The sequence below is a fragment of the Primulina tabacum genome, chromosome 11, assembly GCF_025594145.1.
Source record: "Primulina tabacum isolate GXHZ01 chromosome 11, ASM2559414v2, whole genome shotgun sequence".
NCBI classification, from domain to species: domain Eukaryota; kingdom Viridiplantae; phylum Streptophyta; class Magnoliopsida; order Lamiales; family Gesneriaceae; genus Primulina; species Primulina tabacum.
Window position 1 is genome coordinate 36,482,321 of NC_134560.1, and position 134,088 is coordinate 36,616,408.

Here is a 134,088-nt window from a genome sequence, read left to right on the forward strand (position 1 = left end):
CTAAGAATGGTTCACTAAAATGCTCTAATCCGCTATCTCTCCATTCCCCTCGGCCACGTCAGGTAGGGCTTCTTCCTCCTCAGGATCCTCAGGCACCTCTGGGTCTAAGAACTCTGCAAGCTGCATCTGAAGACTGATTTTTCGATTCCAACTCAGCAATCTCATTCCCTGTGGGTCAGAATCTTTCCTATCGCGTCATTCAATTCATTTCTTGCGTGTGCGCAGTTTGCTTCATTCTTCTGGATGAGCTCCTTCTCCTTTGCTTTCCTTTCGTCTACCTCCTTAGCCTTTGGTTATTCTCAGATAATTGCATGATCACATTCCAGGATTCTTCAATTTTTTTCTTATCCCTCAGCCGGGCTTGACATGCTTCAGACAGTTCTATGGTGCGTCTATCCACTTCCTCCTTAGCTTGCTTGGCTTGACTCATCGTTATTTGTAATGACTCTTGCAGTTCACAGTTATGTTCTTTAACGAGCTCGAACATTTGGAAGACCTCGTCAATTCTTTTCTCTGCTGCCTCCAGTTTGGTAGTCAGATTTTCCACTTGTTGCCTCCTCTCAAGATTACTAGCTCTCAGCCTCCTGATAGTCCTATCCTGGTGTCCTATAGCCAATTCCTTTAAATGTATAGCAGCCTGAGCGCGCGTGCGATGCTGGTGGTAATCCAACTGAATAGTCTCCCTATGGGTAATCGGGGTTACTTTCTTACAAGCAGTGACACGAAAACGAGCCATTTCCTGAAAAAAAAATAAAAAGGAAATGCTCAGAATATCACAAATAGGACAGAATAAAAATTTCAAGATTATATAGAGTCAAATATACGAAAATAATCAAAATTTTCGGAAATTTCCAAAAATGGAAAGTTTTGAGATAGACACATGGATTCGAAGCATATGTCGAGAGGATTCCAGAACAGTTGACGGAATCGAATTCGGAGTTTCCTATGAGAAGCTATAAGGGTTACAAAACTTTCCTAAAACGGCAAGAACGACGTTTCGGAGGCCTAAACGAAGGATTTTCGCGATTTGGACCCCTACCTCACGACTTTAGGGTCGTGAGTCTCGATCGATTAAAAATTCGTCCGAAAATTTTTCGTTTTTTTTTTTTGTATTTTCCGAAAAAAATCTTTTCCCACCCGGATTATGAACCTAGCGGCTCTGATACCACTTAAATGTCACGCCCCGAGATCGAGGTTGGTCGACACCGGTGTTGTTCATCAATCACACAATCGAAAAACAACCAGCCTCGTAGCACAGTATAAACCGAAACCAGTTTATTTCGTAAATTCGCAAAATTTGAACATTTGTCTTTACAACGGAAAATAAATAAATGCGGAAACGTCTTACAAATAAAAAATACGAAAATTCTAAATCCGAATACTACAATTCTCGAAATTTATCACCAGCCCCAGAATTGTTCTGACTCTTCTTCCTCAATCTGCTCTTCGGATTTATCTGGGAAGGGGAGTAAGGGGTGAGTATTTTGGGAAATACTCAACAAGTAGGGGGCCGTTCGAGTACACAACAACATGCATATACAATTTCGAAATACACACACACACACCATGCATATTTTGACTCATACCACACTCGTATCATTGACCTGACACTGAGATTCCTCTACTTTCAATGGTTTACTGAATTCAGTCCCTAATTTTTATTCCTCTAAGGGGGCGAGGCCGAATCGGTTATATCCCCACCGTATGAGGGTCATATCATAGTTGGGATTCCCTCCCATATCAAGTTGAATCCTCACAGTGTCAACATAAAACCCATGCAGAAATCACAACCAGAAAGGGGTAGAAGAAGGACTGTACTCGACCGAATCTTTTAAAAACCGAAAAGACATGCACCGAAAATTCAAAATTTAAAACAAGCCCACTTACCTTAAATTCTTGAGGAGAAAAAACGTGAAAACCTCGGGATTCTTGCACTGGAATATCGAAAATTCCTCTTCGGCGACTGAACTGCGGCAGCGCTTCGCGGCTCTCGAGAATCCTAAGAAAACTAGGGGAGAAACTAGAAAAATTGGAGTAGAAAATGGTGAGAATTTTCGAGTTATAGGCCCTCCTATTTATAGGGGTTATCTGCTATCTCGATCGAGTTTATCCGCGCGTTTGAATTGAATCAAATCTTCATCTAGAATCGTGGTCTAAATCTAAATATTTATCCCTGATCCTGGATGATAAATTTCGAAATCTTGATATCCTTCCCTTGGATAAATTTCGAAATTATGTCATGTCCAGCCTGAAAAATTTTGACTTTTGTGTCTAATTTCCAATATTCGGTAGACTTTTTATTTCCCAATTATATTTCTTAAATCCCAAAATTTTCCTACCTAAACTCGAAATTTAGTGGTCTTTTTCCAAGATAAGATTTTGATATATTTTTTTCTTAAAAATCCTGGTAGTTAAACTTTTAAATTTTTCCCAAGCCTGTATTTTATCGTGCAGACTTTTCCCTATATCTCTTCAATTTCGAAAATCCTCCCTAAATCCTTCAATATTTTCGAAAATCCTATGATATCTACTTCAAGATTTGTAATCCAATATTGAATTGTCTTCCTGCTTAAATCTTTATCCAGGTATATCAATTCTTATATCTATATCCGATATAATTCTGCATATCTCAAATTCCGAAATATACACGATATTATTTAAATTCTTGAGTTCCAAATAATGCTCAAGATAAAATTATCCATTCCATTTCGAAAATCTTGCAAATCTTGGTACAAAATATTATCATGATAAAATCTAAAATCCTGGATTTTACAGAGGGATCCCTATTACTTCCATCCTATATGATATCGACCGGATAAATCGGGTTGCGTTTAGTAGGTGATTATAACAGGCCGGATGGATTTATTTTTGGGCATGCTGGAGATCAAGCGGAGAGTACCTTGCAGGAGAATCTACACACTTAAAATAGAAAAGAACGTTAATGGGACGCCAGAAGATTTTTTGATGTGGGCATTCCGACGCTCGAGTCAGTCAAATATTTTACGCAAAAGAAATTATAAAGAGAGTATGTTTTCTTGTGAAAAATATCTTGTTTTCAATTAAACTGGTATTTATAAAGAAAAAGTTAATGTTGGCCTTGTTTTCAGTGCTTGATTGCTGTTCACGGCAAGATAGTTGCTTAAGCCCTGCTCTTTAACACTGTCGTATTTGACAGCACATATCAATCTTGATCTAATCACACATCTATACATGCATTGAAAGACATGCAAATGATATCAAATCATGGCATCTCATATCTATGAATCCGAGAGTGACACATGTACCAAGGTGCTCGAGTAGATGGTCATGGTGTGAATCCCTGTTATCTGACTCATCGACTACCCGGACTTACACCACCCGAGCTCAGCTTATAGATCAAGGCTCACCCATGCTTGTGGTGATCTGATCTTGGTCGGTGCTTCTTTAGCTTCTCAATTTTACCATAGCCTGAATTCTAAGATGACCCGAGCACTTCTAGAATATCACCACTACATTATAATTTTCTCGCAAATCGAAAATTATTTGTGAATGTTCCTTTCATGGCACCAAGCCTAGGTGTATATGATAACATCCACACGTGTTGCTACAGAGCTATTGAGTGGAGTGGAGTGGAGTGGAGTGGAGTCTCCTCAGGTACAGCTCGAGAGGACCAGTGAAGGAGAATTGGCGTGCAACACTACTTATTTCTACTCCACCAATCGCCTCTCCCAAAAACGATTTAGAGATAATGCTTTGCCCGTTCAACTTCCACTATTAAGCCAAATAAGATTACAGCCATGGATATTTTTTTAAATTTTTGGATGAGACGATCATGATACACGTGTTGCTTGTGTCCGGGAGGACGTTTAACAGCCCAACCAATGCCGTAATAAGTCCAAGCAATATATATTACAACCTGTTGCACCTCGATCGTTAATTGAGTTAGTCGAATGTGTGAAGTTTGGGAAAAAATCCCACCAAAAGCCAGGTTGGTTGGAGCCTATCTGCAGTATTCTACATGTTTATATGATGTGTAAGGTTTGCACATTAGTGCACATATATATTTCGATTTTATGTTTTACACTAGAAGTGATTGATGGTAAGTGAGTGGCACTTTATAAAAACATTTTTAATATAATAATATTTTACTATAATATCTAAAATTTAAATATATTCATAAAATTTTATCAATAATTTTAATAAATTTTCAAATATTAATTTTAATAATTAATTACATAAAATAATACTATGTAGATCATAGTCTAAGGGTGTCAAAATCAGACACGACTCACCAACTCGACACGGTTCAACCCGAAAAAAATCAGGTTTGGGTTTAGGGTTTTCGGGTTCGGGTCAGATCGGGTTGGACCCCATAACTGACCAGAAAAAAATGATCGGGTTCGGTTCGGTTCGGTTCGGTTGACCCGAAAATTTTAATTTTTTTTTACAAAAATATAATTAATAAATATTGCCTATATTTTTATATATTGTATGTTTGAAAAAATATTTATTATATATTTATATCATAAATTTTCATAATTTATTATTTATTTTGATCATTTATTATTTTTAAATAATTGTTTATTTTATTTAATAAATATACTTTATTTTTTTTACAATTAGATTTTCAAATTTAAATCATACATATGAGAGAGATTTTATTATTACGTATTTAAATTAAAATATTAGTATTATTTTTTAAAATTTTATTTAATTTTCTTTTAAAAAATTTATAAAAAATTCAAATTCAGGTTATACGGGTTTATCGGGTTGATCGGGTTGATTCAGGTTCAGGTTCGGGTTGAGAATTTTCGGGTTAGCTCGGGTTTGGATTGGGTTCGGGTTGAGCAATTTTTGAATAGTATTGTTGCTCAACCCGACCCAATCCACCCAACTCATACGAATTGATATCTCTAGATCATACGGGTCGTAAAATACTAGCAATAATTAATAATGCAGATGGGGTCGGTAGGTTAGTATGATCAAGCCTTTTTAATTTCCTTTTTTGGGTGCGTTTGCTCCCGCTTATCCCTAAACTTCGTGGCTTTTGCCAACAAAGATTCAATTGAAGTCAACAGGTCTGGATACGACCTAATCACAGGTAAATTTAATCAAAGGGCCCAAAGTTCATGTTTTTAATGGGCCTGAAAATAAAGTCACTTCGTAAGCCCAAAGGCTTTCGAAGTGAGGTGGTGGCCCATAACGTACCCCTGCTGCTTCTCGTGTCGAGCAAGTTCGATCCCAGTGTAGGCTTTCAAATTCCTAGTTCAGAGGACAGATCGGCGATAATCGCAGCTGCACACGCGAAGAAGAGTGACAAATGGCGCGCTACGACAGAGCAATTACGGTGTTCTCGCCGGATGGCCACCTTTTCCAGGTGGAATACGCTCTCGAAGCCGTCCGTAAAGGTAACGCCGTCGTAGGTGTTAGAGGCGTTGACACCATTGTACTCGCTGTCGAGAAGAAGTCTACTCCGAAGCTTCAGGATTCTAGGTCGATATAATTTGTTTTTCTCACATTCACGAACAATTCTGGATTATAATTTTGATAATTTTTTTTATTCTTGGTGATTTTGTACTTAAGGTTAACAAAATGTATATAATTGAGATTTAGGCGTTTAGGGTGGAAATTATGTGTTTATGGTGATTTACTTTGATTTCCAAATTCTAGATAACTGTAAAATGGATATATTCATTTTTTAAAGGATTAAATTGTTTAAGGGGGAGTCTTTTGAGTTAACTAGGCTCTTGAGAAAAAAGTAATGAAAAGTAGTGAATTTGATATGAGACTTGAAGTTACTAGTTGAGAATACAGGACTCAAAAACATTTTTCTCAACTCATCACGAATTTTGGACATGCTTCACCTGCCAAGTCTCAGCTTATATGTAACTCGAATGGCTTTGTTCTTTCGTAATTCTGAGCATTAAATAATCTCTTGACTTATTTGTCCTCTCTTTAATGGAGAATTGATGTCCATATGCTTTGAAGTGTATAAGCTCGAAAGTTTTTTTTTTCTACTTGCATCTTTCAGATCAGTGAGGAAGATTGTGAATTTAGACGATCACATCGCATTGGCCTGCGCTGGGCTAAAAGCAGATGCTCGTGTCCTCATCAACAGGGCACGAATTGAATGCCAGAGCCATAAGCTTACTATTGAGGATCCTGTAACAGTTGAATACATAACTCGGTACATTGCTGGGCTTCAGCAAAAGTACACACAAAGTGGTGGTGTGAGGCCTTTTGGCCTTTCAACATTGATTATTGGATTTGATCCACACACAGCTACCCCGTCACTCTATCAGACAGATCCATCTGGGACATTTTCGGCATGGAAAGCAAATGCTACTGGGAGGAACTCAAACTCTATACGGGAGTTCCTGGAGAAGAATTACAAGGAAACGTCTGGCCAAGAGACTGTGAAGTTAGCCATTCGTGCATTGCTAGAGGTGAATTATTCATTTTGGCGTGACTTCATGTTTGTGTTGTTACATTCTGCCGTTCCTAAGTGCTATTTAGGCACCATTGTGTTGTACTTGCTACCTTTCCCAATCTTTGATGGTTTTTGAGGATTCAACCTATTATTACTGTCAAGCACAGAATTGAGCTTCCTGAAATTCTTTTCTCAAGTTTCAAAGTGGGGCATCTGATAAGTGATAATGCATAAGTGTATAAGCATTTGATAGATAACACCACTAATTAGTTATGGATAGGTCTTATACTAGTGTAACCAACTTCAGGGGTAATTTGAATTAGCTCTAGTTTGAAGGAACCCAATTGAAACAGCTGTAGAGGGCAAATTAATCTATTTTTTAACCCATAAAACTTGTGGGACTACATATGGTTCATCTGTTAGTAGGATTTGGTTTTGCAAGAACCATCTCCACAGAAATAATTATTCGTGTGCTCGGAGGATATTTTGTGATCCCTATAAAACACAGTCTAGATTGATTTTTTGTTTTTCCTCAGTAATGGATTTGTTAGTTTGGAAGATTCTATTTCTAGCTACTTGTTCCATAAGCATTGCTAGGCAAATTTTCACTATAAACTGTGTTTGTGTTAGAAATAAGTTAGCAAAAGTTTGATGATCTTCCTCTTATATGAGGCTTGCTATATTTGAATAAAATCTGACAAGTACTTGACAGATAAAAAGCTTATATAGTGAGTAGCATTCCCATCATGTCTTTGCCAATTAGTTTGGTGGTCTTGTATGATCCCCTGCATAATTCCTTGGGCTTTTCTTGTATCATTCATACTACTTAAATAATACCGTTTTTTAATGCGAATTGAACCGTGATTCTAGTCTACATTTACCTGATGGTTTATTTGGGGGTGATGATTTGATGTGTTTTTTAGGGTACATTTTGTAGAAATCTAATTTCTGAACTTGTGGGATACATTAATGATATCTCCCTTACTGCACACTTCCTTGTTTGATATTAATATATACTGAAAACTTAACTAGATAAAGATATCAATTTTGTTTATAGTTACCTCTTGTGATTTATCTTTAAAATGACACCTTTTATAATCTATACCATTGTCCCTCTTTGTGGTTGCTCCATAAACCACAGAAGGTTGTTCGTGTTGTGGAATAATGGGCCGAAAGGGGAGTGGCAATTATTTATGATGTACTTTTACTTTTCACTGAAATTTGCTTTCTGCTACTTGAAGCCTATTTTTCGGGCATAAATAGATTGTAGACTAACAATCTTTATATGTATGGCATTGAAGGTTGTTGAGAGTGGTGGAAAAAACATTGAAGTGGCGGTGATGACTAAAGAAGCGGGGCTGCGGCAGCTTGAAGAAGCTGAAATTGATGCCATTGTTGCTGAAATTGATGCTGAGAAAGCCGCTGCTGAGGCTGCCAAGAAAGCCCCTTCGACAAAGGAAACTTAGTCCCTCTGTTTAATTTAAATGCTTGGCGCCTTCACTTTTATTACTTCAATCTCAGATTGTGATGTGCTGCTGGTCAAAAATGACTGTCCATTCCTTACCAATTTTATTTTATTTCAAAAAATATATTATGGTGGGGTGAAAATTACTCTATTATATCATGAAACCTGATTGTTGTGTTCACAGGATTTATTATATGACAGACTGTGATTGGTTAGAGTAGTAACTAAGGGTTTTTCAGGCTGTATTTTCGAACATAACTCGAACTCGAGTTTGATCCGAAGCACGATAAATTTTAATATTTATTTTGCTCGGATTAAGGTTCGAGTTTGGGTTGAGATATTCGAGTATGTTCATGAGTTACTCAAAAATAATGGTTTGAAAGATATTTAGTCAATAATATATAATTATATTAATAAAATGTTAAAGATCGCAAGTGACTGTAAATTATCGAACATAATAATTTGTGCTCAAGTTTGACTCGAAAAATGTTCGAATATATTTGACTTTGCCTTGAATTAGATAATATCAAATATTTTTTGAGTCGAATCAAAAAATTTCATAAATCGATTCAATTTGTTTACATTTTTTATTTGAAATCAATGAATTTGAAATCAAATTGAATATTATTCAGTAACGGTTTTTAAATCGATAATGGTTTTTTTAAAAAAAAATCATAAAACGCCGAGATTTAGAAATTAGATGATACGGTTTTTTACTTTGGGTTCGCTTCTAAACATTAAAATATTTTTATTTTTTTCAATATACGTTTGCTTTTTGAGGAAAAAAAATATATTTAGAAACCATATTTTAAATTACATACGATTTCACGGTGGGAATATTAAATTAAAATATGAACAACCAAGACGAAAGTTACCTCTCTCGACGCTATTCATCCATAAATTAATATTTATGGTCGTGTTTGTCTTTAGGGATGGCAATTTTGCCCGCGGTTTCGGGGCTCCGCGGGGAAAACCCGAAATGGGACGGGTTCAGGGATATGTTATTGGGTTTGGTTTCGTGTTCGGGGATTTTTAAAAATCCCCGAAATATAATGGGACGGGTTTGAGAATCCTATCCCCATACCAAACCCTCTCAAACGGATTCGAGGACGGGGATTTTATCCCCGCCGGTTCGGGGATGGGGATTCCCCGATTAGCTAGATCCGGGGATGGGAGCGGGGATATAATTAGGGGACGGGGATGGGGATGGCAAACCCGCCCCCGGCCCGTTCCATTGTCATCCCTATTTGTCTTAATTGATTTGGAATTATACGAGTATTTCAAATAAAAAAATTTAGAATCAATCAATTTGAAATAACTATATTGATCAGTGAATTTGAAATTGAAGTATAAAAATATATTTAGTTAACATGAAGTATTTCAGATCTTTTATAATAATTTTCAACCAAATAGATATAATATATTTGAATTAAAAATTAATAGCCAGGTGACCCCGAGGACAAACATGTAGTTCAATTGAATGTCGAATAATCGTCTATCGTATGATTCAGTCAATCCGTATCCTTGTAAGAAGCAACGGCAAAAAAAATAACACTCTGAACTTCTCAAATATCGCAGTTTACTTGATAATCCATTCATGGTCACAGAATTATATAAAATTGCAAATGATTTTGCATGTACCCATTATAGCTACAAATCGAGTAGAGTCATGAGATGACATGGAATGGCATCATTGGCATGGGCAATAAATAAAGCATGGACAAATACTAAATGATATTTTTTGTACATAATGCTAGAAAAATGAAACGGATTGGGATGTGAGGTTTGTTCATTATCACCTCGAGTCGAACTGAGATATCTTCTCTATTGAGACGTGTTTATGTCACTGCATCCCTTCGTAAGTGTGAGCTATGACAAAGATTTGACAATAATAAAATTGTTTATGTCAAACATTTGAGTGATGGATGAGGAGACAAATACCAAACCCATAGCGTTGAGAAGAGAACAATGGGCTTGGTCTCCACCACTAGAAGTGGGCTAAAATTAGGCCTTTAACCTTTTATGGGCCTATGGGGCCCATTAATATGTCAATCATGTGTTTTGTTACTTGTAAGTTGTAGCTAACGCGTCAACTCTTTTTCCCTTCTATGCTCCTGCTATCCTACGCACCAGGCATATCTCACACCCGACAACACATGAAGATCACAATTGTTTTCGCGATCTGGATCGTCCCTCAAGTCAATCCGTCCATCGTCTCCAATTGGAGGATCATGTCATCTCCACTGCAATGGGAGCACATGTCTTACGTGAAATATTTGGAGAACTGGTTGCCTAGATTTCGTCACATATTTACCGGTAGTGATCAACTCTTTAATATATTAAGTTTACGAAGATTTCACTCACATTGCTCGATTTCAACTTGGTTTTGATATCACTTTGTTGGAAACTAAATTTCAGTGATTTGACAAACTAAGCATCGAATTTATTGGACTAACTGATCAAGTTGTCAGGCTTCGCAAATCAACTATCACTTGCCTAACTGATGATTAATGTGCTTAATATTAAAGGCAACTGATACCAACGCAACTGATTTACGCAACTGAATGAGCAGTCAACTGACTGATCAGTCGTAAACCTATCAGTCGATATATTCAGCCGAAAACACTCAAGCTATTATCATTCCGCTGATCTCTCAGTTGTACACGTCATCAGTTGAGAACGACAACCGACAATTAGTACAACAAACTGCAACTCGTAGTGGAACGCCGCATTTCAGAGATTGAAGTGTACGAATATCAGAGAATATTGACGTGGCAATCAACGAATATATGGATTCAAACATTATTTAATATTACCGTTGAGAGGGAAGCCTATAAATAGGTGAAGAGGGCAGCTGAGAAAACATACGAACTACTATTCTATTCAAGCTTGCTGTTACTCTACAAAAATCAACTCGTATTCAAATATCAAAAGCTCACTCTTATCAGATATATCAGTAGCAATCAAGGCTATATTTACGAGCTTGTTAGCACTTTGAAAATCTTTGTTAAATTCATTCAGTCGTGTTAAATTTCAGTCACGCACTGCAAAAGTTTTTGTGAACTAAGAGTTTCAGTTTTGGCAGTGTTAAGTTCAAACTGAAGTTGGTCAGTACAACTCTTGTATTCGATCAAAGTCTTTTAGTGGAAATCTTATCTTCGTGATAGAAGGGGTGACGTAGGAGTTATTCTATTCTCCGAACATCCAGAAACAAACCGTGTGCATTTTCATTTCAATTATTACTTTCAGTTAGCTATTCTATCTCTCAGTCAGTTTACTTCCGCAACTGTTTTTCACAGTTAAACTGATTGTTATCGACTGACGAGATATCGAGCGTCAGTTTGTCACTAAACTGAACTCTATATTCGAAAAGAATACAAAATACGTGAGTGTTTATTCAAACCCCCCCTTCTAAACACTTATCACCTTATAACCGATCCTTTCAAGTGGTATCAGAGCAGTTGTATCTCGTCTCATAATATTTCTACTCAAACTGATTATCATGGCATCTTTCAATAAAATCCCTATGTTCTCCAGAGAAGACTTCGATGATTGAAAAATCAGGATGCAGGGCTCACTTAGCTGCACAAGACGATGACATGTGGTATGTCATCACTGAAGGTCCGACGAAAATATTGAAAGCCAACACAGCAGTTGCAATCACCGATGGGGCACCTCATAGAATTGAAAAGCCCAAGATGAATGGACTGCTGAGGATAAAAAAAAAGCAAATTTGGACAATGTAGCAAAGGATATACTGTACAAAACGCTGGATAAAATAACTTTCAGCAAGATCAAAATGTGTAAGATAGCTAAAGAGATTTGGGAAAAACTGATCCAGCTTTGTGAAGGAAAATGAACAAACAAAAGAGAAAAAACTTTCTGTTGCTGTTCAGAAGTTTGACAACATAAAGATGAGAGCTGGAGAATCGATGCATGAGTATGATGAAAGAGTCAGCTGTATCATCAATGAACTTAATGCACTTGGAAAAGTGTATACCAACAAAGAAGTTGCCTTAAAAGTGATCAGAGGTCTTCCCAAGGAGTAGGACGTTAAGACCATGGCAATGAAGAGTCCCAAGGATCTAAACAAGGTTGAACTTCATGATCTATTTGTTGATCTGTATGAGTTTGAGCTGCAAACTCGAGAAGGAGAACATTCTAATCCAGCAGCCACAACTGCCTTAGCTGCTGTCAGAACAGAACCAACTGGTTCAGTCGAGAATGTTGCTGATCAACTGAGCAATGATGCTATGTCATTGTTCATCAAAAAATTTGGAAGGTTCATGAGGAAGAATCAAGGGAACTACCAGAAGTAATATCAAAGAAACAATTCTAAAGAGGAATCAAATGCTTGCTACAACTGTGGCAAACCCGGTCACTTAATTGCTGACTGTACCAAACCCAAGAAGGACAGTCAAGGCTCGACTGAAAGAAAGAAGAAGTCATATGAGCACAAAAGGAGATCCAAGGATGATAAGAAATGTTTCAGGAAGAAGCATGAGGTACTCTTAGCTGAAGAGAGTAAATCTAAATGTGCAGAAACTGACAGCGAAGAGTCAGAGTCAGAAACCTCATGCAATTCCAGTAATGGTGAAGAGGAAGTGAAGTGTCTAATGGCTGGTGATACAGAAGTGGAGTCAAGCATTCAACAGGTATTTGAATTCACCTCAACTGATTTCACTAGAGAAGAACTTATTTCAACTCTTCATGACATGGTTAATGAGTACCACTAGCTTGCATTATCTTTTGAAAAGGCCAGAGCAAAGCAAACTGATCTCATAGACAATAAAACTAAAACTGATGAATCATTTGATGAGTTGAGTCTAAAAAGGGAGATTGCTGAGCTCAATGCTGAAAAAAGCAGGAATCAATCAATGATTCAGAAGTTGATGCTTGAAAATTCAAAGCAAACTGAGCTTATTCAAGCGTGGAACAAATCATCTGCTGCATTAACTGATATACAGAACTCTCAGAAATCAGTTACTGATAAAACTGGTTTAGGGTTCAGTAACCAAGATGAAATGTCTTCCAATGATACTCAACCAAAACTGAATATGGATAAAGGGAAATACATTCGCTTTGTCAAATCAGTTGTGGTACAAGAACAACCTGAGCCAAGTAAACTGGTTGAACAGCCTACTGAAAGTACGAAAAAGGCTAGAAGATATGGTATTGGTTATAGCCCAAAAATTTTAACTGACTCACGAAGTCAGTCGTCAAAAAGATTCTGCAGGAATTATTCAAATGGCTACTCCAATTACTATAACAACAAGCTAGTTCAGAAAAGATATCGGCTGAACAATCAGTTGAACAAAGCTAAATCACATGTTGTCTCACCTGCACACTACACACCAAGCACACACAAATCGAGAAAGACCATCTGGAATACAGCAATTAGACAGTCAGTCAGACTAATCCAAGTCTGGATTCCTAAAGGATTAATCAGTGTAGGACCCAAATAAATAAGGGTACCAAAATTACATCTTGTGTGTGATTGCAGGTAACAGGTACAAGCAAGGAATCAATCTGGTACTTGGATAGTGGATGCTCACGACATATGACGGGAGATGCAAACTTGTTATCTCAACTGATCAAGTACACTGGACCAAACATCAGTTTCGGAGATAATTCCAAAGGTAAAACTGTAGGTAAGGGTAAGCTTATCCATGGTAACTTTATCATTAATGATGTTTTATTAGTTGAGAATCTCAAGTATAATCTGATTAGCATTAGTCAGTTATGCGATAATGGATTCTCAGTTCAGTTTGACAAACATTCGTGTTCAGTCAGAGACTCAACTGATGAGGTCATCCTAACTGGCAAACGGTGTGGAAACACTTACAAAGTCAGTTGGAATGATCAACCTTATGCACCAGTATGTTTTATTGCTTCAAAATCTTCTAAAAACTGGTTGTGGCATAAGAGATTAAACCACCTGAACTTTAAATCTATTGCATATCTGAGTAATCACGATCTTGTCACTGGTTTTCCCAAAATGGATTTTACCAAAGATAAAATTTATTCAGCATGTCAGTTTGGTAAACAAGTTAAATCTTGTTTTAAAAACAAGGGCAGTAAATCTTCTTCCGATGCTTAGAGCTGTTACATATGGATCTATTTGGTCCAATACCAGTCATGAGTTTAGGGGGAATGAAATACACCTTGGTGGTTGTGGATGATTTCTCAAGATTTACTTGGGTTATTTTTCTAAAATTCCAAAGACCAAACTGTTGCACAACTGATCAATGCTTTTCAAAAGACTATTAAATGAGAAATCAGTTGGAATTGATAGAATCAGATCCGATCGAGGAACTAAATTCATCAATCAAATTCTTTCAAATTTTTTAGAAAATGCTGGAATTAAGCATGAGCTCTCAGCAGCTAGAACTCCTCAGCAAAATGGTGTAGCTGAGAGGAGAAATCGAACCTTCAAAGAAGCTGCTAGAACAATGCTTGCTGATTCTGGTATTTCTCAAAGGTTTTGGGCAGAGGCAGTAAACACTGTGTGTTATACTCAAAACAGATCGATGATTAATAAAAATCATTTGAAAACACCTTATGAGATCTGACATGGACGAAAAAGTGTGGTTTTTTACTTCAAAATATTCGGCTGCAGATGTTTTATTCTTGACGTTGAGAAAAATCATTTAAAAGCCTTTGATTCTAAATCTGCAGAGGGAATATTTCTGAGATATTCATCAGTCAACAAAGCTTATAGAGTGTTTAACAAGAGCACACTAAATATTGAAGAATATATACATGTTGTTTTTGATGAAACTGTACTAACTGACAAGCCAACTGATCCAGTTGAGCTAGTGGATAGATTTACAGATATCAGTTTGGAGGATGATCATGAAGAAGAAAATCACATCAATCGAAACTTCCTTCAAACACCAGAACATGAAATTGTGGATCAATCAGTTGAACATGAAGTTGTTCCTGATAACCAATTGGCAGAGCCTATTGAGGATATTCAATTACCAACTGATGCAGCAGCAACTGAAACTGAAGAAAACACCCAGTTGCAAACTGAAGCAGTTGCTGACTTGGATACAACAAATGTTGAATACAGATGGAAGAAATCACATCCTCCAGAATTGGTAATAGGTAACACATCTGATCCGGTGAGAACTAGAAATCAGATGCTCAACTTATTTATTCATTCAGCTTTCGTATCGCAATTGGAACCAAAGAAAACTGATGAAGCTCTTGCTGATCCAAACTGGACAAATGCAATGCAAAAGGAGCTGAATCAGTTTACTCATAACAATGTCTGGAACCTAGTTCCAAGACCAGTTTCAAAAACTTTTATAGGTACAAAATGGGTGTACAGGAATAAACTGAACGAAGATGGTTCAGTTGTGCGCAACAAGGCGAGACTGGTAGCACAAGGATACAGGCAAGAAGAAGGAATTGATTATGATGAAACATATGCACCAGTTGCAAGACTGGAAGCTATAAGAATATTCCTTGCCTATACTTCATTCAAGAATTTCAAAGTTTACCAGATGGATGTAAAAATTGCTTTCCTAAATGGTCAGTTGCAAGAGGAAGTCTACGTTGACAACCTCCAGGTTTCATCAATCACCATTTTCCTGATCATGTCTACCATTTGAACAAATCCCTATATGGTCTTAAACAAGCTCCAAGAGCTTGGTATGAAACTCTTTCAAAATTTCTAATTGATCACGATTTTTCTGTTGGATCAGGTGATAAGACATTGTTCAAATTTTCAAAGAATGATCACATTTTACTCGTTCAAATTTATGTTGATGACATTATATTTGGGTCAACTAACCCCAAATTATGCGAGAAATTTGCAAAGTTGATGCAGGATAAATTTGAAATGAGCATGATGGGTGAACTGACATTTTTTCTTGGACTGCAAGTGAAGCAACTGGAGACAGGCACTTTTATCAGTCAGACTAAATACACGAAGGAGTTGCTGAAGAAATTTGGCATGGAATCGTGTTCAGCTGCAAGTACTCCCATGAGTTCATCAGTTAAACTAGACACTGATCAAGGGGGAATATCATTTGAGGCGACACTTTACAGAGGTTTAATAGGTTCATTATTGTACCTAACTGCTAGTCGTCCTGATATTGTATTTGCTGTCTGTATGTGTGCCAGATTTCAAGAAAACCCTAAGCAATCATATTTTTCAGCTGCCAAACGTATTTTAAAATATTTGAAAGGCACTCAAAATGTTGGGTTATGGTATTCTAAAGACTCCTCTGTCAATCTACGTTGGCTATTCAGATGCAGATTATGCAGGATGTAAGCTTGATCGAAAAACTACAAGTGGATCATGTCAGTTTCTAGGAGACAAACTGATCTCTTGGTTCAGCAAGAAGCAGACATCCATTGCTACTTCCACAACTGAAGCAGAATATCTTGCTGCTGGAAGTTGTTGTGCTCAACTGCTCTGGATTCAGCAACAACTGAGAGACTATGGAGTCATTGCCAAAGAATCGCCCATATTTTGTGACAATACAAGCACGATTGCTATTACCTTCAATCCAGTTCTTCACTCTAGGACCAAGCACATAGATGTCAGGCATCACTTTATCAGAGATCATGCCTTGAAGAAGGACATAAGACTGGAATATGTCTCAACTGAACAACAAGCAGCTGACATCTTCACCAAACCATTGCCCGAGACTAAGTTTTCTCACTTTCGCAATATACTTGGATTAATTGATTTATCATAATCAGTTTTACTGCTTATATGTCAGTTGTCAATTAATTTGTGTTATATATCAGTTCTTCATTTCTAACTGATGTCAGTTTGTTATTTGTCAACTATTATGTTCAGTTCGTGATTTATTTATCAACTGTTGAGATTAACTTTTGCAGGAAGATAAAAGACAAAGATAAACTGATAAACATTTTATTCATTGAAAGAAATAAGCACGGAGTACATCGAAATATTCTTCCTCAACAACAGACCTCCACTTGGCCAACCAACCGGTTAAACCTCCAGTGAAAGTCTTAAGGAAGCTATCTGATTCTGCTATTTGTTCCAGGATCTTCCTTTCCTTCTGGAACATTAAAAGGTAGACACCTTCATCTGCGAAGAAGTTCACTTCATCAACAACGCGCAAGCACTGCCGATATTTCTTTATTTTCACCAACAATTTGGGGGTGGTAGCCTCTCCACACTCATAAAGGAACTAGAGTCCTTGAACCTTTTCCCAGTATTGGAGAATCTTGTGGAAGACCTCATCTTAAATAGCAGTCTTCCTTTTCTCCAAAGCTGCGTCCATAAACGCTTTGGCCATATCAGAAGTATTCGAGCTACTTGCACCTGCCATTTTAAGTTTTGGATAATTATTTGCTAATATGATTAAAACTAACCAAGTTATTCTTATTTATATCCTAGGGTCAAGGAAACTGAAAGGACGAAATCTTTACGGCAGACGGATCAGCATAAGCTTTACTTTAATTCGCCCTGCTTAATTTTTCGGAATTTATTTATGCATTTATTGAGGGGGAATAAAGATTTAAAAAAGTTAATTGAGAAGACAATAGTCAGTGGTTTTCAACTGAACTGACTAAGTTCTCATCTGGTCAGTCAGGAGCTAATTTAACTGATCTTCTCCGATACGTTAACTGATAAATCGAAAAAAATATTCTATATTAAGTGACGTGACTGATTATCAAAGCAGTTAAATGCTATTTTTCAACAAATAGTAGGTTGAAACGTGGACCCTTATAATCCATGTATTTTCAACACACGCTTTTGCCACACGTACACACGTCTTTTAAATCAAAATTTTCTGGACTAACACGTGTCCAAGAATTTAAACAGTCACGTACATAAGTACTTTTCCCGTTCCATTTCAGTTTTTCTTTCTTACGATTACCTAAGATTCTCAGAGCAAAAGCAAATTCAAGCTTTCTTTTTCGCAGAAAATCATTCAGTTCTAATGGCAAATCAAATTCCCGCTCACATGTTGAATGCTATGACTATCAATTTTGAATCAGTTCTATCAGTCAAAGAGGCCGATGTCAAGAACGTCTTTCTGAAGCTAGAATCAGCTGGACTGAGGACATTTCTGGGACAATTTTCTCAGGAAATCTACCCAAAGGAACTTCATGATTTCTACTCAAATGGGTGCGTCAATTCTGACGGGAACGTCATAACTACTGTCAATGGTCAGTTGTTGATCATTTCAGAAGAATCTTTTGGAGAAATGTTCTTATTGCCTACTGATGGGCTCAACAATGTTTCTGAGGTTAATACATCCAATATTGAGGAGATGCAATCGTTGTTGTCAGCTGATGGTCGGAAAATCAAAGTTTTCGATCCCAAGAAAGAGTTGAAGCCAGATATTCAACTGCTGGCTGATATTGTGGCTAAGGGGATCTTCGCTAAGGCCTGTTCTTTTGCTACCCTTACTCTTGAAAAATTTCAAGCAATGGCTGTAGTTATGGCTGAAAAGAAGGTGAACTGGAGGCATATCATCTTCACCATTTTGTGCAACATGCTCAAATCAACCAAGCAGTCAAGGGGGTATGCAGTTCAAATCAGTTATCTTTTGAAGGTCAAGGAGTTAGTGGCTGATAATGCTGAAAAATCGGTAAAATTCAAAGTCTTCAACGCCAAGAATGTTCAGCCACCCAAGACTAAACTGGACATCTCTCCTGATCAGTTTGTAAAGATCAAAAAGGAGATAGGGATGCAGCAGGATGTTCCCAAGCCAGTAAAGAAGGGAAAAACTTTGGCTCAGCTGAAAACAATCAAGAGAAAATTGATTGTCATTGACTCAGCTTCTGAGAAGACACCTTCTCAGAAGATTACAAAGAAACAAAGGACACGAAAAACCAAGCCGGTAGCAATGTTGGAATTTTTCACAGCTGATATATTGAAGCAATCAGACGCTCAACAGCCTATTCAGGCTATTCCTTTAAAAGCCATTCCAGCTGATGTTTCAGCTAAAGATCAGTTACCTCCACCAACTGATCCATCCAAAAAGGTCATCAGTACAGCTAGTACAAAGAAGGAATCAGCAAGAGTTTCAGCTCCTTTGATCAATATCAATCGACCTATCATCCTTGCTCCTGCTCGACCCAAAGGAATCAAAATTCAAGAACCAGTGGATGCTACTCATTCTGGACTGAACATTCCGCACATTCTCTCTGATGAGAAAGGCAAGGGCAAGTTGATCGAAGAGCTTAGGCCATCAAATGCAATTCAAACTCACATTGACCTTATCTGGGAACAGGTCAAAGCATTTGCTGAATCCAAACTTAAAATTTATAATGCTTGGACGAGTTTCAGAACTCACACGTTTGCCAAACAGTTGAAGCAACTGTTCTCAAAATGGTCAAAGCTGCTACCATTGTTCAGGCACTGGGGAGAAAAAATTATTTCTTTGATCAAATAAGAGCCAAAAAGTTGGGTCAACTGATTGAGAAGCTCAAAAGCAACTACATTCCTACAAGTCCAACTGCTTATAATGATCGAGCTGTGCTTACTCAGTTGGACACAGATCTTATTGCTCTGCAATCGCAGATAAAGTTTTGGGAACTGGATCAGGAATTAGTCAATCATGAAGGCACTTCAGAAGAAGAAAAAGACGAATCGTCATCACAACCCAAAGCGCCATCCCTAGAAAAATCTACTGCTACAACTATAGAGCCAATTCAAGATGTGGCCCAATCTTCTTCTGCTGCTGATCCTCAACTTTACTCGGACGTTGACTTGACACTTGCTGATATCGATGAAATAATTAAGTCAGTAGCCCAAGAACTTTAGACAAATGAGCGTTCAACTCTATCAGTTGATCTCCCAACAAATGAAGCATCTACAGATGCTAATACCTCTGTCTCTGCTGAACAAGATGTTCAAACTGATGTGCCCATTCACTCACCTGTTGAGCCGAATATAGAAAATGTTGACACTAAGGAGGCTCAGTTACATGTTGACGAACCGCAACAAGTTTCAGTTGCACAACAATCAGAACCACCAGTCACTGACCCTCCAACTGAAACTACCACAGATCATCAACTTAATCAGCAGGACAACTCATCTGCTGCTACAAATCAATCTCATCCTATTCAACTAGAAGCCAATATACAAGACGTTCCAGAGCTGACACATGCTGACACAGTAGTTTTTGACAGGACTATGGTGGTCTTTGATCAAACTACTAAGGAACAGGAACCAAAGATGACTGAACCTGTATCTCCTCATCCATCCTCAGACATGGATTTAGTACTTGAAGAGATTTAGGACATTCAGCTCAACATGTCAAAAATAATGCAAGAAATCAAGGAAATTCAAAGCACTCAGCTTGCTCACTCTCTGAAGCTGAACTCCTCTAGTGCATTCAATTCAGAGAAACTGAAATCAATTCAAACTGCTGTGACCTCTATCTCCTTTGCGATCGACGAACTTAAAAAGAACAGAGGCTTAGCTGAAAGTCTCTCACTTACTCAAGACTCAATCAGCAAACGAGTAGAATTTATGGAGACATCTGTCTCAAAGATATTGCAGCTAATGTTAGGATTTTATCTCTCAAATTCGACGTGCTTGACAAAAAAGGGGAAGCAGCTGGATTGATGAAGGAATAAGAGAGGATACAACTGAAGAGACAACTATTGTCAGTTATTAGTTGAAGATTATTTGTTTTCTTTGTACGAATCTGTACACTAGAAAAATTATTTTATCTACAAGGATTTAAATTATTCTCTTTACTTCAGCTGATCAGTATATTAAATTCCAAGTTTTGTCAATTACCAAAAAGGGAGAAATTGTTGGAAACTAAATTTCAGTGATTTGACAAACTAAGCATCGAATTTATTGGACTAACTGATCAAGTTACCAGGCTTCGTAAATCAACTATCACTTGCCTAACTGATGATTAATGTGCTTAATATTAAAGGCAACTGATACCAACGCAGCTGATTTACGCAACTGAATGAGCAGTCAACTGACTGATCAGTCGTAAACCTATCAGTCGATATATTCAGCCGAAAACACTCAAGCTATTATCCTTCAGCTGATCTCTCAGTTGTACACGTCATCAGTTGAGAACGACAACCGACAAATAGTACAACAAACTGCAACTCGTAGTGGAACGCTGCATTTCAGAGATTGCAGTGTACGAATGTCAGAGAATATTGACGTGGCAATCAACAGATATATGGATTCAAACATTATTTAATATTACCGTTGAGAGGGAAGCCTATAAATAGGTGAAGAGGGCAGCTGAGAAAACATACGAACTACTATTCTATTCAAGCTTGCTGTTACTCTACAAAAATCAACTCGTATTCAAATATCAAAAGCTCACTCTTATCAGATATATCAGTAGCAATCAAGGCTATATTTACGAGCTTGTTAGCACTTTGAAAACTTTGTTAAATTCATTCAGTCGTGTTAAATTTCAGTCACGCACTGCAAAAGTTTTTGTGAACTAAGAGTTTCAGTTTTGGCAGTGTTAAGTTCAAACTGAAGTTGGTCAGTACAACTCTTGTATTCGATCAAAGTCTTTTAGTGGAAATCCTATCTTCGTGATAGAAGGGGTGACGTAGGAGTTATTCTATTCTATGAACATCCGGAAACAAATCGTGTGCATTTTCATTTCAGTTATTACTTTCAGTTAGCTATTCTATCTCTCAATCGGTTTACTTCCGCAACTGTTTTTCTCAGTTAAACTGATTGTTATCGACTGACGAGATATCGAGCGTCAGTTTGTCATTAAACCGAACTCTATATTCGAAAAAAAATACAAAATACGTGAGTGTTTATTGAACCCCCCTTCTAAACAATTATCACCTTATAACCGATCCCTTCACACTTGTTATACAATAGAAGTCACATATCTCTACAATGGTATGATATTGTTCACTTTCTTGTAACAGAGTAGCATCTGATTAACCCAAAAATATATGTCTTGATCGTAAGCATTCTTATTTAAAAACAAAAAAGAAGAATGAAAATATTTATTAGTTGGAAGCATAAATGGCTCATGAAATACTCGAGTTATATATATTTAGGGGAGTGTATTCATTCTATACTTTCAAAGATTTTTAATGACTTTTTTTAAATGATGGACTTTTGTGGAGTTGATAGATTTTTATTGACTTTTATGGAATCTCATAGAATTGTAAAACAAATTTCATAAACTCTTATAGACTTTTTTTCAAGATTTTTGTAAACTTTTTCATAGAATTATGTGAATTTTGTAGTTTATAATTGTGATTTATTTTTTATTAATTTTTTTAAAATAATTATTGGACATAGATAACCTCTTCAATTTTAAATTATTATTTTTATTTATGAATATAAATGAATTTTACTAACTTAAAAGTTAAATCAATTTAATTTGTGAAAAACGACAAATGAACTATCCAATTTATTGAAATCAAAATTTCACTTCTTTATGTCAATTCAACATATTAATGAATAATATTTTTATAAGTTCATAATAAAATTTTATTAAAAGAACACTCAAAATAATGAGTAGTCTTTTATAAAAAAAATCTAATCATTATTGACAATTTGATCAACATCGTTCTACATTCCATTGGCTATGATATCCCTCTATAGCATTAGCATTTGCTCGTTGTTGTTTTTGAGTATTAAATAACTGATCAAAGTCGTCACCTTCATAAACTTGTGCTGATGAAGACAATTGAGCTTCATTATCTAGTTCAATTTGAAATTCATCAAATTAACACTTCTTTCAAAGAAAATTGTGTAATATAGCACATGCCAATACAAGCCCTGTTAGGGGTGGGAAAAAATATCGAATTTTCGGATACCGAGATTACCATAACAAAAAAATATTGAATTTACCGAATTTTAAGTATACCGAAGATTTCGATACGGTACGGTAACAATACCGAATTTTTCGGTACGATAACGATATCCAATTTGAAAATTTTGGTATATACCGAAATACCGAAAAAATATACAAAAATTTTAAAATATATAATATTTTAAAACAATAAATTATAAAGTTTTTTTAAAATGTAAGGTTTTTTTGGTTCGATATACCGAAAATTTTGGTATAGTATCGGTATGAATTTGCTTATACAATAATTTAATATATAGATTAACTAAAATTACAGAAAATAATTAAAAATAAAATGTTATATAATAATTAATAAAAAAATTAAATTTTAATTATGTTTTTAAAAGGTACAAATAAAAGGAAAAATAAATAGATGAGAAAAGAATGAAAGTTTATATTGAATTTGGGAGATTTCTCAATTAAATGTACATCCAAATCTTTAGGTTGAATCAAAGACTTTTGTTGACATTTTATTGTTGTACCTTAGGCTATAATTCTTGTACTTAATAGAATTCCATAGAGTCATTAAAAGTCTATTGACATTTTGAATGCATATAGACTTTTGTAGAGTTTTAAAAGTCAAGTTTGAATACCACATGACTTTTTAAAATTCTACAAAAGTTTACATTGAATACCACTAAAATTTTATGGAGTATATAAAAGTCTAGTTTGAATACCTCTAGACTTTTAAACTCCATAAAAGTCATTAAAAGTCTATAACCAATACACCTCCCTTACTTAACACTTTAAATTTCCACCAATCTAATTTTTTAGATATCGATCATTGACATATTTAATTAAGTCTCTCAAGATATCATATATAAAATTTGTAGCTTTTTGGTGGGAAAAATTCAACTTTTAGTTTACGTAATTAGTAAGAAAATTAGTAGGACATTTATTCTGAGATTTTATCGTTCAAATGTATAATATTGTGTATCTTTACTTTAGGGTCAGTTTCAGTGTATGTTAGTGGTTGGTAAATATAATTATAATGCAATGTCCGTTTGCTAATTAAATGCAAGGACGAAGATTAAGTCGACGAGATTGAGAATTTTTGGACACATTTAGAACGATTAACGTAAAATTTATTAGATAAAAAACTAAACATATTTTTTGTGAGACATATCGAATTGATACATACATGTAGTGAAAATTAATATTTTTATATAAAATATAATATATTTTTATGGATATAAGATCTGTATCATAAAATTGAATCGTGAGCTTGTCGCTTAACAAAACTCAATAGTTAAACGTGCTCGACCTGAGAAAATTATGAAACGAGTGACCTCTGAGAAGTTTCTCAGGTTATATTGACTGAGAACATATTTTGCTTTAAAAAATACAAAAGTAATGTATTTTAAATAAAAAATTTTGTTGAAGAAGTTATTTTGAGAATGTAAACATTATTTCTAATATGTAGTTTTCAATTACATATTATGATTTACTTTGATTATGATATTAATTATTTTATTATATATATATATATATATATATATATATTGACTTCTCAAGTTAATACAAGGGAGTCTATATTTGGACTGTTCCTGTCGAGTATGAAATTGTATTTTTTTTAATAGATTATATTTTTCAAGAAAAATATGTGAAAAATAATTAATGAAAAATATATACTTGGTTGGTCCTACCGGGTTAGCATTGCATGTGAGTCGGGTCTCAAAAATAACCCTAAACTACAGTACACAATTCGAGTAGACTCAAAAAATAGAAAGTTAGATTGAGAGTTTTCGTGTTCGAATCAAATTGGGTAGAACTCAAAATATGACCCTAGATTTTTTATATCTACTTTTATATAGAATTAAGAAAGACTGCTACATTTTTTATATATTGGTTTTTTTAAAAAAAATCGATTTATATTAATATAAATTTTTTTATCATTTAATATTTATTCTATAAAATTATTTAATTTTTAAACAACTATTCATTTTGTAAAGTACGGATACTTTAAATTTCTTCAATTAGATTTTTAAATTTAATTAATATATATTCAAGATTTTGTATTATATGTTTAAATTAAAATATTATAATATTATTATGTGTTTTGAATTTTTATTTAATTATTTTGTTAAAAATTTTAAAAATCAAATCAAGTTGGTTCGGGTTCGGGTTGATTAAAGTTCGGATTGAGAATTTTTTTATTGTGCTTTTGTGTTGACCAGACCCGAACTAACTCAAATCCACTAAACCCACCCTTTTGATATCCCTACATGTGAGTCCACATTTGTTGGAGTTGGAAATAAACACTACCAAATTAACAGTAAAATTCCTTTTCAAGAAACAAACCAATAATTACGTCACTGTGATGGTTTTCTTTTCTTTTTTTATTACAAATAATTTAAAAAATAAAAAAATAATAAAAGTTGGAGCTCATGTTCAATAAATTGAAAATTGATCACATTAAAAAACTAAATCGATCCCTACATTTTTTTTGAAAAAATCTTTATTTGCAAAATATTAGGTAATTTATTTTTAAAAAAAGAATCTTGAACTTTTTATTGTTCTGAAAAATATTTATTTACTTAAATATGGGGATATTTTGTAGAATAACTTTGGTCAAATTTTATTTTTTTTAAATGACTCCAAGTGTATTCGAGTTTTTTTAAATATACATGAGAATGTTATTTTTTAAAAAAAATATTTGATCAAGGTTATTTTGCCAACTACCTTGGTTTAGTTTTCATAAAAATAAATAAATGTGTATGCGTGTCAGTCCACTTATTTTTTTATTTTATTTTTACTTGTAATATGATTCGTAAATGATGGTTACAATATGCAAATTCTTTAATTTTAGTTCTTAAAATTCTTTGAATTTGTGATCATTTTTATTTTATTTAAACAAATTCTTTTATTTATTTAAATATACATTGATATAGTTTTCAAAAACAAATAAAGGAAGATATGTATGTATGTCAATTCATTTTTTTTTTCTGGAATTATTGAATTTGAGCTTTAACTCCTATTTTCGGTATGTAGACTAATTTGAAAGATAAATCAACTTAAACTGGTGAATCGATCAACCATTTAAAAAATATTTATTTTTAAAATATTAGAAAATTTATCATTCAAAAAAAATTACTCTTCTATTGTTTAAAAAAAAATATTTTATTTATCTTAATATGCATTATTTTAGTTTTGAAAAATAAAGGAAAGCATATGTATAGGTTTACTTATTATTTTATTTTTACTTGTAAAATGATTAATAAATGATAATAATGTTAATAATAATAATAATTAATTAATTAATAATTTTTTAAAAAAAAGAGAAAAAAATTCAAGAATTTTCATGTTTAAATTGTTATTATTATTTTTTATTAATTATATTACCAGTAAAATAAATTAAATTTAAAAATAAGTGGACCGATGCACACACAAATTTTTTTTTTTCTGAAAACTAAACCAACATGTATTTAAATAAATAAAAAATAAAAACAATAAAATACAATTTTTTTTTTTGAAAAATAATTTACATACATAATATTTTACAAGCCAATTTCGAAAAAATAAAGGAAAGTAATTGTGAAGGTTTACTTATTTTTATTTTGTTTTTACTATTAATATGATTAATAAACAATAATAATGTTAATAATAATAATAATAATAGATAGTTAAAGTTTTAAAAAATAAAAAGAGAAAAAATTCAAGAATTTTCATGTTTCAACTATTATTAATATTTTTATTAATCATATTACTAGTAAAATAAATTAAATTTAAAAATAAGTGGACCGATATATAAACAAATTTTTTTACCTAAAACTAATCAATCACGTATTTAAATAAATAAATAAAATTATAAACAAAAAAAAGAATATAATTTTTTTTTTGAAAAATAAATTACATGCCTAATATTTTACAAGCCATTTTTTTTTTAAATAAAAATTGGTTGATAGATTCTTCATTTTAAGGTGATCTATATTTTAAGTTATTGAATTTGAGTTTCAACTCTCATTTCTTGTATACGGCCTCAAGTCCCATTTTATTAGATAAGATATATGTCAATTCTAAAAGAAAATAAATAATAATAAAAAAAGAAAAAAAATAGCAATGTCCGCTGCCAAGCTGGACATTGCAGCTTTGTAACCTAACTCTAGGGATGACAATGAGACGGGGCGGGGGCGGATTTATCATCCTCATCCCCGTCCCCGAATTCCATCTCGATCCCTATACCCGCCCCAATCCCCGTTTTTTCGGGTCCGGGGAATCCCCAAACCCGAAACTTCAGGGATCAACTTCCAATCTCCGCCCCCATCTCCGTTTCAAAAATATTAATATGGCAAAACGATGATGGATTCAGAAATTTTCTCCAACCAAAACTTATTATTATATATTATTATTAGTTATAATATTAATATCAATATTAATAATAATTATTATTATTAAAAAAATAATATTATTAATATTAATAATACTATTATTTTATTATTGATATTATTTCGGGGCGGGTTCGGGGATGGGAATAATAATCTCATACTCGCCCCGAACTATATCGGGGATTTAAAAAAATCTCCGAACAAGAAAAAATTGAAGATCCCCATCTCAGTTTCGGATTTTCCCCGCGGAACTCCAAACCCGTGGGGATAGTTGTCATCCCTACTTGACTCCACAACCTTAACTTTTGCATTCAACTTGTAGCCTTTGTTTTCTTTATTTTGGTTGTCCTCCTTGATCCTTGGTCGTACAATCAAATCATCAAGTCCTATTCTTTTCGTTTGTGTTTCATGTAGTTCTTGAAATACTTTTCAAGAAAATGAGGATTTTTTCCATCAATGCAGCCAACTTGGAACGATTCACTTAGACCATTCTTCTGCATGAAACTCGTGCAAGATTGCTTGTAGTTCTTGCACTTGACTCGCAACAGATTTAGAGTCTTACCATTTGAAGTCTAGAAACATTCCACTATGGTTTTCCCCTTGCGTCATTGGGACATTTGTTGTAGTAGATGACAATGTCATTTTTCGATTATTCAATGTATCACAAAAGTAGAAAGATTCTTCTTAAGATTGTTGTTTGTGATACCTTAAAAACCTGAATATGGTGAATGTTTCGGAAGCGAATGAGAGTTGATGCATGTGTTGAAAACTTTTCCTTAAAAAGAATTTGTGCCGTCTCAGTATTTCGGTTCTGTAGTAATCTTTTCCCAAGATACAACCACTCATCTTGCAAATACAACATAGTAATTTACAAAAACAATAACCAGAAAATAGAGTACTTTATTTTTTTATAGAAATAAATATGAAGAAGCAAAATGCATGATGGGAAAAAAATGCCTTCAAATCCTACTTATCAATATTTTAAATGGATCCTAGATCATGTGTTTAATGTTTTCAACTCGAGATATGAACACACATGTTCATGAAAACAGCTTGTCACTGCTTGGAAAATCCAGGTAGAGTACCCCACGCTGCTTGGATTTTCCAGACAGCACCCCAGCCCAGTCCATGTTGCCGGTAAAATTTCCAAGCAGTACATTCGCATGTTGTGAGTCCCGGTTCGAACACCGATGCAAACATTTCGAGTTTTCCTCGACTTCTTCGCTTAATTTTCATTCACTAAGCTTATAAATTCCAACACATCGTTGGTCCAAACATGTGGGATGAGATATATTCATGATTTCACCAAAAAAAAAAAAAAAAAAAATCTAGGGACAATGATATTTATATTCGATTTTCGTTTGGGTTGACGCTTTAAGAGTAGATTGAACTCAACATACGGAGAAATCGACAATAATATCATGGAATATAATTATCCTCACAAGAATGTAAAGTAACTAAACCTATTGTTGACGATTGATACTTGTGAGAGAGAGTTATTAATTCAAACTTAATTATTAATAAGAAATCCCTACGAAATGGTGGTTTAAACCTGAACTCAAAACTTATTTTCGATGTAATAATATTAAACCAAACTCAAAACGAAAAAACAAGGGCATTAAAATAAGATTAAATTAATTAGGCAAAAACCTTGTGTGAAACGGTCTCACGGGTCGTATTTTTTGAGACGAATCTTTATTTGGGTCATCCATGAAAAAATATTACTTTTTATGCTAAGAGTATTACTTTTTATTGTGAATATCGGATATGTTGACTCATCTCATAGATTAGGATCCGTAAGACGGTTTCCATGTGAGATCCACTCAACTAATTAATGCGAGTGAGTGGGAAATAAATTAAAAAATTATCCGCATTAAATTTAAATAATGCAAGTTTGGTATGCTACGGCTAGAAAGACCAAATCGTGATGCAAGTTGGTGAACGGTCTACAGTCAATGGTCGACAATAGAACAATTTAATATCAATCAGAATATTATTATTTTATTATTGGATTAACATCAATATTGGTTTGTCCAATTTCTTTCGAGTAATTCTCTTGTGAGACGGTCTCACAAATCTTTATTTGTGAGACGAGTCAATCCTACCGATATTCACAATACAAAAATAATACTCTTAGCATAAAAAGTAATACTTTTTCATAGATAACCCAAATAAGAGATCTGTCTCACAAAATACGACCCGTGAGACCGTATTACACACATTTTTGTCATTTCTTATCCTCTCCACCTCCTCCCATAGCAAATCTGTTGCATCCTTGTTATCATGCTAAAAAAACGTTTTTAAAACTTACCAACATATTTTATGAGAAAAAAATTTATAAATTTGGTCTTATATATTTGTTTATTTGCAATTTTAATTATTTATGATGTCAAATTTTTCGTCTCAATCTATTATATTTGTTTATTTTAGAACAACTTTACTCTTTTTTTGCAACATGATATGAAATTAATGTGGCGTTGACATGACATCGATATAACAAACATGTACAGTGTCTAAATTAACAAAAAATGATAGATATATAACTAAGAAATAAATTGACAAGTTGATAACCAAAATTTCAAATAAGTATACATAAGTAAATTGCAATTTTCGCTATCATATAATCAATCAATGGTTATGCAAGTCATTATTTGATTAAAGGCCACTGATTAACATCTAGAAAAGATGTGTCAACTCAATTTTTTAAAAATTATTGTCACAAAAAGAGCTATTACATCATAAATAAGACAACAATTTACATGATAAATTACTATTCGAAGTCACTACTTCAGAGCCAACAATCTTAATTATTTGTACTATTTTTTAAAAAACCTTTGTCCAAATTATATATAATAAAATTGTAGTTTCCTAAAAAGAACAAAATGTATATTTATTTTTCTCCAATTCTCTCCACACAATGGCCTAAATCTTTTTGGGATATATTCACGAGATTACACCAACTTTCGGCACAAAGCTAATATATAATGTGACATTATATGCGCAGTGAAAACGGTACACTGTAACTAATTATACAGACGAGAAATTTCTCACCAAGATTACTCGTGCACTCTGGGGAGAGTGGACAAAAGAAAGAAAAGGCTCAATTCCCAGAACAAATTTTTATTTCATGCCCAAGTTCTGTAATCCAGAACCACAGTTTCCATCCCAAGAAAATCATGACCAGAATTACTGCCACTCTCAATAATTAATTTACCGTCGCTACAACTGCAATCTTTGCTGTTCTTGATTCCCAGGTTACATCCAAAGCAAATCATAGACTTCAGCGGTTCTTGTTGATAAGGAGGGCTGATTCTGAGCTCAAGATTCAAATAAGGGCGCCTTTCTTGTTCTTGTTCTTGAATCACCTGGCTTTTTTCTTCGTTCATCAAAATGGGATTTTTGACTATGCCTAATTCTTCTTTCGAGTTTGCCACACCAGAAAAAGAATTAATAGTCGCGGCTTCTCCTGCTGCTGCTGCTGCTTCATTCATTGACTTGTGGGTTGTTGGATCAATCCCTCGGCTCACAAGTTTTCTTCTTATATGAGTGTTCCAATAATTCTTTATCTCATTATCTGTTCTTCCCGGCAATCTTCCGGCGATCACAGACCACCTGCAACACACAATAAAAAAAAGGGAAAAATTAATTATTCTTATTAATATCAGAATGAGGGTTTTGGAAATAAACTAATTATATACACTGGGCTAGCTTACTTGTTGCCAAGAAGGCTATGGAGTTTGATAATGAGTTCATCCTCCGCTTCCGTAAAATTTCCACGTTTGAGGTCGGGCCTCAGATAGTTGATCCATCGGAGGCGGCAGCTCTTGCCGCATCGGAGGAGCCCGGCGGCCTTAGGCAGTGACCGCCAGCATCCTTCGCCGTGCGCTCGAATATAAGCAATGAGACGATCATCCTCTTCTTTAGTCCATGCTCCTTTGTTCGTATGAGCTTTCTCACAACATGGAGACCTCCCCATGATATCACTTGTCCGTATACAATATAAGCATGCGGTGTCTCTCCTTCCTTTAGTATTCTTACCGCCCTTTTCTTCCGCTCTCTCTTTATTAATTGACGCAGTTGCATATGTAGCCCCTTTACCATGCGCATATATATACATATATATATACACACACACATATAAGTATATCTATACAAATCTTTTTAATAAAATAATATTATTATTGAGTAACAAAAGTTTAGTATAATTCATCAAATGGATTATCCATGAACGTAATATAGAATTCATTGCGTGTGTATATACAGGGGCAGAGCCATGTGTTGCTCGGGTGGCTCGATTCTTTTTCTTATTTTTTATACATAAAATTTTGTCCAATTTTCAAAATTGTAGCTCGAAGACCCTATTAGCTTAAATAATATATATATAGTAAAAACTTGTGTGAGACGGTCTCACAGGTCGTATTTTGTGAGACAGATATCTTATTTGGGTCATCCATGAAAAATATTATTTTTTATGCTAACAGTATTACTTTTTATTGTGAATATCGGTAGGATTGACCCGTCCAACAGATAAAGTTTCGTGAGACCGTATCACAAAAGACCTACTATATATATATATTGGGGGATTGAGCTTTGAGGAGTTAATAAATCCTTCTAGATGAGAGTTGGTGGGAGGAGAGAGTGTGGATGGCTTTTGATGATGTGGTATTAGTTGTATGGAATATATATATAATAAAATCTATTAATAAGCCACATATACCCGATAAAAAAACAAAATTTCGGTAAAAAAAATACTTTTTTAGGTCAATGACATTGACATCTACGTACTATTTTAATTATAATACTATTAAATTATATAATTAATTAAGAATTATAATTTTTGGTTGTACCTGTGTGATATCCCATGGATGGGCCCATTACTCCTGGTCCATCCCTAGCCCAAATGGAAGACAGGCTCATCAATGGTCCAAGTATTCTCTTATAAATACCAGGTTTGAGTGTTAATTCATTCATTCAATATATTGTTTTCAGCAGCGCCCTTAGCTGCTCCCCCCATATATCCTCAGTCTCTAACTTAAGCTTCGGAGGGGCTACGCCAGGACACTCTCCTGGCCCCCTCCTAACGATCTTATTTGTGATTTTAGGCTTAGGGTAATTTCAAAACCTGCGCCTGGACTAGTGACAGTCGCTGGAATCGGACCCTAAATTTTCCGTGAGTATCACTTGGCGCCGTCTGTGGGAAAGTTTGAGTTGAGACGTAGAGATGGTAGGCAAGAGAGGGAATAAAAGAGCTACCTCAGCATCATCGCGTCTTCAGAGGGGACCCGAACAATCTCATGCTGAGACAAGACAGGAACAACCGCATCTTGAGACGAGACAAGAACAACATCGTCAAGAGACAAGAGCCGAACAACCTCGTCAAGAGACCAGGGTCGAGCAACCCCGTCCTAATGAAAATGTGGGGAACTTGACCCTGGAGTAGTTGGGTCAATTTATTACCCGGACAGTGAACGAGGCCATGAAGAGGAATCAAGAGACTATGTTTGCTGAAGGACGAGCCACTCGCCAGGAGCGAGAGGAGAATGCTGAGGGTCATCAGAGCAGGGTTGAAGAGACGCAACCCCTCCAAGATGGGGAGAATCCCGAGATAGAGGAGATATGGAAGGAGATAAGAATGTTGAGGCAACACAATTGGGAGAGCTCCAGTGTCCAAGAAGGAGAGTCCTTTTTCCCCCGCCATTTTGGAGGAAGGGCTTCCTCCAAGTTTTCGACAATCAAATGTGGGAGAGTACGATGATCGTACTGACCTAGAAGAACATTTGGGAAGGTTTGAGAACACAGCTTTGTTGCATCAATATTCAGATGGAGTTAAGTGTAAGGTGTTTCTGGGCACGTTGGTGAGGTCAGCCCAGCAATGGTTTAACACCTTGCAGCCCAACTCTCTACGATCTTTCGAGGATTTTTCTGTTGCTTTCTTGCACAGATTCGCTAGCAGCAAGAGGCACCAAAGAAATTATTTGAACTTGTTTGTAATGAAGCAGCAAGAAACTGAAACTTTGCGAGAATTTATTCAGCGTTTCAACGATGCAGCGCTGGATATACCAGATGCTTCCCCTGACATCATGATAAGTGCCTTTACCCAAGGACTGAGGGGAGGAGAGTTCTTTAAATCGTTAGTGAAGAAACCTCCATCAAGTTATGATGATCTGTTATATCGGGCGGAAAAATATGTAAATCTTGAAGATGCCCAGCGGCATAAGAGGATGGAGCAGCGACCTGGGGGAAGTAGAGTTGAGGGAGCGGAAAGAGGAAGTAGGAAGAGAGGCGCGGGCAAGAGGGAGGATGATAAGGCTAGGGGCAGAGGACAATTCTCATCCCATGTTCCTCTGGATAGGAGTCGTGACGAGGTGATGGAGGTAAGAGAGCCCGCAGGGAGGTGGGAGAAGTCACGAAAGGTTGAGTGCAGTGCTAGATTGCCTTCGCGGGACAGACGAGAAGGATCAGCATCCGGGAGTCGACTGAGGTCTCGCCCGTCCCCTAGACGTGGTCAAGGCCCTCCATGGATAAATCAGGGGGTTGGGGAGCAGAGAGTGGAAGGTCGAGGTCAAGATGTCTTTCAGGAGCCCTTCGAACCGACGAGGGGAACGAATGAGGATAACCACCCCACGAGAGGAATGATTCATATGATCTCGGGCGGTGCTACTGATGGAGACTCTGGGCGAGCTCGAAAAGCACATGGGAGAAGGTTGGAAAATTTTGAGATATCTAGGGGTGCAGACTTACCACAAGACCCCATTATCAGCTTTGGGCCAGAAGACCTCTGAGGCGTTGTGACTCCACATAACGATGCCTTGGTGGTGACGGTCATCATTGCCAATTATGATGTGGCAAGGATATTTATTGATAATGAAAGCTCCGTGAACGTCTGATTCAAGAGCACGTTGGATCGAATGAAAATGGAAGGATTTGAGTTTGAGCCGATCTCCACCCCGCTGTATGGGTTTGCAGGACACGTCATCCCGCCTTTGGGTCAGATTGTTCTTCCTCTATCCTTGGGGACTGATCCTTGGCGGGTAACAAAAATGATAGCGTTCACCGTGGTGGATACCCTTTCAGCGTATAATGGAATTCTAGGACGGCCAGCCCTGAAGGATTTCAGAGCCGTAGCTTTTACTTATCATCAGAAGCTTAAGTTTACTGTGGGAAAAAGAGTTGGAGTCTTGTGCGGGGACCAAAAAGTCGCGCATCGGTATTATGAAGGGGTAGTGAGGGATGAGGGAAAAAGAGCGCGTGTGGAGCTTAACATGATTAGCAAAGGAAGAAGTGAGTAACTTTGTCATGTGGAGGTACAAGAGCAACAGAGTTGGGGATGAGAAAAATTTTATTTTCCTGCTAAGGCACCGCCTAGCAGAGGAGCAGAGTTGGGGATGCGAAAAATTTTATTTTTTTGCCAAGATATCGCCTAGCAGAGGAGTTAGAGGGTGAGGGTGGAGAATTTTTATTTTACTACTAAGGCGTCGCCTAGCAGAAGAGTTAGAGGGTGAGGGTGGAGAATCTTTATTTTCCTGCTAAGGCATCGCTTAGCAGAGAAGTCAGAGGATGACGAGGTGAAATTTTTATTTTCCTGCTAAGGCGTCGCCTAGCAGAGGAGTTAGAGGGTGAGAGTGGAGAATCTTTATTTTCCTGCTAAGGCGTTGCCTAGCAGAGGAGTTAGAGGGTGAGGGTGGAGAATCTTAATTTTCCTGCTAAGGCGTCGCCTAGCAGAGGAGTTAGAGGGTGACGAGGTGAAATTTTTATTTTCCTGCTAAGGTGTCGCCTAGCAGAAGAGTTAGAGGGTGAGGGTGGAGAATCTTTATTTTCCTGCTAAGGCGTCGCCTAGCAGAGGAGTCAGAGGGTGACGAGGTGAAATTTTTATTTTCCTGCTAAGGCGTCGCCTAGCAGAGGAGTTAGAGTGTGAGGGTGGAGAATCTTTATTTTTCTGCTAAGGCATCGCCTAGCAGAGGAGTTAGAGGGTGAGGGTGGAGAATCTTTATTTTCCTGCTAAGGCGTCGCCTAGCAGAGGAGTAGAGAGTGAGGGTGGAGAATCTTTATTTTCCTGCTAAGGCGTCGCCTAGCAGAGGAGTTAGAGGGTGAGGGTGAAGAATCTTTATTTTTCTGCTAAGGCATCGCTTAGCAAAGGAGTCAAAGGGTGACAAGCTGAAATTTTTATTTTTCTGCTAAGGCGTCGCCTAGCAGAGGAGTTAGAGGATGAGGGTGAAGAATCTTTATTTTCCTGCTAAGGCGTCGCCTAGCAGAGGAGTTAGAGGGTGAGGGTGGAGAATCTTTATTTTCCTGCTAAGGCATCGCCTAGCAGATGAGTTAAAGGGTGGTTTGCCCGAGAGGTTAGGGGGGAAGTGGAAATTATTTTCCTTCAAAAGCTTAGTAGAGGACCTTGAAGATGGAGGCGTCGAGGATATTCCGTGTCAGAAAAATTTATTCGGTTTATCGATAACGAATGATGTTTGCCGCTGCAAAAATTACGGGGATCGACCTGCCCGGTCAGGTCGCGGGGATCGACCTGCCTGGTCAGGTCGTGGGGGTTTGGGGGCAACGCCCCCAAAAGCTCTTCAGGAACCAAGGGATGCAGGCGAAGGGACAGTGCGAGGCACTGTGCTAGGTGAGAGTGCGGGCTGGGTGTGCGAGGCAGGGGCGCTCGTGCTGGGCGAGAGAGCACCGGGCGAGCTTGAGCACTCGGGCGAGGGGCGAGCTGGCGGAGGGCGAGGCGAGATTGGCAAGGGTGGCGGGGCAAGCGGCTGTGCGAGCGCTCGGACGAGCTTGTGCAAGCGAGCGAGCTTCTGTCGATGGGCGAGCTGTTGTGCGAGCGAGCGAGCTTGTGTCGATGGGCAAGCGTGTCGGCAGGGGCCGGGCGAGCTTGTGTTGAGGGGCGAGCGTGTCGGCAGGGGCCGCGCGAGCTTGTGTCGGTGGTGAGCTTTTGGCAGGGGCGAGGCGAGCTTGGGTGAGCTTGTGGCAGGGGCGCTGGGCAAGCGTGGCGGAGGCGTGCGAGCATTGGGCGAGGGCGACATGAAGGTGTGGCGCGGGTGCGAGAGGGCTAGGTGGTTGGGTGAGGGCGTGAGGCTAGGTGGTTGGGCGAGGGTGATGCCAGTGTATGTGGGAGCGTGCAGTTACCAGGCGATGGAGAGCTGGTGAATGAATTGTAGTGGAAATTCTGTATGGGAGAAGTGAGAATGAAATAAGGAGGTGACCAGAGCAGGGAGGAAGCCCAGATCAAATCTTTCCCCACACAGCAGGATTGTGATTTGATTTGTTTCCAAAGTTTTGGAGACTGACGAGCGGCAGGAAGAAAATGCACAACTCACAACTCACGCCCCGTAAACCGAGGACAACACAATTAATCGAACTTTGAACCTGCGATTCAGTTCGACTCGGGAGGGGGAGACTGGTGATACCCCATGGATGGGCCCATTACCCCTGGTCCATCCCTAGCCCAAATGGAAAACATGCCCATCAATGACTAATGTATTATCTTATAAATACCAGGTTTGAGTGTTAATTCATTCATTCAATATATTGTTTTCAGCAGCGCCCTTAGCTGCTCCCCCCATATATCCTCAGTCTCTGACTTGAGCGTCGGAGGGGCTACGCCAGGACACCCTCCTAACGATCTTATTTATGATTTCAGGCTCAGGGTAATTTCAAAACCTGCGTCTGGACTAGTGAACTTTAAGATACAATTTTTTGTCGTCGTTTGAATTTTTAAGAAAATACATGTTCACGAAGAATTACGAAGAATTTTGGATAAATGATTTTATGATTTGTAAACCATATTTTGGGTCAAATTTTTGAATTGTAGATGATGGATATTGTGATAATATTGTATACTTATTAGTTTGGCGAAGTGAATTTTTTCACTTCACTAATTTATGAAAAAATATGAAATTAAATGTATTTCAAATACTTCATAAATGTATTAAATTAGTGTAGTTATAATTAACAATTACTTCGTTAAATTAAAATCATGTTCGGTAAAATACGTGGGTTACTTCACCAATCTATGTAAACTGATGAAGTCATATACCATCTTTTACTTTGTCATTTGACGAACATTGAAGTCATATATGATCATACACTTTGTTAACGAAATCGAAATCGATCCAATTTCGAATCAGTTTTGTCTCTTTGGACCGGCCAAAGACTTTACTTTTTATAGGCTACAATTTTGGTGGATAAGCTAAGTAAACCAAAAAAATCATTTTATTTTATGCGCGTCTACTTCGACAATATCTTTTATTTAATTTAATATCCAAAGTATATCAGCGAAATTCTTTCTTAGAGTAAGTCATACCCTTCAACGTAGTTTGAAATTAGATGCCTAAAAAAACAAATTTCGGGAATAAAAAAATACCTTTTTAGGTAAATGACATAACACAGTATGATTATATATATATATATATATATAACAATGGCCACATCTACTATTTTAAAAATAATATTTATAGATTATATAATTAATTAAGCATTATAATTTATGGATTAAGGTACAATTTCTACCTTCCGGATCATTTCAGATCGAACTAATTTTAGGTACAGATGGAAGTGAGGAATGATCAATTTAAAAGTGGCACTAGAAATGTGTGAGTAAACTCAAAGAATAGGTCTCTTGTGAGATGATCCGACAAATCTTTATCTGTAAGACGGGTCAATCCTACCGATATTCACAATAAAAAATAATACTATTAACATAAAAAGTAATATTTTTTCATGGATGACCCAAATAAGAGATATGTCTCACAAAATACGACACGTGAGATCGTCTCACACAAGGTTTCGCCAACTTTAAAATTGGTACGTGTGAAAACTAAGGTCTGATTATTTCCAGCTCATAACCACCTTCCATTAATACGTGTCCCTATTCAAACTTAACCATTTGAAAAATCTCTCCTAACCTCATAAATTAATTCGGGACCCTTGTCTATTGTGTTGTTGGAACAATATCATTATCATCCTTAATGTCATTTGTAGTAAGGTCTACCTAAACATGGACAACTTTGTTTACATTTCTTGTATATATATATTTTTTTTTAAAAAAAAAAATTAATGGATATGAGATTCAATGAATCATAAAAATTTTGGTCAGAAAAAATGTGGATGTAATACACCTTATCTAGGAAAAAAAATTATAATAGATTAATACAATGTACATCTATATCAACTTGCGATGACGATAGATATAAAGTAATTACTATAGAACTCGTTGTTCGATTGAGTTTGTGCGGGCTTGAGTCCATTGCATGATATACCATCTTTTGTAAAATTATTTTGAACTTAAATTAAACATATATAACACAATTTTTAAGTGTGTTTAAATGTATATATCTAGTAGTTGTTGAGCCTTGTATGTGTTGTTGGTGTTCCAAGATTCACAAGATAGATATATTGTTGTCTTTATAGGCCTTCTAGAAGATAAGTTGGGGTTGGGTGGAATTAGAGATGAGAGAAAAGAAAGAGCAAAAGCAACTAATATGGTTGTGGGTGTATGTGGGATTTGGTTCACTTTCCACTTTTTTCCCTGTCACCAAAACCTTGTGGTTAAAGTCTTGGCATACAAAAAAAGTAGGTTTTGCGTCTTGAAGTGTAAGGCCTATGAGCCTATTTTTTTTTAGATTCTGCCATCACAATCGTCACAATAGCTCATGGAACCCACTCACATTTCTCCAATCCCGAACCCAAGATTTTTGTCCAGGACATAAGTACTTGGATTAAATTGAACTGGTACCAACTGAACTAAACTTATCAGATATCGAATCATATAAAACGTGCTAGCTTAACATAAGATGTTTTAACAAGTCATTTTACTCGTTAATTTGATAATATCTATGAATGGTATATCATTAATTTGGTAACCACGACCATCACACGTAGCTATTTTCGATCCCCCAACGAACCACAAGACTCGTGACAATATGATCTTGAAAACAACTCGAACCTATGAATCACCATCCCTTCCACGTTCCCATCAATTTGGTATTTGATGACTGAGACCTTTGAGATAGGGGGGTAGAGGTCATGAGGTGTCCAATTTGGTAATTTCACGTGCCATACTTACCTACTTTTTTTTAACTTTTTAGTGCTTCCAACTTTTAACGTCAAATTGCCAAGACATGTATATAAATCTCTCGAGTTAGATTTCACAATAAAACAAGGGAAAATGAGTAAATATGAGTTTGGTACTTGTATTAGTCCTAGAGTGTTGGTACATAAATAGTTGTGTAAAACTTGGTATAATAGATGATACTGCTCTTTGTGGCCCACATTATTTTCTACGGATTGATTATACCAACTCTTTGTAAAAGATATAGAACTTAATAAAAAAAAATTAGAGTAGGTCTCTTGTGAGACGGTCTCACGAATCTTTATCTGTGAGACAGGTCAACTCTATCGATATTCACAATCAAAAGTAATCTCTTAGCATAAAAAGTAATATTTTTTCATGGATGATCCAAATAAGAGATATGTCTCGTAAAATACGACTCGTGAGACCGTCTCACACAAGTTTTTGCCAAAAATTGAATAGACTTCCATTTTTAAAAAATCAAACACATTTCACCTTCTCTGGTGGAGGGTTTTATGCTTAATTTTTTAAAATGGGGGATCTAAAATGTTATTAGGTTTTTTTTTTTTTATTATTTTTCGATTTTGCACGAAGAATGTTAATGCAATTAGCCACACTTTCTATATGGTTTACAATATATATTGAGAAAAACAAGTCTCGTACAGTATACATCGTCTGATGTTCGGATCCCATATATGTTAAATTGTATTCAGTGGTGCATAAACTAGACTATCATATGAAGATGTCAAATGTACAACATTTTTTGAAGTTTTATTTGATACTTAAAAGGCCTAAAATTATCAAAAAAAAAAAAAAAATTTAAAAATGGATTGTTTCCTCGAAATAAACCAGCTCTCTTAATTTATTCTCTGCACTTTCTAATTCGTCGCAAATAGAATTTCGTCATGGCGATAGGTTAGCTAGAGTCAAATTTATGGAAATAGTGATGCCGAAAGTTTCGATTAACCGAAAGCACAACGAGCTTATATAATTACACTTGGATTGGTTAAGGAAGATGAGGACGTGTATGGTACGTAGTTAGGCGACGGCCAACTCAATACATTGTGAATATGATCATGTGCCTTGGTTCTGAACAAGACTAAACAGGGATTGTCCTAAAAAAAATGCTGGCCTACCTTAGCTAATTTGGTGGTCAAAACCCGTCTGAACAAAAATTAGGCGAAGCAGTAACGTGTGTGAGAATCTCATGCATGAACGGGTTCAGCTTAGCGAATTGAGTCATTGTCCAAACAATAGAGGAATGGATTTCAATCACAACCATTTTGGGTGTTTCAAATCCGTCATATATATTACTATGAAATTGAAATTCACAGCAATTTTGTTCGTTCATATACATCAAAGAATTTAAAATCGTGCATTTGAAATCCATCAATCAAAGTACAACCTAAAAATATAGCAAGTTTCCACGTTCCATGATACAACTAAGTAGGCTCAATCCGTAGACTTGTTACTATACTTCTATTTTGGTACACCCCATAATCTCTATGTATTTTTCTGTGTCGACTTGTATCGAATAAATGAGTTCGCAAATCACAACTTACACACATGATCGATGTGATCATACTAAGTTCTTGAATACCATCTAGCATAGAAATATTCCAGTAGGTTTAGAGCCATTATTTGATGATGAAATTTACAAATATCACAAGGTTTGATTTATGGCTTGCTAAGAAGCACGACACGAGGAGCAACAGTCAACAGAAAAAATTGAAATTATAGATGTAGGCATTCCTTCTCATGATAGTTCTTTGAATCCCATCTAACCAACTCAGAACCCATAACCATTGAGGTTTGATTTCGTCAGTTCAAAATATTAACTCAAATGCCAATATAATAACTCGTCATTATGTGTATGTTTTTCTTTTCTACTAATATGTAAAGGCACATACAGCTCCGTTACGTTATTTCAACGGGCAGCCTACATAATTGGATATGGAATTGCCCGGCTATGAGAAGATAAGACCTCTGGTCAATGCTATAATGAACTGATTTATTTTGCCTTCTTACGGACTTCATATAAGTAACTCAGTACTACCACTGCAGCAGCAACAGCAACTCCAACAGCACTTTGAGCAAGCACAGTGCCATCTTTCACGATCGCCTTCGAACCAGAGGGACAAAACCCAAGTTCAGAAAGTTTTTTGTGTGATTCTGCATAATCTTTGAAGAAGGCATCTTCATCCTGCATGTTGGAGCACGCATGTAAGGGTATCAGTTAATAGATTGTGAGAGAATTTCACATTTGATCAACCCTGGTACTGCTCTAGAAGTTGAGTTTGCCTCCCTCGGTCAGAATGTGAGTGAACACACCGTTGCATGTAATTGATTATGTGAACAAGATAGAAAATTGTTACCAAGACATTAATACCAGGAAATAACATATGCTAAATTATTCTTTTGATTACATAACCCCAGCACCTTAATCCATCCATAGACTAATTTTGCATCCAAAGGCAGATGTACATATATTCAAAACAGTAGATTAACTGTTACTAAAGCTAAAAACAAAGTCGCTGATCACTATTTCTTGAAGGATCAGCTATTATGTTGACAATATGGAGGAAGTAAAATTGCATCTAGCCTGGTATGGCCTCATAGCTGTTTGAATTGTAGTATCAGAACTTCCTATTTCTCGTGGGTGGTCATTTACATTCTCCAGTTATAGAGTAGCAAGAGCGACATAAATATAGGTACTCCAAGAAAAAAATAATAGCCACAGAACCTTGGATTCGGAAAGAACTAGCTTATTTCGTGCCATATTTCTTCTTCTCTTTTCGCTGGAAATGGCGGCAAGTAGCCGATAAAATTTTTAAACATCAAATTAAAGCCATCATTGGGAATCAAATACAATAGAAAAACTCCAGGCTGACTTGTTCTTGAAGAGGTTAGCAGAGATATTGGTTAGATTTTGCAAATTCATTAAATCAGCTCTGAGGTCAAGTACAGAGTAAAGTGATGGCAAAATACTGCTTCAGATTGCTAGATTTTGACATTGCAAAATTTTTTTGTTCTAGATTGTCTTAAAAAGTGAACAAGCTCCTAACAAGCAAGCAGTGGTTAGTTCCTTTGGTTTGCCCTATATAAACTTTGAGCCAATTTGGTAACATCCAACAGCATCAAATTTGCTGAATATTTGAGCTTACAAACCTGACCATCTTAAAAACACAAATGGGATACTTATCATATTTGAAACCTGATACCTTAGCATAGACCTCAACATAGCGCCGGAACTCAGGATCATCCAGCAAAGCAATATCAGTTGGAAGTTTTAGCAGGCCCTCACTTTCCCCCTTGAGCAGCTCCCTAGTTTGGTTTCATTAATAAAAAGATATAGCAAATGAAGGAAAAATAAACAAAAGTAGTTTTAAAAAAAAAAACTTTGTTGACTTGTAAGACGCACGCAAAATATGAATTGTCAAATTTCAGTGGCTCTGCGGTCCAAGGCCCATCAAAGCCCGATCTCTCAGGATGTGCTCTTCCCTACGTCACAGATATCAACCAATATTATATCAGATTAAGGTTTTTGTAACAGTTTGCACCGTAGAATTGAAATAAAATTACCAGGGTATGGCCACCTGATAGGGCCACAATGTCTTTGTCAGATAAGCCCATTCTATAAAATACGTCCTTCAGATGTGGCACACCTGACATAAAAAACCAAAATAATCACAAGTTTAACTTAAATTTACAGGACAGGGCGGGCACATTCAGTTTTTATGCAGGAATCCAAGATTGTTCTCCACATGGAGTCTCTTTCTCGACATATTATCACTGAACAGTGAGGATATATTAGAGTGAGAATCGGTGAAACACCGTATATTTTCTTATTCTGAAATGTACAGTCTACAATGACTAAATAACAACTAAGGAGATAAGATAACCCAATACTAGGAATTTAAAATACAAAGATACAAATAAAGAGAGATAAACCGATAAGTTCCTATCCAACCAAGTAAATAAGATAAAATCAGGTATACAACACTCCCCCTCAAGGTGGGTCGTATAAGTTGATCATTCCCAGCTTGAAACACAATTCATCAAATGTTTGACGAAACATGGCGTCAATATGTCTGCCACTTTTAGTTAAGTAGGAATGTAGGTGACATTAATAATCTCATCCTCAATCTTCTCACTAATGAAGTGGCAGTCTACCTCAACATGTTTCGTCTGATGATGATGTACTTGATTCTTTGATATGCTGATAGCTGTTTGATTATCACACAACAATTCAACTAGGGGATTTTCTTCCACTTTTAACTCGGTTAGCAATCTTCTGAGCCACATCCCCTCACAGATCCCACGGGCCAATGCTCGAAATTCTACAGGCAACCACAGGTTGCTTTTTACTTCGCCATGTCACTAGGTTTCCTCTTTGTGTACTGATGTGGAACGTCGGTCTGTAGGGGATTCAGCCCAATCAACATCATTGTAGACCTTAATTCTTCGGCCTGTGGTTTTCACGAAGAGAAGTCCTTTAACAAAAGACCTTTTGAGATACCTCAACACATGATGTAGTTAGCCATATGTTCCTCGGTCGGGTAGTTCAAGAATTGACTGATAACACTTACCACAAATCCAATATCTGGTCGTGTATGTGCCAGAAATATTAGTTTTCCCACTAGTCTTTAATATCTTTCCTTGTCAACCAAGGGACAGACACCTTTTCCACCAATTTTGATGTTCGGATCCATTGGAGTGTCTGCAGGTTTACACCCTAACATTCATGTTTTTTTCAGAAGGTCGATAACATATTTACGTTGAGAAATAGATATACCACGGGAGGATATAGCTACTTCTATTCCCATTAAATATTTTAGATACCCGAGGTCTTTCATCTCAAATTCCTTACCTAGGAGGAGTTTCACACGATTTATTTCTTCTTTATGATTCCCTGTGAGTACAATGTCATCCACATAAATAATAAGAATTGCACTTTTACCTTCTCCAGAGTGTTTCACAAAAAAGGTGTGGTCGGTCTGACATTGAGTGTAGCCATCTTTTTTCAACACATTCATGAATCGATAAAACCAAGCTCTAGGAGATTGTCTAAGCTTATACAGGGACCTTCGCAATCTGCACACCTTGATTACTGTCAGCTGAGATTCAAAACTAGGAGGGATTTTCATGAAGACTTCTTTCTCAAGATCACCCTTAAGAAATGCATTCTTGACATCGAGTTGGTACAGAGGTCAGTTGGAGTTAACAACAATTGATAGGAGAACTCGGACAGTGTTGAGACGAGCAACAGGGGAAAGGTTTCTTGGTAGTCAATGTCGTATGACCGAGTGTATCCCTTGGCTACAAGTTTGCACCCAGCTGGTTTATTCCCTAATGAAAGATCTGTGACGTTCCATGTATTGTTCTTTTCCAATGCCTTTATTTCATCAAGGACAACAATTTTCCAATTTGGATAATTTAAGGCATCATCTGTGGTGGAGGGAATCTGATCTAAATTGGAAAAAAAAGGCACAATATGTAAGTGAAAAACGTTCAAATGAGATGAAGTTATCTATAAGGTGCTGTGCATGATCGAATTCCTTTTCGTAGCACGATAGGTCTTTCATCAAGGCTATCAACATGATCACTGTTGTTAATCACATGAGTATCAGTAATGATTAATTCTTGTGAGTAAGTAACTAGTGCTCTAAATGACGGTCGAGACGGCCGCCTAGGCGATAGGCGGCTCTCAACCGCCTTGCCTACGCATGAGGCGGTTGTTTTAGGCAGCCTAAGCTATACGGCGGTGGGCAGGTGGTCGAGGGCAGTGGGCAGGCGGTCGAGGTGGGTGGAGGCGGTGAGCAGACGGGCCATGTGAGGCAGTCAACATTTTATGTTAGTTAACAAATTTTAAAAACCTAGTCAAAGTAAACTAATTTTAAAACTCAACCTCATTTGTTTAAATCACACCTCACTTTCTTTTTTATAACTTTTGGTTCTCACTCCTCACTATCAACTACTAACTCCACCACACAAACTGTCTGTCGCTGCCGCCGCCATCAACAAGAAGCTTTATGAAGGCATTGTAATATTGTATATATATCATTTAACATACTTTTTTATAATATTTCAGATTTTGTGATTTCAAATATCAAATTTTTTTGTTCCCTATTATTATTGATTTATTGTTGAAGATTAATGGTGGAAAAAGATAAACAACTCGAGTTGGAATTTAAGCCAAAGTTTAATAATATTGTTTGCAAACATGGGGTGTTGTATAATAAGAGAAAAAGGATTGGCTCACATGCAAGTTGTGTAAGAGGCTTACTAAAAGAGGAGTTTAAAAGATGAAACATCATATTACGTCTTGTTGACGGTGACAAGAAGCCCTCGATGACCTTTTATTGGGTGCTCTTAAACAATCCAAAGAAGACATTAAAACATTTTTCAAAGAAGAAAAAATTGTCATCCCTATTTTGAAGATTATTGATGGAAGTTTAAGGGTAGACTTGATAGTCCTTTGCATTATGCCGCTTACTTGATAGTCTTTTGCATGATTATATATGATTATATATAAAAAATTACTTAAAAAAATTCAACCGCCTAAGCACCGCCTGGACACTGTCTAGGCGGCCGAGGCGGTAGGCCACCGACCGCCCCGCCTCCTGCCAGTGTCCAGGCGGTAGGCCACCGACCGCCCCGCCTCCTGCCATTTACAACATTGTATGTACCTGAATTTTTTCATATGGAGATTTCATGTATAGTCTGAATTTGTACAGGCACTTGTATAGTCTCTTGACGATGATGATTTCTTCGAGAATATGTATGAACTGGCTCATGGAAGCTGAGTTTTCTAAGAACAGGAGGTAGATCTAGTGGTGTAATATTAGATATAGGAGGTTCTATATAAGGGATGGACGGTATGGTGGATTTCCAACTGCTCGGTTCATTGGTGGTTGACTCCCCTGAATTGAGGAGCCTGGAGGATAGAATGGCTGAGATTCAAAGAAGATTCTGCCTGAGATTCAAAGAAGGTAACATCCATAGAGGTGTAGTATTGTTTCGCGATGGTTGAATAGCATTTGTACCCTTTCTGGTGTGGAGAATAACCGAGAAAGATACACTTGACAACACGTGGTTCAAGTTTACCGCGGTGATGCGAGTGTATTGGACAAAGGAGGAACAACCAAACACCTTAAGTGGAATTTCATGAATTAAATGAGGAGAAGGATAACTTTCTAGGAAGGTCTGGATGGGAGTTTAAAACTACATTATCCTTGAGGGCATTTTGTTTATCAGGTAAGTGACAAGTAGTATTGCATCACCCCAATAGTATCAAGGAACATTGAGGTAAAGAGTAATGCACAAGCAACCTCAAGATGATGACGATTTTTCCGCTCAGAGCCCCTATTTTGTTGCGGAGTGTCCACATACGAGCTTTGGTGAATAATCCCATGTGATTGCATATAACTCCTCAACGGATTGTTGAAATAATCAAGGGCTCGATCCGTGCATAGCACACGAATATGAGAAGAAAATTGTGTTTTGATCATTGAAAAAAAATGTTTAAAGATGTGAGCACTTTCTGATTTATTTTTCACAAAGAAGACCCAAGATAGAGCGTGTGATCATCGATAAATAAGATAAACCAATGAGTCCCGCTAAGGTTGGGGATATTTTATGGTCCCCAAATATCATTATGGATAAGGGAGAAAGACGACGATAGTTTATAACAGTTGTGTCTACAAGATGCACACGTATGTTTGGAAAACTAACAGACATCACATTGAGAAAAAACAAAAATTTTATTACGAAATAAGTTGGGAAACTTCTTCTTAAGATACAATGGATTTGGATGACCTAAACGGTAATGTCATACTAAAATATCCCTAATCTTATTCGAACTCAAAGCAGAAACAGAGTGAGGTATTGATGAAGAGGCAAAAAGTTTGTCCAAGTGAGCATATGTCTTGAGAATGTACAATCTCGCAGGAAGTTCAGTACTGCCAATCGTCTTCCCCAATGCCACATCCTGGAAAACACACAAATTTACTAAAAACTTAGTCGAGCACCAAGTTCATGATTCAGTTTACTTAACTGACAGTAGATTACAAGCAAGGTCGGGCACAAATAAAACTGAATGAAGGCAGATATACTTCGTTAATTGAATGAAGCCACAACCAGTCACGGTGGATAGAGACCCATTGGCTATTCGTACTGTATTAGGGGCGTTGCACCTGAATCGATTATTCAATAGGATGACAGATCATGCTGTGAAGATGTAAGGAACGAAATACCAGAATGGGCCACATTACTGGTGCCACTGAGAGACGGAGTAGGTGTGACAAGAGGTTGTCCAAGCAACTTCTGAAGAGCATCAAGTTGTTCCTTCGTGAATGGTTGTTGCTCTGAAAGTGAAGGATCAACAGCAACTGTGTTTGCACGTCTCTCGCTCGCTGGTTTCCAATTAGAAGGTTTCCCATGAATTTTCCAGCACGTGTCCAGCGTATGTGTAGGTTTGCGACATTTGGCACACCATGGGTGGCCTTGCTTGAATTGGCCAGTGCTGGGTAAGTTAGAGATCATACGCATACCACCACCAAAGTCATCGCCTAGAGAAGGGAAGCGATGTTGGGTAGCCAAGGCGGATGTGTCAACAGAGGAAGGATGATTTGACGGTGTCAACATAATCTTCCGACGATTCTCTTCATGACGTACAACAGACCACGAAGCTCGGTAAAGGCTTAGCACCTAGAATTCTCCCCCAGACATCATCGAGTGATGAGTTGAGGCCCGACAAAAATTTGAATATCCGCCGCTGCTCGACAATACCATGAAATCGGTTGCCATCTGCTGCACACTCCCACTCATACACTTCGAAGATATCGAATTGTTGCCACTGACAGGTCAAGGAATTAAAGCACTCCCTTTGGCAGAGATCTTGTAAACGGCCGATTGCAAACAATTCAGAGGTGTTATCTTTGGAAGAATATGTATCTCTCGTTAGTTTCCTAGATATCCTTGGCACTGTGATAGAGGAGGAAATTCTCTTCAATCTCAGTTGTCATGGAATTTATTAACCAAGACATAACCATGCAAGTCTATGAATTCCAGATCCGAAATTTCGGATTGTCAGATGCTGGACAAAGCGTGTCGCCGGACAAGAAGCCATCTTTCCCACGACCACAAATAAATAACATTACAGATTGTGACCACTACAAATAATTCTTGTCATTCAATCGATGACAAGTAATGGATACCGACGGGAAATCGATCGTCGCGGGGTTGGACTCTCGAGTTTGGGATATTTTAGGTGTTGCCACACCGTATTTGGTCATGTATATCCCTGGTGCTCGGATACCATGAAGCTAGAATAGAGTGAGAGTTGGTGAAACACCATATATTTCTTATTCCCAAATGTAGAGTCTACAAAGATTAAATAAACAACTAAGGAGATAAGATAACGTAATCCTAGGAATTTAAAATACAAAGATACAAATAAAAAGAGAGATAAACCGATAGATAAGTTCCTATCCAACTAAGTACATAAGATAAGATCAGGTATACAACAAACAAATTTTATCGGTTTAAAGTCAACGAGTCCAGATCGCGCAACGGAAGTCCTTGGAAGAGAAATACATACACAGGAAAGTTGCATGAACTCACAGTGCATTCCAAAAATGTTTGAAGTTTACATACAAGATGTTATTGGAAGCATCTCAACCAAATGGTGCATAAAAAAAAAAAAAGAGTGTTACATAACAGAAAATTAACATCCCAACATAGGCATAGCAGGTTAAGAATTACAAATGCTTCAGAATGTATCTGACCTTTTTTAGCATCCGGAAGTCGACCTTCCTTTGGAGAAATCTTTGAATCCTGAATAAACACGAGGTGGAAAAAAACAGCACTTTTCATGATTTTATGAAGATAACTTCCAATAGAAGGGAATTCAAAAGCACGGGGGGTGGAAGACTTCACTTCTAGAAGAAGACAAGATTATAAGAAACATAGGCGATACCTTTCTACCGGGAACAAAATTAATTGCGGGGCCTCCAGTTATCTCCACTGCCACAACACCTGCAAGCTATAGGCATCAATGTTTTGTCAGCACAGAACAACTTTCCCTCAATTCATCCACCATTAGTTATCTTTTTCTTGAAAGGTGTTGATAAATGCAGTATCATCTGAACTAAGCAGGCCAGGCAAAGTAAATTGTTGCAAAATCAATTATGTCCACCGGTTTTAACAAACCATCAACCATTTAAAAGGATTTCAATATTCCATACTCTTCCTCAGATGTGAAAAGGCAGGTATATGATTGAATTAAAACCGACATACAATTATTACTAACAGCTAACACTAAATGTTGAATTAAACTCATTCTTTTCTGTCTGTATCATTTTTTTCTTTTTTGAGGTCTGTCTGTATCATTTAAATTCTTTCTTGAATAATGCATCTACAGATAAGAGCATGAAAAGAATATTCCAGAATCAGAAACTAACTTGATTTCCCTATCCTTAAGATACACCTTTAATAATGTAATATTACATCAATAGGCGAAATAAGTCTGGTTTCTTTTAAATCATTTGAAACAGAAGGATTTATTAACTAGATTTAACATTTTGATGAGTAATTGAACACTAACAAGCAAAGGTATAAAATACCTGATACAAATCAGCATATGTAATCTTTGGACATTTGGTCTTCACTTTTTCTGCAATCAAATACCCACCCAAACACTAGCAGTTTCAGAGAACAACTAAATATTACTGTTATTTATACATCAAAACTATCCTTGGAAAAAAAAGGCTGAACTATACCACCACAAACAGATAAATCTAACGTCGATATAACACATCTGCAGCCAGATAAATGTCAAATTTCAAATCCAAAATCGTGAAACTTCTAACTTTAAAATATGCCAAAATTATGAAACTCATAACCCGGTTAAACAAATTCTTCTATCATAATAAATACTCCTAGGTATCCAACCAATTGCAATAGACGTTTTATCAAAAAAACTCATAATTTACTGATTTCCTAGATTCATATGGAGACCCACTTGTAAACGAGCGTTAATGAGTAGCAGATAAAATCAACCCAAATCCTGCGACCACATGAAAAAATCCGGACATCAGTTATACGACAAGCATCAACCAAGATATGAATCACCAACTCTTCGATTTGCTCATCTTACACAGAAATATTGTTAGCTGACTAGTTCGGTAAGCAAAATACATATTTCCTCAACCTAATATAATGCCACAAGCTGTAGTAAGTTAAGCACAACAGCAACAAACACAATTATCCAAGGATAACCAATAGCATGGTGATAAAATCAATAATGAAGATTAAACTAACCGCAAAAGTCGAGAGCGATTTTCAATCCGTTGTTAGAGCTATGAGTGTACTCCTCCTCATTTCGAATGGAACCGTTGGGACCTCCAGTCTTCGTCTTCACGTCATACGTCCCCGCATCGTGCCACCTGATTAAATTTCAACAAAATCATTTCAATCAACAGAAGCAAAATCCTCAAAAGAGAAAGGAGAAACGAAGAAGATACGCCAAGCGGAGCATGATAGGGGCGCAGTTCTTGTTGGAGATGAGCGCACGGAGTTCACGGCGAGCTTTCTCTACCTCCTTGAGATATTCAGAGTCGACGATTGGCTTAGCCATGGGAAAATTACAGAACTTGACTGAACCAATCAATAATATTGATATTAATATCTCCTTGAGAATTAAAAATATTAAGAATATTATTTTTTATTGTGAATATCGGTAGGATTGACTTATCACACAGATAAAAAGTCGTGAGATCGTCTCACAAAAAATCTACTTATTAAATACCGTACCAAAAAAATAAAATATTAAAATAATATCTTTAGCACTTAAATTTGCATGAATATTCAGAACAATTCTATTATAAAAAAAACAATTCTAAAAATTTTAGAAAATGTGTCTTAAAATAGAATATTATAAATCAAGGTTTAAAAAACGTGAAACAAGACAAAGTGATTAGATCAAGCTTGTTTTTACAGAATTAAACGATTTTAGTATGAGATTCAATATGAAAAAAATTTAATTTCTACTAAAATTTTTGATATGTAAAGTTATTCGATAGATTAAAAGACACGCAAATAATAAAAAAGTATATATAATTTTAAATTTTTTTTACTAGCAAGAGTAACTAACCATTAAAGAACATTCAAGTGCATTTAAGATTTTTTATTTAAATAATTTATATTATCAAATATTTAAAATTTAAATTTTATAAAAAGATAATAAAAGGTAAAATTTTTAAAAATAAATCTAATATAATTTTTTTATATATATATAAAAAACTCATGCTTTTTCAGCTTTTTTTTCCACATTTGCGGTCAACTTAAAAAGCAAAAATTTGTGTGAGACGATCTCACGGGTCGTATTTTGTGAGACCTTGTGAGACCGATCTCTTATTTGGGTCATCCATAAAAAAATATTACTTTTTATGCTAAGATTATTACTTTTTATTGTGAATATCAGTAAAATTGACCCGTCTCACAAATAAAGATTCGTGAGATCGTCTCACAAGAGATCTACTCCAACTTAAATATGACCGCTTTTTCCACACTCTTCATGCTTTTCCTCTTTATTTATAACACTTCTCTTAAATTTCATCGGTATGCTTTAAGCATTCGAAATATATATATATATATAATTTTGCAAGAAATTGAGTCATTAAATTTAAATTTTAAATATAAATATTTTATTTAGCGTATGATCGGTACTATCTATGTATATTTTCAAGGAAATATAATATAATATTTTCGGGGAAAACTACTACCATAAAGAAAACTGCGTTTTTGGTGAAATAGATTATAATATTAGGGAGGAAAACCAAAAACTTAATGAAAATAATTTTAAAATTTAAAATATTTCACATTACTTTGTAAGTAAATAAAATTAAATTTAGTTCATTAAAGTACTATACATCACAATCATTTAGTTCAAAACGTTAATGTCTTCGAAAGATTGCATAAAAAAGCATACGCAAGAAGAGCACGTGAACCAGTGAGTGAATTAAGCGCAGAAATGCAACTCAAAATGTACACAACAAACATATATAATGACAGGAAACAAGCTCGAAACATTTTGTCCTTCAACGGATTTTTCTCTGCACTAACATAGAAATTGTGCTTACAAGAGGTTATTTCACTTTCCCAGAAGAGAACAGAATGACGAGGTTAAGATGCTCGCCACTGCAGCTCGATTAGGAGTCGCCCATTCTTGGAGTCTATAAGGTGGAATTTCTCGTTTATTCGTTTATTGGTGACGACGTCTGCCAGTATGATATCAACATAGCCCAGTGTTTCCTGAGTTTGAATGGCAAATAAAGATTTTCTCAATAAATACAAAGAATCAAAAAATACATGTATTCATTACTTTGATTTTTGGCTTCGATTCACCTAGAGATTGTCAAGGAAATGGCTGTTTAAATTGCATTCCAATAGAAACACTCGTAATGAAATCTCAAACATGAAGTGCAGGAGAGTGTAGATACTTCCAAAATAGATTTCGAAACCGGTCCTCAAATTATCAAAATAAAGATTTGATAATAACAATGCAAAGCAATGTATCACAGTTGATACATGCTAAGCATTATACGTTTTGAAACTTTGTACTCTTTGTACTTCAAAAATTTATCATCAGCAAACGACTATATTTTTTGATAAATGAGATCGGGGTTTAGCATTTAGTTTTGGAAGTGCAGGTAAAACGGAAGCCCCGAATTTACTCCACATTAAAGAGAGAAAGGTGCCTGATATACCTTAGGATGCAGCAAGCCAATTCTAGACGAGGTGCTGCACACTTTCACATGCATCCTTTCTTTCGTAGGAGGTTCTTCCAACGTGAAAGAGAACTCTTCCTCCCATCTCGGATCCCTGCTCTTCTTTAGTTGCTTTATCAACGGATATAAAATATGTTAGAACAGCCAGACCAGAATATACTTTGTCCACAACAAAGCAAGAATCAGTATAATTTGTAGGCAGTTCTCAGCAGGAATAAAAAAGAGAAAGATTCAACGAGTTTTCCACGTAAAAAGAACCTCTGTTACAGCTCCACCTACACTGTAATAACTAAAATCTTCATATAAAGGACCAAATCTGGATTTTAAATTTTAGAAGCATCAATGGAATGTAATTCAGGTAAAATTGCTCCCAGTAAATAAATTATGAGTTTTTAGATGATGAAAAGATAGAAAACTAGGATGTCAGGGAGTATCCAACAGGGTTTAGAATCATTATGCATTTCCGGTTCCGAGTTCTGATCAAGATTGCATACAGTAACTTCTTGCACCATACACACATAACAAGACACCTTAGGAGAAAGAAGTTCTTGCAAACCTTTGTTTTTCGCTCCTCTCCTTTGAAATTGATACGGACATAAGGGTTAGTGTGGTGTTTTCCCTCGACATCTTGAGCTTCATGGACTATAACCACTAGTAACCCTCCCCCACTTGGAGTACCTTCGGGAGCCTTTTGCACCGCTCCTAAATTTTCAGTATTGTGAGGCATATCTTCTTCCTTGAAAGGTTTGTATGTCAACTCCACCTCAATCTGCCCACGCACCTTGTCATTCTGAACATCGTTTGGATCCATGTTCTTAAGAAGATCCAGTGTCATAACTTTTGCTTCATCGGGGGGAAGTTCCTTCAAGGGAACTACATTCATACCCATCTTGTCATGTTTTCCAACCTGAACAAATATAAAAAGCTCAAGTTACACATAAAAACATCAGCAACAAACATTTTTAACTTGCCACCGGAACTGTATACCTTTTCCCAATCATAAACAATGAGTTCTAATGCTTGTGTTTCTGGATCTTTTACAACAATGCTGAATTCTTCATTCCACTCAGGACTCAAATTATTGTGCTTCACTGCTGTTTTCTTTGATGGAGCCTTTGATTCAGTGAGCTTCAGTTTTACATACGGATCCGATCCGCCCATTAAATCTTTCTTTCTCAGCTTTGTAGCTCGCAAAACCTTCACATGAAGGATACCAACAGGCTTCTGCATAGCTCTGAAAGTTCACAAAGAAAAACATAAAGACTCTACTGAAGGCAAGACTTTTAGAATGTGCGTATAGAAATACGAAAGAGAGAAAGACAGCTTACTTTGTTGGATCCAGAATTTGCACATCAAGGGTGTTAGGCCACAGATACATGTTAGCAACCTGATCTTTGATAAGCTCCTGCCAAAAAAAAATTCCCCCGTGAAAAACTCACTCTATGATTAGCACACATAATTAAATTCTCTAGCATTACTAGAAACTAACACTATATTAATTAGCAGTTATTCTAAAGTGACTGACATCTTTCTTTTTTCACTTTTGTCATTCACAAGAATCCACACTCCACAGGAATAATAAGAAAATACTAACAATGTTAAGATCAGAATCAAGAAAAATACAAATTTAATACCAATAACCTTTAAAAGCTACATTACTAACTGCATGCATCACAACCTCTAAGTACTAATGCAAGGCAAATAAAATCTAAATGTACCCAAAATCTAGAGCTTATTTCCATTAACATGCATGCTACTAGAAAATTGACATTCTTTTCAGAATGAGAAATGCTTGATTGCACACTTGTATAGAAGCTAAATTGTGTGTGTTACAGTAACTTTAAGGGACTTATACCTGCACAAACCGGTATAGACCAGGTATTGACATGAGATCAGCACCAAAAAGCTTCAATCCAAAGTCAACATAAGGCTGCAAAGCAACCGAAACAGAGAACAAAAAACATTAATAAACTAGTGTCATTATGCTGAGCAGATGAATGAGCACCCCTAACTTTCAGATGAGTCTTGAAAAACATATTAACAGCGGAACATACCATAACTCATAAGCATTTCTAAGAGGACAAAAACAAATTCAACAGCCTTTCAATATACTTTTGAAGTTGCTCAACAAAATATGTAGTTATTCTGTAAACCCCCGTGTCTCAATTACTAAATATTTATCACCAACCTTTTCCATTAGAGACACAAAAATGTTAGCGAAACACGGAAAGCTGGGAACTAGAGGCTTTAGGGTGATCCGTGGTTGAGCAAAGATCTGCAAATCTACAACCTGGGACATTAAAAGAACCTTTTTAAAAAGAAAATAATAAGATTATTTGTCAGATGACCGACTCTTTGTTGGATAACACAATGTAGGCTTTGTGAACTACCCATGATTACTTAAATAGCAGGCAACCTGAACTGTGGCTTTTAATCCATATGCTTTCACAGCGACTGTGATGTTAGGATTCCCTGCCCATTTTAGAAAAGGCTCCATAATCAACTCCTTTTCTTCGGTTAGATACACTTTCATACCTGGTATAAGTAAATTGACAATTTTCTTTAAGTCCAGCAAGTAAAATAGCCTCCACACCACACTTAGTTAAATCACAAATACACAAACACGAGATAGAGATACATCCAAATCAATCTAGAGATGAAATTTTGTTGATAGTCAGCCTCAAGCCAGCCCATCATCATCCCTCATGTTAGAGAGTTGCTTTCGATAAACACAAGAAACTCCTACTCTCAGATTCCAAAAGGCATTCTTATTACTGAATCCAACATTAGAATGACTCAAAATTAATTTTACAGTTGAACTTTTATACGTGCATAATTTTTTACAAATTATGCACAAATACACTCATCAACTAATGGAAAGCTTTCAACAATCGCCATTATCTAATAACCCAAGTTTTAAAAGTTTCTGAAGCACGAAAGTGGTTGTTTTGAGTAACCTTTTCCACGATATTATCAATGTAGGTGTTGCTTCCCAAGTCAATTTATGAACGGGGCCAATACAGTAAAATACTTGAACTAAAACGATAGCAATAGCTTAACTGACCTTGAAATGTAGGTGGCAGTGACCCTAAAGTTAGTGACTCAAATTCAACAGATTCGATTTTATATTTTGGAATTTGCTCAGCAATGATAGGAGAAGCAATATTTTTTGCCGTCTTGCAAATTGCCTGTAAGATGTATAGATAATCAGTGCAGAATCCAGTGCAGAAAAAGTTGATAATCTGAATTTTACACACCATGCAAGCATTTGCAAACCATATACACTCAAATCAATACCTTGTCCAGGTAAGGCCACATAACTTGAATAAACCTATTCAGCCAATCCATCTTTATTCCAGTAGACAAAGTGACATAAGAACAACAAAAACCAGACAGAAACATGTAAGTGAAAAAACTGAATGCAAAAGGAGTTTATTGAAGTCACGAACAACTAACTCGATCATAATCTGGATTTTTAACCCAAAAGGGTATTTCAGGAAGCAGTCCATGCAAATTTTCTGAGTCATGCTCAACCAAGCGGCGAACGATAGGATCCTGATGAAAGTAACAGTCAGAAACTTTATCATTTCCTTCGGAACTCTTCGTGTTATTTAAAATTTTCCGTTAACAAGCAACTTGCTCCAATGAAAAGTCTACACTAAACTTCCGCTGCCCACTATGACCAACAACTAATATATCTTAACGTTAGCAAACCTCAATTTTGTTCACTTTCTCACCATAGAAGAAACAATCCGATGAAACTAAACAAAATTGCTGATGAATTTATCACAACATCCGTAACAGAAACTTCAAGTAATCTACGTTTAGAATCATTATTAAACGAGCTACTGCATTAAAAACTAAGAAACCAACCAGTTCACAATTAACGGAACGAAAATCACAGTATATGACCGTAATGTGTGTGTGAGAGAGAGATTAACACCTTAACGTCGCTGGTCTGAAAGTAGACGAACAAATAATATCCTATCACCAGACCAGATGAAATCCCAACACCAAATCCAACAAGCCCGAATACTGTGCTGAAAAATCCCATCTACAAATACGCCTATCTTTCAAATTTGAAGTGAAATTTCAGGAACTTGAATCCAAACTTAACGCAGCTAAAAAAACAAGAAAATTACTCTAAAATCTCAATTATTCCACCGAGTATCTTCCAGAAATAAACTCCATTGACAATCCATCCACCTCTCCTCTCTCGTCACCCCATTTATTTGTTTATATTATTTTATGATTACATTATTACATTTTCAAGTTCATTTATTTGCCTAAGTTGTAGAAAGACATTATTGTCCTCTATTCGATTTAGCCGACATCGAGTTGTTTTGCCCTTCCGGTAATTTCACATTTTGGATCTCCCGGACCGGATGAGCATTTTGCGGGGTTGAGTGTAAACGAGTAAAGCGTACGTGTCTTTTTCTTTGTGTTAAGTTGCGGATTTTTGCTTTGGGCTTGGGCCCATATTGGGCCCACATTCTGTTAACTGATCAACTGCTCTCGACATTTTGTTTGGTCGATATTATCTAACAAAATAATATACGCTCAAATTCGATAAATTTTAAATAAAAATCAATATTTTTCGAGTCAATTTGATTTGTTTACAATCTTATTAAACATATCTTCGTTAGCGAGTTTTTATTATTTTATTAATATAGTATAATTACATGTTAAATGAATATATTTCGAGCATTTATTTTAGAATAACATGTAAACGAATTCAAATATTTCAAATGAACCAAAATTCGAGAAAAAATATGAAAATTTTCTAAGAAATGGTAAACTACGTATTCTTAGAAATGCTAATTCTTTATTATTTTAAACATAAATATAGCATTGTATTGGGAACAATTAACTGATGAAGGCGATGGCTTGATGATATTTATTGTAAGAGTAAGTTTTTTGTGAGACGGTCTCAAATCTTTATCTGTAAGACGGGTCAACTCTACCGATATTCACAATAAAAAGTAATACTCTTAACGTAAAAAGTAATACTTTTTAATGGTTGACTCAAATAAGAAATTCGTCTCACAAAATACGACCCGTGAAACCACTTCACACAGGTTTTTGTCTTATTTGTATATCAGTGATATTCCATTACGATTCTAATCGACAAAAGCACATATGACAGTTGTGAAAACTCTTCGATGCTACCAATGATTGCTCTATGCTAATAATTGTCAGTATCGAATGAATAAAATGAAACAGAAACAAATCAAAACTGTCGAAACACCCGCCTTGTTATTTCATGCAATCCGGCATTAAATTACGACAAAATATAGATTTAAACACTGTTCTTCTGTGAGTGTGCGCATCTGACTTGGATAGCAAGTGTTTTGGCGATATCAGGGCAAAAATCCTTGTCTGCATCGACAAGCACTTCTCTTTCAAATGGAATCGTGCACTCGGTCTTGCCCAAGCATTGCTGTTATTCAACCCAACAAATTAGTGAGACAATACAAGTATTGTAACGTATGTATTTTAGTCGTGATCGTAGTCGTGGTCATGACACGTTAACTCGATGGTATTGTCCCAAGGGGTGGTAGATTCGACTCTGCACCCTTGGGCACCGTATGTAATGAGAGAAAAATTTATACCTCTTCGACAACTTTGTGAGCCTTGGAAGAATCGCATTTCCCAGGTATGAAAGCACCGCATGCGCCTTCAGTCTCTCCGAAGCTCACCAATTCGACGGCACTGATGACTTTCTTGTCCGGGCAGACCAGGTGCGCTGCCTTCATAGGGTCCACCACCGCTCTGAATTGGTTGTTTTTCCTTTCCCACGTCTTTATGTTAGGTGGGTGGTACTCTGTAATCACTCTGCAGATTGTATCTCTGTTCACTGTCAAGATTTCTATTTTTTCTGGGATCCCTCCTGTCTCTTCGAATATCACCAACAGATTCCTCTTCGGCTTCAGGTATGATCTTGGGATATGATACCTGAAAATTCGAATAGCATCTTGAAGTTGATGATGCTGTGAAATATATATATAGTTCTCCAATCTTGTTTGTGGGACATGTGTCTGCCAAGTGGGCATTTATTAGTCAAATATTTAAGCATAAGGAAATATGAATACGCGTTTTTAACGGTATTCACACTGACAGGAGTCTCTATAAATAGAGCTTCTCGTTCATTCTGAAATTATCCCTTATTCAAGTTTTCTCTCATCTTATAAGCATTTGAGTGCTTAGTTCTATAATATTTGTGAGGTGTTTTGTTCTCCTGTATTAAGAGAGTGCGTGTTCTCTTTGAAAACACAGTGAGTGAGTTGTACACCACAAAATATTATAGTTAAAATTCTTTTCATCTTGCCCGTGGTTTTTACCCTAATAATTTTTAGGGGTTTTCCACAAAAATCTCGGTGTCCATTTTATTCTTTATTTTCGGGTTTTATTATCTCAAATTCCGCATGTGGGACCAACAAGTGGTATCAGAGCCTTGGTTTAAATTTTCTTAAAATTCTGATTATGCTATGTGGTTGCAGCCTAGACTGATCTTCCACATCAGAAAAAGATTTTTTGAGATTTTTTTTTAAGGCGGGATTATTTTGTCCAGTCTACTAAAATTGTTGTAGGCATAATGGCGGGAAGGTACGAGATAGCAAAGTTCAACGGAAGCAATTTTATGCTGTGGAAAATAAAGATACAAGCAGTTTTAAGAAAGGGCGGCTATTGGAGATAGACCGGTGGAGATTACAGATGATGGAAAGTGGAACGAGATGAATGATAATGATGTTGCCAATTTACACTTGACTATAGCTGACGAAGTTTTGTCAAGTATCTCTGAGATAAAAACAGCAAAAGTTATCTGGGATACTCTGACAAAGATGTACGAGGTCAAGTCGCTACACAACATGATTTTCCTAAAGAGAAGGCTTTATACTCTTCGGATGGAGGAATCTTCATCGATGACCGACCATATCAATACACTAAATACTCTATTTGCCCAACTCACTTCCATGGGGCATAAAATAGGGGAAAATGAACGTGCGGAACTTCTACTTCAAAGTCTACCAGATTCATATGATCAACTTATCATCAACATTACCAACAATATTCTTATGGGCTTTCTAAGATTCGACAATGTCTTAACTGCGGTTCTCAGAGAAGAAAGCCGGCGCAAGAATAAGGAAGACAGGTTGGTAACTTCGAAGCGGGCAGAGGCTTTGCCGATGATAAGAGGAAGATTCATGGAGCGTGACTCCAGTGGGAGCCAAAGGCGAGGTAGATCAAAGTCGAGAAGTAAGAAGAAAAATATTCACTGCTTTAAATGTGGCGGTAAAGGGTACTTCAAGAAAGAGTGTACGGGTATCGATAAAAGTTCTCAAAGAAATGTGGCAAATACTTCAGGCAGTGGTGAAATATTATTCAGCGAAGCAGCAACTGTTGCAGAAGGAAGGCACAAATTTTGTGACACATGGATTATGGATTCAGGAACGACGTGGCACATGACGTCTCGGAGAGAATGGTTTGATCATTATGAACTAGTCTCAGGAGGATCTGTATTCATGGGAAATGATCATGCCTTGGAAATCGCTGGGGTGGGTACTATCAAAATAAAGATGTTTGATGGCACCATTCGCACCATACAGGAGGTACGACATGTGAAAGGGCTGACGAAGAATCTTTTGTCATTGGGGCAATTGGATGACATTGGGTACAAAACTCGTATCGAGAACGGGATCATGAAAATTGTGAAAGTCGCGCTTGTGGTTATGAAGGCGGAAAAAGTTGCAGCAAATCTGTATGTACTTTTGGGAGAAACACACAAAGAGACAGAACTAGCTGTTGAATCAATTGGTTCAGGAGAAGAATTAACAGTGTTATGGCATAGAAAGCTTGGGCATATGCCAGAACGGGGGTTGAAAATTCTCTCAGAACGGAAGCTGCTTCCGGGACTTACAAAAGTTTCACTACTCTTTTGGGAGCACTGTGTTACCAGTAAACAACACAGATTAAAGTTTGGCACTTCAACTGCCAGGAGCAAAAGCATATTGGAGCTGATTCATTCGGATGTTTGGCAAGCACCAGTTGTATCCCTAGGAGGAGCGAGATACTTTGTCTCGTTCATTGATGATTTCTCTAGGAGATGTCGGGTGTATCCAATCAAGAAGAAATCAGATGTTTTCTAAGTCTTCAAATATTTCAAAGCGCGGGTTGAACTTGATTCTGAAAAGAAAATCAAGTGTTTGAGGACTGACAATGGAAGAGAATATACCAGTGATGGATTTGATGCATATTGTCAACATGAGGGCATCAAGAGACAATTCACGACGGCTTACACACCTCAACATAATGGAGTGGCGGAGCGGATGAATAGAACCTTGTTGGACAGAACAAGAGCTATGTTGAGGACTGCGGGTCTAGACAAGTCATTTTGGGCGGAGGCAGTCAAAATCGCTTATTATATTATCAATCGTTCTCCTTCAGTGGCGATTGATCTGAAGACTCCGATGGAGATGTGGACTGGGAAACCGGCAAATTATTCTCATTTGCATATCTTCGGAAGTCCTGTGTACGTTCTGTACAATGAGCAAGAAAGATCGAAGTTGGACTCAAAATCCAGAAAATGTATCTTCTTGGGCTATGCTGATGGAGTTAAGGGGTTTCGCTTGTGGGATCCTACTGTTCACAAGCTTGTCATCAGCAGGGATGTTATCTTCGAGGAAGATAAAGTAAAGGGAGACAAAGGCACACCGAATTCAGAAACTACTATTTTTCAGGTAGAAAATTAGACGGACGAAGGTCACGTTTCTTGTGAAGCAGTACCAGAGCACGAAGAACAAGAACATGTTGAGTCTGAGGTTTCCAATGTGAGACAGTCAACTCGAGACAGAAGACCACCAGGTTGGATTTCAGATTATGTCACTGAAAGCAACATTGCATATTGTCTATTATCAGAGGATGGTGAGCCATCGAGTTTCCACGAGGCTACTCAAAGCTCGGATGTATCCTTGTGGATGATAGCAATGCAAGAAGAGTTGGGGGCATTAGACAGGAATAAAACTTGGGATCTTGTTACACTACCACAAGGGAGGAAAGCCATTGGAAACAGATGGGTCTATAAGATCAAGCGTGATGGCAATAACCAAGTGGAGCGGTATCGTGCCAGATTGGTGGTAAAAGGGTATGCTCAGAAAGAAGGCATTGACTTCAATGAGATATTTTCTCCTGTGGTTCGGCTTACAACAGTCAGAGTGGTGCTGGAATTGTGTGCGGTGTTTGACCTACATCTAGAAGAGCTAGATGTGAAAACGGCATTTCTTCATGGAGATCTTGAAGAAGAAATTTATATGCTCTAGTCAGAAGGTTTTGCGGAAAAAGGCAAAGAGAACTTGGTTTGCAGGTTGAAAAAATCTATGTACGGTCTCAAACAGGCGCCGAGGTGTTGGTACAAGAGATTTGATTCCTATATCATGAGCCTTGGGTACAACAAATTGAGTGCAGACCCTTGTACGTATTTCAAGAGGTCTGGTGATGATTATATCATTTTGTTGTTGTATGTGGACGACATGTTGGTAGCAGGCCCCAACAAAGATCAGGTCCAAGGATTGAAGGCACAGTTGGCTAGGGAATTTGATATGAAGGACTTGGGATCAGCTAACAAGATTCTAGGGATGCAAGTTCATCGAGACAGAAGTAACAGAAAGATTTGGCTTTCCCAAAAAAATTATTTGAAGAAAATCTTGCAACGCTTCAACATGCAAGATAGTAAGCCAATTTCGACCCCTCTTCCTGTTAACTTCAAGTTATCCTCCGAGATGTGTCCTAGCAGTGAAGCAGAGAGGATGGAGATGTCTCGAGTACCATATGTATCAGCAGTGGGAAGTTTGATGTAACGTCTACCCGTTTTAAAAGTGCGGAAATATTTTTTTTTAAAGCACATTTTCGAAATAACATTTAGAATAATCGTAATCGTTTGACAGTAAAAATAGCGTCGTTTAAAAATAATCAAACTCATCCATAATCATACGAAAACATAAACTAATAAAAATCTTAAAATCATAAACGTATGAAAATATTCATCTCCTCTCAATCTCATAAATCGTAATGCGGAAAACATGTGGTCCTCGGGTCGTGTCATCCATCAGGTCTGCCTACTAAGCGTTCGGCACCTCCAGTCCCCTCATCATCAAGCTCAGATATCTAATAACCCAGATATCTCAAGGTTCCAAATATCCCTTCAAATCTAAATCATCAAAAATTTCAGTCACTTAAACTATTCGCTTCTCACTTACTGCTAATCAAATCCCCAAATTTCTTAAAAATTGCAAAATTAGTTCTTACTTTCCTTGAATATTATTCGATTTATCCTAAATCTCGAAATTCCACAATTACTCATAAGTTGTTTGTGTTCCTAATTCCATTTTATATGTTTCTCGTAACATAAAGTTCAATAATTTTAAACTTATTAAACTCAAAATCAATCCACATACCCTCGAATAATTACTGATTTTACCCAAGTGTTCCTCAAAAGTTCTAATTTAATCCTTAAAAATTTCGAGATTGGCAACTTGGCCCTTAAAGTCCTTGAAAATTACATTCTTGGCCCTACAACTTTTCGAAATTTGTATTTTGGTCCCCATAAAATTTTCGACTTAGCCTCCTTAAACCTTAAAATTCTCGAAATTCAAAATTTAATCCCAAAGTTTGGTAAATTCGAAATAGTCCCTTAGAATTTTATTGTTGCACTTAGGTCCTCAGATTATTGGTTATTACAATTATGTCCTTAAAATTCTCAATTCATGCAATCAAATCCTTAAATCCAACTAGGTAGAGCATGCATCCTAAATAAATTCTACGTTTTTATAGTTCCAAATATCGTCGTAGTTTTCTAATCATTACTCCTTACATGAAATCCTCAAAAATTTATTCAACTAGGAACCATGAACCATCAATATTTGTCTTAGAAAACCTACATGCCCCAAAAGTATTCATGATCTTCAAGATTAACTTATGATCCAAAAGTATAACATCAGTAATACTAACCAAAAATCAATATAGACAAATCATTTCCAACCTTTTCCAATGCCCAATAGCAAAATTCTTATTTATGTTCAATTTCACCACAAAACCAGCATGCATGAAAATCATATAATTTCTCATTTCATGTCGCAACATGCATAAAAATTTTAAAGCATCTAATCTCAAAACATAATGACAGATAAACATGTACCGTAAAACGTATATCATGTAAACATGCAGGTGATAGCATTAAAAACATTTAAAACATTTAGATCATAAAAGCTTACGGACTTGAGGCTTGAAGACTGAGCGGCAGAAGCTGGCGGTGGCACAACCCTATACAGGACCCTTGCTCTGATACCAACTGTAACGTCTACCCATTTTAAAAGTGCGGAAATATTTTTTTTTAAAGCTCACATTTTCGAATAACATTTAGAATAATCGTAATCATTTGACAGTAAAAATAGCGTCGTTTAAAAATAATCAAACTCATCCATAATCATACGAAAACATAAACTAATAAAAAATCTTAAAATCATAAACGTATGAAAATATTCATCTCCTCTCAATCTCATAAATCGTAATGCGGAAAACATGTGGTCATCGGGTCGTGTCACCCATCAGGTCTGCCTACTCAGAGTTCGGCACCTCCAGTCCCCTCATCATCAAGCTCACCTGCATCACACACGCTTAGTGAGTCTAAAGACTCAACACACCTGTACCAAGAATAACAAGTACATATACATAGTACACAGCAGAGAAAAATATCATACTCAACATATCTTTCATGAACTTAAAAGTATAACGTAAACGTGTTGTGTAAAATCATATCGTGTCTAAAGCATATCATCTCATGTCATCATATACGTAAACGTGTCGTATCCTTTCAAAACATGATAATAATCATAGCATGTATCATCGTATCAACGTATACGTGTTAAAGCATGTCAACTCATGTCATCATATACGTAAACATTTCCTTTTTAATTGAATTCAGTTCATTAGTTGTGACTTTCGTATCAACTCTATCGTATCAGCTCTATCGATGGATCTATCTACATGTAACCGTGGTACCCGACGGCGAGGGACATCAGCGACAGCATTACCCGTCCACTGAGCCCGGGCCTCAGCTCATCATATCTCATATCATCGTATACATATACATCGTCAGTCACAACCAAATCTCATCCTTCAAAATATCATCATAATCATCACTTAATAAAAACATGTATATATGTAACTTTTCCTTTAAACCAAGCACGCAATGTATTTATCGTAATTCCATAAAATTCATGAACGTGATGCATAAACATTTAAAAACATGATAAAATATGCTCAGGGCGCTGCCAGGACCAACATCTCACCCGGGTGCAAAATGACCATTTTGCCCCTGTAAACCCAAAAATTATCGTTTCACACCTGTAACTCTAAAATTGACCCGAAGCTTACCAAACTCCTTAAAATATCCCAAGGTTTTTTTTTATAAATGTTTCTTAGACGTAAACTCGAGTCCGTTTCAAAACTTAATCGATTCATTTTAAAATTTGGACCGGGGTCTCGGTTTTAACCCGAATCGAATCGAAACTAAACCAAATTTTTCCCACATTTGTTACCACTCCTAAATCACGCATTGCAGCCTTAAATCCTTCATATTAAGCTCCTAATTCTCGGTCTATCCTACTGCCTTCCATAAATTCTCGGCCACCCCCACTTGCCACATCTTTATCCAACACATGGCTCCACCCCTTCATTCCTTCGGTCCACTCTCCTACCACCATAATTCAGCCTTTATAACTCACCAAGGACCTTCATGAACCTCCTAAACCAAGCCTAACCGATACATTTGCTGCTGCACAAAGCCATTTACAGAAAATTATCGAATATTGCCTACACAACTCGATCGAGCTACCTTCCCAATGATCGAGCTCCTCCCTCAACCACACACCCATGGCTCACTCCTAGCGTCTTACTAGACCCTACTGGACCTACATGAATCACGGTCACAGCCCGCTGCAGCCTAGACTCTACCAACGGCCGCAAGTCTCCAAGGAAGCACTACCCGCGGCGGTTTTCTACGATACCCGATCGGTTGGCTTTCTGGGCAGTTCCAGCAATGTTTGAGTCGTCCTAAGCCATGTCTCAAACCCACCAGGGTCTGATCTAAGGCTCGGCGAAGTCCTTGAGTTGTTGGCCGACCCTTGCACGCTCAAAACCTAAAGAAACAAGCCATCCTAAAGGAAACTCTCCTCTCGTCTTTCCCTTGCAGCGTCCAGTAACCCCTCTAAACCTCAAGTCAGCATCTTGACATCGCCAGCAGCCCCTAAACAATCCAGAGTCGCAGCCCTTTGCACCAAGATCCGAAAACGTGAGTGGTAAATGTGGAAATGCATGAAACAAAACAAAACCGACACATCCTCATGTGCAGCTACTGGATCGAAAGTTTCTACATGTTACAACACACATTAAACATAAATATGGCGTGAATGATGCAGAAACGAAAGTACAATGCGTGCCTGGATGATTTGATGAACAAGAACGAGAAAAGGAGTAGCAGGATGAATTTCTCCTTGCACGAAAAGAGAAAACCGAAGCTTTTTGATGAAAGCTCTGAAAACCGAGATGCTCAACAGCTGGGGTACGCTGAAAATGGAGAGAAGAGTGATAATTGGAGGGGAGTGTCGGTTGCTTCCATTTATTAGGTGTAGGGTAGGTTAGGTTTATAAGTATAGTTTAGGTTAATTAAATTGTAAACTAATGGGCCTAAATTAAAATAAAAACAGTTTTAAACCTAATAAAATTAAAAGTAGGTCCATTAAATTCAAACACACTGTCGAAAAATATTTCACGTTGGAAAGATTTTGAAAATATTAGCCGAACCCTCAAAAATTTTCCCGATTCGCTAAAATTTGTGTATCGATAAAAATTAAAGTCTTGCGGTTAAAAATACACAATAAATCTCAATTCTTGAAAAATACTTTTAAAACATCTTAAATTAATATTTAAAAACAAATCATGTAATTAAAATAATTTTCCTGAAAATTCTTCAGTCTCCGATCCTCGTTCGAGCGCGAAATGAAACTTAAAAATCGTTAATGCATATAGCTTTAAAATTTCGTGAAATAAATTCTATCCTGCAATAGTAATGCATAAAAATAATTAAACATAAATTAATAAAATAAATATGCATTTTATGCTTTAAAAGTGGGAGCAGTTAGTCGGTATATGGCGAATCCTGGAGGAGAGCATTGGAGCACTGTTAAGAGGGTCCTTAGATACATTAAGGGTACCTCGAATGCTGCATTATGTTATGGAGGATCAGATTTTACACTCAGGGGCTTTGTCGATTCAGATTATGCAGGTGATCCTGATAAGAGGAAATCTACTACTGGTTATTTGTTTACACTTGCAGGGGGAGCAGTAAACTGGGTTTCAAAACTGCAGACAGTTGTGGCGTTATCTACAACAGATGCAGAATATATGACAGCTACTCAAGCTTGCAAGGAGGCAATATGGATTAAAAGGTTATTGGAGGAGATCGGACACAAACAAGAGAATGTTCCTTTGTTTTGTGACAGTCAGAGTGCCTTGCACATCGCAAGGAATCTAGCCTTTCATTCTATGACGAAACACATTAGAGTACAATTTCACTTTGTACGAGAAATAGTAGAAGAAGGAAGCGTGGATATGCAGAAGATCCATACGAAGGACAACATAGCTGATTTTTTGACCAAGCCAGTGAACACTGATAAGTTTGAGTGGTGTAGATCCTCAAGTGGCCTAGCAGAAACGTAAGCAGCAGGTAATGGCAAGATTGAAAGGATGTGTGGAGATATGTTTGATTCTCAATCAAATCTCCAAGTGGGAGAAATGTCAGCCAAGTGGGCATTTATTAGTCAAAGAAATGGGGCTGATTTGAAAACATGGTTGGCAAATATTTCAGCATAAGGTAATATGAATACGCATTTTTAACGCGTATTCACACTGACAGGAGGCTCTATAAATAGAGCTCCCTCCTTCATTCTGAAATTATCCCTTCTTCGAGTTTTCTCTCATCTTATAAGCATTTGAGTGCTTAGTTCTATAATATTTGTGAGGTATTTTGTTCTCCTGTATTAAGAGAGTGCGTGTTCTCTTTGAAAACACAGTGAGTGAGTTGTACACCACAAAATATTATAGTGGAAATTCTTTTCATCTTGCCCGTGGTTTTTACCCTAATAATTTTTAGGGGTTTTCCACGTAAATCTCGGTGTCCATTTTATTCTTTATTTTCGGGTTTTATTATCTCAAATTCCGCACGTGGACCAACAACATAGACATTTGCATTGCATGGGAGATAACTTACTCTTCTTGAGTGGGCTTATCAATGGCTGAGAGGTAAGAAACCCAGTATCGGCCAATGCTTTGGCCATTGACCCAGATCATGCCCTTCGCCATACTTGTCATTCTGATGGCAACTGGGCTGGTACCTTCTGGGGCATTGAAATATCCATGTCCGATCAAAAGCACATATTGTGTAACTTTTGCTCTTCTCTTGAACTAAAAACTATCTATATACGTTAAAATTCTTCATAATTTTATGTCTTTTCTATTGATAATCAGTTACCTTGTACCAGGTGACGGCTCCGCCTGGCCCATTAGAAGGTACCCATTGAACCTTGCTTGATCCTTCTTCTGTGTATAGTTGCATCTTCTCTCCAGCTACACCAACCTGGACATTTATTTCATCTCAACTCAATTTCGAAGTTGTGAATCAATTGCATAAACTCTACATGTCCAACTCGTCATTTGTGCGTTACCTGTTGGCCCCAGTGATTCATAGTAATATCTAGAGTTCCAGACATTAAACCATGTAGTGCGACAGCTCTTGGACCTGCAAACCTCCTCTCCATGTATGCTCCACTGTTCTGTATTTCAAATTAATATTTAATCTTTCTAGAAAAACTCCTTGTTAAGAAAAATGCATTAGTTAAACATGAAGAAAAGAACTTGAATTCACAAAAAACTTTCTTGTTTGATGGAAAAAGTCATTATGTTAACTAGTCAGCCCATAGCTATCAGTGAATTAAATGGAAGATAGTTAATTTTTCCCACAACTTAAAAGACCAACATCCACAACAGCTCATATTCAATGAACATATCTTGATTCAGTCTCTGATGCAAATATGATCGTATATTCATATTGTCAATACTGATTTGAGTCATTTGATAATAGTTCTTGCGCATGTCGTTATTCTACCGTGTCAACAATGAACACATGTATTAATGTTATGCCACAAGTCCGATAGAAGGATCGAAACCCAAAAAACTGGTTTTATCAGATCACTATATATTTATTTATAAAGCGAATGTGGACCATGTAACAAGTAACTTACAGGGAAACCAACTGTCATTGCCAACAATGTAATATCGTTAACTCCAGGCTTCAAGTTTATTGGCTTGCTTAAAACATGGCTCTTTTCAATGTTGCTTCCATGCCCGAATCCTGGAAAAACAATATAGAAATCCTTATAGAAGAAAGAACTTTCATTTTCGGCAAAAGTATTTGATGACTACAGATTTCTCATTAAAATACCAATGTATTCCCCATTGACAAACGCAAGCAAAGCATGTCCAAGACTTGCAATCTGAAGGACTGGAAGGATATCAGCACGCATTGGCAAGTCACGCCTTTCAAACGAGATTCTACACAATATCAACAATAAAGATCATCTCCTTTTCTTCTATGCATACATTCATTTCCTTCTGTCCCTTTTATGCGTGCGTACCTGGTGCTGTACCAAGCATAATCTGATGTATCTCTTGTGAAGCCATACAGTTCCTTAGGCGTCTTGCTCTTACTTCCAAGTCCTTGATACTAGGAATACTTTCCTTGTACATCTCCCATTTTGTGACCTTTGCTTTCTTTGATGCGTGGAAATTTCTTGAACTATGTTGTGCAACAACCTGCGGATGTATGCGAAGAGAAGAATCGGGAGTCCTGAAATTAAACCTTTCACAGTAAGAGCACAAAAACATTCGAGTTTCTTTTACTGTTTGAGTGTTGAAAACTACAGTCTTGCAATCAGGGAGGATGCTGATGGATTTAGCAGGTAGGTAATAGTCCACACCCCTGAAGTTGATTGTTGCAGATGCCTTAGTGTGGTTATTAGTCAAGAACGCAGCACACCTCAACAGAATGGAGTGGCGGAACGGATGAACATGAACTTGTTGGACAGAACAAGAGCTATGTTGAGGACTGCAGGTCTAGAAAAGTCATTTTGGGCAGAAGCAGTCAAAACCGCTTTGTTATACTATCAATCGTTCTCCTTCAGTGGCGATTGATCTGAAGATTGATGGAGATATGGACTGGGAAGCCGACAGATTATTCTCATTTGCATACATTTGGAAGTCCTGTGTATGTTCTGTACAATGAGCAAGAAAGATCGAAGTTGGATTCGAAATCCAAAAAATATATCTTCTTGGGTTATGCTGATGGAGTAAAGGGATTTCGCTTGTGGGATCCTACTGTTCACAAGTTTGTCATCAGCAGTAGATGTTATATTCGAGGAAGATAAAGTAAAGGGAGACAAAGGCAAGCTGAATTCAGAAACAACTATATTTCAGGTGGAAAATAAGATGGACGAATGCCAAATTTCTTGTGAAGCAATACCAGAGCACGAAGAACAAGAACATGTTGAGTCTGAGGTTTCCAATGTGAGGCAGTCAACTCGAGACAGAAGAACACCAGGTTGGCTTTCAGATTATGTCACTGAAAGCAATATTGCATATTGTCTATTATCAAAGTATGGTGAGCCATCGAGTTTTCACGAGGCTACTCAAAGCTCAGATGTATCCTTGTTGATGATAGCAATGTAAGAAAAGTTGGAGGCATTAGACAAGAATAAAACTTGGTATCTTGTTACACTATCACGAGGGAGGAAACCCGTTGGTAACCGATGGGTATATAAGATCAAGCGTGATGGCAATAACCAAGTGGATCGGTATCGTGCTAGATTGGTGGTAAAATGATATGCTCAGAAAGAAGGCATTGACTTCAATGGGATATTTTTTCTGTGGTTCGGCTTACAACAGTCAGAGTAGTTCTGGCATTATGTGCGGTGTTTGATCTACATTTAGAACATCTAGATTTGAAAACAGTATTTCTTCATGAAGATCTTGAAGAAAAAATCTGTATGCTCCAGCCAAAAGATTTTGTGGAAAAGGCAAAGGGAACTTGATTTGCAGGTTGAACAAATCTCTGTACGGTCTCAAACAGACGCCGAGGTGTTGGTACAAGAGATTTGATTCCTATATCATGAGCCTTTGATACAACAGATTGAGTGCAGACCCTTGTACAAGGGTATTTTCCACTTACATGTTTTGCTGCTTTTTCAAATTAACGGTAATCATACGGTTGGTCCCCGAGCTTTTGATTGGCTCGACACAAGCTGCTCTTGCATCGATGGAAAACCAAAAATTGCTGATCAGATAAGCCTCAACAAACCTGACCAACTCAATTTAACAAGAAGTATCATCTTCCCTTTCTGTGCTTGAAGTCGAGTTCCAGTACGGTTATTTACACAGCCAAGTTTCACAGAACTGCAAAAGAAAAAATCCGATCTGCCTCTTTCCAAAGCCATTATTCCAGTCACCGTGACAAGGTATGAACGATAACAAGAACAATTGGAATGCACTGCTGCAACACTTGGTTGGTTTGCTTGCTAAATGGTTTCCACACCCAAAGCTTATCAAAGTATAATAATATCTTCTTATTTCTTTTGCAAAGAATTGAATCGATTTTGTTTGTTTTGTGTACTCTTTCCTTAATATTAGGAATGTTTTTAACACACAAGGTGTCACCTAAATGTAACCTTTCGAACGGAAGCGCGTGAAGAATTTTTATTGCCAGAGTTGAATGACTAATCTTTAACGTGCTTACAAAATCGAATGTTGTTTTTTGTAAATTTAAATCAAAATATATCATATCCCGACAGCCTCAACTCAAATTACAAAATGGAAGTGTAAAAAAAAATATTATGTATTCGTATACACCAAATTTCTTTGTTCAACAAGAACAGTTAAATAACAATAGCAAATAAAGCGGGAACACGTGATTCTTTCCAGTAACAAAAGGGACTACACTACCTATAAGCTGCCACTTCATCCTTGAAGTGATTCACAAGATCTTCGATACTCTTCAGGTTAGCATCGTTGTTATCTCGAACTCTGACCGCCACCTAGAAATAGAGACAAGAAATCAATATAGGGAATAGTAAAATACAAAACAAAGAGTTTAGGAGCACTGAGCTGACAATGGATGAATTAAACAATGTTTAATCTCATAAAAACAATAGCATTTGTTTCCCACTCAGGAAGTTCTATTTCTCCACCAAAATTTGAAAATCTTGCGTCTGCATGTACTACTACAAAACCTGAGTTCTTGAAGGTTTTTTAAATGCACAATGTCTATCAGACACCTTCAAAACCTGTTTTCTTGATAAAATATTCTATGCAAGATAAAAACAGATACATGTCGATGGGATGTGGATGTCACCTGTCCAGTTCCAACTTCTTTCTCGCCAACGACTAATATATAGTTGTATTGTGCCAATTGAGCTTCTCGTACCTTTAAGTTCCCACAACCAACGTGTTAGCATAAATAACAAAATCATCATGACATATGTTGAACTTCTAAAATTAGAATCGCGAGTCTACTATCTGCGGGCAGATGTTTTGTTTAGCTCACAGATCGATTTTATGCTTCTCATGGAACTTCAGCATTTCATTAGAAATTAGCAGGAGGATAACATGGATCCATGATGCAGATAATTTTTCTGGCTCCTTTCTAGTCTATTAGAACATATTCAACGATCTTCTACTAGAAATGAATACAATTGTCTCTCTATGAATCATGCAACCACACAAAAAAAAAAACGAAAGGAAAAAAAGAAAACCCTCAAGAGTACACAGGCCATCATCTAAAGTGAACCCCAACGGGAGACAAATGGGGTCAGATCTGAGGCTCTCGATGAAAATATCAAATGATAGAAAGTATAAGCTCGATCATCATAGCACAAGATTGTTTTGTCAGCACATACATCGACAAGAAGAAGCAGAACTCACAGTATTTCGTAAGGTTAATGATTACAAGTAAGCTTTTAGCAGAACAAGGAACACTTCATCATCAGATACTAAGAACTGACCGTCCTGAAACTGAAACAAACCATACATACCTTTTTATTGATTGTTCGATCACTTGTATCAACATCAACATAAAATCCAGCATCATGTATGCGGTCATGAACCTACATTCAATAGGAATTCAAAGATTTCAGGGAAATACCTACTAGGGATCAGAAAACTAAGATCTTTCAGAAATCAATAGCAGATGAAAATGGAATTATTTTAACCTAATCTTTCATGGTGAAAAACGTCTTCAGGGACAACTATTCAAAAGACGAAAATGACCAAACATGTGAAAAGGCGAATTACAACTTATACCACCATGAGAGGAGGAAAGACGTGCTTACTGCAACCTAATACCTTGAGTAAATGTACAAAAGAGACGGAACTTTGAATCAATACTCAAACTGAAACCCTGTCAGATCCAACTCAACAACACTAGTAACCAAATGTGCTAGTCAAGTTTTTAATTGATTTTGGAGGGGCCCATAACTGCAAATACTTCTGTTTATGTCCCATCCTCAACCCAATAAGCTATGGCAAATTTTAGAAAGAAAATCAAGGACACAAAAGCTCAGACACTCAACCTGCAGCGCATATGCCTGTGACTTGTCAGAGACAGGGCAAACTATTGCTTGGCGTGGACTGAGCCAAAATGGCCATTTACCCTTATAATGCTCCAAAAGTATTGCAAACATTCGCTCAACGGAGCCAAGAATGGCTCTATGTATCATAACAGGCCTCTCCCTCTTAGTTTCATCTTCTGCCGAGTAAGATAAATTGAAACGGGCAGGAAGTTGGAAGTCCAGCTGAAAAAGTCCATTACTTCACAATGAAAATAATCTTTAAATATTAAAAACTGAATTTGATAAAGCATATTTTAATTTGTTTAATTTTACCATCTCATTTTAATGACACATTGATCACCTGATAATTCATGGTCATCTTAACTTGTATTTCGCTGGCATGATACAGGGGATCGGGATAGAATAAACTAGGCAGTAATATCACTGTAAACCTGAAGTGTTGCACACTGAAATTTTCTCCTCATTGCATCAGAAACACTGATGTCAATCTTTGGTCCATAAAATGCTCCATCACCTTCATTTATCTAATATAAAGGATCTGAAGGTTAGTTCGAGGGAGTAAAATATAACACAAGCATAACAAGGGCCGATTCAATAAATCTTCAATAGAAAGCAAAATGCGACAACTTAATTTGTGCGCTGCTATGAAAAAACTACCTCCCAGGGCTTGCCAGACTCATTCAACGCTTCTGCAAGAGCAGCTTCAGCCTTTTCCCATGTCAGTATGTCTCCAAGATATTTTTCTGGTCTCTGTAGCACAAAAACCATAATATTATTACTTTTTTCTTCTTTAATAGCTAGAGTTGATCATGTCATAGTGTAACAGCACTAGTATACAGTTGAATTTATGCTTGTTATCCTATATTTTGAGTTTCCACCATTCATTTCATTCATTTTTCAGGGAATGGGTAATTGTTATCCTATATTTTGAGTTTCTATCAATCCCTTCTTTCATTTTTTTCACATGACCCTATGTCTTTAAAGGAAAATAGGGAGAGACATCAACAAACGTGCGAAAATCTCAACCAGCATTATAGCATGGAAGTAAATCACCTGTATTATTTGTCCTATGTGCCCAAATGGTCAAAATAAAATGGACATTCCAATATCATGAACAGAATCCCATTACCGTAGATAACTTCAAGTCGAAGGTGAATCCAAATATTTTGTACACGTGACCGATGAATTCTAGAACACCCTTGACTTCATCTTTTATCTGATGATTACAAGAAAAAGTCAAAAATCACATTTTACATGAATAACAGCCAGAAGTGTGCATGAAAATATCTCACCTGGGACTCCCTGCAGAAGATGTGAGCATCATCCTGTACCAAAACCCCGTTGTCAATTACATCAATCAGTCACAGAACAAAAACTTGTATGGCATCAAAGTAAAGACTTAAAAAACTGACATGCTCATCCAAGCAAGGATGAACATTTCTCAATCTTTTGTTACCCAAATTCATAATACGATGCTCAGCAAACCTGTTGGAATCTCCTGACACGAGTCAAACCAGTAAGTGCCCCACTTGCTTCGTTTCTATGCAAGACCCCAAAATCAGCCAAGCGAAGTGGAAGTTCTGAAATGTAAAATTATAAGGGAATAATTAAAATAATTATCATTTGTAATGATCAGAAGGATTGGGAGTTTGTCGGGGTGCGTCATGGTCATTAGAAGAGCAACGCTCATTAAACACATGGATACTCTAGGGCTGATGAGCAAGGGACATTGTGTGACAAACGCCTGATCAAAGTGAGGTGCTATAAGGATAATATAGAAAAAAATTTTAAAATATAAATAAAAAAATCAAATACATAACCAAATATTGTACCTCGCAAATATCGAGTAGCATAAAACAAATACTCATTAGTCTACTAGCAAAAATGAATAACTATAATCGTGCATTTCACCTAGATTTACTATCATTTCAACTAGATTTACTATCTATACATCTGAGACAAGTTTAAAAAGTGCATTGAGCCTTTAACGCATACCAAGGCTAGGGCCTCACAATTAACGCACACGCTACATCAAAGTACTGCGCTTTGTCCTGTGTCGAGATGCAAGGGCTGAGACCTGAGCCCAGCTGCATGTCTTGTGGGCTTCTAATAAACCATGAGCTGGGTATGTCTTTTCCTTCCTGAGGTGCTAGTTTGAGCCCAGCTCGTGACAAGGCCTTTGTCTTCCACATGTAACTGACATCAGATTACATTGGAAATTGAAATATTTTATTACATTTCTGAAATACAACTTTGAATGTCCCTAAAATGAAAAGTATATATCTACCTTATTTCCGGTTTCTTCTTTGAAAATGAATTTCACCCATTCTTACAATTCCTTTATTAAATCATTATGTTCAAGTCTTTTTTTCCTTTACTGCCAAAAACTACATATTTTATGATGGGCTGCTGCTAACCCAACTCACTAAATTCATAAAATTTAAAACATCTCATATACTACAAAAAAATTAAAATCATGTGGCACCACTTTTACCAACACATTATTAGATGACAAGGCCCATTCGATAGAAAATGTCTCCCTCTATCAACAAATTAACATATAAGTTTATAACAAATTGTCGCATTCTTTTTCAGAAATGTAACTAACTATTCCACGAAAATACTGAAACAAAACCCAAAGAACATAAAAAAAAATGACCAAAATATTTGCCAAAAAAGTAATCAACACATCTGAAGAGAAAAAATAAACAGGCTGCACTTTTCAAACAAAATTGCAAGCCAAAAATGATATTTACATCATAGAGAAAGTGAATAAAATCAATAAATAAATAGAAAATATGTGCATTATATTAATAAGACTATCCTGCATCAATTAGCTAGCATATTCAGTAAGGAAAATAAATACAAAACCAGCCAATAGGTAAATACAGTATGTTCAGTCCATGCCTCGATAATCATCTCAATCCCACAGCATCTGACGTATTCAAGCTATTCAAAAAGATGCAAAAGAACATAATGTGATACTAACCTCTATATGATCGAACTCTATGATCAAATATTAAACAATGTCCAGGGCAATTCATTGGCTTTAACCCAAATTCTTGTTTCTCAACCTGCAATGGAATTCAGAAACACCTTTTCATCAAGCATATCGGATAAAAATAACCCGAAATTCATCAAACTCTAACTTACTACACGAGAAAGAGAACACTTGCATACTTGCTTAAGAAGTAGCAGCACCCTTCAAATTTAATGTTGGCATGCATAAAAAAATAGTATATCGTAAAAGGAAAGGTAATCTAATTGAACTTAATTTTCTCAAAACATCATAAACTATCACTGATTAAGTGATCAATCTATTTCAATACAGGAAGTTACTTAACCAGACATTCATAAAATATTGTGAATGTGAAAAGAAAGATAACTCAATCACCTTATTCCCTCAAAAAGATTAAAAAAAATATATATCAAAGATTTACAGAGACCAAAGGAAAAAGTCCAACCTCAAACACAAACATATTCTCCTTGTAGTTTGCAGCATGACCTGATGTTTCCCAGAGTTGCATATTATACATGTTTGGAGACCATACCTATCAAAATAAGGAAACAAGTTGCAACAAAATGATAAGCATGCATAGTTCCTCGTAGTCTCAGGGAAAATTGCATTATTTACCTCTTCATAACCTCGCTTCCAATATTGACTTCTTATAAATTCCAGTAACTTGTTGCAAACTCGAGCACCATGAGGTAGGAAGAAACAACTTCCAGGGCTAAATAGCAGAAAATAAATATCTAATAGAAGTTATGAACTTACCCCCCGCATATTTGCAGTAAGCTAGGTGTCTCAAATTCTTACCTGAGAGGGTGAAAAAAGAAAAGCTCTTGCTTCTTGGTGAGCTCTCGATGGTCATATTTCTTAGCTTCTTCCAGCATGGCTTTGTACTCCTGCAAGACTTGACCATAAGAAAATCACTGAAAGGATGATGGTCTAATGCAAATAACAGGTATCTTGTATGCTAGCCATTAAGAGACAGAGGCAAATGTCACCTTCAAACGTTTTTGGTCTGGAAAAGATATTCCGTAAACTCTTTGCAAGCTTTCGCGATCTTTATTTCCACGCCAATATGCAGATGATGCCTAATATACAAAAAAAGATTAACTTTAATCTTGATGAATGTGGATATTCTCCTAGCTAATATTGTCAGATCTCACCTTCAAACAACTAAACGCTTTCACAAAAGATGTGTTGGGTATGTGGGGTCCACGACATAGATCAACCAAGGGACCACATCGGTATACGGTGATAGTTTTATCCTCAGGTAAATCCTTGATAATTTCAACCTGATAAAAAATGAGAGAAGATATAACGTGTATTTTCAAATACATATTGAATCAAAAACTAAAACATTGGCACAATCTATGACAACTTGCAAGTTTATAGACCTTGAATAGATTGTCTGAAAACATGTCAAGAGCTTGATCCCTTGTAACTTCAATGCGTTCAAATGGTTGTTTTTCCTAATGCACAAGGAACAGTATAGAACACTGAAAATACCATGAACAAGTGATGAAAACTGGTAATTTTTAGGTAGAGCAGAATTAAATAGAACTCACAAACACAGTCACACACACATGCAGATAGAGAGCTGCAGGTAACATAAACCTATCTGTGTTACCATTAAGAGAAGCCAGGTGTGATTTACAACCACATAGGCACTAAGATTAAACTATACCCGATTTCAAAAAATAAAAAGAAACATACATCAACTGCTTTCTTTGCCGCAGCTTCAATCTGCTTAAAGTGGTCTTCATTTAAGCCAATATCACCATAAAACGCATCATAATAAAAACCCTGCAAGTCATACAACCGATTCAAAACAATTTACTAATAGTTTGTATGATATTTGAGAGCGAGGAAGCCACTGGGGGAGCCAGGGGTGACCAATGGAGATGGTCACACACAGCTTAAATTTTTACATGAGCATGAATAAACATGTACTGTTGGTCCCTTAATTAGCAAAATCATTTGGTTTTTAATAAAGACTCCAATCAAAGCAGAGACTTTTGTAACCGTATATCATATTCAAATAAGGCGTGTGAGGAAAAGTTAAACAAAGAAAATCTAAAACGACCATTTCTTTCTAAAAACTTCAGATTCAACTATCAAGGTAAGATATCAAGAATAAAGGTATCACCTCGCCTCTCGTTGTACATGGTCCTATGCATAATCTACACCCATACGTCTGCTCCAAAGACTACAAAAGAAACCATCAATGAATCATTATTACAATCACGAGTAAAAACAAACAAATATACAAAGTATGCATTTCAAAAGGATTGACAAGATCACATAGGAGAAATAGCAAATCCTACCTCGCCGAGAATATGAGCACTCGAATGCCAGAAAGTATCCCGGCCTTCATCACTGTCAAAGGTGAAGAGCCCAAGCTTACAATCCCCTTCCAACGGCCGGCTCATATCCCACAAAACCCCATCCACTTTCGCAATCAGTGCACTGGACGCCAAGCTCTTCGATATCTCCTTGGCAACATCGTGAGGCGTCGTACTCCACTTCTTCCCTTCTTTCACTTTCCCATCCGGTAATGTAATCCTAATTTAAGCCAAGAACAAAAAATTAAAAAGAACTCAGGAAAATGATCAAGAAATGAAAATCCAATGACGGGTTTTACCGGATAAGGTCGGAAGAAAGGGTGAGGCGATTGATGTTTTGCTGATTTTGGATGGCTTGGAAAAGTTCGATGCGCCTGTTGATGACAGTTTGGAGATATGCTTCATCCCTCATGAAAGTAGGTGACGCAGGGCTTGAGTTAGGCTTGAATTTAGGGTCGGCCGCGGAATCACCCATTGGGAAAAAAAGCGGCGGCGGCTGCGGCTGCGGCGGCGGCTGCGGCTGCGGCGACGGCGGGTGGATATACAGCCGTAGAGTGAGTGACGACTGTCGAGGCAAGGGTTTTAGCTTGCAGTGTGCGGTAACATGCAATTTGATAGAACTGAGGCGCAATGGGAATGTGACCGTTGAAGGGAAATTTGGGGAAAAGGAGTGGATTGTGAAGTATTTAAAAATAATGATCTAAATCAATTTACTTATATGTTTTTATATTTTAAGTGTAAATATATAATTAAATTTGATTACATACATACATTTATTTTAAACACGTAATTAATTATCATCAGTCGACTCAATCTAAATCCTTTCCAGTCGACCTCCTTTTCATTTACTTTCCGATTACAATTCTCAACACAAATCGACGCAGTAGCTAAAAATAATCTGATAATATTAACGTTTATTTCGATTTAGTATTTATTTTCATTGGTCGATCGACTGATTGAAGAAAAAAATTTCGATCACGTTTTGGTCGACCCAAGCGTGAGTCGACCAAGCTTAGATAGATCATCTATCAATGGTCGACCAAAGACCAAACAATGGTCCACCATTGTTTGATCGACCAATGGTCGACCATTGCTTTGGTCAAACCAAAGCTGCTTCTTTGGTCGACCAACAATGGTCTTAAGACCAATTGTTGGTCGACCAAAGAAGCAGCTTTGGTCCACCAAAACAACAGCTTTGGTCCACCAAATCACCAATTGTTTGGTCGACCAAAGCAGTTGCTTTTGGTCGACCAACACAATGGTCGACCAAAACAATGGTCGATCAACAATGGTCGACCATTGTTGATTGTTGGGTCTATCCAAATTTGACGCTTTGATCGACCAAAAAATAGCGTAGGTCACCCACGTTGTCGATCCAATGACAGCTCCAATACATTGGGTCGATCATGGTCGATTAAATTGATTTTGGGTCGATATATCTCGATTTTGGGAAAAAGACTCGTAAATTTTAATTGAAGGAAGATGTGTGTCGACAGAGAATAAAAAGAAGGGAAAAATTAATAAAATTAAAGAGTTTAATTGCAGTTAATGTAATACTCAAAAGTCAACTCATTGTTTCTTAAAAAAAAAGTCAGAGTCCTTATTTTTTAAATATTTCTATCTCACTCCTACTTTTTTAACGGCCCCCGTTGAAAGGTATTGTAATTATTTTCAAATAAAAACATTAAAGTTGTCAAAATTTTAAAAAATCAAATTGTAATTGAAATTTAATAAGACAACTAAAATAATAATATAATAAAATTATAAAACCAAAAATATAAATTTTCCTTAAATCTAGATAACTTATTTGTAAATTTTAAATCTTCTTCAAAAAATTTCTAAAATATTACACAAAGTATTGGTATCAAATTTCGACAAGTATTTATGGTCTGAACGAGATATTGGGTTCGAGATTTGAGGAGACATACTCCACTGACAAAAATGGAGAGTTCTGTGAGTTAAAGTGTTATAATATCATAAGAGATGTGATTGCACGTCCAAAAAAATAATATATGAACCTTACAATATATATATATTTAAGAAATAAAATATAATATAATTAAAAAAATTTATAAATTTTTTAAATTGTTTCTTTTTTAAAAAATTATTTTTTAATACTAAAAACCTAATTTATCAAAATTTAGTAACTTTATTTTTAATTTCATCTTGATAAATTTTATATTTTTCCATTTCATAAAAAATTATTTAATAATTTTTTTATATGTTCAAAAATAATTATATTATTTTTAATTATAAAAAAATCCAAATTAGATTTAATTTTTTCCAAACACCATATTGAAATTCCAATTCCATTTATTTAAAATACAAACATTATTTTTTATGCATTCAAGCACAATGTTGAAGTTTTTCTTTGTGCGGGTTATATAGTCATAGGTTCCTTTTGGCGTTTTAATTAAAATAGATAATTTCATTACTTATTATTAATTAATTAATTGATTATTAATATAATCTTCATTCATAGTGAACGAAAAAATAAAAAAGATAAAACAATTATGTTTTGAAATATATTTTAAAAAATATTTCCTTATCAAATACAACAGAAAAAATCAGTCTGAAAATGAATTACAAAGTTCAAAATCCTCATTATTAACCTTATTTTGCTGGTTATGTCATAAAAGTTGTCAAATTATTAATGATTACTTTACATTCACGTCATCAAGTATTTGACACTTACTTTTTTTGACATTTAATAATTTTTGCTTCAGTTTTAAATACGTAAAATAAAAAAGAGTTTAATGAAAATAACCCAGTTATTAATTTTTTTTGTCTCTGTCCAAAATTTGAACATTTCTCAGTTTTGGACTCGAGCACGATGAACCTGAAACTATGATCGCTCAAGCTCAGAGATAGCTGCGGCAAGTGTTGAGAGAATTGGAAATTTCTGTCGCAAAGGATAGTCAACATACATTAAATTAATGGATGTTTGGTGTTGATTAATTAAATAACGAGTCGTATTTTGCATTCTCAGCAGATGGAAGAAAATTTCCTACACGCGATTTCACATTTACGAGGAGCTCTAAAGCTCCCTCTCCTCATTCTGAAATCATACTTTTTTTCGAGTTTTTTCTCGTATTATAATATTTGTGAGGTATTTGTTCTCCTATATTAAGAGAGTGTGTATGTTCTCTTTGGAGTAGAGTGGTTGTACACCATAAAATATTATAATAGAATTTTTTTCATCTTGTCCGTAGTTTTTACCCCAATAATTTGTAGGGGTTTTTCATGTAAATCTCGGTGTCCAGTTTATTTTTTGTTTTCATATATTATTATATCGAATTTCCGCGGGTGGGACCAACATCTTCTTTAAGAAAAATGGTGTCAAATCTTTGAGAGTTCATCAATAGTCAATTGCTATGAGCGAAGATTTTGTTTTAGATTTTTTCTTGATCTGGTGAAAGTTCGAGTCAAAACTTGAAGATTTGGCCATCGTATCTTGGTACAAATTGGTTACATAACAAATAAAGAAGTAATAAAGACTTTAGTGTTCTGTGTTTGTTTTTCCATTTCTTGGGATTGTATTTTGGTAGCAGAAAGTTTAGTCCAAATCATCTTTTTCGTTATATGTTTTCCAAGTGTGGAGATGTACCTCGACGGGGCTAAGATTCTGGTCTTGTAAGATACAAGAAGACCCACGAAAGTCCTTTTGGCATCGATTCAATCTACTAAAAGGCAGCCAACCACAGGAGAGTGATTCTAAATATAAGCACTAATTAATGTTGTCCAAAACCAGGTACTGTTTTATATCGAAGTGTGCATCATAATTTCCTCAAGAGAGCCTTCGAGTTGGCAGCGGTCAAGAGTTCGATTCCCTCTGTCAACCTTCTCGAACGAGTTTGTCGCCATGATATGGCCCAGATATGGATGTATTCAAGGGCTATACTGGGTTGTAGTCTAATGCTTCTATTTTTTCTTTGATTACCCAAGTAAAAAGCCAATCTCAGGCCTTGCCTCTTGCATACGTTGTTTCTCATTTTATGCGATTCAGAATTCACCCGAATAGCAATCAAATACAGATACGTCTATTTTTTGTTCGATTGGTACTTGGGTTGAAGCGTTCTGGTGGATAAACCTAAATACATTAATTATTTTCTATCTTGTTTTGGCACAATCACTTCACAAATTAATATATTGAAATTTTTTCTGAATATTTGCTCAAGTGTAATAGTTGATGTTGCTTAGATTCCAGCCGATCAAGGCCTATTTTCTGAATATTAATGCAGGTTTTGCAATAGTAGATTTTGCTGGAAGTGCTTTAATTTCATTTATTAAAAGAAACTTGGTCTCTAAACCTGATAGTAATATGCTGTCAATTTGCTTGGATGGTATACATTCGGAGAGCTTGCTAGCTATTTCTTGAACAATGAAATTTTAATTTGTTATTTCTGCTCAATTATTCATTGTTTGGATCACATTAACTAAATTATATTATATTATAATTTATAAGTGTTTGGGAAAAACGAAAACTTCAAGTCGTTTTTCATTGTTGTATTAATCTGAAGTCATGAAATTCTCAAATGAGTTTTAAAATAGATTGTATTGAAAACCATTTAGATTGCTTGTTTGTTATTGCTTGAATATTTGTTGATGAATAATTGATTGATTATTGCTTGAATATTTGTTGATGAGTCCTTGATTCTTGAATTTTGATTATTTGTTGTCGAGTCATTGATTGACTATTATTTATTTGATCGTTATTTTATTACTTTTTTTTGGGATATGAACATATAAGAAAGACACATATATATTTTTTTTTTAAAGAAGCGAGATCAGTCAAGCTAATGAAAGCACCTCAATTCCTACGGCCTCTATAATGCAACGTCAACTCAATGAAAATTTTCAAATTCAACAATATCCAAATTCCTTTGACTTTCTCTCCTCGAGACAATCATCGGCCATCCTCTATTTGTATTGAACGTCGATATCTAAGTAAAAAAACATATATGTGAATATCATGTTAATGTACAAGATGAGATAATACGTTCATATCTAAATATGAGGCCTAATCAACCGGATATGTTGGAGTATTCCGATACAAAATTTGAAAACCAGAATCGTGGGTTTCAGAAAAAATGTTTTTAAAATTTCATTGGTTGGAGTATTTGCCTTCAACAAATAAAAAATATTGTTTATATTGTTTTTTTCCTGAATGACGTTAGTTCATCTAATATATCGAAGCTGCTTAATGAAGAATTTGACAATTGAAAAATGGTAAACAAAAGAAAAAAATTGTGTTTTTCTTGCTCATATTGGTTCTGCAGCTTCTTCACCTCATATTATATGTGAGAGAAGGGCTAAAAATTTGATTAATAATGTGTGCACGATTTAAAGAAGAAAAAGAGAAAAATCGTTTGTGTTTGAGGATCGCATTTGTAGTTGTTCACTGGCTAGAATTTCAAGGTTGTATCTTTAGATATAACGATGAAGCTCTATTTTCATCTAATAATGGAAATTTTCTTGAATTGGTTAAGACTTTTGCAAAAATAGAGTATAGAAATTGATGATGGTGTACTTGAAAATGCTATAAAAATGCCCAATATCACTCTAGAAATTCATAAGTGATTTTACATATAATGACCAATAGAGAACGATGGATGGTTCGTGAAGTTGTAGATAAATGCTTCTGTATTCTTGTTGAGAAAGCACGAGATATATCTAAGCAAAAAAATATGATCATTATCTTGAGGTTTGTGAATAATCATAGGATTTAGAAAGATTTTTTGTCATAAAAAATGTTGGTGACACTACTTCATTGAATATAATAAAAGAGATAACAAACGTTTTTTCATCATGACCTCCAAGTTAAGAAAATCAGAGGCCAAGAATATGATGGTGCTAGCAATATGCGTGGTGCGTGGAGTGGACTTCAGACATTATTTCTCATATATTGTCTCTATACACACTATGCCCACTATGTTTCCCATCAATTACAACTGACAACAGTTTTTTTACATTTAAGGATGTCAGTGTTATTTTGGAATTCTTTTCTCATTTGGATAATATTGTCAATATTGTCATTTCCTCTACTAAGAGCATTTTTGAATTACATAATGCACAAGGAAATAAAATTTAGCGTATGTTACCAATTGGAGAATGTGATTATAGAAATGCGGCCAATCATATTGGTAAATTGTAGCGAGCAGGAGCTACTCATTGAAGTTCTCACTATAATTCAATAAATTCTTGATAGGTATGTATACTGCAACTTGCGAACTTTTGAAGTTCTTAGTGACCATTCTCCAACCGGAAGAGCTAAGGCTGAAGCTTGAGGGATTTACATAAACATGGAAAGCTTTGAAATTGTGTTCATTTTTCACTTAATGAATAAAATTATGAGAACAACAAATACTCTTTGTCGATTTATTCGAAAAAAATAATTTCAATATATTTTGACTGCTATTACATTTGCCTCTACTAACGAAAATATCCTTCAAGAACTTAGAGCATATGGGTGGGAAGATTTTCTTCATGAAGTGAAAGTTTTCTATTCGAGAAATGAAATTGATGTGTATGGCCTTGATTTTCTATATAAGATCGCTCGTTTCTATCGGAAAATTACAATTGAGAATTATCACCACTTTGATGTTTTTAATGCATGAATAGATTTCATCTTGATGTAGTTCAATTTTTGTTCAATAAGTCATTATTGGAGCTTCTTTCTCTTAGTACAACTTTAGATCATAAAAATTCATTTGACTCATTTAACAGTTATAAAATTTGCAAGTTTGAAACAGAGTTTTATCCTGAATATTTTGTTAGAGTAGATGCCCTGTAAGCCAACTGTTGGCTGGGGAATTTATTGACTCAAGTGTAATAAACAATCTTTATTTTAATATAATTTAATTTTTAATGGTTTCGTTTTACTTTATATGTATACCCATGCAATTATCATAGATAAAGTCCTTGATTATGCTTTAATACAAATTAATCGTAATTCGACGTTGAAATTCATTTGTAAACACTGCATATTCTAAATTTGTTCCTAGTCGATTCACCCGCCGAAAATAAGGATAAAGGCCGCTTGAGCTCGAGACTAGCATCTGTGATATTGTGTACTGCGTTTCTTGGTAAGGGCATAGAGATGTCCAAACATGTAGATGGGTAGTCATATGATGATTACACTGAACAACCCTCCCTCGGACTTTCCAAGTGGTTATCATTCATCGAGAGGATAAGTTCGTGGTTATGATTGTACACCATTAGTCTTTACGACCCAGGACAACACTGAGGCTCTATATGCTAGGGCTGTGCTTTGACTCATTTATCGGCTCCAGGAGAGTCATCATTTGGCGAGGTTGGGTACAGTTGCGACACATATAGGAGCCAGTGCATTGTACTCGGGGATTCACCGCTCACCTATGGGTGTGGATATCCTATGTGATCTGATGAAATAATAGTGCGTGGAATCTCTGGCCAGACTATGAGATGTATGTTAGAGAAGGAGTTCTCCAATAGTACATGCGATGCCACTATTTATATGTATCACATAGTTATCGAATTATTATGCAACCCTCGATGAACCAATAGTTGCAGATTCGATCGGGATATATGAGATGAAGGGACCGTACTGTACGCTAATCATAATCGACTGGTTCTTGCAGGCACTATCAGTGATACCTAGGGAATCATGGGGCGATGCTACTAGACGCTCTTACCATGATTCGATGGGTTTAATCAGAAATATGATTTCTGACATTCTGATGATCAATTGTTGATACATAGAATGGGGCAAGTAAGGGTAAGCCCGAATAAAGGATTATATCCTGAATCACAAGGAGTTGTGAACCCACAGCTAGCTGTATCCCTGAACCATTGAGAGTCACACAAGCACTGGATCGTTTTTTCTCGTTGAGAGAATAAATTCAAGGAGTTGAATTTATATTATGATATAGTAAATTCAAGGAAGTTGAATTTATGATAATTAAATTTTGAGAAAATAAATTCAAAAGTTGAATTTGCAAGATAGTAAATTCAAGAAATTGAATTTATGAATTTATAAAATTTGGGAGAATAAATTCAAGGAGTTGAATTTATAAAATCTGAGAATTTAATTTATTAAACTCAAAAGTTGGGTTTATTAAATATTAAATTTTGGAGGTGATAAAATTCAAGGAGTTGAATTTATAATTTAAATAATAAATTCAAAAGTTGAATTTATAATCGATTTAATTTATTAAGCTCAAAAGTTGAGTTTATTAAATATTAAATTAAAATTGATGGGAAATATGTTTAGTGGGCTTGTAGGAGTACAAGTCCAACATACTAAATAATTGAAGTTCTTAATGGACTTTGATTAATTAATTAAACTAGTTGGACTAGCTCAATTAATTAATCAAGCTCATTAATATTAATTATGTGAATTAGGTCATGACTTAATTATAAAAGGTAATAATCAAGTCATAACCCTAGCCTCCATCATAGTGATTTTCGAAAAAACACTCGCCTCCTCCTCTCCAAATTTCGGCCACTTCTCTTTGGGAAAAATTTGAGCCGTCTCTCAAACTTTGATCTCCAACGTAAAATCTCTTCTAATTTTTCTAGTGCAAATTAGAAGAGGAACAAATCATCTAGTTGTGGACCTGGTTAGAAGAATAAAGAAAAGAATTCTTGAAGAAAGTTCGTCGAGATTCATCAAGAGCTATATCCGCCTATACCGGATTAGTTGGAGCCAAGTGATTTAATTCACCAAAGTTATAATATTCTAACACCCTATGAATGTTTAATCTTAAAACCATACGAGTACCCAAAACAAATATATTTTGATTGTCAAAATAAAATAAAAATTTTTGAACTTCCACTGCGTTTTGGGTACGAGAAAACCGAGATGGAACATATTTCACATATCAAGACATCGTTGCTTTGGAGTATGAATTAATACATTATAAACTTGATGTAATGCAGAAAGTGAAGGTCTCTACACTTGTTGAGTTATGTCAGCAATTGACTGAGAGTGGGTGGTCAAATGTTTACGATATGTTGATTAGATTGATTCATCTTTTTTGGACGTTACATATGTCTATCGTTACTACTAAGCCAGCTTTTCTAGCAATGAAGCATGTGAAGAAGGTTCTTCGCAGTAAAATAGAGGATAATTTTCTTGTCAATTGTTTGTCACTCTATATTGAATGAAATTCAGTTAAACATATAGATGCGAATTATTTTATAGATGAATTTTATGATTCAAAATCTTGTATGGCACAACTTCGTTGAACGATATAATGTAATATGTTTTTTGGTAATAATATATAACTTATTATATTAAGTACGTTTTTCAAAATATATGGAAGTTTGAATGCAAAATCGTCATTCCCTTCGCTGTCTTTGCTGGCTGGAAATTCCATAAAGCTCTTGTAGCGCTGGTTCCTTTACGTATGTTGTTTATCGATCTCGATTATATCTAATTCATAATCTGTTTTTTTTTTTTTTTTATGATTCTAGCTAACAAAATGGCATGAAACCGTCGGTGGTGGAGGGTGATTGGTGAAGAAATATGGCGAAAGGAAGCATCAGTCGCTGTTTGTGCGGGCCAAACTTCCGTAAACAATCAATTCAGAGCACAAGGAAGGAACAAAACACAAAAGGAAGCCCCAGCACCAAATACGTACATGCAATCAATTATATATTCTGTCAACTTCGAGTCCTTTTATTGAAATATCTTTCTTTTTGCGGTATTTCGAAAAACCAAAGGAAAAGTTATTTTCGATTGACTGAAGAATCCAATATAGACTTTTCTCAATCAAGGCGGCTTCAAATTGCTTTAAGAAACAAAATAGTAATGGTTGTTTTAGTTACTCTGACAACATCAAAAGTTTATTTAGCGACGTATTTTGGTCCATCTGTCAACCGTGGTAGCAGAAGATTTGCTGACATAATTTTACTATTCTGATGTTAATTTAACGACCAAATTCTATGTTCCATCTATTTCTATAATCGAATTCAAGATGGATTGTACTACTTGTCGTTAATATTTATGTTAGTCAGGGATTTCTCCGGAACACCTTCACATGATCTGTAATTTGAAGAAAACAAGATTTAAAATACTATCTTAACAAATTAGAAATCGAGGCAAGTGATAACTTTTTATCTTTAACACAAATTTGTCCATCACATGGTACTTACGAGTTATGACAATCATCTTCTGAGATACAACGACTTCCAATTTATTATAGTAACACTACAAATAACAAATTTTATGTTTTCGTATCATGGATCTTGGTTCGCGCTTTATGGCACTTCCACTATAAAAAAAATCCAATCCCGCAAAGGATTGTTCATGGAACTACTATAACAAGAAAATGAAGCAAACTCTCTTTTTTAAGAAGTATGAAGATAAGGAATTTCAAAATTAATGCAAATGCTTTTCTTTTGTTTGATCCTTTAAAATTAATGTTGTATTGTCTCTCATTGTGTTAGTTCATTTAGATGGATTGATATTTAAGTTACAAATCACGAAAATGTGACCAAAAGATATCTTTCGATGACAAAGATCTATGAAAATTTGCAACTCTTATCAAATAAAGCCATCAAGCGCCTCCCTCACGGCCCTGAAAAAGTCCAGGACATAGAGGGGGTGCTTAGGCGCCTCCTTTGTAAAACAGGAGACGCTTAAGAGCCTATGCCTGGATTGTTCCAGGCCGCATAGGAACGAAGCGCCAGTGCAAGTGCCTCTTTCCTAACACATGGAACTATAGTTTCGAATTTCATATATTTTTTATACTAATTTTTATTCATTAAATTTTAAATTTATTCAACAATTTACATATGGATTTCGATGTTATACTAGTTTATGTGTTTGTGAGGCTAATTGTATGTGTACCATATTTGCGTAATATTTTGTCCCTTCGGACAAAAGAAATTATTTTGAACTATGTAAAAGTCGCCTATATATTTTTACCCAAAATGGTAGACTTTACACCAACGGTAGGGGTAAGTATTCTGATAATCGAACCAAATTAGTCATAACCGAATCGAACCGAAATATTTAGCCATAATCGAACCTACCAAATTAATTTTCATAACCGATAAAAACCGAACCGAATTAAAACCGATTAATTCGGTATAGAGAAGTGAGAATGAGAAATTCGGTTAGAGAAGTGAGAACAAGACCATATATTAAAATTAGGGTTGATTTTAAAATTAAAAATTATATAAAAATTGATAAAAATAAAAATTTATTAAATAATAATACTTATTATAACGGTTAATTCAGTTTAATCGATATAACCGAATTTTTTTTAATTGAAAAACAGAATTTTCGAAATAACCAAACGAATTTCCGAATTAGCTCGATTCGATACGTTAATTCGGTTTAATCGAAATTTTTCTTACTTTCGTATCAATACAGGGGATATGCAGTGGCAATTCCGTCTTTTCATAAATTTTACGCTTTTCAAGACGTCGTAGGTCGTTGGTGTGAAGCAACCGTCGACCCGCAATAGCCGGTTCAGAGTTCTCCGCCTCTTTGTCGGTGGTTACATGTGACCGGATATCATGGGTTTCCCGCAAATCGATACGAATTTACTATACAGACATAAACCCCTTGGCTCCCAGGATCCTTCGTATATCAGACAATGGCCTTTATTTTACTTTGTTATTTTTCCGCGAGCATACGTAAAATTTACGTGTTTACGAAGGATTTTTTTTTTATTTTTTACCACCTAATCCGCCACCTTTGAATTTAAAATTGTTTGTTAGTTAAAAGTAGGTCTATCTTTGATCTTTGGCGGTCTTTTCTTGATTTTTAATGTAATTGGTGATGGCTTTAGGTGAGCTCCTGTTGTCGGGTTATTCTTGATTTTTGCGAAAATTCAACTTGTATTTTAAAAGGGCGAGTAGGTTTCTTGCTGGGTTTTTAATTTACAATTTTATTTTTTCAATGCGTGGCTTTAGAACTGGAGTTTTGGATTATGTTATTCGTTTTTTTATGTTACTGGGGATGGTTTATAATGACGGGTATGCTTCAATTCAATAAATTAGACCCCTCTCCACTTGAACAGCAATACCTATTTTTCTCCGTCGTCTGGAGTGTGTGCCATTCAAAGAAGGCCTAAAGTATTCCATGTTTATAGCACATGTTTGAATGAGAGAAAGAGCTTGGGGATGTTTTGTTAGTACTCTTTGATCAAGAAACTAAAGGAGAAATGAGGTTGAATTTGGGGAGGAAGAACGTGGTTGTGGGAATTCGATTTGATGAACATACTCAAGAATTGCTGGATTGGGCAGTTGTGAAAGTGGCTGATTCGGGAGATAACGTTGTTGCTGTTCATGTCTGCAGAACTTCTGGTACCAACAATGGAGCTAAACAGCATGTTTTTGTGAAACTTTTCGTGTTTCAGTACAGTGTAGGATTTGTGTGATAACTGAACCAAATTCTTGGTTTCAGATTGCATTTCGAAACAGAAAGCTGCGGTGGATAGTTATTTGGAAGACTATCGAGGTCTGTGCGACAGAAGGCAGGTTAGTTTCTGTTTTCTAATGTTTGCAGCACATTGTTTTGTATAATATTTCATTTTATTGGATATTGAAAACTTCTTTGGGAGGATAAAAAGCAAAAGGGCCGACACTGATTCCGTGTTGTGATGTTTCTTTCCACCTTTTACTAATTCTTCATATTGTATGGTGATTCTGTATCAGGTTTCTCTGTGTTCTGACGTAGTTAAAGGGAATTCAATCAGGAAAGTTTTGGTGAGAGAAGCTAAGAAATTTGCTGCAACTGCTGTAATAGTGGGGATAACTAAGCACAATGCTTTGCGGTGAGTAGTTTTGGGCTTTTGCTACGTTTCTTTCTTTCTTTTTTTATTCTTTGTATTTTCCATGTAATTCTATGTTAAAAGTATATCTGTTTTTTTTCTTTTTTTTCAAGGGGGTGGAATTCAATTGCTAAATATTGTGCAAAACGGCTGCCTCAAAGCACAGAGGTTATGGCAATACACAATGGTAAAGTTGTGTTCAGCAGGTGTTCAATGGGTCACCTTGAAGGTCTGTAGTTTTCTTCAAATTGAATGCAATTCAGTTTGGATTTAAACAGGAATCTGAACGTATTATGATTGTTCTGCAGGTCCTGGTGACGATCCAAAACCAAGTTTTTATTTTAAAAAAAGCTGCCATACATTCCAAGATTATCTGTCAGAGTTCGGAGAATCTGAGATGTCGGAAACGAGCAGGCTTAGTTATGATGGAAGAGAGGATGATATTGTTAGCTCTGTTTCAAAACTAAGGAGAAGCTCCTTGAGTTTAATTTCTTTGCCAGTGGAGGATTTTACGAAACAAAGACCTGGTTGGCCTCTGCTCCAAACAGCTAGTTCAGTAACTCAACCAGCACTTGAAGCAAGAGAAATGTCAGTAGTGCAGTGGGTAATGAACTTACCTCACAGATCTCTGGACCAATTAGCACATCAGCAAGAGCTGCCGAAAGATTTGGTACTTATACTCGACCGAAATTCAGCCTCCTGCAAAGTTTTCAGCCATGATTTTATCCAGAAATCTACTTCGGGATTCTCCTTAGGTAGCTTTTTTAACACAGAACTTCTTCTTCTTCTTCTTTTAATGTCTTTTGCATTTTGGGCTCACTTTTTCTATGTTTGTATGGATAAATACAGAAAATTTGATTGGTAAAGGTGGAAGTAACACTGTGTATAAAGGGGTTCTTCCTGAAGGTAAACCTGTTGCAATAAAGGTATTGCAATCTTCAGAAGAGGCGTGGAAGGATTTTATACTGGAGTTTGACATAATGACCACAGTGAAGCACGAAAGAATCACACCTTTGCTTGGTATATGCGTAGAAAGCAGTAGCAATCTCGTATCTGTTTATGATCTTTTGTCCAAAGGGAATTTGGAAGAGAATCTACATGGTAAGTTAAACGTGATTGGCGAACTTAATTCTAAAAAATTACATGAACTCCAACTAATATCTGAGATTTGGATCAGGTATTGATGGAACGAGAGGTTCAATACTCTCATGGGCAGTAAGATTTAAAATAGCTTTTGGAATCGCTGAAGCACTAAATTACTTGCACAACGAATGTCAAAGGCCCGTTATTCACAGAGATGTTAAATCATCAAATATTCTTCTCACCGAAGAATTAGAACCACAGGTACTCCGGCATAACTTGGTGTAGAAAACTTTTCATTTTTACAAGTAATTAAAAAGTTAATTAGTGCCAATATTTTGCTTTTTTCCAATAGTTGAGTGACTTTGGATTGGCTATTTGGGGACCTACAAAGGCATCTTTCTTGACAGATAGTGATGTAGTCGGAACATTTGGCTATCTTGCTCCGGAGTATTTTATGTATGGCAAAGTAAGTGACAAGATTGATGTATATGCTTTCGGTGTCGTTCTACTAGAATTGTTATCCGGAAGGAAACCTATTGGACTTGAGATTTCAAAGGATCAAGAAAGCTTAGTGATGTGGGTAAGAACCAAGAATACGCATGGATATCTTACTGAAATTTGCTCTGTTTTTAAGTTTTTCTGAGCATTATACTAAATTGTTTTTTCACTTTTAGGCAAAACCCAAACTAGAAAATGGCGATTTCAAGAGCATACTGGACCCAAATTTGGATGGCAATATCAATGAGATTCAAATGCAAAGAATGGCTCTGGCAGCAACCTTATGCCTAACTCAAGCAGCACGCCTGCGTCCCAAAATGTGTCAGGTATGGTACTCTTTGGCATCTCTACCATCAGGTGCAGATCCATTGGAGGGAAAACGCCCTCCTCAAATAATAAAATTTTTAATTCAATGTGCAGATTTTTTAAACTGTAAACTTCATTCTCAGAATCCATTTTCTGTCTCCATGCTGCCGCCAGCACCAGAATTTTTGTGTCCACTGTTGGTTACCAGTCAGTCTTAAGATTATTGTCCTTATTCTTTGTTGATTATTTCAGATACTAAAGATCCTCAAAGGAGAAGAAGAATGTATGAACGGGCTAAAACTGCACGATTATTCAGAAAATCACGACGATGATGAAGTTTATCCAGATTCAAGTGCAGAATCCCATTTAAGTCTTGCATTTCTTGATGTGAATGACTACTCAACTTCATTCAGCAGTCTGGATCAAAGCAGTCCTCCTCATTCAGTTGGTGAATATTTGAAGTAAAGATGGAGTAGATCATCAAGTTTAGAGTAGCATTTATTTTTTTCAATTTTTTTTTGGCATTTTTTTGTATATATGAGTGAAAATATAAATAAGATTGCACCCAAGAATGAGGTGGTTTCATCTGTAGCCGAAAGGGGATTTTTGCTGCAATGTTTTAGGAAGAGTCCCCATATATGCAAGGACCATTTATGGTTTGCATTCTTTAGTCATTAAATGAATTTATTCAAATTGGCTTAAATAATATCTTTTATTTAATTTTTTTAGGGATTATTTTTTTCAATTTTATTTGAATAAGAAAATGAGAAATTTTTTTCTTTTCTTTCCTTTTTTTTTAAGTAAAAGGTATGAAGATACACATACAAGCATTAAATATGGACAAAGTCGACCCAGTGCATAGGATACTTACTTCCATTAAAAAGATCAAAGTAGTTACTCCAATATAAAAAGAAATAAGCTAAAAAAAATAATCTTAATTTAAAATAATCGATAACAATATCATACTTTTTGTATAAAAATGTTACACTCAATAATTGTAAAAATAAATCTATAAGAAGCAACCATTTTTTACGGGAGATTTGTCTTTTACGTACAACTTTTATGTTGAACGTTTTTCCTAATTATCAATAAATTAGTATCAGATTTTGAAAAACTAAAATGATGATTAACCTTGTTTTGGACATATGATAACATAGTATCTCTGGACTCCGACTATCGATAGTTATTTTATTTTATTATATCGGTATATAAAAATATATTTTACTTATATATAATTTATTTACGAGTAAATTCGAGATTTATTATTTTCAGGTTTTATTCCAATATTTTGGAATATTTGAATAAGAAAATCTAACCATGGCTAGATATCAGAACAACTAGGAATGAATGAAACTACTAAGATAAAATTATGATTCAAAGTGATATATTCCTAAAAATAGTCTCGGATTGCTCTAAACTCTCAGAAAATCTTAGAGAAATCCAAGATACAATACAAATTTATGACAATCCGCTATACTATGTAGCACGAAAAATTGAAGAAATCCTTGAAAAAGAAGAAAAATTCTTGGAACTTTAAAGAATATTCAAATAAAAATATAACCGTAGAACAACAATCCATTTCTAGCAATAGAATCTCATAACAAAGGTTATCACTATCATTTGATAACGAACCCTTATTAAACCAAAGAATGAAGATCAAAGTAGTGGAAAACCATTTAACTGAAGAAGAAAAATGATCAATCTTATCAAAACTGTCTTAGAAAAGAAAATAATATGATGACAATCATATAAAAGATTAGTCTAGAGGATCTTCAAGAACTTGCAGAGTCTTTTGTAAAGATCAAGGTCGTAAATCTAAAAATAAATACAGGTGAAGGAAGTGAACAACCCCTAATTAGCAAGGTACCTCCTCGTGAACCACCAAAGAAGGAAAGTATGGGATCCCATGATAAAAACATCGGCTGAACCCAAACAGACTCCCAAACCGAGGAAGAATCACACCCAGCAGGAATACAGTCAAGGAGAAATCAAATTCTCTTGCACCAAATACCTATGAGAAAACCGTTTTAGAACCAATACTTCTATATTTAGATGCATTATACAGAGTTCCATCTATATTTAGTTGATAACATAATATATTCATCCAATTAACACATGTCATGTAATTCAAGACTATACAGAGTTTCATTATATTTATTTTTCTTCTCTGTCTATTGACTGTTAAAATAGTTTACCTCTATAAATTGTACTTTAAATAGGGTTTTCATTCTTCCGACTATCTCACTAAGAGATCTCTGTCTGGCACTGATTCTTTGGTTTTTGCTGAAGTCATGTCCAAGACGATTTTGACTGATCTCATCATACCCATTTCTAAAAGTTTAATGAATTTTTATTTGACGAGATCAAGTGTTCATGCTGCGATTTTCATAGTTTATGACTAATCATCTATAATACCTTCTCTATTTTTAAATCCAACAGAGTTTCATTATATTTATTTTTCTTCTATATTTAGTTGATAACATAATATATTCATCCAATTAACATATATTCATCCAATTAACATATGTCATCTTTTATTCGCCAAAATTTCAAGTCCTTAAATAGAAATGCTAATAAGAGAATATATTCATGAAAATCCAAATACTCTAGCCAGAAGAAAATTTGGCAGAATGGTGTCATGTGACAACATTATAAAAAAGAATTACAAATGATTAAGGTGTATTAATAAACGTACTCCTTTATGTTGTAAAGAAAATGATTTTTCAATAATTATTGGTAGTAAATCACAAATGCGTAAAAGAAATAGCCTGAGATCTCATATTTATGCTAGAAGTGGAAAAATGGAATTAGTTCTTGGAAATCAAGAAAAATATGGTCTAGACAAAACCGAATCTTATAAATTTAGACAAAAAAATGGACCATCAAGGAATAATATGTCATCACAAGTATCGAACTCATCTTGAAGCACGAGATGAATATCAACAACGAAAACTTTCAGAAGAGCCCACATCAGAGCCAATGACAGTTTTAAATATTGTAATTGCTGGACAAGTAGAGCAAGAAGTCGTATTTCAACAAACTGTCTAAAATATGATGGAAAGGGAATAAGGCGCTTCGAATCAGTTCCAAATATTGAAAATATAGTTAATTACCAAGATTTAATTCAAGTATATCAGTTTGAGGATCTTCCTTCATACGATAATATATATGAAGAAGAGGAAGTATTAAGTCAAGAAGAACTTGATGGAACAGAATCAAATTCTGACTGAAGACGAAGTGTTTCGATATGAAACACGTGAAGATCTGTCTGGTTTGTTTATCCAGACAATCATATATCATAACATGGTCCAAAAGATAATAATATAAAATTCTTGCCAGCAGATATATCAAGGATTCTCTCAAGGACACTAGAAATTTCTTACGAAATCTTGGCCTAAAAAACAAAAATCATTATCTAATCTATAATGTTTCCAGAAAGAAAATAACAATCCTCATTGAACTTACGAGAAATCAGATGGATATTCAATTAATTCTTTTTGAAGAAATAAAAGAGAAATTACAAAAACTCAAGCCAAAAGTAGCACAAACCATATAATGAATTCATATTGGAGCAGTCCAGATCATGATAAAAGCTACTTTTAAATAAGGAAGAAATTCACTCATTGATATTGCTATATGCGATAAACAAATTATTAATATTCGATACTGGGAATTATATTATGAAATCTCTGCAGAGAATATTGTATGAGTATTTTATTGAAGAATTGACTAAAACCTAGCAGATCGAGATTTTATCTGATCCTTGACACTACATCAAAACTTCAAGGAAAATAGGCCAATGAAATAAGGTAATACACTATACCATATTACATATCAAATTTCATACGCGCTCTTTGATACACATCATTCAGAATTTTTTTTATTATAAATGAGTTTATAGAAATTCTAGAGATATTCACAAAAGTTGCTCAAACAATTTATCCATAAAGGATCGAGTTACTTTTAATATAGGAAACATATATTTATATCCAAAACAAACCAATTCTACATAGAAATAAAAGTCGTAGGCTTGAACCAAAGAGATTGTATCTTCGGGGAGATAGGAAATTCAACCGGTAACACAAAGCTTTTCAACAATATGAAAGCACAGATGTCTAAAATGATAGAGGGAATTCGAAATAATATAGGATATTACAAGACAAATAATTTAATTTTCTTGTACTATCATATACTGTTAGAACAACCTATGTAAGAAATTATCAAGGAATGATAAACATTGGTGAATTGGGAGTTCATATTAAAGGAATTCTAGGAAAAGAACCAGATCAATTGGTTCTTGGATTAGAGTTTCTCAATGAACATAAATCTTGGAAATGTCTTGAAAATGAAATGAAATTCATAGTAGAAGATATAATATGAAAAATTCAATAAACACGAGTCCATTCTCGTTATACATTTCAATAGGAATGTTATATGAACATTATAAAGCAGAATAATTTACTGGTTATATTGATTCAGAAAGAAGTTTTGTCAAAAAAATTGGAAAAAGAATTAACTCAGATTGCTGGACGAGATTTCTCAAAACAAGTCTTAATCTTATGTAAAAGGATTAAGATTTCCAAAATGTTAATCGGAGCTGCTGGACAAACACATTGATATAATGTAATTGCCGATCTATTTTCATTATACATGAGCAGACATTTTTCTCGGAAATAATTTCTTGCAAATGTTTAAAGCACATAATCAAGAAAATGAGAATATAAAATTAGTGTTCACGACACCACGTGATCATAAAGTCATAGTTCAAAGACTAAGAGAGATATTTTATAGAAATTTGTTAATCCAAATTTGCAACAAGCGTGATGATGAATAAAAACTTCTACCCTCAAAAATGAAATATTCTAAAAAGTTTGGATAACCAATGCTCCAAATAAGAGCATAGCAAAACCTCCTATTGGAAGAAATAAATCTCTTCAATATAGCTATACATGAAAAGATGTAGAGTTAAAAACAAAGAAACTCCTAGAAGATGTCAAGAAAATTACAATGAAAATCACTTTGCATGGTAGGAAAGAGACAGTTTTAAAATAAAGAAAGGCGAGAAATATGAGTTCGTAAGATATTAGTTTATCCCAATGAATATTGTTGATCAAAAAGATATACATAATATTATCAAGGAACATTTAGATATTGGTTTAATAAAAACAAGAATATTATCATACATCAGTCTATGTTTTCTAGTAAGAAATCATGTTGAGATTTAAAAAAACAAACTCAAGTTAGTAATTAATTATCAAGAAATTAATAAAATTACTCAGTAGAGATCATTTAATCAATTGTATCTGCAACGCAAAAATGTTCTCTAAATTTGATTTTAAATCTGGATTTTATAAGATTCGGATGAATGAAAAAAGCAAAAAATTCACAGCTTTCTCCACATTACAAGATCATTATATTTGTAAAGTTTTACCAATGAGATTAACTAATGTACCACATGTATTTCAAAGAAAGAAGAATAATCTATTCAAAGATTATTTTAAATTTATGTTTATTTATATTGATGATATTTTAATAACATCTAAAAATATAGATGAAGATGACTTGATATTATATATAGATACCAGTGATTATTAGTGGGCAGTGGTTCTTACAAAGCTCACATTATATGGAGAACAACCATGCAGACATTGCAGTGGTAGATGTAGAAGTCATAAAATGATATAATAATTAAAATGAATTCTATGCAATAGAAAGAGATTTTGAGAAATGACTGTTATTTTTACTTGCTAGGAAATTTACTTTGAAAATTGATAATACACGTGTAAAAACTTTCTTGAAAAATATAATTGAATCTAAACCCGAGAAGACAAGATTGACATGAAAATATTATTGCAGATTTCTTAACAAAAATGGAAAATGTTGATGTCGATGTCATCATGAAAATGCAAAGACATTTGATGGAACAACTTGAAATATTTCAAAATGAATTTAACAAGATTGTCCTAAATGTAAAAATTACGGGTAGGCTATAATAAGTCGATAAGAGTATTGTCTCTTATTGAATAACAAGATGTTTTCATGTTTATACTTAGTTATGATATGTATTGCAAAAACATATCTTCCCTACTATTGAGGAACCACTGGCTTCTCAAAATGAGAGTTTTCGAATACATGGCTCTATACCTGGAGCAGGGGATTCAAATACCCTTAACATGAGTGTTAATCGGGAACATCTTTATATGAGTTGGCCCAAGCAAAATTCGAGGCTCCAGATCTTTATCTCGAGCCATCAAGTCGACCATTCACCTCAGAGATTGAAGAGTGAAAGATCAACCTTGGACTTCAAAATGAAAAAGAAAAACTAAGGTTGATACTAAAAAAATTACAATTTTTCCATTTCAGATATATCAGCTAAATTGAGAGAAATTAAAAGCTAAGATAGGAACCAACCCTGCCACAATATGGGTTGATAGATCTTGAAAATATCCGAGGGTATGGATGAAACAAAATTCATATCATAAGGAGGTCAAAGTATGATATGGATTTGAGTCTATTGCATCGGTCTAAACTACAACACTCAACTTCCCAGAAATCTCAGCACTACCAAAGTGGATCTAGGAATTTGTTCGTGAAACTTGCGCAAACATCGGCCACTTGTCCAGATGGGACTTTATGGAGCTTTAATTTTTCAGTGCTACACCAGAACCAGCCGAGAAAGACTTACACGAAGCTCATTTTATCAAGCTCAGGAGACCTGACATGAACATCAAGAAGTTCATGAAGAATCCATCAAAGAATGAAACACCTCTTTTTTCATTGCTTACTGAAGACGATATCTCCACTCTATGAGCATGAGGCTTATGAGTATGTCTCAAAAAGATTCATAGAGTCATGTTTCCATTTAAATTTGAACAAAATTCAGTAAAAAGTTTTTTTATATTAAATACTATGACAAGAAAAACTACAAGTTTGCAGAAGATATATTTAAAAAGAAATAAAATCTTATGTGGAATAGCAAACTATCGGGGAGTAAAGAAACTCACCGAAAATTCTGCAGCATGGCACATGTGAGAAGATGGTCAGATCAAATATGTCTAGAATGCCCGAACCAGAAAGAACCGAAATTCGACCCAAATCTGACTGAAAACATAATGCAGAGACAATTCCAAGTGACAAAAGACCACACGAGTCATGTTTTCCTCGGAGACAATACAAAAGCAAAAGACTCCCGACAAAGTAAAGAAGACATGTGATCCATCAACTCAAGTAGTAGAGAATGAACCACTCAACCATCACAAAAGAACGAACCACTAACTAGTGGTTTAAGAGGACCACCTATCACAAGATTGGTCACAACTGTCAAGCAAAATATTATTTTACTATATATTTATAAATATTTTAAAATATATTATATTTGGTATTATTATAATCTATGATATAAAATAAAAACATTTTAAAATAAAATTATATATGTCTTTCGCCAGCAAAGAAATGTTTTAATAGGTGAGTTTATATTATATAGAGTGAGTGAAACTATTGATATTTTTATTTAAGACAATGGATCGATCACTACAATAATAAAAAAAAAAAAAGTCTCAATAAATCTCTATTTTTTGTTTTTAAATCTTAAACAAAATAAAAACCTATCTAATATATAATATAAAACTCACCCTGTCCCAATCATCTTCCATATATTCCATGAAAAAGCTCCAAAGCGCTGTCGAAGAATTCAATCGCCAATTGCCCGCCGCCTTATTATGCGGTTTCAAGATTCAATCATTGGAAATTCTATTGTTTAATGAGTACTTATTTGACGGTGAGTTTCTTCTTTCTTTTCTTTCTCTTCTCGATTACCTTTTTTTTTGTTCGTGCCAATTTTTAAAATTTAGGAGTAATTATTTTGTGAACGCATGTTTGCAGATGTGTGATCAAAACGTAAACTCCTTCCGTAGAACAAATTTGTTTTTGGTTTATTAATTATTGTGTTTCAGGGTTATTATTATATTATATATATGGTTTGAGGTTAAATGTAGTTTGACTTGAAGTGCGTAGGTTTAATCTTTTTGTTTCCTTAATCAAGAATTTATTAGTCGGTCTTTGCTTCAAAATTTATCAGTTGTAACTTTTTTTTGCCATTGCTGCTATTTCACCAAATGATTATGGTTTATTGTACTTTATTAGGGCTTTGTTGAGTTTATACGACAAGGAATGGATACCAAAGCCAATGAGATATAAGATTCCGTATTTTGACTCTAGCCACAGTGAAATTTGTTGCGTTATTGTTATTGCATCAAGATTTTAGCTTAAAAGAAGAATCTTGTCGAAGGAAATGGATGGTGAAAAGTTTGATTTCCCAAGTGAGCATTTTTCACCGTGCTTGGACATGAGCAGTTGCTCCTTTGATATAGATGATTTTCTTGGTCCGACACCGGCTTGCGATGAGGCTCTTGGATGGACAGAGGCCTGCACTGATGTTTTTGGTCGAACACAAGCCTGCGCACATGCTCATGCGTGCCACCCATCTGGCCCTGATAAATCCCACACACACACTTGTATTCATGTTCATACTCAAATCATGCCAACCTCTAGTGATGTTCAGGCGCCCAGCAGTGACAATGCAGAGTGGGTGGACAAGGCTCAAAAATTCCCTTCAGGCAATCGTGAAGCTGTACGAAAGTACCGGGAAAAGAAGAAGGCACAAATATCGTTTTTGGAGGATGAAGTTGTTAGATTGAAGGATTTGAATCAACAGCTAATGAAGAGGCTGCAGGTTCAAGATTCATTGGAGGCTGAGATTGCAAGGCTCAAGTGCTTGCTTGTGGATATTCAAGGGAGGATTGAAGGAGAAATTGGATCTTTCCCTTACAGGAAGACCACTAGGAATCAAAACATCATTCCTAACACTAACATTTTCAGTACGAATATGATGGCTCCTTGTAAAATGCAGTGTAATTGTCTTGGTCCCGGACCCAAAATGGATGTTTTAAATAGTAAAGATCTTGATGGTTGTGTATCTGACAGCCTTCAGTCTTCGGGGACTCATAATTCTGTTCAGAACATGGTCTCCAAGCTCGGATTCGGGAATGTTGACGGTGTTTCTATTGGCAATGCATCCACCAACAAAAGGAGAAGAGGTGAATTTTTCATGCTTCTTCTTTCTTTTTTATTGAAACTGTAGAGTGATCGAGCTTTAATAACCCTTACAGCCTAACACCCATTGCTTCGCCATCATATATTTACTGGTGTAGCACACGTGATCTCTAAGACACTCCTGTGTGCTTGTAAATTAATCTCTTTTCTCTTGTTTATTCATCAGGGGCACGTAACGCGAAGGCTAATTGAAGATTCAAGTGGATGGATGCATTATTTTCCCTGAGAATTAGTTCAATTTCATCATTCCATTTTCAGAAACCCAGCTCTTGATTCTCTTATATTAAGCTAAACGTTTGTTTAGAGTGCTAATTAGGGGTCCAAGGCATTTCCTTTATATTCGTTTCTTATTTGCATTTCATTGTGAAGTGGGTTGATCAGATTGGGGAAGATGGTACCAAGATTTTGGGTTTGTGAAAACTCTGTTTTTTTCTTGGTATCTCAAGACATCGAGTAATTTTATCATTGTTTGATTCAGCTTACATATTTTCTCTTCAGTCATATTTTTAAACCGTAATCTAAATTTGAAGCTCGAAAATTGATCATGCCTGGCAACTACGAAAGTTTATTTTCATACTGAAAAAAGAAAACAAATATATATTTCTTGTAGTACCGTCTATCTCGACTTACAAATGATAATGCCTAGCAATTAAGAAAGTTCATATATATTTGTTTATATAGTGTTTGGTTTTAGTTCTGCTGCAAAATAATTATGTTACATATATTCTGTCATTCCAAGTGATCTGCTCCGTGGTGGAAGTAAAATTAATGGCTTGAAATCTGCACTTTGACCGCTGACTCTAATGCATAATTAAGAGTTTTCATCAAATGGCGAGCATCGTTCTGTTTTTGTGCTTGTGTCAATTTAGATACGAAAACATTTGCCTTCGAAAAAATACATTTCACGAGATACGGTCTTTTTTAAGAATTAAAAGGAACGGCATCCTACGGAGCATACTCACTCACTGGAGGATTACGACCATGTCGTTCACTTCCAAAAGTAATCTTACAAAAGTTTTCGGACTTTTAGTATCTCTATTTTATCCAAGAGGAGCACAAATCTGCCTGCTCTATGTTCTATGTCGTGATCTGGATATTGGGTTTCGATAAATCATATAATACAACAAACTTCTTATCCCAAACTAAATGTGGGCGATCAATCTGCGGTTTGGATGTCATCCTCATCTCGGTAGATGCTTTCCGCCATTTGCCACACCTGAGCAGTATTGTCCTCTGCTACACTCGAAATTACCCATGCCTGGTTCTTGTTCCATGAAAAGTCGGAAATCTTCGCTTTGTGACCACCATGAGAAAAGAGGAGCTCAGGAGGACCATCTTCTGCTTCACCTTCCAATTGCTCATCTCCCACTCTAAAAACATAAAGACTCGAGACAAGTGAGTGATAAGAAGCACGAGAAACATAATCCACGAGTTATTAATGTAAAATGCTTAATAAAGCGTACCTGTTAATGTCCCAAACCATCAATCTCCTGTCATCAGCAGAAGATGCAAGAACAGTTTCATGGTTAGGATCCCATTCTACCTGAAATACCTCCTCCCTGTGCATGAAATGCAAAGTATATGGTAGCCATTAGCTTTTCATACTTGAGAAGATTAGTGGGTTTGTTTCACGGGGAAAACATTATTACTTGTAAAACATAATCAACTTAGGGTAGACGGGGACAAACCACTAGTTCTATAGGACCAACAACTGCAATAATTGTATGCTTGTGTTGTTTTTTAATAGGTCCAGTGATTGTGCAAAATACAAGCTCAGATTATTATTCTAAATCTTCAAATTGAGCTATTTACTTTAACCAAAACACAAGGATTCCACATCATTTTACAGCTTACTATCACTAGTTCATGAAGGGTGTAAGCTGATTGATTTTTTTTCACTATTGCTATAACTCAGTTGATCCTATTTTTTCACGAGGCAATGACTGTAAATAATGTTGATTTCAAGCAAGAATTGTCTTTAGTGGTCAACCAAAAAAAACCCATGCAGTATGCAAAATAAACCTCATCGATAGAAATTGCCTTTACATTAGGAAGAAGTATGTGAGAGAATATGTACCGATTTTCGAGACATCTTTAAATCCGGATTTTGAAATTGAGGAAAAATACTAAACTTAAAAAAAATTCCATGTAGGAGAAGCTGATCATAACTTATTTCTATAAAAATCGAAGGAATAAAAGGAGATACATATGACTGCTGAGAGCATGCAGTGGAGAACTCAAGTTCCGGATGTCGAACAGCCCAACTGTAGTGTCGGAGGAAGCAGTGGCCAAAACCCACTCGTTAAATGGATTGAAAGATAAATAGTTCACCTGAAAATTTGATGGATAAAAGGAGGCACGTTAGAAGCTAGATAAATAAGGAAAAAATTCAAATTGCAAAAGAAAAATGCAGCAAAAAATCTTTCACCTCTTTCTCGTGTACAATAACAGAGTGTTGGAACTTGTTTGTGCGCAAGTCCCATATCATTAGCTTGCAATCATCTCCCACAGACCCAAATAAATTTTCATTCTTGGAATGCCATGACACATCCTCAACCACATTATCGTGGCCCTATATCAATTATGATAAAAATTAGGAGTTAAAAACCAATTGAAAGTTCGAGTTAAAAAAATATACTGCTAAAAGATAGTAGGAAAAGTACAGAGTCAACAAGTTACCTCGTAAATATATTTAGCGTCAAGTACTTTATCTTGAGGCGTTGCAGAAATATCCCACAAGCAAATTTTGCAATCATTTGAACCACTTAGAAGATATCCTTCTTTAGAAGGGCTAAATGATAAACCATATCCTTCTTTTTCATGTCCCTTCAATCTCAAGTCAGGATCACTACAACCATGTCTGGTATTCAACAATTGCTTAGTACAGTCGAACACATATACTTCAGTACCATTTGTCTTTGAAGCAACTATTGCGTCATTTTGTGGCATGCAGCGGGCCCTGTTCACTTCTCCATCAACTTGTATCTTTTGAACTATCTCTACCTATAGTTAGAAATGTATTTTGGAGTCAGCAACTTGCAACTAGATGATCTACTTCAACACTTTCGGTAAGGATTGTGGTTTACCACCAAGAGAAAAATATAGTAACTCAGATAGATGGTACCATAAACCCACAATCTGCCATTGAAATGGTTTGGTAAATGAAAATAAAGACTGAAAAATATTTCGATCTATGGAACAACAGGCGAACGACTGGAATTGAACCCCAAATGGTGAAAGAATTGTCGTCTTAGCAAGTCTGGGACTTTCGAAATAGAACAAGAATAGAATCCCCTTTGACTGTACAAGAATATGTGGAGTTGAGCATGTCTGGAAGCAAAGGAAAACAATTTTAACAGAAAATGCATGCATCTGACATTTAAGCATTACAGAACGATGAATAATTATTCAATAATTTTGTCTCTGCCAAAAAAAAATGTAGCATTGCATACAAGACAGATGCATAAATTAAAATAGTTAACTAGAGCGCTAAAATCAAATTTCATCTTAGCTAATGAATAATGTAAACTCAAATAAGCCCTTCACCTTTACCAGACTAAAAAAAATGGGCCACGCATTCAATCAAGCAGTTGGTGCTCATACAAACATAAACTAAATATACAAGTAGAAACCAGAGAAACAAACACACGTTCACAAAAGCTTCTGTGCATGCATTTATTCAAGCGCAATAATATATTTATCGTTCAAACATCACCGGCCTTGGGAATAACTGAATTATCGAGGTCGACTTCGATCGCAGAGGTGGGGTCTCGGGGAAGGTAAGCATGCGCGACCATGAGGAAGTTGGGGACGTCATCAGAAGTGTGCGTACCCAGAATCAACTTATGAACGGACAGATCACCGCCTCCGGACTGCGACAGCGACAGAGACAGCGACGGCAACCACTGAACCGTGAGAGACGGCCACTCGAGAGAGTGGCAGATAACGAGGTCGTACAACAACGGCGTGTTCTTCTTCCACACCGAGAACTCCTCCTCCACCACCACCTCCATCTCCCGCTCTCAACACAGAATCAAAACCACGCAGTAGCGGTGTTTCCACACTCACAGCAGCTGCAGAAGCGGAAATGGGAGGATTCCACTTTCTTCGCTCCCGCCAAAGTAATCATATTCGCGGGAATATCAGGAATATGGGCTGGGCCGAATCCTCAATCTGGACTAAGATATGGGTTATTGGGCCTAAAAGTTGATTTGACGGCATATTATTTTAATGAAATGCAACGTGTTGCATGCTTAATATTTAATATTTCTATATTTAATAATTGATATTTTAAATAACTTGACCAAATCACTAGACAAGTAGAAGGAAATTTCTTTCTTTTTTGTTTTTACAATTAATAATCGAAAGTCAATTTCCTACTTTAATCCTCCATTGAATTAAAAATATCCACCTACTTTTATTTCACAAAAAAATGTTATAAGATCGTGTTAAATTTGGAAGATGGATCTTCAACTAGATCCGATTTATTAAAATATATTATTTTTTATAAAAAATTATTAAATTTTTTGTAAATACAAATCAGATCAATTCCTTTTCTATACATACATACACCAATTACTTCCGTTTATTATAAAATAATACTTTATCAAAACAACTTAAATAAAATATTTTTTTTATGTTAACAAAAAAAATTCATATTTAGAAAGTTAGTCATATTTTTTGTTAGGTGTAAATCAAAAATAAAATAACTAAAGTATACCTAAAAATAGAGAGGCATAAAAAAATTTAGGTTAAAATTTTTTTATTTAAATACTTATGCAAAAACTTGTGTGAGACAGTCTCATGGGTCGTATTTTGTGAGACGGATCGCTTATTTGGGTTATCCATAAAAAATTTTACTTTTTGTGCTAAGAGTATTACTTTTTATTTGAAATATCGGTAGGGTTGACCGTCTCACAGATAAAGATTCGTGAGACCGTCTCACAAGAGACCTACTCAAATACTTAATAATTTTTGGGGCGCCAATTTTTTTTATTTAAAAAGCTAAAGATAAAATCTAAAACAAATTAAAATTTGATATCAAAATTAAGGTCTTATATCATTTTATTTATTTTAATTTTTAAATTTTTTTATTTGTTACATGTTAAATATTTTAAATTTATAAACATCTTTTTAAAAAAATTTACAAGTTACACTCGTATATCATGCGGACAAGCGAAGTTCTTATTATTATATTTGATTTGCAGACTACTGCGCTAGCCCGAAAACATCAAAGGTAACGTCGGCAAGTTCTCACATCAAAAAATGTATATATTTCACGTGTTAACTAAATTTCGAAATAGTTATTTGATATGAACCATGTCAAGTATTCCAACATTTGTTCACTAGCATTAGGAACAATTCTCCGGTCCGGAAAATTATTCTGAGATTTGGACCCTACTTGTTCGGTCTGATTATCTCTATGCCAACTTTTGGTATACCGAAACAAACTAAAGTCGTGTGAGTCAAAATGTAGTTCCACCACTGGTTTGTTAATTTCCCACGGTTTTCCTCAAGAAACGTGTTTTCACCAATTTGTATGTAAAATTAACCAACTTCGTTTGACCAACCAATGTCCAACTTGGAGAGCTCTCACTCACTACCTTCACTTTACCATCTTATATATAAAGGGATGTTCGTTCTCAAACCAGACATCAAGCAGCATCGTCTGACAAACTAAGTTATAGATCATATTTAACTAGTGAATACAATGGAAATTGATCTTATGCAAAATTCAATCGAATTATATACAGTTGGAGGGTTCATTGCATTAGTTTTGGGGTTGATTTTGCTATACTCATTGCCTGAAAGTAAGGGTAGAAATACTAAGATAGAGAAGAGTAGAGATTCCGGTGTCAAGAAAAGATCGGAAAATGTTGTCAAGCTCCGGACTGACGGGCCACCGGATGTTGTCATTGTTGGTGCGGGTGTAGCTGGTTCTGCACTTGCTTATAGTTTGGCTAAGGTACGACAAATAATTTCATCCTTTCTTTGTTCATTCTATTGATATGATATGATTCTTATGAGTGACACATGATGTTATTCAAGGCGAACTCTGTTTGCGGTCGGGGGAGATTGTCTAGTCGAATAAATATGTTAAAGTTTTATAACGTGTTTGTTACTTGTTCATGATTCTTGTGTACAATTCATGCATGCAAGTTGTAGGTGAATGCGAGATATATGGTTGCCACTTTTTTTCAAATCTGCTACTTCAAGAATCTGAAGTTGGATTTACATTTCCATGCGGAAATTCAATCTGATTTTCATGCTTACTAAATGTACACTTCGTTGAGTTCTTTTTGGATCTGCATCAGGTGCAGATAACTCACTCGCCTACAATCATGTTTAATGTGCTGTTTTTGTTGTATCAATTAACAGGATGGGCGACAGGTTCAAGTGATTGAGAGGGATTTAAGCCAACCTGACAGAATAGTTGGTGAGCTCCTACAACCAGGAGGCTACCTGAAGTTAGTGGAACTGGGAATGGAGGGTAAGATATGATCTGATATCCTCAAAACTTTGAAATACATTCATCTTTTAGTCGCTTGAGATTTCTTGAGCAAATACATTATTTTTTTTATGTATATACTAATTTCGATTTACGGTTATAGAATGTGTGAGCGGGATCGACTCTCAGCAAGTGTATGGCTATGTGCTTTACAAAGAAGGAAAATATGCCAAATTAAGCTACCCGTTGCAAGAATTCAGTTCAGATGTTTCCGGAAGAAGTTTTCACCACGGCCGGTTCATCCAAAGGCTACGCCAGAAGGCTGCGTCGCTTCCCAAGTATGGCTTGTTTTTGGCTAACTTTTGACGTCGATATTTTCTATAAATTTCTTATAACATGATGATTTATATCTTTATATAGTGTGAGAATGGAACAAGGAACCGTTACGTCTTTAATAGAAGAGAAGGGGACCGTTAAAGGAGTCAAGTACAAGAACAAAGATGGACAAGATGCTAAAGCATATGCACCTCTGACTATTGTCTGTGATGGATGTTTTTCAAACTTGAGGAAAAATCTGTGCGTACCCCAGGTAAAATCTGAGAACTCTGCCTTATCTAAAGGTAATCTTAACAAGAAAAGATTCTCAATTTTAACAATTTTTACAATCATTTTGCAGGTAGATATTGTATCACACTTTGTTGGTATGGTACTGAACTTAGAGAACGGCAACCTGCCTCAACCGAACCATGGACATGTTATTTTGGCAAATCCGTCACCGATCTTGTTCTATCCGGTTAGCAGCACCGAGGTCAGATGTTTAGTGGACGTCCCGGGACAAAAGTTGCCTTCAATCTCTAATGGAGATATGGCCAAGTACTTGAAAACCAAAGTGGCTCCTCAGGTATATTAATGACAAAGATTCAGAATTATTGCCAATGCGTGATCCTTGGAGTTCTATTCGAGTCTGATGAAATTTTCTTGAACTCTTTTGGCTTGATTTTCAGCTTCCAACCGAGCTTCGTGATGCGTTTGTTAAAAAAATCGAGACAGGAGACATAAGATCAATGCCAAACAGAAGCATGCCAGCCTCTCCACTGCCCACTCCTGGTGCAATCTTGCTCGGTGATGCATTCAACATGCGCCACCCGTTGACTGGTGGAGGAATGACGGTTGCCCTTTCGGATGTGGCGGTCCTTCGAGATCTCCTACGACCTGTCGAAGATTTCAGCGATGCAGCTGCCCTCACCAAACATCTCGAATCCTTCTACACCCTCAGAAAGGTAAAAATATTGAAGCGTTATCAAAAACAAAAGAAGCGAACTTCCAACACCAATATAAGTTTATTTCTTTTGGTTTACAGCCAGTGGCATCCACAATAAACACATTAGCAGGAGCCCTTTACAAGGTATTCTGCCCTGCACCAGATCAAGCCAGCAAGGAAATGCGCGAGGCTTGTTTCGATTATTTGAGCCTGGGAGGGATGTATTCACAAGGACCAATCGCACTGCTGTCTGGTTTGAATCCAAGGCCTATGAGCTTGGTTACACACTTCTTTGCTGTCGCCTTATATGGCGTGGGACGACTTTTGCTACCGTTTCCTTCGCCTAAACGCCTTATGCTTGGAGCCAGATTACTTTCTGTAAGTTCTTTCACCTAGGGAATAATTAAATTTTACGTATGATCTTTCATCAAATCCCAGTTTTCATCCCCATAAGACAACTGAAAATCGCATTCGTCGTGTCTGATAAAATTTATTTATATTTCGTTGCGCAGAGTGCATACGGGATCATATTTCCTATAGTAAAATCTGAAGGAGTAAGGCAAATGTTCTTCCCTATCACCATTCCAGCATATAACAGAGGATCCTCAGTTGTAATGAAGAGTGCCTTGTTCGATATGATGACGTGATAATACAAGATTTTGCATAAGAATCTCTGTTGGAGATGAAGCAAGACCAAACAAGAAGAGGCATATCAAATGATTCTTTATTTTTACTCTATACTTTTTTTTATAATAAAAATTTATTCTTTTTTATTCAAATTTTCATTTTCTTGCAATAGAATATTCTTCTAGTACGAGTTATAATATTGATTTTATTATGCTCCGTGCAATGATTATTGCTTGTAAGTAGTCAAGTACATATGAATACTAGATAGTACAAAATCGGGGAACACTTTGTCATAATAAAAGTAGATTAATTGCCCTTAAAAATAGTTCATATTATCTTAGATGAGTTTTTTTTTTCCATTACAATATCGAGATAGAGATCGGAGGATTTTTTTCGTTTTTACGTGGATTTGAACACGTTTCTCCTTTCAGATGAGAGGTTTATGGTGGCGTATCAGGTGTGATAAAACATTTCAAGATTGTGCATAGAATATATGATTGTCACCGCAACAATAATCAAATAAGTGGGCATGATAAATGAACAATATAACAAAATTATATATTTTCTTAATAAGTGGACATTTCAAAATTGTGCATCAAACACACGAGTTTGATTTATAAATTCACTTAATATCCAATTTTGTCGCTATTTCTTAATTAATGTTTTATTTATTTATTTACTGTGATTTTCTGATTTAATTATCTAATTAACTAATTTATTTAATTGATACGTTACTTTGATTTCTTTTTTACACTATAACTTAATAATCGATTTTTTTAATTTAATTAGTTAATTAATTTAATTGATACATAACTATACATTATTTCAAATTAAAAATCTACATTTTATAACAAAAAATAGTTCAGACTTTATTTTTTAAAATTCAAGTTAAATGAACATATAAGTTTGTGGTTAGTGATTCACACTTAATTTTTTTAGATTTCAAGTTAAATGAACATATCGATTTGTGGTTTGTATTTTTTAAACCTACAATATATTTTCTATTATAAAAAAATGGTTCGTACTTAATATTTTTAACTTAAAGTTAAATAAATATTTAGTTTTTTGTTATCTCATTTATATCTATCTATAATATTCATCACTACAATGTTAATTATCTAATATTTGATTTGCATTGATTTCAATAAATAAAGTTAGCTTAAATAAATATTTTTAGATGGTGGTGTTTTATTGTATCTGAAATAATTGTGAGGTCATGAAGATATGAATAATTTTAGTTCTTTATTTTTTGTAATATAATAATAATATATTGTGATTTCATCGATTTATTAAGATTGACACAATCATATAATATTATTCGAATATTTGTTAATTGATTGATTTATATATGATTAATGTATGTTCTCATTTTTTAAACTTCAAATTAAATGAAAATATAAATTTATTGTTAGAGGTACAAAACTTAATTTTTTAAATTTCAAGTTAAATAAAATTAATTTATTTAATTGATAGATTGATACATCAATATGCATTCTTTTTCTCACTATTAGTTAATAATTGATATATTTTTTAATTAATTTATTTAATTGATACATAACTCTTCATTATTTCAAATAAAAAGGTCGAATATTACGTATTTTTTTAATATGCATTCTTTCACATGAAAAGTGTGCTAATATTAATATCTTTTTAACAGTACAATATATTTCCTATGTTTTATGATAAAAAATGGTTCGGACTTAATTTTTTAAACTACAAGTAAAATAAATATATACATGTTTTATAACCAAAAATGGTTCGAACTTTATTTTTTAAACTTCCATTTAAATGAACATATAAATCTATGGGTTTAGAATTTGCACTGATAGATTTTTAACAATTCAAAAATCTCCCCTTAAATCGATAAGGTCAACATCGATTTAATAAGAGCACCTTCTCTCAAACTTGTTATGTAGTGTGATAAAACTAAGTAGCTCTTTTAGTTTCTGAAATGCAGGTAGTTTGAGGGACCGAGTAAATATGTCAGCTACTTGGTTTTTGCTTCTACAATAGATGAGATTAATTGTTTCATTCTTTGTGAGGTTCTCTTAAAAAATGATATTTGACATCAATGTGCTTGCTTCTTCCATGTGGGACTGAATTCTTTGATAGTTTTATGGCTGAACTATTATCACAATAAATAGAATCATGATTCTTGAATTTAAGCTCTTCAAGAATTTTTTCAATCAAATAGCTTGATATACATGAAGTTGCTGCAACAAATTCAGCTTCAGTGGTTGATAAAGTAACAACTGATTGCTTCTTCGAAGTCTATGGAACAGCCGTTGAATCTAAGAGAAAAGCATATCCTGAAGTTCTTTTTCTATTATCTCGATCTCCTGCATAATCACTGTTGGGGATCGATAAGGAGTTTAGAGGGGGTGAATAAACTCTTTCCTTTATTTGATGAATTTGCAAAGGATGCTAGAATCCTGTTAGAGATTATAGCTGGTCTTGTTCGAATGTAAATCCAGCAGATCACAATAAGTGCGGAAACGATTTAATGGAGTACGATGAGAAATAATAAAACAGTAGGCAGTAGAACAGTGGTTGTTTCTGGAAGTTCGAAAATAAAATCTTCTACGTCTCCCTTTCTTCTGTTTCAGAAGGTATCACTAAAAGACTTTGGATATTACAGTACAACACTTGTACACACCCACTTCAGTAGGGCTTACCCTTAGCCTACTGAAACTCTTAGTAACACAACTCCGTAAAAACGAATACAACAAAATTCTGGAAAAGACTATTTTCCAATTTACAAACTCTTCTCAATGATATAGTAAAGTGTTTAGCTTGAAGAGAGTTATGAAACAGTAACAGCACAAAATAATCTCAGAAGATCGGATATGAATAATAAAGCGTGTGCTGCTTTTCTGTATATTGAGCTTTGAAGATAAGTAGTTTATGAAAGCTCAAAACTGACATTGGAATAATCGTTGCGTTGATAATGATAATAACGTTGTTTCTATAAAGGATTGATCTTATTATATCTAGAAAGCTTGAGTCCAATGTAAACAAAACGGCTTCTTTTGACTTCTGATAGAATCGGCTTTATCACCTAAAAAAGGCCCTGCAGAAAGCTTTCAGAATAATCATTCTTTGTTTTATACCAAAATTGGTAAGGCGTATTAAATAACTTTGTACAGCATTAATGGTGCAATTAATGCTAGTACTAGGTAAAGTAACGGTAACATTTAAGATTGTAACGATCAAGTAAAAGACGTTAAGTTACTTCTGCTTAAGCTAAGTTCTACTTATAAAGCTACGTTTTGCTTCTGGTTTTCTAAGCTGATAAGTACTCGAAGAGTACTGCTTTTGTTAACGCGATACGAGAGCTTTTACTTTTATATAGTCTTCTGGTTTTAGCTATCGCTTCATACTGATTTTGACTCTCATCACCACAATTAAATCTAACAATTTCCCCCTTTACGGTGATGCCAAAACCTAGATGTTAGTATCGAAGAATATGAAAGTAGATAGCAAATAAGATAATCGATAAACAAACAAACAGTAAAACAGAGTTCAAAAGAATTTAATCATCCGTTCCAATGTCTCTGAACATTGTTTCCTCATCCTGAGGATCTTGGTTTTTGAAGGAGGATTCTGCATGATGTCCTCCAGATCTGCCTTCTTCTCTGCCTTCTGCTTCCCCCTTTTTGGCATCATTGGCTTGAACACGAGTGAGTAAGTCATCCACTCGGCCAGTAAGAGTAAGAATGCCATTATTCAGCATCTCCGGAAATGGTGCCTGATTCGAAACTCGTTCATTTAGATCAAGAACAGATTGAGATTGAGACTCAATCTTGGCATCAATAGTTACAAGTTTCGAGTCCAAGGCTTCTACTTTGGTGGAGACTGATTGAATAGCCGAATCATGATCAGAGACAGTTTTAATGATGTCAGATTGACCAAGCAAGATGCTGGCGTGACTTAAGACAACATTTTGTCTGAAAAGGCTGATTTCGACATGTAGTTTGGCCAATGATTCTGCCATGCCAGTGACTTTTTTTGAGATGCAGTCACGGAAGAATTTTGTGGCACTAACCTCACCAGCATGTTCAAAAGACAACTGTTTAACAATCTCTGACAGATTATCAAGATTTTTCCTCAGAATATCTATCTCGAATTCAAGATCAAACGTTGTTTCTGCTGGGGACGGTGTCCTTTAGAGCATACTCTTTCTGATCTCTGCGAGACGATCGTTGTGAGCAGGAGAATCAGCAGGATGGATAATCAAAGCAGTAGAAGGGGCATCTTCTAGTTGAGCAGTAGAAGGAGCAGTAGTCTGTTCTGCAGAAGTGCCTCCAACAGTAGTTGTTTCAGGAGCTGCACTCTGATCTGGTTGGGTAGCTTCCGTGGCTTCCAGTTGCTCAGCGGCTGGAATAGATTTAGATTGAACATTCAAAATAGTTTTCATTTCCGCCTGATGTTCAGCAGAGAATACCTCTAGATTCGGCAGTGATTGAGATGGGGTAGCATCTGATTCTGCCATGGATTGGTCTGCTGGTCGAGCTTCTGGTTGGACCACATCATCAGCCCGATCTGCTTCTGGTGCAGTAGATACAATAAGAGCAATATATTGAATGACTTCATCAACTGAAGCCAATTCTCGAACATAAATCAAAGAGGAGGATTGAGTAGGCATCGTCAGGGATGCAGGAGTACTAGAGACCTTAGCTTCTGATGGAGCTGTGGTCCTTTCCTCAACTGGCTCATTCTGAATAAAGTCTGGGATGAAGCCTACATGATACTGTACAGGCTCTCCAAAGGCCTGTTCTTGAGCAAGAAGTTGCTCATTCATCAATTTCAGTCTATCGGTCAAAATTTGGATGACATTCTGATCTTGAGCAGCAGTAGGAATCATAGAGTCGAAATTAGACTTAAGAGTCTTTAAAGCAGATTCAAGCTTCTGACACTTCAACTGCTCAAGAATGTACCTTCGTCTACTCATTGCCGCAATAACATTTTCGGTCTTGGCAGAGTCAAAGACCTTCTTCTCATTTTTCACCATTATCGCATAAACACCTGGTGTTTTCAAATAAGTGATTGGGTGGAGAATTCTGATTTTCAGCCAATCATCAAACAAAATCATGTCTTCACTGTAGATTTTTCAATCTTCTCCAAGTGAAGATCAATAGCAGTGAGAACAGATGACTTGGCGCCAAGATTATGGTTCTGCAACAAGTTTACCCTTGCCTTTATCTGAAGAGGAGGCAGGCAGTACGGATCTAAAGGCAGAATACCCTGCAGTAGATTCTCGAAAAACGACTCCAGACGAGGGTCTGAAAGTCGGAATAGAAGTAGAGGTGGTGATAGTAGATGTGACTGCTGGTTTGGAGACTGGGACAGATTCTGGTTGGGATGAGGTGGCTTCTGGAAACACTTGTCTCTAAGGGACAGTGTCTAAATCAGCAACGGCTGCTGTTTTCTTGAGGCGGAGAACTGAGCGAGCTTTTTTCTTGCTAGGGCGGCAAGGAATGATGCCTTGATTGGAGAAGCAGACTCCTCAGATACTGTTTTATCCGAATCAGTGGAGACAACCACTCTTTTTCTCTTGATTTTCTTTTGAGGCACTTGAGCCTCAGTCTGAGCATCACCAACCTCTTTCTTCAGAGCAACAAACTCGGCCACAGTTGGTTTTGGCCTCAAAGCAAGTACATTGGCAGCATCGGCCATTGTTACAAAAGAAGCATCCTATTTAGAAGTGTGAGGCAAACCAGCATCCTTTAACATCGTGCTGATCTGAACAGCAAAACCAGTAGCTTTCCTCACAACCATATCCTTCATGATTCTGAACAAGAATCGACTCCAGTCCACCTTAAAGTCAGAAGTGATAGCTACCATCATTTGTACCTTCTCCTTGGTCAGCTTATAAAACGTACCAGCTTTGACCAGAAGTGCCTTTGCCACGATATCGACAAGCACTTGATATTCCATTTTCAGAAGCTTTTTGAAGCAAGAGAGACAGAGTTCCTCTCCAGAAGCTGAGAAGGAGGTAAGAGCAGTGGACATCTCCTCCTTAGAAATATCAGACAAGTCAGAGATACCTGAGCATGGAGAAAGAAAGTCGATCTCAATAGTACAGCATAAACGGAGATAGATGCACCTCCCTGGGAATAAATGATTTTCTCTTCCTCGACGGTTGCTTTGGCGTAGAAATCCAAGAGAGTAGTCTTGTATATGATAGCAGGTGCTTCCAAAAACCTTCGGAGACCAGATTTTTCAATTGCTTTGAACATCTTAACAAGATTCTCGTCTTTGATGGTCAGAACCGATGCAAAGTTGACTTGATAAGCATTTAGAGTTTAAGCTCCAGCCATTTCTGCAAGCAAAAAGAATTCGAAGTAGATTCTGTAGTAGATGAATGCGAGAGAAAGCAGTAGCTAGTAAGCAAAAGTCTGAAATCGTAAAAAGGTGAAATGAGATCGAAAAGGCGGTTAATAATCAAAATGTACAGCCGTCAGAGAAACATAAAGACACGTGTCAGTATGTTTGCTGTTGAGTTTTTGAAAGGTTAAACAGAGAGTGTCAGGTACACCAAAATTTTAAAATAAAATGAAAGAGGCGGGCTGTACAAGCGGTTATTAAAGAAAATCATAAAAGGATTTGTCGTCTTATGATAATATCTACTGGAAATCATAAGTTCTGAAATATATCCAGCACTTTTGTAACTACCAGTAGACACATTGTTTTATCGAAAAGACAAATATTCTTTTGCTTATGACATGGCACGGAAATATCAGAAAAAAATTCCTCCTGAATAAATGCAAATAATAAATAAATATTAAAAGCGAAGATACGAGATCTGAAGGAAAGACAGATAACTCTTGATATTCGTGCATGAAATGAACAGACAAGTGGCTCTTTAGCTTCCCCGAGGCTTACTATAAATACCTACAAGCTCACAAACTAAGTCATTTACACAAATAACAAATCAAAACAAATGGATGATGCAAATATTCTCTCGGAGTCTTCTCCAGAGTCTGATTCAGCAGATGAGTAACAAAGGCAACTTCCAGCTTCTCGTAAGGTGATGTCTGAAGACATCATTTTCCAAGATATGAAGACTTGGAAGAAATATCTCGATCTATAATTTGAGTATTTTCTTGACAGTATGAGGAATCATCCCGTTCACAAACCACGATCATGCAAAGAGAGGGGGATGATTCCATAGTGTTAGAAAGACTAGGCTGCGGAATCATCCCTTCTACAAACCATGACCACGCGAAGAAGGGGATGATTCCAGTAGCGCCTAGTTAGGTCCTGCTGAAGTTCTCAGTACTGCTGAAATCAACAATTGTAATAGATTAGAGAATGTAATGCATCTAGTTTCATGAATGAAATATCTCATTTTGTCATATCTCTTGTTCTGCTTTTACTTACTGCAAAAAAGAAAACAGAAGATAGTAAACAGTAATTAAGATAAATCAATTAAACCGAGAACATTACGAAAATAAGAAAACTTATTCTCAGGCAAAGGTTTAGTAAAGATATCTGCTGCTTGCTGATCAGTAGGGACATATTCCAGACGAATGTCTTTCTTCTGCACATGATCTCTAATAAAATGATGTCTGATGTCAATGTGCTTCGTTCTGGAATGAAGTACTGGATTATGCGTATTTGCAATAGCACTGGTATTGTCACATAATATAGGTGATTCAGAGGCTTGAACTCCACTAGTCTTTAAGTTGTTGTTGCATCCACAGTATTTGAGAGCAGCAGCTTCCAGCAGCAAGGTATTCTGCTTCTGCAGTATACGTAGCTATGGAAGTCTGCTTTTTACTGAACCAGGAGATCAACCTATTACCAAGAAATTGACAAAAACCACTTGTGCTTTTTCTATCCAGTTTGCAACCTGCATAGTCAGCATCTGAATATCCAATAAGATTGAAAGAAGAATCATTGGGATACCAAAGGCCGACATTTTGAGTGCCCTTTAAGTATTTCAGAATATGTTTAGCAGCAATGTAATGTGATTGCTTAGGGTTAGATTGAAATCTTGCACAAATACAAACAACAAACATAATATCAGGTCTACTGGCAGTAAAATATAATAATGAACTAATTAGACCACGATACTGAGTTACCTCTACTGAAATTCCATTTCATCCTTATCAAGTTTAGTAGATGAGCTCATTGGAGTGGAAGCAGCAGAGCATGTTTCATGCCAAACTTTTTCAGTAGTTCCTTAGTAAACTTAGCCTGATTTATGAAGATTTCAGGATCAAGTTGCTTAATCTGCAGTCCTAGGAAGAATGTCAATTCTCCCATCATGCTCATTTCAAATTGTTTCTGCATTAATTTAGAAAACTTTGCACATAATTTGGGGTTAGTTAACCCAAAGATAATGTCATCAACATAAATCTGTACCAATAGAATTTGCTTATTCTTAACTAAAGTGAACAAATTCTTGTTTACTGTGCCGATTTTAAAGTCATGATCGACAAGAAATTGTGAGAGCGTGTCATACCAAGCTCGAGGTGCCTGTTTTAAATCATACAGGGCTTTGTGTAATTTAAACACATGATGCGGTAAGAAATGATCAATAAAACCTGGAGGTTGTTCAACGTAGATCTCTTCTTGCAGTAGACCATTTAGGAAGGCACTTTTCACTGTCCATCTGATAAACTTTGAAGTTTTTGAAAGCAGCAAAGGCTAAGAATATTCTGATAGCTTCAAGCCTTGCTACTGGTGCATAGGTCTCATCATAGTCTATTCCTTCTTCTTGTCTGAAACATTGAGCCAGCAGTCTTGCTTTATTTCTGACAACAATACCTTCTTCATTTAGCTTGTTTCTAAATACTCACCGGATTCCAATAACAGCTTGATGAGATGGTCTAGGTACAAGAAACCAAACTTCATTTCTTTTAAATTGATTAAGCTCTTCTTGCATAGCTTCAATCCAACTGGGATCGAGAAGAGCTTTTTCAATCTTCTGGTTCATCCTGAGAGATAAAAGCAGCATGCATATATTCATTAATCATTTGCCTTTTGGTTCTTAATGGAGCTGCTGGAATACAAATGACCAAAGATGGAGGGTGAAATTTTCTCCAAACAAAAGGGTTTAAAGAAATTTTTCCCTGGTTTGATGGATTCGGATCATGCTCAACTAAAGCAGTAGCAGATTCTGGAATGTCAACTTCTGGTTCTGGGGTGTCCTGTGTCTGAACAACTGGTTCTACCAGAGGAATGTCTGGTTCTAGATTTTGAGCATCTTTGACACTTGGTTCTGCATCATCTTCACTATCCAGTTCCAGATGAATCCTATCTAATCTGTTACTTAGATTTGACACGTTAGAAATTTCAAGAGCACTGCTATCTTCATCAAAAACAACATGAATAGATTCTTCAACATTAAGAGTTCTATTATTGAAAATTCTGAATGCTTTGCTCACTACTGAATATTCAAGAAATAATCCAGCATCTGATTTTGAATCAAATGCAGACAAATGATTTTTACCATTATTGTGCACAAAGCATTTGCAACCAAATACATGAAAATAAGATACATTATGCTTACTCCCTTTCCATATCCTATATGGAGTCTGATTTTGCCTTTTGTTTATCATGGTTCTGTTTTGTGTGTAACATGATGTGTTGATTGCTTCTGCCCAGAAGCGCTGAGAGATGTCTGCATCTGCTAGCATTGTTCTAGCAGCTTCTTTAATATTTTTGTTTCTCCTCTCAGCTACTTCATTTTGTTGAGGCGTTCTGGCAGCTGAATATTCATGATGAATTCCCTGTTCATCTAGATATAACTCAAGAATCTTGTTAGTAAATTCAGTGCCCCGATCACTTCTGATTTTAATGACAGAAACTGATTTTTCATTTTGAATCCTTTTCAGAAGCTTGATCAGGAGGCTACTGGTTTGATCTTTTCCAGTAAGAAATATCACCCAAGTAAATCTAGAGAAGTCATCAACAACAACAAGTGTATACTTCATTCCCCATAAGCTCATGATAGGGATTGGACCAAATAATTTCATATGCAATTATTCCAAACAGCTTGAAGTTGATTTACTACCTTTATTCTTGAAGCTAGAACTTACTTGTTTACCAAGTTGACATGCAGAACATACATGATTCTTAACGAAATTAATATCAAGTAAACCATCAACTATGTTCTGCTTCTTGAGATAATTAATAGACTTGAAGTTCAGGTGATTCAATCTCTTCTGCCATAGCTAATGTTTATCACTAAGGGAGGCAACTAAACGTGTAGGAACATTAACATGATCTATGTTCCAAGAAACTTTGTAACTGTTGTCTTCTCTTTTTCCCATTAATACAGTAAACTCATCAGCATCTTTAACTGTGCATGTGTGCTTCTGAAAAGCTACTGAATAACCATTATCACACAGTTGACTAATACTGATTAAATTATAACAAAGATTTTCAACCAAGAGCACGTCATATATAGTGATGTTACCATGGATAATTTTACTTTTACCCACGATTTTACCTTTTGAGTTGTCCCCAAAAAGAGTTATCTTTGGTCCAGTACAACTCATTATTTCTGAAAGTAGATTCTTTTGTCCGGTCATATGTCTGGAACATCCACTGTCCAGATACCATATGGAGTTGCTGATCTTGGTTTTCCTCTCCTGTTCCTGCAAACACAAGTTTTAGTAACTGGTACCCAATCCATTTGGGTCCGAGCCTTATCAGTCCTTTAGGAACCCACATTTATACAATTCTAGGCGACCTTGTACTTCGGGTATCCACAGATGTGTTTGCAATAGAAGGTCTGTTATCTCTAACAGAATGCATCTTAGAATGTTGTTCTTCCCTTCTGTTTTTGTTGTCTGGTCTGTATCTCTTCTGAACAGGTCTAGAATTATAGTACTGGTTGTTTCTAACCTTCATCGAGGGTTGTCCTCCTGAGTTGAATTCTCTACTGGATCCATAACTCTGGTGGACTCTTCCCTTACGTTCAACATAACCCATACCATAATGCTTTCTTCTGTTCGTCTGATCTACCAACCTTTCAACTCGAACAGTTGGTACTACTGGTTCCTATACCACACTGGATTTAACAAAACGAATGTATTTCCCTTTGCTTGTTTCCAGTTCTGACTTAGTACTTGTTTCAGAAGTGCTTTCACTATTGCTGAATCCGAGATCACTCTTGTCTCCAGATTGCTTCTGCAATTCTTGCATCTTCTCTAATGAAACAGAAGACTTGTTCCATGCATTTACAGAACCAATAGCTTCTGATTCTCAGATCTCATAGTCTGGTAATCTGCATTTACTCTGTCATTCTCAGTCTTCAACTTACTTATCTCAACTTTTATATCACCACAGCTGTTTTCTTGCAATCAAGTAAACTTACTGATTTGATCCTTTAAGTTTTGATTTTCAGTTTTAACTTCCTCGAATGATTGAGAAAGTCTTGAATACTCTTCTACCATATCATGCAGTGCATTAACCAAATCAGTTCGTGTAAATTCATTAGAGTCAAAGTCAAATACCTCTCCAGATGTCGAGGTTGATTCAGTGTTTGCCATGAGACATTTGATCTCTTCTGCGTCGCTATCAATGGAATAACTTTCTGAGTCAGAAGACTCAGAACTAGAATCCGCTCATTTTGACTTGCTTTCTTCTGCAATCATCGTTTTACGGTCTCTTCTGGATTTTTTGTCATTCCTCCTGTATTCTTTTTTCTTTTGATCATCCTTCTTTGGCTTAGGGCAATCAACGATGAAATGCCCGACTTTTCCACAGTTGAAACACGTCATGTCACCAGGTGGTGAATCCTTCTTAAAGTTTCGGTTAGGACCCTGGTAAGCTCGATGATTCTTCTTCATGAATCTGGAAAACTTTTTCACAAATAGAGACATTGCATCGTTGCTGATCTGTTCAGCAGTCTTTTCAAATGTGCTTTCAATGGCAGTAGCAGGTGATGCACTTGGAACAACTGCAGCAGTAGCAGTAAGAGCCTTGGTAGGTGGATTTGATGAGGGCTCTTCTCCACTTCTCACTTCAAGTTCAAACTCATAGGCTTTTAAGTCTACAAACAAGTCTTGTAGTTCTAACTTGTTCAGATCTTTAGATACTCTCATAGTCATGGTTTTTACATCCCATTCTCTGGGTAAAGCTCTCATAACTTTGAATGATATTTCTCTGTTGTCATATTCTTTCCCCAGAGCTGCTAGCTCATTAACTAAGCTGCTGAAACGTTCATCAAACTCATTCAGAGTTTCTCCAACTTTCATTTTGGGATTTTCAAATTTCTGCATTGCTACAGACAACTTCTTCTCCTTTTTCTGTTCATTTTCTTCACAGATTTGGATGAGCTTTTCCCAAATCTCTTTTGCAGTAGAACACATCTTGATCTTGCTGAAGGTGTTCTTATCAAGCGTTTTGTAGAGAATGTCCTTCGCAACATTGTCTAGATTGACTTTCTTTTTATCCTCGCCAGTCCATTCACTTCTGTGCTTCTCAACCATCTGAGGTGCTCCCTCAGTAACAGCAATAACAGTGTTAGGCTTTAAAATCTTCAGTGGACCATCTGTGATGACAAACCACATGTCATCGTCTTGAGCTGCAAGATGAGCTTGCATACGGATCTTCCACATCGAAATATTCTTTTGAAAACATGGGTACTTTGCTGAAGTGTGCCATATATGTTGTAAATATTTAGAACAAGAAAAATCTGCTCTGATACCACTTGTTGGGGATCGATAAGGAGTTTAGAGGGGGTGAATAAACTCTTTCCTTTGTTTGACGATTTTACAAATGGTGCTAGAATCCTGTTAGAGATTATAGCTGGTCTTGTTTGAATGCAAATCCAGCAAATCACAATAAGTGCGGAAACGGTCCAATGGAGTACGATGAGAAATAATAAAACAGTAGGCAGTAGAACAGTGGTTGTTTCTGGAAGTTCGAAGATAAAATCTTCTACGTCTCCCCTTCTTCTGTTTCAGAAGGCATCACTAAAAGACTTCTGATATTACAGTACAACACTTGTACACACCCACTTCAGTAAGGCTTACCTTTAGCCTACTGAAACTCTAAATTACACAACTCCGTAAAAAGGAATACAACAAAGTTCTGGAAAAGACTCTTTTCCAGTTTACAAACTTTTCTCAATGATATAGTAAAGTGTTTAGCTTGAAGAGTGTTATGAAACAGTAACAACACAAAATGATCTCAGAAGATCGGATATGAATAATAAAGCGTGTGCTGCTTTTCTGTATGTTGAGCTTTGAAGATAAGTAGTTTATGAAAACTCAAAACTCACGTTAGAATAATCGTTGCGTTGATAATGATAATAACGTTGTTTTCTATAAAAGATTGATCTTCTTATATATAGAAAGCTTGAGTCCAACGTAAACAAAACGGCTTCTTTTGACTTCTGATAGAATCGACTTTATCACCTAACAAAGTACCTGCAGAAAGCTTTCAGAATAATCAGTCTTTGCTTTATATCAAAATTGGTAAGGCATATTAAATAACTTTGTACAACATTAGTGATGCAATTAATGTTAGTACTAGGTAAAGTAACAATAACATTTAAGATTGTAACGATCAAGTAAAAGAAGTTAAGTTACTTCTAATTAAGCTAAGTTCTGCTTATAAAGCTACGTTCTGCTTCTGGTTTTTCTAAGCTGATAAGTACTCGAAGAGTACTAGTTTTGTTAACGCGATACGAGAGCTACAGCTTTTATATAGTCTACTGGTTTTGACTCTCATCACCACCATTAAATCTAACAATCAATATCACAAAAAGGCATCAAACCTGATTGTTCTCCTTTCTTAGAGTAGAGACCAAGTTCTAGTATTCATTGCAAGTATCGTAAAATCCTCTTGACAGCTAAAAGATGCATTTCTGTATGATTCTCCATGTATCTGCTCATGATACTAAAATAATACATTATATCCAGCCTTGTGATACACATTAAGTTTCCAACAATTTGCTTGTAAAGTGTGTTGTCAATCTTTTTTCTTTCACGATATTTGGTTAGCTTCAAATCTCACATTACGGAAGTACTTGCAGAATTGCATTTCTCCATCTTAAATCTATACAAAATATTTTGAACATATTTCTTTAGGTAAATAAAAATCCCATAAGTAGATTCAACTACTTCAATACCAAGAAAATAATGCATATTACCAAGATCCGACATATCAAACTCAACCATCATAGACTCTTTAAAATTTTAAACATGACATTATCATTACCCGTGAATATAAGATCATCAATATACATTAGAATTTTTCCTTGCTTTTCAATTTTGTACAAAGTGTATACTCAGATGGACATTTTTGAAAACTCACCTTAAAAAAATAAGTCTCAGTTCGACTATAACATGCTCTTGGGACTTGCTTTAACCCATACAAAGCTTTCTCCAATTTATACATTTTGTGCTCATTTTCAAGCTTAATATAACAAGGAGGTTGATCGATATAGGAGGTTGATCGATATATATATCTATATATGTGTGTGTGCGCGCGTGCCTCCAGATATTGTGTGTGTGTGCGCGCGCGCGCTTTCAAGTCTCCATGTAAGAACGTCGATTTCACATCCAATTAAAAGATATATCATGAATGTTCCGCTGCTAATGCAATTACCAATCTGATCGTATCATGCCTTGCAACTAGAATAAACATTTCTTTATAGTCGACTCAAAACTCTTGTTTGTGATCTTTTGCTACCAAATGTACCTTAAATTTGTCGAATTTTCCATTTTTTCCAATTTACTCTTTTAAATCCACTTCACACCTATTGTTTTTGACCTTTTGGAACCTCGATCAGTTCTCAAGTTTTATTTTTTTCGATGGATGCGATTTCAACATTCATTGTCTTTCGCTATTTGATTCTTTGACGATATCTTTGAAAGCTATTGGGTCACAATACGAAAATAGAGCAAAATAAACAAATGGATCTTCAATTTGGTTAATATCAGTTACCTCATAATCGGTCATCCATGTCGATCTTCTTCTAACTCGTTGAGATCTTTGTTCATTTTTTGTATCATTGATTGAAATGTGTTGATTGATTGTTGCTCGTTGCTCGTTGTTAGCAAATTGTGTATTCTCCAAAAGATGCTGCATTTGTTCTCCATTTTCTCCATCAAAATCAGCTTCAATTTGTTGTCTAACAATATTTTAATCATCGAAAAACTATTGAACATCGTGAATATTTTTTACATTGAGATAGCTGACTCTACCGATTCTCGTGTTAGTATATATTTGATTCAACTTTGAACACAAGTCTTTTTTTACGCATATATTTTACCTTGCTGACTTGTATCTCAAACGAGTTGAGATAAAGTGATATTGTGTTTTTTTACCCCAAAACAATCATGCCGAAAATTTTACTAGGTATTCATTCATCCTCTCTAAACACCTAGTCGATCCTAACAACGTATGATATTGAGTACACGTTACTAGTCATAGACTGAAAAATGGAGAATTCCACTGTACATTGATGCGATTGCAATTATTATAACAAAAAGATATTTGGTTATTGCATGTTATTGAATTAATTCAATATTATTGTTCTGAAAAAATCGATCATCTAGATTAAGCAGAAAATCGTTATTTTCATATATAATGTATTAGAAGTTCAAGAGATGCATAAAATATGTCACCAACATTTCATTTACGACTAAGAAGGTACACAATCGATACTAAATATAATGAGGAAATTTTAAATTTTAACTAAAAACTTTTTAATTTTAACTAAAAACTTAAGAGAAGAAGACATAACAAACAAAAATGATATAACGAAAAGTAAAATATATAAAATAAACAAGTGAAAATATGCAAACTTCATATATTTGATTAAGATGAATTTATAAAAAATATACTTTTCATTTTTATTTATTATATTAATTAATTTTATCTCAAATAAAATCGTTTTCAAATAAAATGCACGTACACTTTTTAGTACATTTTATATATACCAAATGAGTGCCAGGCCCAAATAAGAAATGCCAACTTAGAAAATCTAAATGTTTTGAGCTACGGCCCAGACGGATTCCAACTCCTTTTAAATAATTGAAAAGAAGTGAGGTATTAAATCGAATATGTATGCATGTAAAACTATTGATACTCTTAAAAACAAAGTTAATTAATATATCATATCGTAATTAAAATAAACATTTATGTATGCACGTACATATTCAAGATGTCAAGAGTCGAATAATCGATATCAACAATCATACATAATATCATCGAGCTGATTCATGCCTCATTGAACATTGTTTAGAGATATGACTTCACTCTCGATGTCAGCAACTACCTAAGCAGGACCGAATCAAGGTGCCCAAAGATTCCAATACACAACATAATATCATATAACAGATATATACCGAAAAATAAACGAATATCAATAACAGATAGACTCAATATGATACGTTCAGTTGTATTGTTGTGTTTAACTAAAATAAGTCTAAAAGTTAAACAAAATAGACCTTTCAAAATTTTAATAAACATGGCTCAAATAAATCTATAGGTGATTATCACTCTCGATATATTTATGGGGTTGGCATTAACTGTAGTTTTCATGCTGATCAGAGCACAGTTTTTGGGTTGATTCCTTCAATAATCTGTTTCAAATAATACATGAAACGTGAACGGCCGCCTTGCGACCAAACATCATAATCAAGATTTCTTCAATTCAGTACTACATCATATACCTACAACTTTTCAGTTTTAATTTATTATCTTTATATTTTTATTTACAAATTTAGTCACTTTTCTCGACGTGACAATGATGAGGTAATGCAGGAAAAAAATTGTCAAGAATAAAAAATTATTAAACTAATATTGAAATTCGATAACATAAACGATCAAATAAATAAATATATATAGATCAAGGAAAAACTTGTGTGAAACGGTCTCACGGGTCGTATTTTGTGAGACTGATATCTTATTTAGTCATCAATGAAAAAGTATTACTTTGTATGCTAAGACTATCACTTTTTATTGTGAATATCGGTAGTATTAACCCGTCTCACAGATAAAGATTCGTGAGACCGTCTGTACTCATCGATCAAAATACAATTTTCAATATATATTTAATTGAATGGGATTCACGTGGATTGCAAGTGGGGGCCAATGACTCTTTGAAACTCAGAAATAGTGGCCACCACATGCATGCTATGCTATGCTTCTTTCACTACTCTCCACTCCCCATAACTTCCACAATAAATAATCTCGCCACGCCTCCTATTTTATTCCTCATAATTTTATTTAAAAATGTACGTACAAATTTTTTTTATATATAAAAAAAAGAATTTATTTTTCCTAGAAATAAAATAAATCGCTGCATAATATTGATTATTTAAATATTTACCTTAAAAATTAGAGTAATTTACAGGCTATGGTTGTCTTTTGAATTGGTGGCACACCGCACAAGTGGTCGACCTCCGTGCCATTCGACAGACTTTATATGTTGTGCCCACAATTCCCAAATAGTGATCATGTCCTCCAATTATATTATAATAATTAACAATACAGTATAAATAATAAATAAATCCACAGAAAAAAATAAAAATATTATATATTTTATACATATATACATGCACAGCATTTAAATATATATATAGATTTCATTTCATTTTAATATAGATTCGAAAAGAAAATGGGAGGTCGAGACGGTCTCAAGAATCTTTATATGTGAGACGGGTCAATCATACCGATATTCACAATAAAAAGTAATATTCTTAGCATAAAAAGTAATACTTTTTCTTGGATGACCCAAATAAGATATATGTCTCACAAAATACGACCCGTGAGACCGTCTTACACCAGTTTTTGTCTTTTTTAATTAATCTATAGCTAGATTGTTGTCTTGAATAATTTTCAATAATATTTTTTTAAAAAATAAGCGTTCAAGTTTAATTTAATTTAATTCAATCTTCTTGCTGTTTAAATTCAGAATGTCAATTAATTATCCTTTCCCGTTAAAATTTTTAAATCGCACCCTTTTACTCGAGAGAAGCCATACGAATCATGCCACTTATGGACTTTATATAACATAAAAATTATTAAAAACATTTAAAAAATAATAATTTATCCCCATTATCACATGTACGGTTGTCCGATGGCTCAATGAAATGGTAGGTAAAATGTGGGATTTTCAATTAGATAATTCAACGTGTAGTACATACACCATTACTTATATTGATGAGATGACAAGAAATTTAGAAGCATGTCGCGTCTGGATTAATGGATTTGATTTTGTTCAATATATTTTATTTGAAAAATAATTTTAAACATAATGAATAGATTTGAAATTCATATGAATTTAATCTATCTCGACAAGTCGATGAATTTGAAAATCCAGATGCGTCTTAAATGATAATTTTTTTGGAGTAGGTCTCTCATGAGACGGTCTCACGAATTTTTATCTATGAGACGGGTCAACCCTACCGATATTCACAATAAAAAATAACTTTTAACATAAAAAATAATATTTTTTCATGGATGATCCAAATAAGAGACATGTCTCACAAAATATGACTCATGAGAATGTCTCACGTAGATGTTTGCCATTTTTTTGGGTGTAAATTTATAAAAAAAAATTTATTCTATAGACAAATCAAGAAAATAAAACTTAATATGTTCTAATGAGTATATATTACTTATGTTATAATATGAATAAATCTTTTATTTCCAATTTAATATAAATGAATTAACCTTGGCGGCCACATATAATTTCATCCACTAATTTTCTTCATAGCCATTAGTTTTTACTAGACAATAATTGTTGCTTCCAAATTTCAAATCTATAATATTCTGGTTCATCTCTATCTACGTACTGAGTAGGTATTTTATGAGACGATCTCACGAATCTTTATCTGTGAGACGGGTCAATCCTACCGATATTCACAATAAAAAATAATACTCTTAGCATAAAAAGTAATATTTTTCATGGATGACCCAAATAAAATATCAGTCTCATAAAATACGACCTCTGAGACCGTCTCACACAAATTTTTACCTAGTTTTTACTAAACAATAATTGTTTCTTCCAAATTTCAATTATCTATAATATTCTTGTTCATCTCTATATCTACATAATAGAGAGTTAATCCTGAGTCAAAGTCAGTCATGCCGTGAACAATTACTGTTTTTTGCCGTTTGAATTACTAGCTAAATCTTTATTGGAGAGCAAAAATAATATCTTTTAGGAGATTCATCCATACGTGATATTCAAACTTTTGCATATTTTAAAATATCAAAGTTACACCACTGTCATAAACTATAACTTATGACATTCAGCTATTAAATGCGATGAATTATATCACAATTGTATATTTAATATGTAAGTATTATTTTATTGATGAACACATAAGTGAGCACGCTTTGTTACATGAATAGCAGAACTATATATATATATATATATTTTTTATATCATGGCCACCAAAAAAGAAGAGAAAAGAAGCCGCCAATAAATGACAAAAAAGACAAAAATAGGCTTTGTAAATTTTGCAAAATTCGTGTGCTATCCATGGACTCTTGTTTGGCCAAGATTCATTAACCTGCATATATGGTCTCTTTTTTCTTATTTTTTTTTCGAGTAAGATATAATATGGTCCAAATTATTAGGCGCGGGGAAATGTATACCCACCGGATGGTGATAAATTTTATATGTAACGTCATTATTTAAACTTGTCAGGAAATTATAGATTCATGTATCGGATAAATATCGCGACTTAGATTTTGTAAAACATGACATAAGTTGAGATTGAATCGAGGATAAAATTAGGGGTATGATTTGAACCATTCAATTTCGTGATTTTAAATGATTCGTGTGCATGGAAAATCATATATATCCTTCTTATTTTTAGTATCACAAAAACTTTTATAAAACGGTCTCATGAGTCAATTTTGTGAGACAGATATCACATTCGAATAACCCATGAAAAATTATTACTTTTGATATCAAAAAGATTATTTATTATTATAAATATAAGTAGAATTGATCTGTATCACGGATAAAGGTCTGACAAACCGTCTCACAAAACCTACTATTTTAATATTTTGCGGGAAGGCATATGTTGTTAAAGAGTATGTCTCTTGTGAGACGGTCTCGCGATTCTTTATCTGTGAAACGGGTCAATCATACCGATATTCTCAATAAAAAATAATACTATTAGCATAAAATAATATTTTTTCATTGATGACCCAAATAAGATATTCGTCTCACAAAATACGACATGTGAGATCGTCTCACACAAGTTTTTGTCATTAAAATTTTGTTACTTTGGACGTCAATGTAAAACACTCTTTGCAAAAATTCAGTTATTCTAGAGTCTTAGAACTTTCCATGATTATAATACAAGATTGTGAGACAGTTTCACAATTTTTTTTTTTTGAAATTTATTTTAAAAAATATTTCAATATATTTATGTAGCTATATTTAGGTAATTAAGATCACATATATATTCATTAAATTATTTTATTGTTTGTTCAAAATCAAACTCACGAAATAGTATATCGAATTATCATTTTTAATCAAACAAATTTCAATTTCAAATCATATATATATTTTTAATAGGAATTTAATACAATTTCATGAAAATAATAATGGGAAAAGTTGACTGGGATCCAATCAATCCCCCGACCCAAAAATCTCTTTAACCGTGATAATAATAAATAATAAAATTATTAAAAACGCGTCTCCATTCGGATTTAATTTGACGTGTAATTGTGGAAATTTAGCTTTCATTAAAGTTTCCCATCAAAACCTCTTACAAAACAGTGGCATGTCTTTTCAATTGGAATTGGTCGGAAATTGTAGGGTGATTTTATTTTAAGCACAATGTTATTTTCACAAGTGTTTAAATTAATTAAACAATATCATTCATATATATATATATAGCCAATTTTGATACGTTTCCAACAAACCGTGTTCATTTCTATGTCCATCGTCGATATGATACTCACCTAGTCCATGTAAAATTTTAATATGTTTCATCACAAAAAAATGTGAATAAGACACGTGTATGAACTAACATATCAAAATTCATGTATAGATACATATACACATATATAAACGCAATGTTTTCTACGGTAATTGAATTGAGGTATTCTACCCATTTATTTTTTTTAATTTTTTTAATATAAAAAATAATATTTTTTTATTTAAATGTAATCAAGTATTTGTTCTACAAAATTATCGAGGTATATAAATATTGGAGTAGGTCTCTTGTGAGACGATCTCACGAATCTTTATCTGTGAAACGGGTCAACCCTACCGATATTCACAATAAAAAGTAATACTCTTATCATAAAAAGTAATAATTTTTCATGGATGACCCAGATAAGATATTCGTCTCACAAAATACGATCCGTGAGATCATCTCACACAAATTTTTGCCTGAATATTGAATACGTTTGACTCTAAAATCTTGAACCGATAGTTTGATCACAAAATCTGCATGTGTATGCCATTTGCTTGTCATCCCTCTTTAATGCTTCACAAGAATTGAGAGAAAGACGAGTAAACAACACAAAATTATGACGAGTCCCGAGCCTGCCCACCTCCCCCCCCCTCATTTCATTTTATTTTATTTTTTAAAAAATATTTCAGTTACTTTCATTCGATGAACATTATATGAATTTATCTATATATATAATAAATCATTATTTATTAAGTTAATTGTCACCTTCCATGATAAATATAAAATACCCCACACAACCCACCTCTTCTCTTATAATCGGCTGTTTCCCCGAGCAGAGAAAAAGTTTTATAGGCTAAAGTTTCTTGTTTTGCATCGATCCCTATTCGATTTGGTTCATTTTTGGTTGGATATTTGTGGTTAAATTCGATGGCGATTGAAGCGCAGTTGTATTCAGAAAATCTTGGTTTTGCATTGGGGGGGACTCAGGATTTGTTCATGGAAAATGCGTGTGGATTCAATGGCTTGTGTTTTGTTCCTCAACAGCAGCAACTGTCGGTGCAACTTGGACAGACTCAGGATTTTTCGGGGAGTTTATCGGCACAGATTGAGAAACAGAGGATGGAAATCGATGGATTCATAAGTTTACGGGTGAGAAAAATGGGAACCTGTTGTATTTTTCTTCTAGAAAGGATCCTGTTTTTCGGTCTTTTTTTGATGATTATATGTTGTTTCCGAAGCTGGGTTGGTCCAGAAACATTAAATTTGCGATGGGTTTTGATTGGTTTCAATTTTTTTTCCTTGGAAAATGACAGAACGAGAGACTCAGACTGGCATTGCAAGAACAGAGAAAGCGTCAAAACGCTCTGTTCTTGAAGATATACGAATCAAAAACGCTGCATTTACTCAAACAAAGAGAAGAACAAATCTCAAAAGCCAAGAACAGATCAGTTGAGCTCCAAAATTTTTTACAAAGAATGGAGATTGAGAATCAAGCGTGGCGGAGATTAACCAAAGAAAACGAAGCAAAGGTTGCATCATTGAACAGCACAATCCAGCGACTGAAAGAAGCTGTGAATCTATCATCCAATGCCGCCGAGGATGCAGAATCTTGCTGCCAAATCATGGAAGAAAAAAGAACCTATAATCCGGACCATTTTAACTCGAAGATCATTTGCAGAAGCTGTAATAATCGAAATTCGTGTGTGATCATGCTGCCTTGTAGGCATCTTTGTTCATGCAGAGATTGCGAGGCTTTTCTTGATTCTTGCCCTGTTTGTGGAATGGTGAAAAAAGCTTGTATCGAGGCGATGATTTGATATTTTTGATCCGTCGAACATTTTTCCCATAAAAGGGCAGTTCTATAATACATCAATATTTCACATAGATTATTTATATGCAAAGATTTTGAGGATTATATCGATTAATTTGAATGTGGTTTCATTATTTTGGCATGTTTTCTTGTGCTAATAAATTTTCTTTTTCTTTCCTTTCCATTATTTTATTTTTACCATTCATTTATTCATGCAAGCTGGCTTGATACAATTTTTATTTTACTTATTTTAAGAAAGAATTAGGAAGCGCCTAAATTAATAGCCTAAATACAGTAAGGATATTTTGTTTTTTTAACTTTGACGAACTATTTAATTAAAAAAATGACATCTTCATTTGTATTTGAAAA

At 35.4% G+C, this 134,088-nt stretch overlaps 10 protein-coding genes and 1 pseudogene across 11 annotated transcripts; 5 read left to right on the forward strand and 6 right to left on the reverse strand.

Moving 5' to 3' along the window:
• Window positions 1-5,194: 5,194 nt before the first annotated feature.
• Window positions 5,195-8,055, forward strand: LOC142519071 (proteasome subunit alpha type-7). Its single transcript, XM_075621964.1, has 3 exons — window positions 5,195-5,472; window positions 6,011-6,425; window positions 7,711-8,055. Exons 1-3 carry the CDS (start codon window positions 5,300-5,302, stop codon window positions 7,873-7,875), a joined length of 753 nt encoding a protein of 250 aa, XP_075478079.1. The 5' UTR covers window positions 5,195-5,299; the 3' UTR covers window positions 7,876-8,055.
• A 21,915-nt stretch (window positions 8,056-29,970) lies between these two features.
• On the reverse strand, window positions 29,971-31,101 carry LOC142519282 (myb-related protein 308-like). The gene is made up of 2 exons (XM_075622247.1): window positions 30,723-31,101; window positions 29,971-30,621 (listed from the first exon to the last, which is right to left on the reverse strand). Exons 1-2 carry the CDS (start codon window positions 30,983-30,985, stop codon window positions 30,135-30,137), a joined length of 750 nt encoding a protein of 249 aa, XP_075478362.1. The 5' UTR covers window positions 30,986-31,101; the 3' UTR covers window positions 29,971-30,134.
• A 9,703-nt stretch (window positions 31,102-40,804) lies between these two features.
• On the reverse strand, window positions 40,805-50,780 carry LOC142517917 (L-ascorbate peroxidase 3-like). The gene is made up of 9 exons (XM_075620433.1): window positions 50,602-50,780; window positions 50,399-50,523; window positions 49,702-49,751; window positions 49,056-49,121; window positions 48,865-48,913; window positions 42,659-42,741; window positions 42,498-42,577; window positions 42,298-42,400; window positions 40,805-41,279 (listed from the first exon to the last, which is right to left on the reverse strand). Exons 1-9 carry the CDS (start codon window positions 50,712-50,714, stop codon window positions 41,088-41,090), a joined length of 861 nt encoding a protein of 286 aa, XP_075476548.1. The 5' UTR covers window positions 50,715-50,780; the 3' UTR covers window positions 40,805-41,087.
• A 1,295-nt stretch (window positions 50,781-52,075) lies between these two features.
• On the reverse strand, window positions 52,076-57,104 carry LOC142517916 (synaptotagmin-1-like). Its single transcript, XM_075620432.1, has 12 exons — window positions 56,810-57,104; window positions 56,323-56,421; window positions 56,164-56,214; window positions 55,931-56,054; window positions 55,283-55,401; window positions 55,055-55,156; window positions 54,722-54,796; window positions 54,195-54,271; window positions 53,854-54,100; window positions 53,423-53,773; window positions 52,846-52,977; window positions 52,076-52,390 (listed from the first exon to the last, which is right to left on the reverse strand). The coding sequence occupies exons 1-12, from the start codon at window positions 56,918-56,920 to the stop codon at window positions 52,262-52,264; spliced, it is 1,617 nt and encodes a 538-aa protein (XP_075476547.1). The 5' UTR covers window positions 56,921-57,104; the 3' UTR covers window positions 52,076-52,261.
• A 769-nt stretch (window positions 57,105-57,873) lies between these two features.
• On the reverse strand, window positions 57,874-71,465 carry LOC142519806 (beta-galactosidase 13-like; annotated as a pseudogene).
• A 371-nt stretch (window positions 71,466-71,836) lies between these two features.
• LOC142517897 (threonine--tRNA ligase, mitochondrial 1-like) lies at window positions 71,837-79,462 on the reverse strand. The gene is made up of 20 exons (XM_075620398.1): window positions 79,247-79,462; window positions 78,930-79,167; window positions 78,752-78,811; window positions 78,319-78,408; window positions 78,000-78,074; window positions 77,769-77,897; window positions 77,604-77,693; window positions 77,413-77,501; window positions 77,230-77,326; window positions 77,060-77,146; window positions 76,585-76,669; window positions 75,081-75,175; window positions 74,888-74,920; window positions 74,725-74,811; window positions 74,253-74,345; window positions 74,027-74,119; window positions 73,596-73,817; window positions 73,059-73,130; window positions 72,380-72,451; window positions 71,837-72,062 (listed from the first exon to the last, which is right to left on the reverse strand). Exons 1-20 carry the CDS (start codon window positions 79,420-79,422, stop codon window positions 71,967-71,969), a joined length of 2,079 nt encoding a protein of 692 aa, XP_075476513.1. The 5' UTR covers window positions 79,423-79,462; the 3' UTR covers window positions 71,837-71,966.
• A 10,945-nt stretch (window positions 79,463-90,407) lies between these two features.
• On the forward strand, window positions 90,408-94,294 carry LOC142518920 (protein kinase STUNTED-like). Its single transcript, XM_075621782.1, has 10 exons — window positions 90,408-91,247; window positions 91,348-91,421; window positions 91,599-91,717; window positions 91,828-91,943; window positions 92,023-92,469; window positions 92,564-92,815; window positions 92,892-93,058; window positions 93,150-93,377; window positions 93,472-93,621; window positions 93,854-94,294. The coding sequence occupies exons 1-10, from the start codon at window positions 91,106-91,108 to the stop codon at window positions 94,064-94,066; spliced, it is 1,908 nt and encodes a 635-aa protein (XP_075477897.1). The 5' UTR covers window positions 90,408-91,105; the 3' UTR covers window positions 94,067-94,294.
• A 6,912-nt stretch (window positions 94,295-101,206) lies between these two features.
• Window positions 101,207-103,194, forward strand: LOC142519270 (basic leucine zipper 23-like). The gene is made up of 3 exons (XM_075622236.1): window positions 101,207-101,378; window positions 101,744-102,696; window positions 102,879-103,194. The coding sequence occupies exons 2-3, from the start codon at window positions 101,892-101,894 to the stop codon at window positions 102,902-102,904; spliced, it is 831 nt and encodes a 276-aa protein (XP_075478351.1). The 5' UTR covers window positions 101,207-101,378; window positions 101,744-101,891; the 3' UTR covers window positions 102,905-103,194.
• A 484-nt stretch (window positions 103,195-103,678) lies between these two features.
• Window positions 103,679-106,829, reverse strand: LOC142519022 (WD-40 repeat-containing protein MSI2-like). Of its 2 annotated transcripts, none has more exons than XM_075621898.1 (6): window positions 106,432-106,829; window positions 105,392-105,715; window positions 105,141-105,284; window positions 104,919-105,043; window positions 104,176-104,271; window positions 103,679-104,082 (listed from the first exon to the last, which is right to left on the reverse strand). In XM_075621898.1, exons 1-6 carry the CDS (start codon window positions 106,723-106,725, stop codon window positions 103,869-103,871), a joined length of 1,197 nt encoding a protein of 398 aa, XP_075478013.1. In that variant the 5' UTR covers window positions 106,726-106,829; the 3' UTR covers window positions 103,679-103,868. The 2 variants fall into 2 exon arrangements, with proteins under 2 accessions (XP_075478013.1, XP_075478012.1); XM_075621897.1 differs by having other exon boundaries at window positions 105,392-105,711; window positions 106,428-106,829.
• Window positions 106,830-108,352: 1,523 nt separating this feature from the next.
• LOC142519453 (squalene monooxygenase SE1-like) lies at window positions 108,353-111,345 on the forward strand. Its single transcript, XM_075622482.1, has 8 exons — window positions 108,353-108,677; window positions 109,091-109,202; window positions 109,324-109,498; window positions 109,581-109,749; window positions 109,837-110,061; window positions 110,165-110,440; window positions 110,521-110,799; window positions 110,934-111,345. The coding sequence occupies exons 1-8, from the start codon at window positions 108,423-108,425 to the stop codon at window positions 111,066-111,068; spliced, it is 1,626 nt and encodes a 541-aa protein (XP_075478597.1). The 5' UTR covers window positions 108,353-108,422; the 3' UTR covers window positions 111,069-111,345.
• Window positions 111,346-132,534: 21,189 nt separating this feature from the next.
• Window positions 132,535-133,897, forward strand: LOC142518240 (putative BOI-related E3 ubiquitin-protein ligase 3). Its single transcript, XM_075620985.1, has 2 exons — window positions 132,535-133,058; window positions 133,223-133,897. The coding sequence occupies exons 1-2, from the start codon at window positions 132,837-132,839 to the stop codon at window positions 133,724-133,726; spliced, it is 726 nt and encodes a 241-aa protein (XP_075477100.1). The 5' UTR covers window positions 132,535-132,836; the 3' UTR covers window positions 133,727-133,897.
• The last annotated feature ends 191 nt before the right edge of the window (window positions 133,898-134,088 follow it).

Coding starts and splice junctions, on each gene's coding strand:
- LOC142519453 (XM_075622482.1), top strand. CDS start 108,423: ATGGAAATTGATCTTATGCAAAATTCAATCGAATTATATACAGTTGGA. Junction 109,499..109,580: donor AAGGCTGCGTCGCTTCCCAA/GTATGGCTTGTT, acceptor ATCTTTATATAG/TGTGAGAATGGAACAAGGAA. Junction 109,750..109,836: donor AAAATCTGTGCGTACCCCAG/GTAAAATCTGAG, acceptor ATCATTTTGCAG/GTAGATATTGTATCACACTT.
- LOC142519071 (XM_075621964.1), top strand. CDS start 5,300: ATGGCGCGCTACGACAGAGCAATTACGGTGTTCTCGCCGGATGGCCAC. Junction 5,473..6,010: donor CCGAAGCTTCAGGATTCTAG/GTCGATATAATT, acceptor TGCATCTTTCAG/ATCAGTGAGGAAGATTGTGA. Junction 6,426..7,710: donor CCATTCGTGCATTGCTAGAG/GTGAATTATTCA, acceptor ATGGCATTGAAG/GTTGTTGAGAGTGGTGGAAA.
- LOC142517917 (XM_075620433.1), bottom strand. CDS start 50,714: ATGGCTAAGCCAATCGTCGACTCTGAATATCTCAAGGAGGTAGAGAAA. Junction 49,752..50,398: donor AATCGCTCTCGACTTTTGCG/GTTAGTTTAATC, acceptor ATTTGATTGCAG/AAAAAGTGAAGACCAAATGT. Junction 41,280..42,297: donor ATGTTGAGGTCTATGCTAAG/GTATCAGGTTTC, acceptor TCCAACATGCAG/GATGAAGATGCCTTCTTCAA.
- LOC142519022 (XM_075621898.1), bottom strand. CDS start 106,725: ATGGAGGTGGTGGTGGAGGAGGAGTTCTCGGTGTGGAAGAAGAACACG. Junction 105,044..105,140: donor TTATTGTACACGAGAAAGAG/GTGAAAGATTTT, acceptor TCAAATTTTCAG/GTGAACTATTTATCTTTCAA. Junction 104,083..104,175: donor ATGGTTTGGGACATTAACAG/GTACGCTTTATT, acceptor TTATGTTTTTAG/AGTGGGAGATGAGCAATTGG.
- LOC142517916 (XM_075620432.1), bottom strand. CDS start 56,920: ATGGGATTTTTCAGCACAGTATTCGGGCTTGTTGGATTTGGTGTTGGG. Junction 56,422..56,809: donor TTCAGACCAGCGACGTTAAG/GTGTTAATCTCT, acceptor TACTTTCATCAG/GATCCTATCGTTCGCCGCTT. Junction 52,978..53,422: donor GAGAGGAGCGAAAAACAAAG/GTTTGCAAGAAC, acceptor CCGTTGATAAAG/CAACTAAAGAAGAGCAGGGA.
- LOC142519270 (XM_075622236.1), top strand. CDS start 101,892: ATGGATGGTGAAAAGTTTGATTTCCCAAGTGAGCATTTTTCACCGTGC. Junction 102,697..102,878: donor CACCAACAAAAGGAGAAGAG/GTGAATTTTTCA, acceptor TTTATTCATCAG/GGGCACGTAACGCGAAGGCT.
- LOC142517897 (XM_075620398.1), bottom strand. CDS start 79,422: ATGGGTGATTCCGCGGCCGACCCTAAATTCAAGCCTAACTCAAGCCCT. Junction 78,075..78,318: donor CGGCAAAGAAAGCAGTTGAT/GTATGTTTCTTT, acceptor CTTGTGCATTAG/GAAAAACAACCATTTGAACG. Junction 73,818..74,026: donor TTCAGTGTGCAACACTTCAG/GTTTACAGTGAT, acceptor GGACTTTTTCAG/CTGGACTTCCAACTTCCTGC.
- LOC142518920 (XM_075621782.1), top strand. CDS start 91,106: ATGAGGTTGAATTTGGGGAGGAAGAACGTGGTTGTGGGAATTCGATTT. Junction 91,718..91,827: donor ACTAAGCACAATGCTTTGCG/GTGAGTAGTTTT, acceptor TTTTTTTTCAAG/GGGGTGGAATTCAATTGCTA. Junction 92,470..92,563: donor TACTTCGGGATTCTCCTTAG/GTAGCTTTTTTA, acceptor GGATAAATACAG/AAAATTTGATTGGTAAAGGT.
- LOC142519282 (XM_075622247.1), bottom strand. CDS start 30,985: ATGGGGAGGTCTCCATGTTGTGAGAAAGCTCATACGAACAAAGGAGCA. Junction 30,622..30,722: donor CATAGCCTTCTTGGCAACAA/GTAAGCTAGCCC, acceptor TGTGTGTTGCAG/GTGGTCTGTGATCGCCGGAA.
- LOC142518240 (XM_075620985.1), top strand. CDS start 132,837: ATGGCGATTGAAGCGCAGTTGTATTCAGAAAATCTTGGTTTTGCATTG. Junction 133,059..133,222: donor ATGGATTCATAAGTTTACGG/GTGAGAAAAATG, acceptor GGAAAATGACAG/AACGAGAGACTCAGACTGGC.